The sequence below is a fragment of the Geotrypetes seraphini genome, chromosome 11 (genome assembly GCF_902459505.1).
Source record: "Geotrypetes seraphini chromosome 11, aGeoSer1.1, whole genome shotgun sequence".
NCBI classification, from domain to species: domain Eukaryota; kingdom Metazoa; phylum Chordata; class Amphibia; order Gymnophiona; family Dermophiidae; genus Geotrypetes; species Geotrypetes seraphini.
The window spans coordinates 49014230-49137331 of NC_047094.1; the positions used below are offsets into that span (position 1 = coordinate 49014230).

A 123102-nucleotide genomic window follows, 5' to 3' on the forward strand; every position below is an offset into this window, starting at 1 on the left:
GGGGCTGATCGGGGGCCCCCGGCTCTTGTGGCGCTGTCAGAGCTGTGGGAGAAGGTTCTGCGGTCTCTTCGCCGCAAGATTAGGAGGTGTTCATGTGTTGATATTTTTCAGCTTTTGGAAGGCAGAGTGCGAGGTCGGAAGAAGAAGAGTAAGAAGGAGGGGGGAAGCCTAAAGTGGGTTTTGTGTTTCGTAATGTTGTGAATTGGTCACGGGCATTTTTGCGTTTAGCCAGTGTTTGGGGACGGGAGCGCCCCCAGGACTAGGGGCCTTTTGTTGGCGTACGCGGATTCCATCCTCGATGGTTATCAGCGGTTCGGTGGTTGAGCCTGGCTCAACTACGATGAAGCGATCCGTGACAAGATGGAGAAGAACCGGCACATGTCTTGGGGTATGCAGGACATTAATCTGTGGCTCACCCATATGGCAAAACCTGGGGGTGTCCGTCCCTAGTGTTGCGGGTAAGACGGGGCTTCCGGTCGCCGGGGGGGTTCGTTCCTTTCGTCCCCCGGGGGGGCCCGGGGGCCGGGGGGGGGCCCGGTCTCTGCTGGCAGTTCAATAAGTCCTCCTGTTCTTTTACGGACTGTCGCTTCCGTCATGCCTGCTCCTTGTGTGGACAGGGCCTCTCGGCTCTCAAGTGCCCCAAGAAGGGAGCTGGAGCGCCCCCTGCCCCGGCCAAGTGAGGTCGGGGTGCCGGGATTGCCCACTCCGGTCCAAGTGGGTGCCATGAGGCCTTGGTTGGACCTCTACAGGGATGGGAGGTCGGCTGCGATTCTGGCGGGTGGATTTAGCGACGGTTTTGTTATTCCATGTTCACTTCCCTTGGCTACTGTGCAGGTTTCCAATGCTTCCTCGGTTTCTCAGTTGCGGGTGGAGGTGCGGCGTAAGTTGCGTGAGGAACTTGCACATGCGCGGGTTGCGGGCCCTTTTCTGGAACGTCCATTCCCGGTGATGGTGTTGTCCCCTCTGGCAATCATTCCTAAGAAGGAGCCAGGGAAATTTTGCCTGATTCATAACCTGTCTAGGCCCGTAGGTCGATCTGTGAATTCCTCGCGATCTCTGTTCTGTCCGCTACGCTTCCTTCGACAGTGCTTTGCATCTGGTGTGAATTGCGGGATGTCGGGCTTTATTGGCCAAGGTGGACGTCGAGTCAGCCTTTCGGTTGTTGCCAGTTCATCCTTCTTCCTATCCGTTGCTGGGCTTTCGGTTTGAGGATGACTTTTATTTTGACCGCTGTCTGCCAATGGGTTGTTCCATCTCCTGTGCATTTTTTGAGTTGTTCAGCTCCTTTCTTCACTGGGTTACGGTCCGAAGTGCAGGGAGGGACTCGGTTGTTCACTATCTAGATGATTTTCTGTTCGTCGGGGGGGGGGGGGGGGGGGCGGGCTCCGGCGATTGCGGTCTGCTGAAATCTACCTTCGAAGCGATGGCTGCCGAATTCGGGGTGCCATTGTCCGCTAATAAATCGGAAGGGCCCACTTCTTGCCTCACCTTCTTGGGGATCGAGACTGACTCGGTTGCAATGGTGATTCGGCTGCCACAGGCTAAGGTGCGACAGTTGTTAGCCTTGATTTCTCTGGTTCGGGGTGCCCATAAATCTACTCTGCGGGTCGTGCAGTCTTTGTTGGGGTCCCTTAACTTTGCCTGTCGGGTTTTGCCTATGGGTCGGGCTTTTTTTGCATCATTTAGCGGCGGCGACGTCAGGTGTTCGGGATCGACGACACTTTGTCCGGATTACTGCAGGGATTCGGGCGGATTTGCATATGTGGTCTCTCTTCTTAGCCCAATTCAACGGATCGCTCCCCATTCAGTTCCCTGATGCCTCTAACTTGGATCTAGAGCTGCAATCGGATGCGGCTGGGGGTGTAGGTTTCGGACTCTATTGTCAAGGGGACTGGTGCGCGGCGGCATGGCCTGAGAGCTAGCGGCGGGCAGGTATTACTCGCAATTTGACCCTGCTGGAGCTTTTCCCCTTGCTAGTCGCGTGTGAGTTGTGGACTGAAAAGTTGCAGAATCGGCGAGTCGTTTTCTGGTGTGACAACATGGGGGTGGTCGAGGTAGTGAACAGGCAGGCTGCAAAGTGTTTGCAGGTGAATGTGGTAATGCTGGAACTGGTCTTGCGCTGTTTGCACCTTAATTTGTATATTCGGGCTCGGCACGTCCCTGGGGTTCAGAACAGGCTTGCTGATGCGCTTTCTCGTTTTCAGTTCTTGCAGTTTTGCCAGCTGGCGCCATCAGCGAAGAAGGAGGAGTCGCCGATGCCAGAACATTTATGGGGCCTGTTGGTGAGCGGATCTGGAGCATGTTGCAGTGGTCGGTAGTGCCTGCCACTTGGACTCAGTACAATTGAGGCTTCGTGACTGTATTTCAATTTCTGCATACGCGGGGCTGGGTCCATGGCCCTGTCCCGGAGGTCTTGTTAGCTGACTTCTTAGCGGGTTCTCAGTTGGAGGGTTATTCCCGTAGTGCGGCGGCGGGTCACCTGGCGGGCTTTGCTTTCTTTTGTAGGGCCTTCGGGTGGTTCTGCCCGGCGTTGGGATTTCTGCACCGCAGGATGTTGGTGGCCTGGGGTTGGGTGGCTCCACAGTTGCAGGATGCTCGGTTGCCAATCACGCATGCGTTGTTATCTCGTCTCATCGTGGTGTTGCCTGTTGTGGCGAGTTCTAGCTTCGAAGCATGTGTTCTTTGGGGCGCTGCGAGTGGGTGAGCTGCTTGTTCACCCGGCTGACACCCTGGGCTTGCGTGGTCTCCTGTGCAGTCAGGTGCGCGTGGCCGGGGATATGGTGCGTTTGTTCATTGCCAGGTCTAAGTCGGATCAGCTGTGCAGGGGGCGCACATTGGTCTTAAGCTGAGTGATGGGCTGTGCTTCATGCCTGGCCAAGTCGCTGGAAGCCTTTATGGCGATCCGACCTAGCTCAGACGTGGCGTTGTTGCTGCATGCGGATGGCATCCGTCTCACTCATTACCAATTCCTGGCAGTTTTGCGTCGGGCTCTGGGTCGGTGCGGTGCTGAGCCGGCGCGTTTCGGCACGCACTCTTTTCGCATTGGGGCTGCTACTAGTGCATTTGAGGCTGGGGTACCTGCTGGGGCCATTCAAAGGTTGGGTAGATGGTCGTCTGGGGCCTATCGCGGCTACATTCGTCTGACTGATTCCATACCGGGGGATTCTCAGCCTGGTGGATTGGGTTAGTGGGTGCTGCTGTGCTGGTCGGGGAGGCTGGGGCGGTTTGAGGGAGGTTGAGTACTGGGTAGTAGTGTTTGCCTTTCAGGGGTATGGGCGGGTTCACTGCATGGCTTCTGTTACTAACCTTTTGGGTTCTGGGGGACGTTGGCTTGACTGCTGAGTTTTGCTTTTCAGGTGCAGCACAACGTGTCCTGTCGGTTTGGATCATTGGGCACTCCTTTGTCCATTGGGCCGGGGAGCGTTCAGTGGTACGACCGGGTGGTCAGCACTTGGGTCTCCGTCCTCACGGAGTCTACATCTCTTGGTGGGGTCAGCGGGGCATGCGTTGGCACCAGCTGCTCCCCCTTCTGGAGGATCTGCGGCATCGTGCTCGGCGTCCTGATCTATTGCTTTTTCACCTCGGAGGCAACGATGTTGATTCGCTTAGCGGAAAACATTTAATTTATATGGTTATTGGTGACCTGGGGGTAATTCAGGGTTGGTTTCCGGGTGCCCGGCTAGTCTGGTCCGACATTATTCCGCGTCCGAAGCGGCTGGTGTCTCGTAGATAGACCAGGGGGCTTACTAAGGTGAATAGGCAGATTGGCCGGTGGGTGGAAGCTCCGGGCGGGGTACAGATCCGGCATTCCTGGATTGATGTTTTTTGTTCGGGTTTGTTTTACCGGGATCAGGTGCACCTTTCTGACATCGTGTGGGATCTCTTGCTCGATGATTTTGCTACCTGTTGCGAGCGTGTGTTGGATCCTTAGCCGCAGCTCTGTTCATTGGGGGTGCCTGTAACGGTTTACAGGCTTGTGGCGGTATCCCGAGCTACTGGCGGCTGGTGTCATCATGGGGATGAGCGGTGGGCCGGTTGGGAGCCGTGCCTGGTTGGTCGGATGAACCTGGACAATGGAGCATGTGGGGGACATGCCACCCCTCGGACCCTTGCTTAGATGGCAGAGTCGGGGGCCATTTACATCTGAGTCAGTAGCTCGGGATCTGGGTCGCAATGGTGATACCATTGTGCGGGTTTAATGGATAAACTGTTATTTAATGTTGTTTGTAATGTTATTTATAATATGTAAAATGTTATTCAAATATGTTAATTTTCAATAAACAGGGCTGCGACAAGGTTTCTCCACGCAGGTTTACGTGTCTTCTTGGGGTTTGGTTAAGGGTTTGATGGGCAGGAAGATGTTAGCATTAAGAAAGCGGGCCACTCCAGCTTCCGCTGTTAATGCAGAGACTAAAAGAGTGAAACTTTTTGCAGCTCTTAAAGTTAGACTTGTAGCCTAGGGGTTAGGGCAGCTGACTAGCACCCCGATGGGCTGGGTTTGGGGAAAGCACACTTTTCTCCCCAGCATTGAAAACCTTATGTTTTACCAACAGCGGAAGCTGGAGAGGCCCGCTTCCCTGAGGCATACCCATCCTTACCTTCAAATCCCAATCCAACCCCCCCCCCAAAAAAAAAAGCGTATACCTGAGTGGAGAAACCTGGCCGCAGCCCTGTTTATTGTAAAATAAACATATTTAAATAACATTTACATATAGTAAACAACATATACAAACAGCATTAAATAACAGTTTATCTGATTAAACCCACACATTGTGACCCTGATCCCAAGCTACCAACTTAGATGAAAATGGCCCCCGACCCTGCCATCTAAGCAAGGGTCCGAGGGGTGGCATGACCCCACATGCCCCCTTGTCCAGGGTCATCAGACCCACCAGGCACGGCTCCCAGCCAGCCCACCACTCATCCCATGATGAGACAAGCCGCCAGTAGCTCGGGATACCGCCACAGGCCTGAAACTCGTTACAGGCCCCCCCCCCAACAATGAACAGAGCTGCGGCTAGAGGTCCAACACGCGTTCACAACAAGAAGCAAAATCATCGAGCAAGAGATCCCACCCGATGTCCGACAAATGTACCTGATCCCTGTAGAACAACCCTGAACAAGATACATCAACCCAAGCATGCCTCATCTGCACCCCACCCCGAGCTTCCACCCACCTCCCAATTTGTCGATTCACTTTGATAAGCCCCCTGGTCCATCTACGAGACACCAACCACTTCGGTCACGGAATAATGTCGGACCAAACGATCCGAGCACCAGGAAACCAACCCTGAATCATCCCAAGATCTCCTATGACCATATCAATTAAAAATTTTCTACTAAGTGAATCAACATCGTTGCCCCCAAGGTGAAAAAGTAAAAGATCCGGACGCCGGGCACGACGACGAAGATCATCCAGAAAAGGGAGCAGCTGGTGCCAACGCATACCCCGCTGCCCCCACCAAGAGACATAGACTCCACGTAGACGAAGGCCCAAGTGCTGACACATGGTCGGACCACAGCACGCTCCCCAGCCCAATAGACGAAGGAGTGCCCGACGATCCAAACCGACAGAACACGTCGAGCGGCACCTGTAAAGCAAAGCCCAGCAGTCAAGCCAACGTCCACCGACACCCTAAAAGTTAGTAACAGGAGGCCATGCAGGGAACCCACCCAACTGACCCCAAAAGCAAACAGCCCCTCCCCCAAACTGGCCACTCCACCAAGCTTCCCTGGACCCCCCTACCGGCTCAGGAGCACCCTTACCCACTCGACTGACCAGACGAAGAACTCCCCCGCCCAGCTCCCGATGAATGGATGTAGCCACGATAGGCCTCCGAGGACCAACGACCCAACTGTCGAATAACCTCCGCAGGCATCCCCGCCTCGAAGGCAATGGTAGCAGCCCCTATGCGAAAGGAGTACGTGCCGAAGCGCATCGGCTCAACGCCGCAATGACCCAGTGCCCGATGCAAAACTGTCAGAAATTGGAAACGAGTAAGTTGAGTGCCGTCGGCATGTATCAACAATGCCAAGTCCGAAGTAGGTCGAACCGCCATATAGGCAGCCAGAGATTGGACGGGGCACGAAGTACAGCCCTCCACTCAGTGCAATACTATTGTGCGCCCCCTGCCCAGCTGATCTGACTTAGACCGGGCAATGAATAACCGCACTGTATCCCCAGCCACGAGCACCTGACTATGCATGCCCCGTAAGTCGGACGGGTGAACAAGCAAATCACCCACTCGTAAAGCCCCAAAGAACGCCAAGGAAAAAGCCACCCTAAATAAACAAGCTTCAAAGCCCGAATGCGCAATCCCAGGCAAAACCCTAAGATGCGAGATAACAATGCATGCGTGATAGGCAACCGGGAATCCGGCAACCGCGGAGCCACCCGATCCCAGGCCGCCAGCATCCTGCGCGGCAAAAATCCTGTCACTGGGCAGTACCACACGAAGGCCCTACAAAAGAAAGCAAAGCCTGCCAGATGACCCGCCGCTGCACTACGGGAACAGCCCGCAGCCAGGGAATCAGCTAAGAAGTCCGCTAACAAGACCTCAGTGACAGGGCCGGGGACCCAACCCCGCGGACGCAGAAAGTTGAACACTGTGACAAAACCTCAATTGTACCGAGTCCAAGTAGCAGGAGCTACGGACTGCTGCAACAGGCTCCAGATCCGCTCACCACCAGGTTCCACAAGCGCTCTGGCATCGGCGACCCATCCGTCTTCGCTGTCGGCACCAGCTGCCGGAACTGCAAAAATTGAAATCGAGAAAGGGCATCAGCAATCCTGTTCTGAACCCCGGGGATGTGGCGAGCCCGAATGTATAAATTAAGATACAAACAGCGCAAGATAAGTTCCCGCATCACCGCGTTCACCTTCAAGCATTTCACTGCTTGCCGGTTCACCACCTCCACCACCCCCATGTTGTCACACCAGAAAACAACACGCCGATTCCGTAACTTCTCCGGCCACAACTCACACGCCACCAGCAAGGGGAAAAATTCCAGCAAGGTCATATTGCGAGTAATACCTGCCTGACGCCAACCCTCAGGCCACGCTGCCACGCACCAGTCCCCCTGACAATAAAGACCAAAACCCGCACTGCCAGCAGCATCTGATTGCAGCTTGAGATCCACGGTAGAGACGTCAGGAAGCTGAATCGGGAGCGACCCATTAAACTGGGATAAGAATAAAGACCACATATGCAAATCCGCTCGAATCCCCGCTGTAATCCGTACGAAGTGTCTACGATCACGTATACCCGACGTCGCAACCGCCAGACGACGAGAAAAGGCACGGCCCATAGGCAGTACCCGACAGGCAAAATTAAGGGACCCCAACAAAGATTGAACCACCCTCAGAGTAGGTTTATGGGTGTCCCGAACAAGCAAAATCAAAGCTAACAACTGTCGCACTTTACCCGACGGGAGCCGAGTCACCATAGCCACCGAGTCAATCTCGATCCCCAAGAAAGTGAGACAAGTAGTGGGCCCCTCAGATTTATCAGCAGACAACGGCACCCCAAATTCAGCAGCCATGGCTTCGAAAGTAGATTTCAACAGACTACAATCACCAGAACCCGCCCCACCAACGAAAAGAAAATCATCCAGATAGTGAACCACCGAAACCCTCCCCGCTCGACGAACAGTAACCCAATGCAGAAAGGAGCTGAACAACTCAAAAATGCGCAAGATACGGAACAACCCATCGGCAGACAGCGATCAAAGTAAAAGGCACCCTCGAACCAAAACCCCAGCAGAGGATACGAAGACGGATGAACCGGCAATAACCTAAAGGCTGACTTGATATCCACTTTAGCCAGCAAAGCACAACCGCCCGCCTGTCGAACGAGGTGTAAGGCACTGTCGAAGGAGGCATAGTGGACAGAGCAAAGATCGCGAGGAATACCATCATTCACCGAGCGCCCAACGGGCCTGGACAAATTATGGATCAGGCGATATTTGCCCGGCTCTTTCTTAGGGATAATCACCAGAGGGGACAATACCATCACAGGGAACGGGCGCTCCTGAAAGGGCCCCTCAATTCGCGCCTGATCAAGTTCTTCACACAACTTACGTCGCACCTCCACCTGCAACTGAGACACCGAAGAAGCGTTGGACGCCTGCACATTAGCCAAAGGAAGTGAATATGGAATAACAAAACCTTCACTAAATCCCCGGACAAGCGTCGCAGTGGCCCGCACGTCACTGTAGAGGTCCAACCAAGGCCTCATGGCACCCACCCAGACCGGGGTGGGCAACCCCTGCACCCCGACCTCACTTAGCCAGGGTGGGAGGTGGCCCAGCTCCCTTCTTGGGGCACTTGAGCGCTGAGTGCCCTTGCCCGCACAAGGAGCAGGCGTGACGGAAACGACAGTCCGTAAAGGAACAGGAAGATTTATTGAACTGCCAGCAAAGGCCAGGACCCCCCACAGCCCCCGGGCCCCCAATGGGACAAAAGGAACGAACCCCCCCAGAGACTTGAGACCCCGGCTTCCCTGACGAACTCAATCCCGACCCCGCAGGTTTCGACATGTGAGTGAGCCACAGATTGATGTCCTGCGTACCCCAGGACATGTACCAGTTTTCCTCCATCTTGTCGCGGAACGCTTCATCGTAGTTGAGCCACGACCACCCGCCGAACCGCTGATAAGCATCAAGAATGGAATCAGCATAGGCCAGCAAAAGGCCGTAGTCCTGAGGGCGCTCCCGCCCCCAGACACTTGCCAACCTCAAAAATGCACGTGTCCAATTCACGACATTGCGCGACACCAAGCCCACCTTTTGCTTCCCCCCTCCTTCTTACTCTTCTTCTTCCGCCCACGCACTCTGCCCTCCAGAAGCCGAAAAACGTCAACAGATGTACACTTCCGGATCTTACGACGTAGAGACCGCGGAACCTTCTCCCACAGTTCCGACAGCGCTACGAGAGCCGGAGCCCCCCGATTATCCCCCCTCCTGCGCTGGCTTCTTACCCGACCCCCGCCGAGGTGACCCTGCCGAGGAAGACGACGTCGAAGATAAAGAGGAGGTTAAAGAAGACGAAGAGGACGAAGAAGAAGTCCTACTCCTATGGCCCCTCCTACCCTTCTTTTTCTCTTTCCACTTCCCCCCCTGGTCCCCAACCCCAGCCTCAAATGCCATGTTCCTCGTGTTCCTGACTCCTCCAGGTCCGCATCCTGCACCTGCCACTCCAGGAGTGGCGCCCTCCGAAGCAACCACCATAACAGGGCTCTGGCTCGCCTGCACTGGCTCCTCAACTCCGGTCCGCGGGGCTTCCATCTGACCTCCGGTCGAAACTCCGGCAGAACAAGGCTCCATGAAGCGCTCAAGTCCAGCGGCGGGATCCTGGGGGAAAAAATCCACACAGGGGCCAGCAACCTGCACAGTATGAGGAGAAGTTAACCCTGGGGGCCAAGCCCCCACCAGCTGATCTCCCCCCCCTTCCAACCTCCGAGTCCCGCCCCCAAAAGAGGCGCCAGGGCCCAAAGACGGCGATGGAACCGCTCCAGGGAAAGGAGGAGGACCCATAGCCCAGGGGCCGGATCCCCAAGGAGAACCCCAAGGCCCAAACGTCCACGGAGGCCACCAAGAGGCCGCCGGTGACCCACGACCCAACCCGGACGTGGAGGGAAGCACGGGGGTATCCACCCCAACCTCACCCCTCACCCCAGAGGAATACGCTGGTCCACCCTGCTGGCCAGGCCCGAACCCAGCCCACACACCCCTTGAACCACCCGGAGCTGCTACAGGCACTTCAATAGAAGGCACACTCCCAGCAGCAGAAGACCTCCCAGCTCCATCAGGAGCAGCTGCTGAAGGCTCCACAGGCACACAGCCTGCTCGAGGAACGTCTCTACCCCTCCCACGGCCTCCCTGCAGCCTGCTTCTGCCCCTGCGGGCCAACCCCGCACAGCCAAGAGCAGACAGCACCTCCCCCCCTACCTCCAGCGCTATCGCCGTTCGAGCAGCCGAATGCGAGCACCGAGGAGGTAAAGATCGGCCCCCTCCCAAGCAGAAGCACTCACCGGCTCCCGGTCCTCTTCATCCAGCGAGTCTCCAGCTAACAGGGACAGCTCCGCGAGATCAGCAGCATCGGAGGTGGGTGCACGCGCCATCCTCCCGACCCGACACTTGCCGCCGACACCCTCCGCCGTCCGGTCGCCCGAAAATGAAAATGGCCACGTGGCAGGCCACAGGACTCCGCGAACAGCCGACCAAACAAAAGCAGCCTCGGAGGAACGGAAACCGTTACGGTCCTCCGAGAGCCCTGCTTATATACCTCCTCCCCACCCTATCCTGCTACCCTGATTCGACCCTTTAGGAGGTCCCTCCCACGGCAGGAAAGACCTCCTCCCTTCAATTTAGCTTCCCTGCCTGCCTAACCCCCCTTCCTAACATTTTCCCGACGGACGGCTCCACGGGCCTCCCAGCTCCGCGTTAGAGCCGCCCATCGAGACAAGCTCTCGGGCTTTTTTATCATGGATCCTCCCTTTTAGACCCTTCTCAGCATTAGGGTCCGTCAGAGTCAAGCTGTAATGGAGGTCCGTGGGGAGTTAAAAGGGCCATAAGATATGCAGAGACTAAAAGATTGAAATTTTTTTGCAACTACTCAAGCTAGGCTTCTAGCCTAGGGGTTAGGACAGCTGACTGGGACCCCGATGGGCTGGGTTCAAGACCAGGGTAAAGTACACTTTTCTCCCCAGCATTGAAAAACTTATGTTTTATATCACGGATCCTCCCTTTTAGACCCTTCTCAGCATTAGGGTCCGTCAGAGTCAAACTGTAATGGAGGTCCGTGGGAGTTAAAGGGCCATAATATATGCAGAGACTAAAAGATTGAAATTTTTTTGCAACTGCTCAAGCTAGGCTTCTAGCCTAGGGGTTAAGGCAGCTGACTGGGACCCCGATGGGCTGGGTTCAAGACCAGGGTAAAGTACACTTTTCTCCCCAGCATTGAAAAACTTATGTTTTATATCACGGATCCTCCCTTTTAGACCCTTCTCAGCATTAGGGTCCGTCAGAGTCAAACTGTAATGGAGGTCCGTGGGAGTTAAAGGGCCATAATATATGCAGAGACTAAAAGATTGAAATTTTTTTGCAACTGCTCAAGCTAGGCTTCTAGCCTAGGGGTTAAGGCAGCTGACTGGGACCCCGATGGGCTGGGTTCAAGACCAGGGTAAAGTACACTTTTCTCCCCAGCATTGAAAAACTTATGTTTTATATCACGGATCCTCCCTTTTAGACCCTTCTCAGCATTAGGGTCCGTCAGAGTCAAGCTGTAATGGAGGTCCGTGGGAGTTAAAGGGCCATAATATATGCAGAGACTAAAAGATTGAAATTTTTTTGCAACTACTCAAGCTAGGCTCTAGCCTAGGGGTTAAGGCAGCTGACTGGGACCCCGATGGGCTGGGTTCAAGACCAGGGGAAAGTACACTTTTCTCCCCTGCATTGAAAAACTTATGTTTTACATCACGGATCCTCCCTTTTAGACCCTTCATAGCATTAGGGTCCGTCAGAGTCAAGCTGTAATGGAGGTCCGTGGGAGTTAAAGGGCCATAAGATATGCAGAGACTAAAAGATTGAAATTTTTTTGCAACTACTCAAGCTAGGCTCTAGCCTAGGGGTTAAGGCAGCTGACTGGGACCCCGATGGGCTGGGTTCAAGACCAGGGTAAAGTACACTTTTCTCCCCTGCATTGAAAAACTTATGTTTTACATCACGGATCCTCCCTTTTAGACCCTTCATAGCATTAGGGTCCGTCAGAGTCAAGCTGTAATGGAGGTCCGTGGGAGTTAAAGGGCCATAAGATATGCAGAGACTAAAAGATTGAAATTTTTTTGCAACTACTCAAGCTAGGCTCTAGCCTAGGGGTTAAGGCAGCTGACTGGGACCCCGATGGGCTGGGTTCAAGACCGGGGAAAGCACACTTTTCTGAAATTTTATTGAGAATAGGTAAAAGAATAAGAAAAGAGTGGGCTTCTGGTTTTGGGTTTTTTTAGACAAATTAGCAAATGGATCCTGACAGGTGGCAGGAGTGAGAGACTGATAACCTGTACAGAAAATATAAGTTATAAAACGTACAATTTTATGAGCTAAGAACATAGTGTAGAGGTTAGTGCAGTACGGGTTCAAGTCCAGGATGAGGGGAGCGATATTAAATTTCCTTGCCGGCATCTCAATAGCAGCTATAGTGGTAGAAAAGCCGTCCCTGCAATGATGAAATTTGAAACCGCAGTTGTCAGCTGAATGACGGAAGAATTTTTAAGGCCGTGCCGGTTTAGATCCGCGAGGTCCGCGTTTTACCCCTTCCCCTGCCAACCTTCTGTTACCCCAGTACTGAGAACTCCTCACTCTCTCCCCCCCCCCCCCCACACACACAACACAGCTCTGCCAATGCACCTCATTCCTGCCTTGCAAAAAGTAGTATAGATATACATGTTCCATATTAAGCTTCAAATCGCACCAAGACCTCAAGGCCTGTGACAGCACTGACTGCTAATGATTCTAAGCGAAGCTAGTTCCTACTTGCAAAAAGGTGCTTCTAGCACTGCCTAAGCAAGAGAAGCTTGCAGACACAGCCCAGCGCCAGCCAAGCATCCTTACATAAAACCAAAGCGCCACCCACTGGGCAAAGGCCTCCATTGCCAGGCAAAGTCCCGGTGCTATTTCAGGAGTTAATACAAACAGAGTGAGGTTCTTGTCTGTAATGGGGATTCTCCAAAGACAGCAGGATGTCAGCCATAAACTAGTAATATCTCCCAATGATGTCAGAGACAGATTAGCTTTTCTAGAGCTCAGAAAAGCCTAAAAGGCCTTTCTGAACATGTGCGGGCCACCTGTTTCTTCTCCGGCACTAAGCAGGTTCATCCCTAAAGCTCCTCTTTTGAGGGTTTGAGTGGTTAACTTATTCTGCTGTCAACTGAGCTCCCCTAGTCCAGGTAAGTAACTCACTTTCTGCATGAGTCAGACACACACTGGTGACTCCTAAACAGAAGACTTGAAAGACTTACAGGGATCTCAAAGTCCCTCCTCGAGGGCTGCAATCCAGTCGGGTTTTCAGGATTTCCCCAATAAATATGCATGAGATCTATGTGCATGCACTGCTTTCAATGCATATTCATTGGAGAAATCCTGAAAACCCGACTGGATTGCGGCCCTCAAGGAGGGACTTTGAGATCCCTGAGCTAGGGTTACCCTATGGCTCCAGAAAAAGGAGGATGGATGGAGACACATGGGTTTTATTGTCACTGAAAGCAATGGAAGTAAGGAGGACAGATCAAGACGTCTGGATTTTACTACCAACCCCCCCCCCCCCCACCACTACCACATATTGGCTCTTGGAAGTCCTAATCACCAAGACATCCAAGTGCTGATTTTTGAAACCGTCTTTTTGGACGTCTTGCAAGGCGTCCTACTCCCTGTGAGTCCAGAAAGGGGGAGGAGCTTGCTGAAGGCATGTTCTGGGCAGACTTAGACTGGGATGTCCTGCGGTAATAATTGAACCTTTCCCAGGGTGTCCTGGACAGAACTTAGACATTCTGAGCTAGACCTGTTTTAAAAGTGTTTAAGTGCCAAAAAGGTTCACAAACTGACCCCCGCCCACTGGTCACTGACTCCTTCCCACCCCACAAAGATATGAATGAAAGAGTACATACCTGTCTTTAGAACAGCAGCACCTGATATGGGAAAGCATAGTATATCACACAGATGTCTTAAGTAGCCCAGTGGGGGTGGGGGGGGGGGGCTAGTGAGTCATAGAGAAGAGGACCCAGGCTCACGAGCCACTCTAACCAACTACATTTATACTGGAAAGAGTGAGGACACCAAACCCTCCTTTACTAGCCATAAGGGCTATAGGGGTGTAGACAGGTAGGTATAGTAGGTTTGGAGGGCTCAGCATAAATTATAAGGGGTATTTGGTAAAATGTACTCCTGGCACTCTATGTGAAGTTCACAGCAGTGCCCTCTAAAGTGCCCCATGGCCAGTCCATCACAAGGCTGGCTCCTCCCATGTCCAAATGGTCTAAATTTAGATGGTTCTGAACTAGGATGTTTTTGGGGTCGAAAAAAGCCCCAAAAAAAGTTAAAACGTCCTAAGGTTGGACATCCTGTTGGCCAAGACATCTAAATAGGCAATTAAAATTTTTTTGGGGGGGGGATGTCTAGCAGTTTTATATTGCATTACATTAGTTTCTTTTATTCTGCCAATACCTTGCGGTTGTAGGCGGATTACAAAAGGAAGAGATTCTGGTCATTTCCAGAAGATTACAGGGAAGCTATTGGTTGGAACATTTGGAGTCTGGCAATGGAGTGAGGATAATTGGTTGTATCAGGAGTTTGGCTTGACATATTTCTTGAACAACCTGGTTTTTATTTCCCTCCTGAAGGTTAGGGTGCTGAAATCAATAGATTGGAGATGTGGCTGTCTAGTTTCGCTGCTTGCGTGGCGAGTAGTCTGTCGTGTATTTTTTTTACGCTGAATGCCTTTGATTGGGGGGTGGGTGAAGGGTGTCTGAGTTCCACTTGGTCTGGAAGAGCTGTTCCTTGTTAGGCGAGTGTTCAGGTAGGATGGTCCATTGCCAGGTTGGGTTTTGAAGAGCATGCAGTAGAATTTAAAAAGTATTCGTGCTTGTACAGGTAGCCAGCGTGTGGCGGTGAATGTGGTCGAACTTCTTCAGTGAGTAGATCAGTCTGAGGGCTGTGTTTTGCACGGTTTAAAGTTATTTTGCTGGTTTCGAAACTGGCCGTTAGTTCGTTCCCAACTTTGGACATCTTGCGGGAAATGTCAGGCTTCGATGTCCTATCGAAAATGCCCTTCCTTGTCTTTTTGGGTTATCCATCCTCAATCACATGGACAGACTCTTGCAATTTTTTGCTTTTCTTTTTTTTAGAACTGAGATGGATGACAGGAGCCAGTCTCTTTGGAGAAACTGCGCCACGCTTACAGAAAGATGCCGGCACTGTTGGTATGAGGTTTTTTTTTTTCTCTCCATTGTATATGTCCGAACTGATTTATTTCTGATTTGACAAATGCTGCTATAATACTAATTACTAGACTAAAAAGTTATTTGCTTTGACATATACAATGTAATATTTTTGGGTTTTTTTTTTAATATTTGGGGGGGGGGGAGGTTTCCTCCATCACATCGGACACTCCCAGTGAAGAGAAGTTAGCAGCCTTTTACTTCAATACACTTGTAAGTGCATGGAGCTTTACAAACAGTGTAAGCAGTTAAAAATTAAGCCCCTCCTTTGCAAAGCCACGCTAGTGTTTTTAATAATAATAACTTTATTCTTATAAACCGTCACACCACATAGTTCTAGGCGGTTCACATCAAAGAGAACTGTGCAATCAGTGGAAAAAAATACAATTAACATGGAAGTGCATTCAAGAAAAGTCACCGGCCACAGCGGTAACGGCTTGGACGCTCAGAGGAATTCCATGAGCGTCTTATTTAATAATCATTTATTTAAGAATTTATATTGGTATTTTATTTCATAATTTATATTCCACATATCCTAACAATTCTGTGCGGATGTACTCAAGCATTTTTCCTCAACTGTCCCGGCGGGCTCCCGGTCTATCTAATGTACCTGGGGCTCCTTTTACGAAGGCTGCGCCAGCGGTTTTTTTAGCGCGCGCCAGCCGAAAAGCTACCGCCTGCTCAAGAGGAGGCGGTGGCGGCTAGCGCGCGCTATTCTGCGCGTTAAGGCCCTCGCGCGCCTTCGTAAAAGGAGCCCCAAAGTGACTTGCCCGGGGGTCACAAGGAGCAGGGCGGGATTCAAACCCACAACCTCAGGGTGCCGAGGCTGTAGCTCTAACCACTGCACCGCAACACTCGTCGGAGGTGTTACTGCGGCGACCGGCGTTAAAAACGCTAGCGTGGCTTTTTTTTAAAGGAGGGGGTAAGTCTTGTTATACTGTTTGTTAAACTCCATTCACTTAACACGCTCCCTTCCTTATCTTAGGAGAGCAGGTTAATGATTTAATCTAATGAGGTTAAAATGATATTAGAACCTAGGTCTAGAGAGTTGCACGGGGACAGAATCCCACCCGTCCCCGCCAGGATCCTCTCCGTCCCCGTCAGGATCCTCTCTGTCCCCGTCAGGATCCTCTCCGTCCCCGCCCGTCCCCGCCAGGATCCTCTCCGTCCCCACCCGTCCCCGTCAGGATCCTCTTCGTCCCCACCCATCCCCGTCAGGATCCTCTCCGTCCCCGCCAGGATCCTCTCCGTCCCCACCCGTCCCCGTCAGGATCCTCTCCGTCCCCGCCCGTCCCCGTCAGGATCCTCTCTGTCCCCGCCAGGATCCTCTCCGTCCCCGTCAGGATCCTCTCCGTCCCCAACCGTCCCCGTCAGGATCCTCTCCGTCCCCGCCAGGATCCTCTCTGTCCCCACCCGTCCCCGTCAGGATCTTCTCCGTCCCCGCCCGTCCCCGTCAGGATCCTCTCCGTCCCCGCCCGTCCCCGCCCGTCTCCTCTCCGTCCCCGCCAGGATCCTCTCCGTCCCCGCCCGTCCCCGTCAGGATCCTCTCCGTCCCCGCCAGGATCCTCTCTGTCCCCACCCGTCCCCGTCAGGATCCTCTCCGTCCCCACCCGTCCCCGTCAGGATCCTCTCCGTCCCCGCCAGGATCCTCTCCGTCCCCGTCAGGATCCTCTCCGTCCCCGCCCGTCCCCGTCAGGATCCTCTCCGTCCCCGCCCGTCCCCTCCAGGATCCTCTCCGTCCCCGTCAGGATCCTCTCCGTCCCCGCCCGTCCCCGCCAGGATCCTCTCTGTCCCCGCCCGTCCCCTCCAGGATCCTCTCCGTCCCCGCCAGGATCCTCTCCGTCCCCGCCCGTCCCCGTCAGGATCCTCTCCGTCCCCGCCAGGATCCTCTCCGTCCCCGTCAGGATCCTCTCCGTCCCCGCCTGTCCCCGTCAGGATCCTCTCCGTCCCCGTCAGGATCCTCTCCGTCCCCACCAGGATCCTCTCCGTCCCCACCCGTCCCCGTCAGGATCCTCTCCGTCCCCACCCATCCCTGCAAGGAATTACCTCCATCCCCGCCTGTCCCCATAAAAAGCAGCAATTACTTCTGACATGATCATCAATTCCACAGTTTCTTTTGTGTTTGCGCTGCTGTTTTCTTTGTGGAATCTCTTTGGAACCCTTTTTTTGTTTTCTGTTCATGTAATTAACTTATAAACTTTTACTAAAGCTGACGTGTCAATTATATTATATGGACAAACCCTGCTTCCTGAGCCTTCCATCCCCGTGGGAGTCCCGTGGGTCAGAGGGGTGTCCCCGTGGGAGTCACGTGGATTATGGGGGATTCCCGCGGGACTCCCGTGATCCCTGTTCCCATGCAGACCTCTACCTAGGTCTCCTATCATACCATCTCTTTTAATATTTTCTATTTAATGCACCCTTTTTATTGTAAAACCATTTAGAAATTTTAGGATTGGGGTGTGAACTAAGGGCACCACTGCCCTTGCTCTGTTCCACACACATATAAAAGAGCTTCTTCGTCTACAAGGCCACAGGCAAACCCATGAAATACACAGACGCACATTGGTTTACAGCAGTTTTAAAATATAGACTTACAAAGTTGCTGAACTTGTAACGGCCTCCTGAACTGCTTTCGCCACAGTATAAATAACAGAACAGACCTCTCCCCCCCACCCTCCAGCTGCCCTTTAGTCCTAAATTTATGCTCTAGGCCCCTGCTTCCAGAATCCACAGGTGTGATGAGGTTCTCAGTGGTTAGAGACCGGAGTAACGTTTGTGCAAGTCCGAAATGTATCCACAGTCCTCGGGCTCCGGTAAAACGTTCTGCTCCCTCTGGTTTCCAAGTCCCATGCCCAGCCCAGCCCCCATGTTTCCCCCATGATTTTATCTGCACCTTTCCAGCTTCTGTCTGTATGAAAGAAGATCACCCCCCCCACACACACACACAGTTCAGCACTACGTTGTAGCCTCAGTCTCTCTTACGGTGTGGGCCAAGGGCAGGCAACATCCTCTTCTCACCTATGCTGGACTGGTAGAATCTACCCCCGTGCCACAGCAAGGTCGAGGCGATGGATGCATAGGACCCATGCAGAAGCTGCGGAAAGAGTTCCACCGCAAGAGCAGAGTGGTTATCAGCTCCCCCCTTACCACCCGTTCGTGTGCGTCGACGACCAGTGTCCGGCCTCAGTTACACTTGCTGCGCCTGGAGGTTCCCACCAATGGCTGTAGGCGGAGGGGGCGCCGGCCTTTGGAATAGAAAAAAAAGAGAGTCAGAAGGTGGCAGAGGGACACCTTGAAACAAGCTGGAGTTGGGGGGAAGGCCTGGAGATGGAAGGGACATCCAAAATGACATTTCCTGCCCATCTCTAATCTAATCTTTGATTTTGTATACTAATTCATCCCAACAGGAGGACTCGACTCAATTAACAGAATATTAAGAAATTTACATAAGATTAGAACAAGAACTGTATCTTTTAAGCCAAAAGTAGTATCTTTTATGATTGATTATTTCAGACAGAAAAATCATTCATAAATTTCTGAAATAAATAGGTCTTTCAACGCTTTACGAAAAGTGGGTAGATGAAAGAGAACTATAATTGTAGAAAGGATGTCATGCCAAACTTTTACGAATAAAAAAGAAAATGATTGACAGAAATTGGCCGTAGTTGGGGTTTTTTTTTTTAACAGTGGGAAAGCCAAGTTTATATGTCTGAGACCCAATCAGAGACCCCAAAAATGTGGAAGGATACAGAAATTATTCCACCATCAGCTTCATTCAAACACATCACATTTCATCTTATAGATTGCATTGGGAAATTCAAACAAAAATACAATTTAAAACAGAAATTCCAAGTGCAACTTCACAGGACATCCTATGCCACTCTATAGCTGGAGGCTCTCTCTGGCACAATGCAAGTACTAAGATAAAACTCTAGCAGTCCATTTCTGAAACCGAGATCCTATCCAGCACACACCCCTGCTTATGAATGACGTTCGTTCCTGTCACGGTATATGGAAACCCAACCCATCTGGAGACATTACCCGAGTGAGCATGCCAGACCCTGATGGTTATCTCGGGGCAATGCCTTTCTGCTATGGTTGGAGGAGTTGCAGGCCTGCGTTGCCAGCAAGTATGTGGTCAGCTTGTGGATTTCTTCCTGAACACTAACTTTATGTGGAGGGACTGGACACTTGCCTGGAAGGGAACACTACTGCCTGAGGCGTGTATATGGGCACGGCAGAAAGCAGCTCTTCTTGGTCTTGGGTCGCCGGGTCCGAGGGCAGGGGCTTCTTTGGGGGAGGTGGTTTCACAGGAACTTGAGGCTGAATGATAAGAGAAAAAAAATATTCAGAACCAGGAAGGCTGCGTCCCCCTTCTCAGCACTCACCCCATGTGGCCCAAACGCCTTCCCTTTGACTCTGGAAAACAGTGGTAGAAGATTAAAGTCCTTTCTCCACGCCTCATCAGGGCCCACAATGGGCTAGCAGAAGGCACGGCTAGACGCTCCGAGACAGCGGAGGGCCTCAGTGGGCACACTGGACAGTCACAGCAGAGAAACTGCTCTACGGGACTACTGAAGGGCTTCCAAACAACCTCCTCTACTAACAATAGCTCTCAAATAGAGAATGACACAGTGACAAAATTCATCACCGTTCCTGTCCCCGCAGATAACCGCGGGAAACCATCTTCATGTCATTCTTTAAGGAGAGAGGGAAGAATCAGAGTATAATTGGGCACAACCACTGACCCGCAAGCTTTGCTTTGAAGAATGCTAGTGTACAAGGACCGAAGTTGAAATAGACACTAGAAAATGACATGGGATTATGACAGGAACGGTGATGAATTTTGTCACCGTGTCGTTCTCTACTCTCAAACACAAAACCTCACCCAAAATACCACCAATTCACCTTGTTTCTTGCATCCAGTTTAATAAGAACGAGAAAAGGAGAAAACAAAGGCAAGGGAGATGATCTAATCAACCAACAAGAAACCTTGATTATAAGACTATCTCAACAAGGATCCAAGTTTCGGTATTTACGATGCCTTCCTCAGGGGACACTGAGATGAAGTCTCTTAGTCAGTTAGGATTGAATGTCAACCCAGCTGAATCCTTTAACCCAGCGGTCCCCAACCCTGTCCTGGAGGACCACTAGCCAGTCAGGTTTTCGGGACAGCCCTAATGAATGTGAATGGGGCAGATCTGCATTCCCATCGTCTTCACTACTTGCAAATCTCTTTCATGTATATTCATTAGGGCTATCCTGAAAACCCGACTGGCTGGTGGTCCTCTAGGGCAGGGTTGGAAACCACTGCTTTAACCGATAGCGTTGGCTTCGCTGACATTCAACCCTAGCTTACTAAGAGACTTTGTCTCAGTGTCCTCAGAGGAAGGCATTGTAGACAGGGCTGTGGAGTCGGTAGATAAATGTTCCGACTCCGACTCCTCAGTTTTTTGTACTTCAGACTCCGACTCCAGGTACCCGAAATTTCCTCCGACTCCGACTCCTCGACTCCAACTCCGACTCCGACTCCACAGAACTGGTTAATTTTCAGATCGTTAAAATGGAATGTCAAGTTGAGAGAAATGAGCATTTTCGACACCACCTTCTTTTTCCTTTTAATCAAGGTACTAAGGCCGCAGAAGCTGCTCGCAACATTTGTGCTGTGTATATAGTGGGTGCTATAGCTGAAAGAATCGCTCGTGATTGGTATGCCAAGTTCAAAAATGGAGTCGGTAGATAAATGTTCCGACTCCGACTCCTCAGTTTTTTGTACTTCTGACTCCAACTCCGACTCCAGGTACCCGAAATTTCCTCCGACTCCACAGCCCTGATTGTAGATGCCGAAACTTGGATCCTTGTTGGGATAGTCTCATAATAAAGGTTTCTTATTGGTTAATTAGATCGTTTCCCTTGCCTTTGTTTTCTCCTTTTCTCTTTCTTCTCTCACGAGGCAAGTACTCTCCGTTCGGCTCTATCCAGTTTAATAAGCGTCACCAATATATTCACTACGGCATCGGCGCTGCCATAAAAACCAGCAGCGCCAATGCTGGCGCTGCAAAGCTCCCATCACCAAAGCCACACCAGCACTGAGCAGAGCAGACTCACAATGCCCACACACCGTGCCGGCCGTGTTACCTGAGACTTCCTTGGCACGGGGTCATCTGGCAGAGGTCTTGAGGGTGGGGCAGGCCTGTCGAAAGCTGTGCCCTGGACAGACAGAGCGGGAAGAATGTGAACAGCAGAGTGGCAGGAAGCCAGGAGCATACGCAAGAGAGCCGGTCACTTAGAACTCACCCTGAGGGGCACCTGAGGCCCCCTAAGACAAATGGGATCCTAAGCAGTTAGGGTGGGTGAGCCATGCGGTTGCTGCATTGCATTGTCTTCGGAGACTCCCCACTGGCATGCATCCTACATGCGTGTGCTGCGTTTATACGTATATAGGGTAACCAGATTTGTTCGTGCAAAAAAAAAAAAAAAAAAGAGGATACATGGCCCCACCAGGTACCGCCTCCAGACCCGCCCCCACATAATCATCGACTCTTCTTTCCCGAGTCCAGGCCGTGGCTGGAGGGCCTCTGAGCATGAGCAGATGCGACGTCACACACACGCGTGCATGCATGTGAGATCATCACGCCGCATCAAGGCACATTCAGTGGCTCTTCAGACGTGGCCCCAAGCTCGGGGCCTTACAAAACCTGGACAAACTGCAGGGTTTGGGAAATCCATCCAGGCACCCAGACAGTCCTCTCAAAAAAGGACATGTCTGGATTTTCCCAGACATCTGGTAAGGGGAACAGAAAACCACATCCATCTCTTTTGTCAGGCACGTGGTTTGGATACTATGTCCCCTTTTACAAAGTTGTTGTACTGATTACTGTGCAGCAAATGCAACACAACCCATTCAGTTCCTAAGAACTGCATCTCATTTGCCATGCTAGGATTTGTTACCACGGGTTTGTGAAAGGAGCCTTGTGTATTTTATTCGGACTGGGCCTGCTGCTTTGCAGATTTTTTTTTTTTTTTTTTAAACCTAGCTTTCCAATTAATGCTCAAGGCATCTGACAGCACTGATATTCAGGTAGAACCTGGAGAACAGTGAGCCGTGCAGCCTTCCCATGTTTGCAGATACTGAAAGAGTCATATACAAGTAGAAGGCTAGGGATAAAAACAGGGGGGGGGGGCAATATTCGTAGGAATTGTTCCCCTTACTTGGAGAGTTATGCTCAAAAATTGGCCTCTCTGAAAATTTACTAGGACTGAGTGCATACAGCTTTAGCTTAGCACTGATCTTTAGTATTAGACTCATAAATTAGGCTTAAAATAGGCCACAAATTTAGGAGCTCAGCATTTTCTGATTATTGGGTTCATGGTAAGTTTTGACCAACTGTTTCGCTTTTTGAGTACTGTAGTTTAAAATTCAGAACAATTTAGAAAGGAAAAATACCTACAGTGTGTTCAGTAGTCCTGAATAGTTTCTTTCTATGTGGCATGGCATATATTAAATCAGATGTAGTTTTTAGCTTCATATAATAAGTTTACATGTTATGTCTTTAAGAAGATCCCATCTTAAACAGGTCGATAGCAATTGATTATTTCTTTTCTCCCAGTCATATTTACCACTGACAGTGCAAATCCATATGAGAACCAACGGGAAGCCCCAGCCTTTCAGTGGAAAGGGCCTGCTGTGGTTGAGCAACATAAATTTTTGTGGTAAACGAGTTATTTCTGGAGCGGTTTAGCGCTCTGACACTTGGAATTAGGAATCATGGTTTTGCAGTAAATTAGAAATAATGAGGGAGCTTTAAAGGGTAACAGAGTCAGGGTACTATTCTTTATAAGCTATCAGCAAAAACCATTTGTGGAACTGATCCAGACAGAAGGGAAATTAAAAAAAAAAAATCAGTATAACCTCCTGGTGGGTAACCTGCTATATTTAGCTAAGGTCATATGTGCAATAAAGCCAAGGGTTCTTTCCAAGCCTGTCCTTGAGCCTTACAGACAATTGGGTTTTCAGCATACAGTATGTGCAATAAATATACATGAGATGAATCTGCATAAGCTGGATATCCCATGTATGCAGATTTATCTCATACATATTTATTGTAGGATTTCCTGAAATCCAATTGACTATGGGGTTTGCGGAGGAGGGAGGGCAGTTCATGATGCCCTGCTCTAAGGGGACTCATAATCATCTGCAAGTGGAAATCTTCAAGCGAGTTACTCTCTGTTCAAACCTGCTGCCTGAGCTCTAATGAAACAGCTTTAATTTATTTTATAATTGACTCTTTGTGCTGATCAATTTTCTTCCATTATCACAGTGGTTTACTATGCATTATTTTTCCCTACTAAAATGGATTAATCAATTTTACCTCAAAATAGCTTGACAGTATTTTGCAGATTTTTTTTGAGCCCTATGGTACCGGCCTTTTATACACACCATCTTTAATAAATGAACAAACATAGCTCCCGACAGTAGGTGCGGATGAGACCCCTTTACATCAGGCCTTCTGAAAGAATTATGTCTTGACACGACTCATGTCCTGACCCCATTTTGCTCCCTATCATAAAGTTACCATATCCTGAATTTGTTTCTCATGTAAACCTCATGTTCTGAGCTAATTTTTTTAATTTTATTTAAGAATCTTCTTCATATTTGGGTGAGAAAACAGTGGCATAGTAAGGGTGAGCAGCGCCCGGTGCGGTGGCACCGCTCCCCTGCCCTTTCCATGTACCTTTTTAACTTCTTCAGTGTGAGCAGCATGCCCACGTCCATGTCGGCTCGCCCTTTGACGCAGATCCTGGAAGTGACATCAGGGAGAGCACCGATGCTGGCATGGGCAGCAACCTTGCACCGTGGAAGTAAAAACTTTATGGGGGAAGGCAGGGGGGGTGCGAAGAGGAGGAGGGGTGCCATGCCCCCTTACTACGCCACTGGTCCTAAGTTTAGGATTCATTTACTTCTATCCCCCTCTCAAGAGTACTTACAATCTCAGTTTGGGGTCCTGGTGCCAATGAGTTTGCATAATGAAAGTTGTTTTATGGGTACAATCCTCATAAAATGTGTGTTTGCATAATCCTGGTGCAAAGAATGTTGGAAACTGGTCTGTAATGAATTTTGTTGTATTACTATTGGTGAATGATAATGAAAAGGCAGAATATATGTATTGTATTTTAATTAAATTATGTACATCTTGGTTGTCAGAAAGAAATACAGTTGTAGGAAACAATAATAATATTTTTATGCTCACTGAGGCTGGATGAAGAGTTGTGTTTCTCTGTGAAATTAGCTTCTTGAAGAGACTGAGGAAATGGAAGGTCCCCTTTGGCAAGGATGTTAATTTCCTGTCCAATTGTGGAAAAGAGGGCAGAGCAAGCTTAAATGTCCATTGTGAATTCTTATGGTAGAGCTTCCCAAACTCACCCTGGTGAACAGAAAACTAGTTGGATTTTCAGAAGAGAAACATTGAAATAGGCATGAGATCAATTTGCATGCACTGGAGACTTCGTAAAAATACACTTTCTCATGTATATTCATTATGGCTGGCTGAAAAACAAGCTAGCTTTGGGGTTCTGAGGCCATATTTGAGAAGCCCTGCAATTAGTTTGTTTATATATTCTTCCTCTCCAAATTTGTATGTCCTCAGTAGATTACAACGTGTAACAACAAAAGTAATATGTTAACAACAGCAACACAAAATCAACACAAACATGCCAAGGAGCCAAGGTTCTAAAAGGTATCCCATGATACAAAATAAGCAACAAAGCTGTACAGGTTATAGATAATGAAAACAAACAACAGAAGGGAATTGTTTTGTTTGCAAAAAATATGAGTAAGGTTGAAGCAACTGACAATGTGAGTCCAAAAGCCTTGGGGGAAAAAATAGGCCTTAGCTCTTTGTGAAAGAGTAAATAGGATTCTGCCTGTCATATTTCCAACTGTCAACCATTCCAAAGCACAGTGCCAGCAATGGAAAAGGCTGACAAGTGAGTTGCTACTAATTGTGCCACTTTTGCCCCATTTCTATAGCATTACTAGATGTTTAAGGTGCTGTACACAAACACGTAAGGGACAATTCTTGCGTGATAGAGCTTATAATCCATTCACTACAAATGAGTTTCATGTTCCTGTTAAGGGAATGATTAGAACAGCATAGATATTAAACAGATGAATAAGGGCTTAAGCGTTACAAGCAGCTTTTAAAAAAAAGAGCTTTTAGAGACTGAGCATGTTGTACCAGCAGTAACATAGAGCAATATCAAGTTCTGTCTCCCAGCAGATCTAAACGGTGGTAATGGGTGACTGATAAAAAGCCTAAAGCTAAACAATCGTCATGGTTTACTGTCCTCAAGCTGTTAAGCCATTGGAGTCTGTCTGGTAGAGCAGATTGTAAAGAAGCTCTAGATCAGTGTCCCGCAAACTTTCTCAAGCTGCGGCACACTCAACATTGTGGCCGCGGCTCAAGGCATCCAGAAGTGCATAGACGTCCCTGTAATACCGTCACACGCAGGCTGTCTAATTCAAGGCCATGCAACATGGGAGGCTGGGGGTGGACGGAGTGAGATGTTGCATGGCCTCTAATTAACCTGCGAAGCCGGTTTTTGAAACTTTTGGCAGCTTTGCTTAAAAGATTAGCATTGGGTTCCTGAAACCAAGCCTGGTTGAACCGCAAGCAGGCAGGAGCTGCAGCAGAGTCACACAGCTCCTGTTTGATTTCGCTAAGGCTTTGAGTTCAAGCGTGGATGAACATTAAACAAGCTAAGTATAAGAACATAAGAATTGCCACTGCTGGGTCAGACCAGTGGGTCATCGTGCCCAGCAGTCCGCTCATGCAGTGGCCCTCTGGTCAAAGACCAGCACCCTACTTGAGACTAGCCCTACCAGCGCACGTTCTTGTTCAGCGGAAACTTGTTTAACTTTGTCTTGAATCCCTGGAGGGTGTTTTCCTCTATGACAGACTCCGAAAGAGCGTTCCAGATGTCTACCACTCTACAATCTTGGCAATTTCATATCAGCCGTGTTCGGGGAGGCTTGGAATGGGGAAGAGTGTTACACTACTTGATATCGCATTATTTATTTAACAATTTGTGTTTATTCACATTTAAGGATCACGAGCACACTAGTCTACCCTACGATGATGTGTGGCCGAATGGTGAGCTTATGCTCATGTAAGAGGAGCCGATCTAGTTAAGCACTAGAGCGTTGGTACTTGCTGCCTTGTCTCGTAAGCTTAACGCTTCACACTGAGGGTACACTTCATTCATTAACTAATTATTCTTATAATTATTTTTTCAAAGTGCACTAAATAGTTTTTTTGATTTAGTGACTGTGATAGTGTAGCATTCGGTCCCCATTCATTTTGGCAATTGCTGCTCTGCTAGTGACTTTCAAGAAAAGCATATATATTCAGCACCCCTATCCAGACAAGTGGTGATGCTGAATATACTCGTACATCAGTGGTCTCAAACTCAAATCCTTTGCAGGGCCACATTTTGGATTTGTAGGTACTTGGGGGGCCACAGAAAAAATAGCTAATGTCTTATTAAAGAAATGACAATTTTTTCATGAGGTAAAACTCTTTATAGTTTATAAATCTTTCCTTTTGGCTAAGTCTTAATAATAATATTGTAATTTATAGCTAAAGAAACATATGATCAAGAAACTGTTTTATTTTACTTTTGTGATTATGATAAACATACCGAGGGCCTCAAAATAGTACCTGGTGGGCCGCATGTGGTCCCCGGGCCACGAGTTTGAGACCACTGTCGTACATGGACAGGGCTCCCCATGGCTACTATATATAGAGCTAAATAGTCTAAGCTAGGACTGCAATTGTTCTGTCCTAACTTAAAGCACATATGGTAGTTATACAGGTGGCAAGCAAGTATATAAAGTGTGTATTATCATCTGTGCTCACTGTATATGAAGCCTAGCACAAACATGCGCACATCCCTCCATAAGTGCGAGCAGGGCACTGTGCAAATGTGTAACTATCTTGCATAGTGCATATTTGCAAGAAGGTGTACATCATTTATTTATTTAGATTTCTATCCCATTCTCCCGGAAGCTCAGAACAGGTTACAATATGGGCAGCACGTAGACAGGACTCCCACAAGTGTGCATAACCTACAGAATGCTGTAAATTAGGTGTGTCCTTGTGCAATTTATGCACTTGTACTTACACTAGCTCACTGGCTGATGTAAGTCTGCACACCTAAATTATGGGCACAGCAGTGTCAGGTCATGCTAGTAGTCTACAGTATAATGGAATGCAGTTGCTTAGGTTCTGTTCTACAATCGATCCTTACTAAAATGGAGGTGCCCCATTTACAGAATTGCTCCACTAATGGCCGAATATCATCACCCTCATTCTGCCCTGGCACTAAATGGATATTGTTGGAGCAGTAAGAAAATTTTTTGCAGCACTTTCTGGAGAAGTAATATGAAATCTTGCTGCTCTTTGGGATTCTGCCAGATACTAGGGCAGATGGACTTTTGCCTGACCCTGTGTGGTAATTCTTATGAAAATTAACAGAGGGGGGGGAGAAAGCCGAATCCTTTTGATTATGGCCCCATTCAGCATAGATACACCTTAAGTTTGTATTTAACTTGCAAAAGTACAACTAAGAATTTCCCGCCTGTAAAGGGTGCATGATTAAAGTTTCAAGTTTAAGTTTCAAGTCTATTATAAAATTTGATTAATCGCCTATTCCGAATTCTAAGCGATGTACAAATTGATAAAAATTACAAAGTTAAGGAAGACAAACATAACTGACAAGTGCTAAATCTACTAAAACATATTAAGTCAACTTGCACATACATCAAACACAAGGAAAACTAGGAAAGAAATACAATCTGGTTATAAAGAAAAACAATTAGGGTTAAAAACAATAGAAAAGGGAAATGAAAACTATCAAAAAGATCTAAAGATGGATTAAGAGCCATAAGCAATTCATTTAATCATCGAATGCATCTTTAAAAAGAAAACCCTTGAGTTAGCTCTTAAATTTTTCAAAATTATTTTCCTCTCTTAGATAAATTGGAAGCTCAGGATCAAATCTGGAATGTATTCCATTGCTACCCAGCTGGAAAGTAAAATGTCCCATTCTTGTAGACAGAGTTTGGGGCTCAATGGAGCACTATTTTGAGAAGAGTGAATGAAGACATGAAGAGTTTCCCTGCCATAATAAGACTGCAGCAGGATCATGGTGCTTTGCTGTACACAACAGCTCTTGAAATAATGGCCAACAGGCGATGCTCAGCTTGTGTCTGTCCTCTACCTCCATAATCCACTTAAGATGAGCATGCTTCAATGTTTTTCAACCACCAAAGCATCCTCCTGGGATTGAAATAGGAGAAATTGCTCCATAACTGCTATTTAAGGATTCCACCCTGGGAAACATTCCCATGAATAGCCCTCTCCTAACAGGTATAAATCAAAGTCCTATGTGGCACCCTTGGTCTGACACAGTAGAGCAAAGCTATGTTCTTAACACCTTCCCACATTCATTTATTTTTAATGTAGATTGCATGAAATAAACTCAAGAAATCCAGAAAATAATATTAAAAGAAAATCCATGTCTAACAATAAATCCAGTCCACCTTAAAGAGAAAAAAAAAAATGAAATATAAATAAAATGGGCGAAAGAGAGAGATTAAGCCAAACATTTATACACAACTTTGCCTATATATACACCAAGGGGGGGGGGGAATCAGCAGTTCCCACTGCAAGATTAGATCTTCAAGATTTATTATCCAACCAAAGAATTTCTCATTGTAAGGGGTCCACAAATATATATCTAGCTTCCTGGAGAGATACCAGGCATTTGCATGAAATTTGAGGCAAAATGTTGCTTCTGCAACCAAAATGTGTGGCTTTAACTGCAGAAAAGCCTTTTGGTGTCTTTGGGTCAGGACAAAATACAAATAGTCTGATCACAAAATATCCTCTTCTGGCAGAAATTATACCAATAAAATAGGTCTGTTTGGTATAATATCTGAAGAGAATTCTTAGAAAACAGAAACATTCAAAGTGTCGGGAGTTTCCAAACCTTATGCCTGACCCTTCCCCCTCCAATTCTCTCTGAATCCTGACCACCACATAATAAATCTTAGCGATAACAATAGAGTCATTACTTTTTATAGGTAGTTGCATGCTCTGGCACAGAAGGAAGTCTCTCTCTGAGTTTGTTCTCCTGTGTACTAGATTCATTCCTGCTTAGAATATGAATGGAGCAGTCAGCCTTCTACGCACCTCTCCGAGGGGGAGGGAGAGGGGGGGGTCTGGACAAGATATGTCAGATCATGGTGAATGATGAGGTTTCTTTTTGCTGCTTGTGATTGGTTGGGGGGAGGGGGGGGGGAGAGAGCTGATATTTTGCCAGCAGATTTATGCAACTACACTGCCCTATATCCAAGAATAAGAGAAGAGTGATGTCATTGAGGGTGCTGGTCTCATTGCTGCATGTTCTGGGATTATTTGTTTTATAAAATGCACATCAGGCTGGGATGAAAGTAGTGGACTGAATACTTCCCAATGTTACTGTGATTGTTCAGTAGCACGATAAATGTGTGTGCATTTGTCTATCATAGTAACATAATAAATGATGGCAAATAAAGACCTGAATAGTCCAGTCTGCCCAACACTCACACTCAATATAATTCATGATTTTTTTTTTCCTTTGGCATTTCTGGGACATAGACCTTAGAAGTCTGCCTGGCATCATCCTTAGGTTCCAACTACTGAGGTTTCCATCAAAGCCCTTTCCAGCTCATCCTAAACTGAACCGCCATATACAGAACACAGACTGATACTCAAGATACTGAAGGGAATAGGCTTAGTAGATAAAGACAGGTTGTTCACCGTCTCCAAAGTAGGGAGAACGAGAGGGCACTCTCTAAAGTTAAAAGGGGATAGATTCCGTACAAACGTAGAAAACTGGAACGCTCTTCCGGAGTCTGTTATAGGGGAGAACACCCTCCAAGGATTCAAGACAAAGTTGGACAGATTCCTGCTGAACCAGAACGTACACAGGTAGGGCTGGTCTTGGTTGGAGCTCTGGTCTTTGATCTAGGGGCCGCGCACGATGGACCACTGGTCTGACCCAGCAGCGGCAATTCTTATATTCTTACATGCCTGCCCAGTACTGGCCTTAGTTCTTCACAATGAATGTAGCTGGTCTATCAAGTGTGTTTGCTTTCTACATTCCTAGCAAATTTTCCCCTCGCAGCGGCAGGAGGGAGTGGACATCCCTCCTGCCGATTTCTATTGAAGTGCGGTAGAGGGGAGGTTTGGCGGGGGAGGGGGTGTTTGCGGCAACAGGAGGGAGTAGGCATCCCTCCTGCCTCTATTTTGGTACTGGAGTCATGAGGGGGGGAGTATTGGGAGAGGTGGCACAGCGTTTTTTTTTTAAATGGGCACATAGAAAAAAAAATTATAAAAATAGGCAAACCTGTAACAGTTACCGACAGGTCTAGGACCTGTCAGGTTTTCCTGGTCGATAGTACTGATCCGATTCTGGCATGCAAGGTTAGGCCATCGATCAGATGGCTGGTTTTAATATTAATGACTTCATTTGAATGCCGGAGAATGTATGACCACACAGAAAACTACACAGTGATCCGTTTTGTGCATAGGGTCAGCAAATTCAATTGGTCGCTAAACCAGATGATCGGAGGCTTTAGTGCATCTAGCCCTGAATCTGGGATTTACATGCAAGCAAACGCTCTTCTGCTGAGCTATGACTTTTTCTCTGAGACACCCTCCTACAATATAGTATGCTAAGCCATAAGTCCAACAGTACCAGGTCTTCATAGCTGCTCACCCTCCACATCTCCCAGTATCTTTTCCCCTAAAATTTATCTCAGTTGCCACACAGATTCCTTAGCAGAGGGAAAGCCTTTTTAGGCTCTGCTTTTCATTGCTCAATACCATTTGGGAGACGAAAACTGCTTTTCTTCAAATGTTAAATATTATTTGGACCTTCTAAGAACATGGCTATAGTCTGTGTTTGAAAGTGGAATGAAAAGGAGAGAAGGGGCCTTTATTTTTGTTGTACTGTACTTTTCAGCTTGGGAGCCATGCTCAGCATGTTACAGAGAACGAACCACATGTGGCCACTGAAAGACTGCCAAACAATGTCCTTCACTCTTGTCTCTACCTCTTTTTATATTACAAACGGTATTTCTTTTATCCTATTTTTCTATACAGTTTTTGATTCTTTATGGCCTTGCCTTTACTGTAACGGAGCTATGCATGGGCATAGCAACAGATCCAGCTGCAATCTGCTTCTCAGACCCTTTGTCTGAGCTAAAGTTACATTGCTCCTCTCTGCTACCCTTCTGAAGCAACACATCAAAATCTAGACCAGGTCCTAACCAGACGCATGCTTTCAGTGGTTACCCACTTATAAGGGAGGAAGGGTGATTTACTTTACTATGAAAGAGAAGTTTCAAGATTTGAATTCACACTGTGTTGTGAAGCTCAGAGTTGAATAGGCAAAGATGACTGCATTACGTGCTTCAGGAAAAATGACGTGGCCCCTCAAAAACAGAGCTGGGATCTGTTGGTGGCACAGAGAATCACACTACTAAATAGTCATGGAGACTACAGCTTCTTGTCACTGCAGACATAGTTGGTTTTAACTAGGTTAAGTTCATGAGCAATGAAAAAGGATGAAAATTAACCCTGTTTTGTATCACTAACAAGTAGTCTTGTTTTTGCATGGTTACATGTAAATTGGATGTTGTCTTGTCCAACTACTTGGTTTACTCAATAAAAGATATTTGGGGGAAAAAATACATAAAGGCATTGTGTGAAGATTTAATATGCCTGAGAGACGCTCTGGGTCTCTGAATGAAGCAGTGTGTGAGTTGAATCTTAGGAGTGAATGAATTTGGAGATCAGACCCATTGCAGGATACAATTGTCCTGCTAGAGCTGCAAAAGGAACAAATCTTAAGAATTATTTCTCTCCTGTCACCTCAGAAAATTATAACTTCTCTAGGACAAGGCTAGAGTCAAATAGTAGAATAGCATATGAGGTTGGTAGGCAGAGTAACGGATGTGCTTTGTGAATCTTTCCTCTCTATTTCTACAGAGATAAGGAGTTTTGGAAGAGATGTATAGAAGTTCATCATGAATTTCTTGGTTCACTGACTGGAAAGTGTTAATATTTATGAGGGCTCATGAATATTCACTACTGCTGGCTCTGAGGATTCCATATTTTAGTACGCCGGATCTCTGCAGCTATCTCCTGCAAATAGATAAATCACAGGCATATGCCACTGAGGAGAACAGAAAAGAAGATTACAGCTGGAGGGCATGATCTCAGCCACCGAGACTGCAGTCATTCCACAAATGATGTTAAATGTCAAAATGAAACACAAAAGAAGCAAATCAACATGCAACAACCAAAAAAAAAATAAAAAGGAGAGAGCGAAACACCTCCAAATCCGTCAAGAAATGTAAATGTAAACTCTCAGCCTGTACAGTTTGTGAAATCCCTCATGGTTGATAAGAAGGAGGCCATCTAGTTTTATAGAGGGTCATCAGCTGAATTACCTCTGCTTTTGCACCATTGCATTTAGGAACTTGTAGTTATGATTTCTCTAAGGAAATCAGGACTACATATCCCTGTGTGCAGTCCAATGAAATCTAGGTTGGATGTAGGAATAATTCAAAAGCTCTAATTTTATGGAGCCACGGCCAGGGGGTAGTGCTCCCTGGATACTCAAAGTGCTGCACTTGCTAATGAGGTGGATCTCTGCCAAGATGCAGGGTAGAGCAGGAGAGATGGCCTCATTCACTAGGGATGGGCTGTAGGGGTCTGAGTATCTTTTCATTGTATTTCTTTTTGTTTGTTTCATTTATCAAATTAAAATGAAACAAATGACCCCCTCCCCCAAAACTAAAATGTAAACCAAGTCACTACCATACTTAAGTTATTTTAGCCCACTCCAAACCTTCCTTCAGCCTCCATACCAACTTCTTACCATGCATAATAATCTTTAGATGGAAAAAATCCCTTTTTGCTTCTACCTCACAATTTCTTTTCATCAAAGTAGCACTGGTCAACCTAAGACCTGCACCATTTTGTTACAGTATATAGTAGACTAAGGCTGGCACCAGTTTGATAAAGAGAAGTGATGGGACCAGAGAAAATGTTCAGTGACCTTTCCTGCCCTAAAACTTGTGCATGGTAAGGGAGGACGGGCCAGAGCAGGGATGGGCAACTGTTGTCCTCAAGGGCCACAACCCAGTCAGGTTTTCAAGACTCCACAATGAATATGCATGAGATTGCACACAATGGAAGTAGCACATGCAAATCAATCAATCTCAACTGGACTACTGCAACTCTACCTACATGGGAATCAACACCGCTCTGGTTCATAAAATGCAACTCATCCAAAACACCGCTGTAAGACTAATCTTCAACCTGAGAAAATACAACTCGGTCACAGCCTTCAACAAACAACTACACTGGCTACCCATCCCATCATGAATAACATTCAAAATATTATGCATCATTCACTACATACTTCATGGAAACTCAGCGACTCCTCTCATCCAGCTCTTCTCAATGGCATGGTCTACTTCACGCAGAACCCTCAACAGGATACTACTGAATCTCCCATCCACAAAAAAATCTTCAGTACAAACGTGTTTTCCACTCCATTCTTACTTTTCTAGGAGTAAAAACTTGGAATGACCTCACAGAAATGACCAAAACACAACCTAGCTACACCATATTCTGGAAGAAATTGAAAACCCATCTCTTCGACACATAATCTCCCATACCTCCTCTTTCTCTCCTAATTTCCACTTTCTTTCCTAACTTCCTCTTCCCCCCCTCTTCCCTCTCCTCCTCCCGACCCTCTCCCTCCTTTCCCCTCACTCCACCCTTTAAGTCGCCTTGAACCTGTATAGGAGTGACGCACAAATAGAAGATTAGATTAGAAATCTTGAAAACCTAACTGGGTTGTGGCTTTCAAAGACTGTGGTTGCCCACTCCTGTGCTACAGGGTGGTCCAGGAAAGAGAATTTGAAAGGACTGGGGGTGGCTTGGGCAGAACACAAAATTCACATTTTCTTTCGTTTTGGAACTGAAACAAACTACTTAATGCAGGGGTCTCCAAAGTCCCTCCTTGAGGGCCAAATCCAGTCGGGTTTTCAGGATTTCCCCAATGAATATGCATTGAAAGCAGTGCATGCACATAGATCTCACGCAAATTCATTGGGGAAGTCCTGAAAACCTGACTGGATTCGGCCCTCAAGGAGGGACTTTGGAAACCCCTGACTTAATGAAATCTGTGTGTGTATGTGGGGGGGTTATTTCCACCCTCTTGCCACCTCTGTGGACCTCATGGGTCTCTGTGGCTTTCTCAGAACCTTGGCGGCATCCATGGATTCCCTGGCATCAAGGCCAAACCCACCCAGGCGCTTGCACAGCACTTTACTACCTCCCCTATCCGTACTTATGTCTAGTAGTGCTATAGAAATAAGTAGTTTCAAGTTTTATTAACATTTGTTATACCACCTAATCGGAATTCTAGGCGGTTTACAATGGTAAAAAAGTACATACAAAGGTAAATGCATCCATAAAAACATAGTAAATTAAACATAGACAATGTCATTATAAAAAAAAAAATTATACAAAATACCTTGATACACAAAATACAACGAGGCAGTGGAGTAGCATTAATTGGTGACTATATTACTGGCCACAGCACTACAAAAGTGTTCAGCTGTCTTTCCCCTAGTTAATAAGTAGGAGAATGAAAAGCCAGGGTGCAAGCCACTGGGAACATCTCTAAGAAGAGCTTCTCCATTTACCTAATAATCACAAATTGTATGTGGTCTTTGTTCTGGGGAAAACAACATAAGAATAGTCTTACTGGGTCAGACCAATGGTCCATCTAGCCCAGTAGCCCGTCCTCAAGGTGGCCAATCCAGGTCACTAGTATCTTGCAACCCCCCCCCCCCCAAAAAAAAAAAAAAAAAGTAGCAAAATTCCATGCTACCAACCCCAGCTAAAGCAAAGCACATAAGAACATAGGAATTGCTATATTGGGACAGACCAAAGGACCATCAAGCCCAGTGTCCTGTTTTCAACAGTGGTCAATCCAGGTCACAAGTACCTGACAAGATCCCAAGGAGTATAACAGATTTTATGCTGCTTGTCCTAGGAATAAAAAGTGGATTTCCCCAAGCCATTTCAATAACGGCGTATGGACTTTTGTTTGTATCCAAACCTGACTTCACCACATTCTCTGGCAACAAATTCCAGAGTTTAATTACATATTTGTTTTAAATCTACTACTTAGTAGTTTCATCACATGCCCTCTAGTCCTAGTATTTTTGGAAAGTGTAAACAAGCAATTCACATCTACCCCTTTCCATTCCACTCAGTATTTTATAGAACTCTGTCATATCTTCCCTGAGCCATCTCTTCTCCAAGCTGAAGAGCCCTAGCTGCTTTAGCCTTTCCTCATAGGGAAATCACCCCATCCCTTTTATCATTTTTGCCACCCTTCTCTGTACCTTTTCTAATTCTTCTATATCTTTTTTTGCGATATGGCAACCAGAATTGCACACAGTATTCAAGGTGCAGCCGTACCATAGAGTGATACAAGGTCATTATAACATTTTCATCTTTGTTTTCCATTCCTTTCCTGATAATTCCTAACACTCTATTTGTTTTCTTAGCCACCGCTGCACACTGAGCTGAGGGCTTCAATTTATGCTCAACGATGACACCTAGATCCTTTTCCTGGATGGTGACTCCTAACATGGAACCCAGCATCATATAACTATAGTTCAGGTTCCTCTTTCCCATATGCTTCATTTTGCATTTGCTCACATTAAACATCATCTGCCATTTTGGGTACATAGACTAAAGCACGTGGGATAACTGTGCGCCGACAAAGACGTGAGGACAAATGCATGCTGGATTAAAACTTAACTTTAAAGTGTTGCCGCTTCTATGGGGGGGGGGTAACCACCCCCATTACAGAGGAAAGTGTAATTTTTACCTCTTTTTAAGGGAAAAATTACAGTTTCCTCTCTAAGTGTGTGTGGGGGTTTCCCCCTCCACTGCCTCCCCAACAGTAGCGGCAACACTTTTAAGTAAAGTGTGAGGTTCCCCCCACACCCCCCCCCCTTGGAGCGCTTTAAAGTTAAGTTTTAATCTGGCGCGCTGACGTCCTGTGTGCATTTGTCTGAGCGGCTTTGTCAGCGCTCGATTGTCCCGCGCACTTTTGACTCGTCACCGCCATTTTGATGCACAGTCTCCCGGTCTTGCAAGGTCCTCTTGAAATTTTTCACAATCCTCTTGTGACTTAAGAACTTTGAATAATTTTGTGTCATCAGCAAAATTGCTCTGTTGCCCATGGATTTTGGATTTGGATTAGTATCGCACCTTTCTCTGAAATAACTCAATGCAAGTTACATTCTGGTACAGTAGGTATTTTGCTGTCTCCTGGAGGGCTTATAATCTAATATAACGACTTCTACCTCACACATCTAAATGGTTAACAATTAAAAGAAGCTAGATTATATACCTAAAGGCCTTTTCTATCAAACTGCGCTAACAGTTTGCAGCGCGGTGAGCCACGCTGAATGGCCTGCACTGCTCCCAACGCTCATAGAGTTCCTATGAGCATGGGCCATTCAGCGCAGCTCTCTGCGCTAAAAACCATTAGCGCAGTTTGATAGAAAAGGCCCTAAGACTTGCAAAAAACAAAATTAAGAAATATACAATTCATTTACTAACATATCTTCAGAAAAGTTAAGGGCTCCTTTTATACATTTTTTTTTTAACCCTTTCAGGACCAAGGGACATATTTGTCCCATAACTTTAAAATCCTATAAATTTTGATTGGGATAGTCTACAGTTCTAAATTTGATATGTACGGATTCCATATGATACTGCCTTTATGTAAACAAACTGGTTCCGACATTCATTCATTAGCGTCGTTGCCAGATTGATGAGAAGATTCACTTGCCACACTGTCCATAAGCCAGAAGTGTGATTTTTTTAAATAAAAATAATGATATTTCACAAAAAAAAATCAATTTTTTGGCATCTGCAAGCCCTTTTTACCATAAAAATGTCGTCAAAACCACAAAAATTGGCCTACGATCCTTATGGTCCTGAAAGGGTTAATACAGAGAAGGGTGTTTAAAAAAATTATCTGCTCTGGGTGTCACATATGCTTGGTACACTACGGAATGAGACTATACTAGAACTTCAAGTTTTCATCGCTCTGTGCCTTCACTGTCAGACTATGGTGATCAACAGTCACAGTTCATTTTGAGAAATATACTGCAAAGTGTGTTGGAAGAAATCATATATCATAAAAATCCACTGAATTAGTTTGGGCTGGATGACATTTTTGCAGAGCACAGCAAAAAAAAATCTGGTTCTATTTTTTTTAACTTCCTATCCCTAGATGTCATGTCAAGGTAACTAGAGGGCAAAGAAGTGTCTCTTCATAGATATACCTCCAATGTCATTCTTTGGCACCTATCGATATTGAAATAATTTTTGCTCTTCTCTCTGGTCTGAACTCACCAGCTATGATCCAGCTGGCCTTAGTGATTTCTGCTTTATCCCTGGTCTGGATTTTCTAGGGGGCATTTGGTAGACTAGAAGGGAGGAGGGGGGGCCGGCAAAATTATAAACCAAAAGACCAGTCCTGTGGCTCAAGCCTCAGCCTACAACACAGCACCCCCTGTTCAGGGTGCACAGCAGAGACAATCAGCTCAACCCAAGGAGTGAAGGAAAGTAGCTTCTACCCAGGGTAAGTCTTAAAGAAGACATCTCCGGAGTAAAGGCTAACGTAAAGTGGAAGCTGAAGATTAACAAATGATAAAAATACATTTGTAGATGAAATGATTGAGCCTGAGGTCTGTTAGACACCTGAGGAAATTTTAATCAAATTACTAGTTCTAGTTTGCATGTATTCTGAAAAAGTATAAATCAAAATTTGGAAGGGGGTGAAACTTTTGCAGTGTCCCCCACTTTCCTCAAGATAATATTCCGTGTAAACACAACAGCTCGATGAGGTACACTCCTACCTGACTCTGCTTATGCCCTTTGGAGACATGGCAAGACATTAAGATATCCATCCTGTTGCTTCCATTTATGGAAGAGGACGGGGGAGGGGGGAGGAGGGGGGGTTGCGATGCCTTCTCATTTGCCCAAGATACGCCACCCAAGACTGGATACAACAGAGAACAAGAAATAGGGTTACCCACCACCCCACCATTTTGTGGTCCTGGACCTACCACAACATATAATGACAGGGTCCGCCCGATATCCCTGCTACTGTTTTATCCCCCCCCCCCCAAAAAAAAAAAAAAAATACTATGTCCCTGAAGGCTTGGAGCCAACTTTTCAAAATTATTGGCGGTGCTAAACCAATGGAAATCGCCCACAGAGCTGGCTCCCATGCTTGGAGCCAGAGGCAATTGACACAGTGCGTCCCCTTCCTGATCGTCGCCCTTTGATTCTCCACCCTTCCGTGCAATGCCGGGAATCCCTTGAAACAGACTTCTGCTACTATCGGGAGATTTGCTGGAGCAACGACTCGAGAGAGGGGAAATTTATCTCTTTGCCCAGCAATGCGCACTGCTGCTGCTCTCACCTCTCTTAACACATGCAAACAGCAAGGCTGCGGCCCTCCTCCCCGGGCTGCCCGCAGCTCCCTGATTGGCCGCCCCGTTTTCCTCCGCCCCTTTCCGGCTCATTGGCATTCGCCTCCGCATCCCCCAGCACCTTGCGCTGGAGACGCCGGAATAGTGGGCTTGCTGGTTCCCTGACAATTCTCCCCTGTGCCACTGGAGTAAAAGGGGGAGCTGCGATCCATGTGCGTGCGCGCGGATATGTGCGCCTGCTGCTATGTGTGTGCGCGTGCAAGGGTCTGCATGCGTGTGCGTACCCCGTCTCTCCGCTCGCCGTCTTTCATTCACGCTTTTTGATTTGAAACTCGAGTGGCAGAGCTGAATCCCCGGCGTGCCGTGCCTCGCCTGCTCTTCCCCCCCTGCCCGCCGTCAGCCCTTCAAGGCAGGTATATGGAGAGAAGCTCTTTGCTACAGCTCATCCAGGAGCAGGTGAGTCCACGGATCGTTTCCACGGCAGCCGAAGCAGCTGCCTGCCTTCAGCGGGCAGGGGGAATGGGGGGGGGGGGGCGGGTGCAGGCAGACAGACACACGGGCAACTTTGAAGGCGAAAGGCAGCAGGCAGGCACTTCCAGGGGACGGGGCAGCCGGGCTGAGCCAGGATGTGGGCTGTCGGTGATATTGTGTGGCACCGTGCATGGCTGCAGAGCGGAGTGGCACGCGCCCGTCTGGCCATTCCCCGAGGCCCAGGGCAGGATCTGAGGTGGAATGGGCAAGGAGCGCGCTTTTAAGACTGAGGGAGATGACGGGGAGAGTTGTTGAGAGCCCGTCACGCAGCAGCTGGCTGTGCGTGGCCTGTTACGGGGAGAAGGACCGAGTCCCAGATGTTCTCCAGCTGCTCTTGATCTGGTCCCTGCAGAATAGTGCTGGACAGGGAGGGGGGTGGGGGGGGGAGGCTGTGTTCTCGATACCGTTTTTACTCTCCGGGGAGCTAACTAAGCCTGCGAGAGCTTTTCCCCAATGAAAGCCACAATGTTACTACAGCACAACTTTTCTTATCTTTTTTTTATTTAATAAATTGAATATTTACAATATCTAGTAATACAAAAAAAAAAAAGGATAATCTCATAAGCAATACATAATCAGTCATAGACAATTCCTTTTTAAGCCCACATAAATGGGGAGACATGAAACATTTTCACCAAATAAATTATAGGAAAAGATAAAGAAAGTACAACAGCACAACTTTTCTGTTATTGAGTGGCTAAGTCGTTAGTTTTGTTTCTAAATATTTTATTACAGGTTTTAGAATAAAAGGTGTGTGCTTTTTGTTTAAAAAAAAACCACTTCCTAGAATTGAAAACCCTTTTAAGACCCCCTCTTCCTCTGGTGGTACTGCACTTTCCTGTGTTAAGTGGAGTGAGGCCTGCATGAGGTTTTCCAAGACCATTTGTAGCACAGCAGCACTTCTGTGGTGCCTCACACAACGAACTTAATTGGTTCCAGGAGCAAGTTTGTTATGCGAAAAGTTCGTTATGTGAAACGCGTTTTCCCATAACAATACATGTTAAAAAAAATAATTCGTTCTGTAGCATAAAATATGCTAAGATGACATAAAAAAAGATAAATTTTTTGTTATTATTTTTATTTAGATACATCTAAAAACATAATTGTTTTTTAAAACAAAACACATTTTTTAAATTTAAAGACAGACTAAGTAGAGTCTAATTTTACAGTGAGAGAGGGCAGAGTCTCAGCGGCAAAAACTGGGACTTAACTGTTCATTTTTTTTTTTTTCTAGCATCGGGGAAGCGGCGAGAGTAGCTCCGCCCCCCCCAACGCATCAGCAGTAGGCGCCGGGCCCCTGCGAGCTGACGGTCCGCCACTGCACAGGGAGCCAGGCGGAGAGAGGGCAGTTAAGCGCAGTGCCTGCGCGGAAGGATGCAGCTCGGGCGACTTCGTTGTGTGAAACGAAGTTCGTTGTAGGAAGCAAGACATGAAGTTCGTTGTGCGCAGCGTTCGCTGTGCGAGGCGTTCGTTATGCGAGGCACCACTGTATTTAGCTTTATTCTAGTGGGAAAAGCCTGACCAGATGAGCTGATTATCAGGATCTCTCTGGATGTAGTCTTGGAGTGTAAATGTAATATCTTTCTGAGTGCAGTCAGAGTTATGCAGTAATATAAGGAAAAGGGATTGGGACTCGTATACCACCTTTTTGTAGTTTTGTAACCACATTCCCGTAAACTGTAGGAAGGGGGGGGGAGGTGCTAAAAAGTTCTCAGCCCAACCAACTTCCTAAATTCTGAGCACTGTTTTGCCACTCTGGCTGAAAAGAGTGTTATTTTATTTTGCAAAGTGCCAATTTGCAGAATCGTAATGCTATGTTTTGACATTGTTTCAGATCATTGATTGAACAATGTCAACGAAAACTATGGAATTTTCAAATGTGGCACTTCGAGTCGTCATGAAGTTCCTGTTCCTGCAGAAGAAAACTCCAAAGGAAATCCATGAATGTATGGTGCAAAAAAAATGAATGACAAATGCCCCTCATACTCCATAGTAAAGAAGTGGTGTGAATTTTCAGTGTGAAGATTTTGAGACTGAAGATGCAACAAGGTTTGGAAGACCTCAAATTATGTCAACTCCTTAAATTATTGACTATGTCCATGATCTGTTTTTGGCAGATTAGCGAGTATTGGCTAAAACAATTGCTGAGACATCCAGGAAACATGTTGGATATATAATCCATGAGCTGCTGGGTATGCAGAAGCTGTCAGCCAAGTGGGTGCCCAAATGTTTGAATGTTAACGAGAAACAATGTCGAGTGGACACATTGAATTGATTTTTGCAGCATTTTCAGTGAGCTGGTGCCAACTTTTTGGAATCACTAGTTACTGTTGATGAAACATGGTTATACCACTTTCCTGAGACAAAATAACAGTCCTTGTAATGGCAGCATTCAGTTTCTCCAAGGCCACTGGAGATTATTCAGGAGGGGGGTACAAGTCAGATTCTTTCTTCCGCTCCCAGACATTTTTATGGATTCTCATAGAAACATAGAAATAGACGGCAGATAAGGGCCAAGGACCATCTAGTCTGCCCACTCCCATCTAGTCTGCTACCCTCCCTTACCTTTCTCTGTGAATAGATCCCATGTGTCTATCCCATTTGGCCCAAAAATCAGGCACGCTACTGGCCTCAATAACCTGAAGTGGAAGACTATTCCAGTGATCAACCACCCTTTCAGTGAAAAAGAATTTCCTGGTGTCCCCGTGCAGTTTCCCGCCCCTCCTCCAACAGGGAGACCAGAAAAAGTGGTCAGATTTTGGGCGACAGTGCTGACCCGTACCAGATGAAGAATTGGGCTTAGGCAGATATACTCCATATACTTTATAATGCCCTAAAGAGACTCAGAATACTGGAGGCCAGTTCTGGATCTCAAGTCAGTCAATGCAGGCTTCAAGATACCCTGTTTCAGTATGGAGATGGTGAGGTCGGTTATTGCTTCAGTGGCGCCAGGAGAATTTCTCACCTCTTGGGATTTGACAGAGATCTACGGTATCTACAAATTCCCATTTTTCCAGAACACAGGAAGTTCTTTCCATGTTCTGGAGCATCACTTCCAGTTCTCGGCCCTGCAGTTTTGACTGGTCACAGTGCCACACACCTTCACCAAGGTGATGGTGGTAGCAGCAACACATTTTCGCAAAACAGGGCTATAGGTGCATCTGTATCTGGATGATTGGCTAGTAAGAGCTCCATCTGAATCTGAAGGGAGGACGGCAATGCAGCATGTGATTCAGCTCCTGTAAAATCTGGGCTGGGTGATCAATTTTCAGAAAAGCCACCTGGAGTCAACATAAGTCCTGTAGTATCTGGGGATTCTATTCAACACAAAAGAGAACAAAGTTTTTCTTCCAGAGGCCTGTAGAGTGAAAATGACATGACAGATCAGGAAGTTTCAGGACAGGTCGGCACTTGCAGGTGCTGGGGTCAATGGTAGCAACTATAGATGTGGTTCCCTGGGCAAGGGCACACCTGTGTCCTCTCCAGGATGCGCTTCTATCTTGCTGGTGCCCGCAAAGGGATGCATTACAATGGAGGCGTGGCTCAGTCTAGACCTGGGGTCTCAAAGTTCCTCCTTGAGGGCCGCAATACAGTCAGGTTTTCAGGATTTCCCCAAAGAATATGCATGAGATCTATGTGCATGCACCGCTTTCAATGTATATTCATTAGGGAAATCCTGAAAATCTGACTGGATTGCGGCCCTCAAGGAGGGACTTTGAGATTCCTGGTCTAGACTGATGACTGGAGCCTCAGTCCCTAGACCCTAGTCCTTGAGAGCTGTATTCCAGTCGAGTTTTCAGGATTTCCCTAATGACTATGCATGAGATCTATTTGCATGCACTGCTTTCAATGCATATTCATTGAGGAAATCCTGAAAACCCGACTGGCATACGGCTCTCGAGGACCGAAGTTCCCTACCCCTGCCCTAATCTGAAGAGTTCCACTCTGCATCTCATGTGTGATTCTAACTACAAATGCCAGCTTCTATGGTTGTGGAGTGCATTGCGAAGGGTGCCCAGTTCGGAAATGCTGGTCCTCCTCCCAAAAGAAGTGGTCACTCGACTGGTTGAAGCTGAGAGTTATCAGACTAGTGCTGCAGGCATTTGGAAGCACACTGTGGAACAAAGCTGTGCGAGTTTTCTTAGACAGTGCAGCAGTGGTAGCTTATGTTAATTGGCAAGGAGGGCACCGAGAGTACTGCTCTACACTTGTTGTTTTGGTGGACAGAGATCACCTACTGGCTCTCTTGGTGGCAATGTAGCAGGAGTAGACAATGTGCAAGGGTATTTTCTCAGCCAGAAGACCCTAGATCCCAAAGAATGGGTGCACTCTCCAGAGGCAATCAACAGCATTGTGAGTCATTAGGTGCACCCAAATGTTTGATTTGATGGCATTGGCAGCCAACAAGAAAGTGGCACAGTTCTTCAGTCGAAGATATGAGCTGGCTTGGATGCCCTGATGCAACCATGGCCAAAAGTTGGTCTTCTATATGTCTTCCCCTCATGGCCCATGATAGGCAGAGTCCTGTGAACAATAATGTCACATTCAGGGTTGGTAGTTCTTGTCGCACTAGACTGGCCGTGGTGTCCGTGGTATGCAGATCTTCTCTGTCTACAGAGGGACTAGAGTCTCAGACTACCGTGCTATCCAGGGTTGCTCATGCAAAGCCTAGTCACCCTGGAGGATCTGGAGTGCTTTGGTCTTATGGCATGGCTCTTGAGTGTGCAACCTTAGTGCACAAAGGCTATTTGGACAGGGTGAGTGCCACCCTCCTATGATCCAGGAAGCAGACAACATTAGCCACCTTTGTGAAAGCTTGGAAGTGTTTCCAGGTCTGGTGTGCACAGAAGAGTGAGGAACCAGTTTCAGCTCCGATTTCCTTTGTCCTAGCATTCTTGCAGGAGGAACTTGAAAAAGGTCTGGTGGTGGGCTCCCTCAAAGTTCAAGTAGCAAGTCTTTCATGTTTCAGACCTCAAGTGAACATGAAGTCCTTGGCTTCGCACCCAGATGTACCCAGGTCTCTAAAGGGGGCTTTGCTCTTATGTCCTCCAGTATGATACCCCTTTCCATCATGGTGACTTAATCTTGTCCTACAGGTTAGAGCTCCATATGAGCCTCGAAGCAGGCATCATTATTGGACCTCATGGTTAAAACAATATTTTTTAGTGGCAGTCACTTCAGTTCAGTGGGTGTCGGAACTGCAAGCTCTCTTATGTAGAGAACCTTTTCCCAGAATATTGGAGTCTGGAATGATACTGCGCACTGTACCTTCGTTCTTGCCAAAAATGGTTTCCAATTTTCATGTCAACCAGGAAGTATTGCTGCCCGCCTTTATGCCCGCAGGTTCCAAGAAGGGGAAAGTCCTGAAATTACTGGATGTTCACAGAGTGCTGTTTCATTATCTAGAAGTGACAAATGAGTTTCAACTGTCGAATCATTTCTTTGTGCTGGCAGGTGCAACCCATAAGGGTCAACCAACTTCTAAAACAACCATTTCAAGGTGGATTCGTATGGCTATTTAATCAGCTTATATCAGGAGTGGAAAGAAGCCACATTACACTAGGGGAGTAGCATCCTCCTGGGCGGAGGTTTGCAGAGCGGCCACGTGGTCCTCCCTCCATACTTTCACAAAATTTTACAGGGTAGATGTGGTGGCCAAATTAGACACCACCTTTGGATTATCTGTATTTTCAGCAGGCTCATCTGTCCCACCCTAGATTCCGGGGAACTGCTTTGATACATCCCAAGAGTTCAGGAATGATGTGCCTATTACTCTAGAAGAGAAGATTAGGTACTTACCTTGATAATCTTCTTTCTAGTAAGTAAGCACATCATTCCTGAAGCTCGCCCTGTCAGATGTTAATTAGCCTGCTTACTGCCTCAGACAAGCCGGGAAGTCCGGTTTTCTTGTTTCTTTCCTTTCTCCAGTAAGGACAAAGAGGTTGGCACAACTATTTCATTTCATTCAGGGGGTATCCTTCAGAACCCTAAGGCTGTTAGTGCAGATTGCATTTGGGTAGGTGGTTTGCTCATTCCACCTCGTTATATGCTTAAATGTTTATATGTTTCAATGGTTCATGTTTTAAGTATTATGTAATATGAGCAGAACACATTTGTTTCTCGGGGAATATCTCTGTCCCTCTTATGTTTCCTCTCTAGGGCTGACCATCTGCTTTGATACAAACTGAGGAGTTACAAGACAGCCCAGAGTGATGTGAGGCAGAGAGAAGAAAATGCAAATGAGGCTCTCTATACAGAATCTTGCGGGAAGGAATGATTACCCAAGAGTTCAGGAATGATGTGCTTATTTACTAGAAAGAAGAAGATTATCAAGGTAAGTACCTAATCTTCCCTTCTGCTGGGTCTTGTTTCCATGACGCACAGGAAGTGTGCATCAAAGGGTTGGGATCTGGTAGAAACCTAGAGTGCTTTGGTGGTGGTGGGAAGACTCGAGGCACCTTTCTGGGTTTTGTAACCATTGATGCTGTCACTGGTGGAGCATGGAGAAGCAATTTGAGGAAAGGTAGGTGGACGTCGCCAGGGGGAGGTGGTAGGGACTGCTGCAGCATCATGGAAGAGCAGTTTCAGGAAATATGGGTGGATATGGAGGGGGTGAGTAGGGACTGCCATCTATGAGATAATATATTACTCATTACTGGGTAAAAGTAACATTACAGTTACTTCATTACTTTAGCATAATGGTAATTGTTACAGTTACTCGTTCATGTTATGGTAATATATTACCGGTACTGTAATTACAACTCTAGATGTTACCTTCTTTCTTTTTGCAGCTTGATCCGGACAACACGGGTTATATTGGTGTGGAGACCTTTGCCAGCCTAGTGCACAGCCATGAGCTGCCCCTGGACCCTGCAAAGCTGGAGATGTTGTTTGCCCTGGCACAAAGCAATGATGAAGGGCAAATCTGCTACCAGGAGCTCGTTGACTTGGTCAGTAACGTGAGTAGTTTTGTAGATACCAGTGCTTGGAGCATTCTGACTTCTCATTGAAAGAAGTTCACAGAGCTAGTTTTATGGTGCTAGCTCTGCTTCTGGCTCACATATAAATCAAGAATTTCAAGCAGAGTTTCTGGTGCAAAATTATTTTTCTCTACAGTGAGAAATGAGGAGTTGTGTGTGTCTTGAATATTAAGTAGGTGTTGGTCGCATGACAGTAAGAGTGCATGTTCTTTTGAGAGCTGACTCAAATCTTTTTGTAGATAACGGCAGATAAAGACCTGAATGGTCCATCCAGTCTGTCCAACATTCACACTCAATGAATCTGGTCTAAAATACTTGATCCGTCTTTTTTGCCATTTCTGGGATATAGACCATAGAAGTCTGCCTGACAGAGTTCTCACGTTCCAACTGCTGGAGTTGCCATTGAAGCCTGTTCCACCCATCCTACCCTTCTCCACGTTACTCTATTACATCTTCTCTAATTGGACCCCTGAGGAAGGTGTTTCATTGAAATATGGCCCGTATTGAGTCCGTGTAACACAAATGTGGATAGAGTTTTTTTAGCTTTTTTTCTGAAGAAAATAAAAGGAGTTTTTGAACATTGTTGGTTTCCACACTTTTTGTTTGGTTTGCCATTTTCTCTGTGGAAACTTGGGTCATTTCTTTGTTTTCTGTTGTACAGGGAAATAAACCTCAAAGAAGCTCAGTTCCTCACTCCTCAATGTGAGTGTGATATGGACTGGTCACTTTACTTAAGTTGTTGTAGTCACCTCCAGCCTTCTCCAATCTCTAGAGCCACCTCTCATCTCCTCCAATTTCTGTCTATAGCTTATGGAAGTTAGACCAAAGGCTTGCATATCTCTCTTTTCAGATCACCTACAGGAACCAGAATTCTAAGAAAGCTTAGCGATCAGTCTCCACAAACAGACCAAAAATAGTCAAAGGTCCTTCCTCCAGAGCCCTTTTCAGGCAGGGTAAGGGAACTTCTAGTAACTCAAAATTGGAGTCTCTTTATTCCCCTTCTCAGTTCCAAAGGTTTTCTCAAACTCATCAATTTCCTAGGTCACAAAAAGCCCTAAGGCCTTTTAAACAACAGTTCTCATCATTCAAAAAATTTGCAAATCCATATGCAAAACAGGTCCTCTTCATTCAGAAGTAGAAATCATTTAGCCAACTCTAGGTTCTTAGGGAATTTATTCAGGTCAGTGTTGTAGGATGGAATGTTCTTGCCACCTCCCACATTGCTTTCCTAACTCACTACTACCATCCGCTGGCAGAGCATTGAACTTTCCACCCTGATATTAACAGGAACCTTTCAAGACCTATCATTAGGCCAAGTTGGCTTTGTATGGGGATGGCTTGCTTCTTCTAATAGGACATATACTCCATCACAGTGAACCACTGCAGCAATCTGAGATATCTTAAGCATATTATTGAAACTCTCATAATCAAAAAGGAAAATCAAAGTCAAATCTATGCTCAGAGATTATTTGATTATGCTGCTAGCAAATGATATTATCTGAATGTCCACTTCTATAGTAAAAAAAAAATAAAACTGTAATGTTAAGCCACTCAAGTGTGTATTTATGTAATGTAATATATTAATACTAGTCTTATAGCCCGTTACATTAACGGGTGCTAGAATATATATGTGTGTCTGTCTGTCTTTATTTCTTTCTCTCTCTCTCCTTAGCCGCTTTCTGTATTTCTGTCTGTCTTTCTTTTTCCTCAGCTGTCTACCCATTCTCCCTTCCTTTTACCTTCCCTGTGTCCACCACCACCCCTTCACTGCTCCCCTTATCAAGCAGCAGCCCTTCTCCCTTTTTTTAATCTCTTCCCTGTCCAGCAGCACCTCTTTCCTGTCCAGCAGTAGGCTTCCCTTCCTTTTTCTCCCCCCCATCTCTTCCCCTGTCCAGCAGCACCTCTTTCCTGCTCCCCGTCCAGCAGTAGGCATCCCTTTCTTTTTCTCCCCCCCTGCCTCTTCCCCTGTTCAACAGCACCCCTTACCTCGCGTCTGCCCTCCACCGACAGCCGCCTCAAGCCGCCGCAGCCTGCAGCCGCCGGCACATTAACGGGTGCTAGAATATATGTGTGTGTGTCTGTCTTTATTTCTTTCTCTCTCTCTCTCCTTAGCTGCTTTTTGTCTTTCTGTCTTTCTTTTTCCTCGGCTGTCCACCCATTCTCCCTTCCTTTTGCCTTCCCTGTGTCCACCACCACCCCTTCACTGCTTCCCTTATCCAGCAGCAGCCCTTCTCCCTTTTTTTATCTCCCCCCTGTCCAACAGCACCTCTTTCCTGCTCCCCCTGTCCAGCAGTAGGCCTCCCTTCCTTTTTCTTCCCCCCGTCTCTTCCCCTGTCCATCAGCACCTCTTTCCTGCTCCCCCATCCAGCAGTAGACCTCCCTTCTTTCCCCCGTCTCTTCCCCTGTCCAGTAGCACCCCTTACCTCGTGTCTGCCCTCTGCCGACAGCCGCCTCAAGCTACGGCGGCCTTCAGCCGCCAACAGCTGTGGTGGCATGCAGACGCCGACAGCTGCCACGGCTGACATCCACCTCAGGAGAGAGAGATGTGCGTGGTAAGTGCACATGCGCACTCCTACCTGCGGGGACCTACAGTGCACGGAAAACGGAACACGCTGGTAAGAGTGTGCATGCACGCTTAGGCTTTTATTATATTAGATTCCCCAGGAGGGGTTCAATGCAATTTACAGGTTAAGAAGAGACTAGCCATATCCAGGAATTACTATCTTACATTAGGGATCAAGACATAGCAACAGGGGAGCTTTTATAGGAGGGAGAGGTTTTTAGTTATATTGGGAGAGAGTTCTACCATTTTGTCACCATATATTAAAAAGTTATAGAATGTATTGTGTTGTATTTGATACCTCTGGGTTCTGAGAATCTCAAATGGTTGCTGATCAAGTTATAATTCTTGTTAGGTGATAGTTCTTCTGAATTTATCATATGATCTGGGGTTTCACCATCAAAGATACCCACAGGAGGAGCTTAAGGCTCCTGGGCCTATTCTGGTTGGCCCAGGCGCCTCAGGCCCCACCTGTGGGCGGGGTTGAGCCGCCTAGGCCAATCCGGCCCCATTCCTGCGCTGGCTGGCCGGATGGGCGGGCTTGGCACCCATCCATCCAGCCAACATTTTTTGAGGTATGAGGAAGGGGGGTGGGGGTGGGGGGTCATGGGGGTCGGTGGAGGGCAGATCGGGGGTTTGGGGGGCAGTCATTGGGGGGGTTGCATCGAGGACAGGAGGGCCTGGGATCCCTCCCCGTATTTTAGTGGGGGGTAGGGGTTAGAGAGGGTCACGGGCAAGGAGGGCTTGGGCTCCCTCCTGGCCGGATCGTGTGGTGGGGGGAAGGGGGGGAGATCGGTGGGCCAGGAGGGCTTTGGCTCCCTCCTGGCCCCAACGGATTCGGTCCGGGGGGGTTGGGGGATAGCTGGGCAGGAGGGCTTGGGCTCCCTCCTACCCTGATAGCGTCGGGGAGGTCGGGGGTGCCACGGGGCAAGAAGGCTTGGGCTCCCTCTTGCCCTGATGTCGTCGGGGGGGGGGGGGGGGAGAGTGGATTCTGTAACCGGTGTTGTTTTTGACAGACACCGGTTATAGAATCCAGCTTTTAGGCGAAGGACTGGCTCCTCCTTTGCCTAAAAGCTCTTGTTTTGGACGTTTGGGGCTTAGGCTTTTTTTAGGTTGATTATATGGTATAAATTTAGACGTAGTGGTGGTCTGGGCGTTTAAACAGCTGAACGTAGAGGCAGGCCATTATATAAAAAAACCCTCCTTTTGGACTTTTTTTTGTTAATGGACATTTTCCCTGCTTCTACTTTCAACGTTTAAGGCCTTAGGCCAAACGGGGACTTAGACTTTTTTTTTATTATGCCCCTCTATATGTGTGTGTGCATTGCACAGAATAATCCAAATGAAAGTTGAAGGCAGCATAGCTTTTGCTACTTAAAAGTGACATATGAGGACTGGCCTTATGTTTTAGATGGTAAGTACTGTGCACTACCATGTGGAAGGCCCATAGTTTGATTCAAGGATGTCTGGGTTAGCTGGAGTTAGGGATTCCATAGAAGCAGTGTTCATAGCTTTTGGGGCTTTTTGGATACTATTTAAGGCATGTTAGCTAGATTCGAAGCCCATGAGAGAGGAAGGATTGCGAGGTTTCTGTACCTACATTACAATAACCTTTTTGTGAGGTGAAAGGTGATAAAAATCTCCAGTAGTGGTGAACGAAAGCTCGTAAGCACCAAACCACAACTCTATAACAAGAGAATACTGCCAAGCCAACCAAAATTGATATACGTATTGTAAATGGCAGTCTCATTATGAACATATAGGATCTCTAAGATAGATGAAGGGATAGTAGACTGTATGGATGGATAGGCTACAGGGTCTTTGCCATCATATTCTGTGTTCCATGGAAATTAAAATGGGATGGGACAAAATTTACAGAGGCAGGTGGCACCTTATAGATTATGCAATTTATTTAGTCATTTGCGTGTTCCATGGAAATTAAAATGGGATGGGACAAAATTTACAGAGGCAGGTGGCACCTTATAGATTATGCAATTTATTTAGTCATTTGCTTTTGAGAACCAGAGTCCACTTTATCAGATGGTTCTCAAAAGCTAATACCTCAATAAATTGGTTAGTCTATAAGGTGTCACTTGCCTCTGTTAATTTTGTTACATTAGATCAGTATTTCTCAACTTGGTCCTGGAGTAACCCTTTGCCAGTCAGAATTTCAGGATATCCAAATTGAATTTGCATAATCGTGATTTGCATACACTGCCTCTGTGATATGCAAATGTCTTTCATGCATATTCATTGTGGATATCTTGAAAACCTGATTGACAAGGGGTTACTCCAGGACCAAGTTGAGAAACACTGCATTAGATGAGCATTGCTACCCCCGTATTGTCTTCTGCAGTATTAGAACAGGGGTTCTTAATCCAGTTCTTGGGTTACACCCAACTAGTTGGGTTTTCAGGATATCCACAATGAATAGTCATCAGAGAGATTTTATGCAGTAGAGGCAGTGCATGGAAAGCGCACTCATGAATATTCATTACAGATATCCTGAAAACCTGACTGGCTGGAGTGCCTCTAGAACAGCCTCCAGCATTGGGTTTGGGAACCATTGCTTTGCTCATCATTTCAAGTGTTACCAGGTGGATCCAGGTCTGGGGGCAGGCTGAGTCACTCCTGGTTTTTTTTTTCTTTTCTTATTCATGTGTAGCTTGCCTGCTTACTCTGGCATAGGATAAGGAACTTGTACTTGAAGTGAGGAGAGAGAAACCAACTCAGCATTTGCACTCACAACATTTGAGGAGTACTGCCCCCACCACCCATACACACACACATTTAACCTGTGGAAACGTTCCATATATTGTCAGGAAATGCAAGATTAGTTGATTGTTCACTGTTTAGTTGCTCTCAAACCACTATTTTCTCGTTTCCAACCTATCACCTGTAGTCCTTATTCAGCTTGTTACTATGTCATATAAGAACTGTCATACTGGGTCAGACCAAGGGTCCATCAAGCCCAGTATACTGTATTCATCAGTAGCCAATTCTGGTTCCACATAACTGGCAGAAGCCCTGCAGCTAGATAAATCTTTTGCTGCTTACCTCCAGGGATAAGCAATGGCTTTTGCCAAGTTCACCTGGTTGATAACAGTTTATGAACTTTTCCTTCAGGAACTTGTCTAAACATTTTTTTTAAACACAGCTACACTAATTGCTTTTAGGACATCAAATTCTGGAGCTTTAAAGAGTGAATGTTTCTTCTATTTTCTCTTCCTCTGATAGTTTAGTTCTGTGAGAACAAGACAAGCAAAAAAAAAAAAAAATGTTTTGAGGAGTTTAAAAGATCTGCTAGCTTAATTTCAGAGATGAATCTGCTGGAGGATCTTTGGCATCCTCTAGTCACAAGAATCTGCCTCTCCATACCATCTCTGATTTCCTGATCTTTTTTTGGACCTTTTGAAGTGTTTTATAATCCTTTGTGTGATTTTGGATGAAAGCAGCTCATTTATTGCTAAATCGCAACAATCAACCAGGGGGAACTGACAGGAGAAAGCGCTCAATAAATATGGTCCTCAGCATTGTTTTTGAAATGTTATCTGCCCTAGATTTCCTGATCTTCTGGAGGCGTGAGCAGAGATGTGTCATCATGTCTAAGAAAGGGCATGCTGTGCTATTCCTATAGAAATAAAGAATAGAAAAAACGATTTTCAAATGCCCAGTGCTTCAAAATTGTAAGCTGCTCTCTTAGTTCAAACATTTACTCAAGTAGTACTACGCGTAGCGGTGATTTCCTGTTCGACACGCACAAATGTCCGTCGGAAACTGGTGCATCCGAAAGACGTTCCGTCGGGATGGAGAGTGCAGCTCGGCCAAACCATCGCCAGACTAGCCACAAATAATGCATAAATGCGGCAAAGAGTGAGGAGCAAATTTCCTGCCAAATAGTATTTTCTCATGCCGGCAAAAAAAGAGACTTTATGTCGGAGGAGGCGGCGGAGTAGAATCAGTTAGGATGTGTGTGTGAATGTTCCGATGGCCCTGACGCAGCGGTTGTATAATATACCCGCGAAACGCTGGCCGCGTTGGTGAACGGAATGTTTTGAGAATTTTATTGCTTAAACTTCGACAATGAAGAACACTCAACTAACAAGATAAGTTGCTTGGTCGAGTTTTTCAAATTTGGACTTTACACACAGTAGTTTGATATGTAGTACCCAATTTAATGCCATTAAGTCTTTAGCACTTTAGAGTGTGGGGTTACTCTATTAAGTTTTAGTAAATTCAGCAAGTATATAAGATGTTTGATAACATTAGATTTAGAGGCCAATGATTGGAGCAGGAGCATGTATACTACGCAGATTTTCTCAGTTGATGACTGTGTCGCTATGCGTAGGCTCCATTTCTGAGGCTATTTAGTTGGATAAGTACAAAAATCTATAAAAATTATAAAAAAATAGATAATAATAGTTTGAGTATACTGAGGTGTAGGGTCTGATAGAGTGGTATTCTACTCCTATTGCTTGTATTTATAGCTAATACCACAGGGTTATATTACGTTAGGTTTAATACTAGAAGAAAACACAGCCATACGCTATAACAAAAATAAAGAACTTTATTTTCATTCTCAGATGACCGCCTAATTAAAAGCTTCATAAAACACATTTTCAACTGTTTTCTAAACTGAAACATATCACACTGTGTTCTTGGCTCAGAGGGCAACGAATTCCAAAGAGGAGGACCTGCCACGGAAAATACCGTTTATCTTAAACCAGCTAATTTTGCATGGCCCAAACAAGGCACAACTTATAAATTTGCAGATACAGAATATAATGTACTCTCTGAATAATGCCAGACTAGTAACTTCTTAAGACAGCATGAAGTAGCGAACAAAGGATCTCTAAGAACCTTGAAAATTATCCAACAAACCTTACATTTAATTCTCTTTGCCACAGGTGCAAGGAAAAAGGTGCAGAGGTAATATGATCTTGCCACCCAAGTCCAGTTTTGCAGAACAGGTCATCTTTGGCAGCTTCCAGCACATCCTGACAGGTTTTAAATGGGGAAACAAAGTGAGAAAGAAATCAATGTAACTTCTTTCTCTTCATCTCCTCTTTCCCACAGTCTTTTTCTTGGTTCCACCGTGTTCAATGCTGCCAAGTTACCCATTCCAGGAGAGAGAGACTTTTTGGCTAGGCCTGGATTTCTGTCAGCCTCATCTGGGTGCATTATGGGACCCGCAGCATTGATTTCAATGGATAGAATCATGGACTACAATTACAACTACTACACTTCTTTGGGATGTAAGTCTAAAACCAGGACCGACCAAAATGTTTCCCTCCTGGAAGGGGTGATTTGGCAGCTCTGCATATTAAAGAGACATCTCAATTAAAACAGAGATGCCAAATTATCCTATTTCAGTTTAGGCATTTTGGGTCAGTCCTGGTGTTGAACTTACATCCCAAAGCAGTATGGGATTTGTAGTGCCTGATCATACCCATTGAAATCAGTACTGCAGATCCCATAATGCACCAGGATGGGGTGATCAGAAATTGAGGACTCTCTTAACAACTAGGCAGGAGACTGGAAAGGAAATGGCGAAAGAGCAAAGCACTGGAGCACAGAACACATTGGAGAGCAGCAATAAACAAATACAAGTTCAACATATCAGAAGCAAAGAAAAACTACTATGCCAGCAAATTAGAAACCAAAACTATAGACCAGTGGTTCCCAACCCTGTCCTGGAGGACCACCAGCCAGTCGGGTTTTTGGGATAACCCTAATGAGAGATTTGCATATAATGAAAGTGACAGGCATGCAAATCTGCCATATGCATATTCATTAGGGCTATCCTGAAAACCTATCTGGCTGGTGGTACTCCAGGACAGGGTTGAGAGCCACTGCTCTAGACAATAAAAAATTATTCCTCCTGGTGCGACAGCTAATAACCCCACCCGAATCAAGAATCTGCAGGCTACCGCAACAAAATTACAGCTGAAAGACTAGCAGATTTCTTTTTCAATAAAATCAAAACAGTTCAATCGGAAGTAGCCAAAATGACCATCACAGAAACACCCCCTTTTGATACCTCTGACTACCCCATCGAACCCATTAAAGCAGACTGAATCTGGGCTTCATTCACCAACTTGTCCACCTCTCTGGAGGAGTGTGTGGCGCAGTGGTTGGAGCTACAGCCTCAGCACCTGGGGTTGTGGGTTCAAACCCCGCGCTGCTCCTTGTGACCCTGGGCAAGTCACTCAGTCCTCCATAGCCCCAGGTACGTTAGAAAGACTGTGAGCCCGCTGGGACAGATAGGGAAAATGCTTGAGTACCTGATTGTAAAACAGCTTAGATAACCTTGATAGGCGGTATATAAAGACCTAATAAACTTGAAACTTGATAACAAAAAAACTAATATCCAAACTGTCCACACGCAGCAGCCCCCTGGACAACTGCCCCTCATATCTCCTCACGGCCGCACCTGAACAAATCATCAGCTGGATCACCGATCTCCTAAATAGCTCCTTAAATGACTGGAAGAAATGGGAAAAATATCACTTGCCCCTATACCAAAAGCATCAAATGCAGATCTCTCCACAGCCTCAAACTATAGGCCCATTGCTGGCATTCCCATTTTTACCAAACTCCTTGAAACCCAAGTAAGCAAGCAACACTCTTGCCTTCATCCGTCCCAGTTCGGATTCCAACAACAATACAGCACGGAACTTCTTATCCTCACCCTAATCACCAAAACCAAACAATTACTTAGTACGGGCCGTCAGGCAATACTCCTTCAATTCGACATTTCTGCAGCCTTCAATTCCAGTGGACCACTACCTACTCCTAACAAAACTGTCAGAGATTGGAATTACAGGTACAGTGCTAAAATGGTTCACCGACTTTCTACAGAACAGATAATACATTGTTAAAAAGGACAGGGAGATCTCTAACCCCTGAAAGGCCTTCTATGAAGTTCTTCAAGGCTCTCCGCTCTCCCCCATTCTATTTAACCTATTGAGTTCACTTGGAAACATCAAACTCGAAGACGAAAGCATAATTTCCTATGTAGATGATATTATTCTCCTCATTCCTACAACCAATCAGACACTACCAACAAAATCTCAGTCAACATTGAAAGAATCCAAAATTGGGCAACAATCAACAAATTAAAGCTAAATGCCACCAAAACCAAAGTTCTATACTTCCACACTACCCAGCAGACGACACCGACAAGCATTACTCTTCAATCAGGCAACACCCTCACAGTAGACAAAACCTCCAAAATCCTAGGCTGTATTCTAGACTCCACGCTTAACATGGAACCACAAATTTCCCATCTCCAGAAGTCCCTCATCACCATGAGACAATACTTTCATTGGACCATTTTGCCTTGATTGTGCAGATGATGATTCTACCACAATTGGATTACCGTAACTCCACCTACATGGGAATCAACACTACTCTTGTCCATAAAATGCAACTTATTCAATACACAGTGGTAACACTAATTTTCAACCTAAAAAAATATGACTCAGTCTCAATCTTCATCAAGCAATTGCACTGACTACCCATCCCATCGTGAATAAAATTCAAAATATCAAGCATCATTCATCACTTGGAAATTCAGCAGCTCCTCTTATCCAGCTCTTCTCAATGGCATGGCCTGCCTCTCGTAGAACTCTGAACAGGATACAACTAAATCTCCCAACTTCAAAAAAATCTCATTACAGGTGTATTTTTCACTCCATGTTAACCGTTCTGGGAGTGAAAACTTGGAACTACCTGGCAGAAACAATCAGAACAGAGCCTAGCTACACCTTATTCTGGAAGAAACTGAAAACCCTTCTCTTTGATCCCTGAACTTTAAATGAATCTCTCTTTATACCCTTCCTACTAGTTAATCACTTTCCCTTACTCCTCCCCTTTGCCTCCCTTCCCTTCCCCTGCTCTGCTCTTTTTTCTATCTTCTTCTGTCTGTAAGTCGCCCTGAGCCTGCATAGGTATGCGCGATGCACAAATAGAAGATTAGATTAGAAAAGATCCATTCTAGAACTGGGTAATTTGACATCTCTGTAATTAGTAGCATTCAAAAAGTCATCTAGGTTGGAAAATATGGATTGAGCAAACCTCTCCAACAACTCCAGTTCATCAGGGACACAAACCGTGTTTTAAAGTTCCCATCCCTTAGCATTCAGGATCTGCTGTTGTGCTTGGTTCTCAAGAGATGCTGAGTTACTCAGTTCCAGGATGGAGTTTTTTTTGGCTAGTCCTGGTTTTGAACTTACATCACAAGGCAGTGCGAAATTTGTAAGTGACTGATCCTGCCCATTGAAGTCAGTGCTGTAAGTTCATAATGCACCAGGATGGGGTGTTCAGAAATCCAGGACTACCCTAAAATCTCCAGCCTGGAACTGGGTAACTTGGCATCTCTGACTTAAAGTATACCTAAGAGTCTGGAGTTAGTTGAAATGTTTCTATATGAGATTGTTCACTGCTGAAAGAGAACATCCTGGATGCCTGCAAAAAGGAAAAATATTTGTTTAATTAACTATAATTGTTCTTATAATTCAGAATGTGTCAAGCACTTGTTCTAGTTTCAGCTGGGCCTATCTGGGAGCTGCTTGCTGCTATAGCAGAGCCTAGATGTAGCCAGCTAAATGTCAGAGGATAATATCTGGGGAAAAAGACACAAAATCATAGGGAATATAACTCTGCAATTTTATTATCTATGTGAGAGTATATGGTGCTTTATATTAAAGCTGTAAAATCTTGTCCATATAATGCCTCTTACTGTTCCCTAAAGCACCATTACAGCACTCTCTGTAGCTCCTCCTATTGAGGGATGCTGAGACTGAAGGAGCTGTAAACTAGAATGACACGGGTACAAATTTGTCCCGTCCTCGTAGGAACTCAATTTTCCCATCCCATCACCATGAGTTTTGTCACTGTCCCTTTCGCTGCCTCATTCCTGTCATCTCTGCCTTAACCACACAAGCCTCAGACACTTATGATTTTAAAGTGTTTGAGGCTTGTGCAGATGAGGACGAAGCTTTCAGGAATGGGGCAGGGACAGGAAAAGAACTTGACGGGACGGAAAAAATGAGTTCCCGTGGGGATGGGAAAAATTTGTCCTCGTGTCATTCTCTGCTGTAAACCTCTAAACATCTTCATGATCTTTACTCCTTCATCATTGTATACAGCACCTCTTTGCTGTGAAAGTAAGGTGCCAAAGATCTTATGAGAAGACATCATGGCATTGACACATCTCACTCCAATACCGGTCTTTCTTTGCAGATTAACAGTAAACGTTCCAGCAGCTTTAAACGAGCCATCGCCAATGGGCAAAGGACACTGCCACAAGATGTCTTACTGGATGAGGCTGGCCTTGGTTTCTATAAACGCTTTGTCCGATATGTGGCCTATGAGATTCTGCCCTGTGAAATGGACCGACGCTGGTACTTCTATCAGCACCGCCCATGCCCTCCTCCACTGTTCATGGCTACTGTCACTCTGACCCAGGTATCTCCTTTTCAGGCATGTCCCATGACCTTGCAGATAAATAGCTAATCAAGGAAATGTGCTCTTGCATGCTTGTATAGTTTGGGGCATCTTCATAAAAGCATTTTAAGCTGAAAGTTCAGCTGTTTCTTCACAGAACTTCCATTTCATGTTGAGTAGGGTCTATCATTTATCTCTGTTCCAGAGTTGCCACTGTTCCATAGTGGGAGGGCGCTACCTCAAATCTCCCTTTGTTCTGCATAACTCTCTCAAGTAGAGGCTATTCTATGAAGAGGTACTGTATCTATTTTTAGGCACCAAGAAGGTACTTGCTGATCCCTCTAAGCTGAGCAGGAGTCCTCTACCTACATCCTGCCAGTGGGAGGTGCTGTTTCAATATCACATTTTCAATAGTGAGAGATAGGCAAGCTCTGCAGGATTCCAGGGAACTGGCCTGTCACTAGCTATTGAACACACAGTATTGAAACACCACTCCCTTCTGGCAGCAAAGCAGTTGGAAGACTCCCACTCTGCTTAGAGGGAATACTGGAGGCACCTGTTTGAAGCCTATTCTGTAGAAGAAAGTGTCTACTTTCCTTTATAAAATACTAGCATATCAGAGCAAATAAGTGCATATATTTTAGGCATGACCAATGCTCCCTCTAAGCCAGTGGTCTCAAACTCAAACCCTTTGCAGGGCCACATTTTGGATTTGTAGGTACTTGGAGGGCCTCAGAAAAAATAGTTAATGTCTTATTAAAGAAATGACAATTTTGCATGAGGTAAAACTCTTTATAGTTTATAATTATTTCCGAGTTTGAGACCACTGCTCTAAGCTGAGTGGGAGTCCTCCAACCATATTGGTACCAGTGGGGGATGATGTTTCAATATTATGTTTTCAGTTGCTAGAGACAGGCATGTCCCCTGGAATCCTGCAGAGCTTGCCTGTCCTTTACTATTGAAAATGTAATATTGAAACAGCACCACAACTGGCAAGAATATTGGTGGAGGACTCCCACATAGCTTAGAGGGAACATTGGGCTAGACTTCTTCCACCAGCCATAAACAGGGGTGGGAATCCACGGTCCTCAAGGGCTGCAACTAGTCAGATTTTCAGGATTTCCTCAATGAATATACGTGAGATCTATTTGCATACAATGGAGGCAATGCATGCAAATAGATCTCAAGCATATTGATTGAGGAAATCCTAAAATTCCAACTGGGTTATGGACCTCGAGGACTGAGGTTGCCCACCCCTGTTATAGAATGACTTTCTTATTGGTTTGGTGCTGGCTTGTTCTTGCTATTAAGGATTCTTTCCCGCTGATTTCTGATTCCATTTCTATCTATAGATTATCGTGTTTCTCTGTTATGGAGCCAGAATGAATAAGTGGGTGCTGCAGACATATCATTCTGAATACATGAAGAGTCCATTGGTTTACCACCCTGGGCACAGGGCTCGTGCCTGGAGATTCCTCACCTATATGTTCATGCATGTTGGGTAAGTCTGCAGCTTACTAAAGAATAAGAAAACTTCTGAATGTTGCTCTTGCTCCATGTGGTAGAGGGACTCCCCAAAGCAGGGTGGGGGATCTATTCATGGTACAGTATGTAACTCAGGAGATACTGAACATGCATATTTTCTGGAAGGGTTTACAAAAACCATGGAAAGATCACAATTAACAATGCAACGTGTGCTGAATTATCCTAGGTAAGATATTCTCACATGTAGAATCATTCATTCACTTTCTATTTTTCCCTTCCCCACTCATAAACCACAAGGAATCTTCTCTGTTGGAGGTCGGCATTTTCTTGGCCACCTAAAAAACATCGTAGGTTGTCTCCTGCTTAACCAGTGGCGTAGTAAGGTGGGGTGGGGGAGCGGACCGTCCTGACCGCCATCTTGGTGGGGGCGCCGGCACCTCTCCACCCCCCTCATGCCATGCTCGTGCCCACCCTTCCCTGGTTGCAGGACCAGAAAGTGACATCAGATGGAAAGTCAATATTGGTGCAAGCAGCAGGCCAGAGAAGCTGCTCATGCTGGCAAAGATATAAAAAGGTATAGGGGAAAGGAGGGTGTGAGTGTGGCATGGGGGCACAGAAAGAGCAGGGGGGTGGAGAGAAGGGCATGGGGAGGCCTCCCACCGCCCCAGGTGTCTCCTACCCTCATGACACCACTGTGCTTAAGATTTCCAAGCGGGTTTGTTTTCTCATAGCATGATAAGGGTCAACTTTACTCTTGAATTAGGGTATCTTGCATATAATCCCAGTCTCACAAATTCACTAATAGTGGTCCAAAATGGTATGCACACTACACTGAAAAATGTTTTGAGAAGAGCTTTGGTAATTTTTATGTAACTCTTATGACATCTCTTATGCTATTCCTATAAACTTTTTATGTAATTCCTGAAAACTTATTTGTAATCCGCCTTGAACTGCAAGGTATTGGCGGAATAGAAATCACTAATGTAATGTAATCTAATTTGAAGACTTGAAGACTCTAATTCTAAACCTTATACTCTTAATTATGGTATCCCACAAGGATCCATCTTATCACCATTACTATTCAATATTTTCTTATCTCCTTTACTAACGTTATGTCAATCTATAGGATTTACCACTTTTAGCTATGCAGATGACATACAAATTATTCATCCAATAGATCCAGAAAATAAAGAAGAATTACAACAAATTAATTTAAAACTAGAAAAAGTCCAACAATGGCTTACCTCACACATGTTAGCCCTAAATGTACAAAAGACTAAGGCTTTACTATTCACGTGGAAACAAGGAATTAATCTGTGTGCTCCTTTCATTCTTGACAATATGTCTATTGAGATTGTATCATCTTTAAAAATCCTTGGTGTCACTATTGACAATAACCTTTCCTACCATGATCATATAAATAATACTGTTAAATCATGCTTCTATAGACTTCATTTAATTCGATCACTCTCAAAGTTTTTAGAACCAAAATCTCTAAATATCCTACTTCACTCTTTAATCATTTCTAAACTTGATTATTGCAATTCTCTACTGTTAAATATTACACAAAAAGAAAAGAAACGCTTACAAATTATACAAAACACTGCTTATTTATAAAGGCAAAAAATATGATCATGTCACTCCCTTTCTGATTAAATCTCATTGGCTTCCCATTAATCATCGGATTACTTATAAAATCTTATTATTAACATTCAAAACTCTTGACACTAATGAACCCCAATTTATAAATAAAGTACTTATTCCATATAGTACCTCACGTTCTCTACGATAAAACAACCATAAACTTTTAACGATTCCCTCCTTAAAAGTTATTGGAACCCGCCGACAAGATATGTTCTCTGTATCAGCGCCACAACTTTGGAACTCATTACCATTACAGTTAAGAGATGAAAATAACTTAAGCGATTTTAAAAAGAATTTAAAATGCTTTTTATTCAAGGATGCCTTTAACGTATAAATTACTTCTGAGCTCTCCCTCGTTCTCTTTTTTCTTCTTTTCCATGCTTCTTTTCCTAAATCTTTTTTTTTTCATATGTTGATATCTTTTGCATTATTGTATAAATTTATTAGCTCATTATATATTTGTTATGTAAATTCTTCAATTTTTTTTTTTAATTATATTTATTGTATAAATTGTTAGTTTTATAATATCTTATATGTTATTTCCTATTTTAGTATTATGTTTAATCATATGTTACTTTTATACATTGTAATTCGCTTAGAAATAATTTTAATTAAGCGATTAATCAAATATAAATAAAACTTGAAACTTGATGTATACCCTGGGGGAGAGGAAGACAAAGGAGATTAAGGCATTTAAATTCTTGAAAGAGAGTAAGGAGCAAAGCAACCTTTTTCTTAAAAAGAGAGGTTACAGAGTAGACCTACAGAACTTGGAGTGGAGGACTACCCTAGCGGTTAGCACAGCAGCCTGAGAACCTTGTGACCTGGGTTCAATTCCCACTGCAGCTCTTTATAACTTTGGGCAAGTCACTTAATCCTCTGTTGCCCCAAGTATAAAATAGCTAAACCGCTTTGATTTGTAACCACAGAAAAGTGGTATGTCATTTCCTTAAACCAGAGGGACATCTAATGAAATTGCAAGGTGGGAAAGTTAAAAAGCGACTTGGGAAATGCTTTTTTATGGAGAGGGTGGTGGGATTGAAAACAGTGACAGAATTCAAAGAGGCATAAGATAAACACAGAGGTTCCCTATATGGCATGAGGATAGAATAAAAGTATAGAACATTACCACACAGTAAAACGTAAAATAACTTAGTACTGTAAAAAAAAACAAAAAAAGAGGTGTAGGCGGTCAGGCGTGTACTACACTGGATGTTATAATCATAACCCACACAAATTTGCAGGTAGAGCCCTAACTTCCTTTCTGAGCAGATTGAACGGGCCTTGCTGGTCTTAATCTGCCATCATTAGAAACATAGAAACATAGAAAGATGACGGCAGATAAGGGCCGTAGCCCATCAAGTCTGCCCACACTATTTACCCACCCTCTTAAATCTACTGACCCCCTAAAGAATAATTGTAATTATACTGTCACTCTACTGACCCGCTCATTCAGTCCTAGTGACCCTATCCCTTGTAATTATACTGTCACTCTACTGACCCGCTCATTCAGTCCGAGTGACCCTATCCCTTGGCATGACCTCGTAGGGATCCCACATAGGTATCCCATTTGTTCTTGAAGTCTGAGATGCTGCGTGCCTCGACCACCTGCACTGGAAGCTCGTTCCAATGCTCAATCACTCTCTCCGTGAAGAAGTATTTCCTGGTGTCTCCACGAAACTTCCCTCCCCTGAGCTTGAGCGGATGTCCTCTTGTGGTCGAGGGTCCCCTGAGAAGAAAGATATCATCTTCCACCTCTACCCGTCCCGTGATGTACTTAAATGTCTCAATCATGTCTCCCCTCTCCCTACGCTCCTCGAGAGTGTAGAGCTGCAATTTGCTCAGTCTTTCTTCGTACGGGAGACCCTTTAGCCCCGAGACCATCCTGGTGGCCATCCGCTGAACCGATTCAACTCTGAGCACCTCCTTACGGTAATGTGGCCTCCAGAATTGAACACAGTATTCCAGATGCGGTCTCACCATGGCTCTGTACAGTGGCATCATGACTTCAGGTTTCCTGTTGACGAAGCTTCTCTTGATACAGCCTATCATTTGCCGTGCTTTAGATGAAGCCTTCTCCACTTGAGTGGCTGCTTTCATGTCAGCACTGATGATTACTCCTAAGTCTCGTTCTGCCGTAGTCCTTGCTAAAGTTTCTCCATTCAGGGTGTAAGTTCTGCAAGGATTTCCATTTCCGAGATGCATGACCTTACATTTCTTGGCGTTGAAGCCCAGCTGCCAGATCAAGGACCAACTTTCTAAAGTACGCAGGTCTTGCTCCATAGCATCCTGAAGATTATAGCCGTTTACTACATTGCATAGTTTGGCGTCATCAGCGAATAAGGTTACCTTGCCTTGGAGCCCTTGAGTCAGATCCCTAATGAATATGTTGAAGAGGAGTGGGCCCAGGACCGAACCCTGTGGTACTCCGCTGGTCACCTCTGACATTTTAGAAAGGGTACCGTTGACCACCACCCTCTGAAGTCTGCCACTAAGCCAATCCTTAACCCATGCAGTTAGAGTCTGTCCTAATCCCATAGAATTCATCTTGTTCAGCAGCCTGCGGTGTGGGACGCTGTCAAACGCTTTGCTGAAGTCCAGGTACACGACGTCCAAGGACTCTCCTGAGTCTAGTCTTCTTGTTACCCAGTCAAAGAAGCTTATTAGATTGGACTGGCATGACCTACCCTTGGTGAATCCATGTTGGCTGGGATCCCGGAGATTTCCCTCGTTCAGGATCGTATCTAATTTATACTTAATTAGTGTTTCCATGAGTTTGCACACTATTGAGGTGAGGCTTACCGGTCTATAGTTCGCAGCCTCAGCCTTGCAACCCTTTTTATGTAGAGGAACGACATTGGCTGTTTTCCAGTCCAACGGAACTTTCCCCGTACTTAATGAGAGATTGAAGAGCACCGCCAACGGTTCTGCCAGGACATCTCTCAATTCTCTGAGCACTCTTGGGTGTAAATTGTCCGGTCCCATGGCCTTGTTTACCTTTAGCCTTGCCAGTTCGTTGTAGACGTCCCCAGGAGTGAACTCAACGTTCTGAAACGGGTCATCTACGTCTTGTATTATCATCAACTGTGGTCCGTGTCCCGGTGCTTCGCAGGTGAAGACCGAGCAGAAATATTCATTTAGTAGTTCTGCTTTTTCTGAATCCGCCACCGCGTAGTTTCCGTCCGGTTGTCTAAGGCGTACTATACCGTCTGTGTTCCTTTTCCTATCGCTGATATACCTAAAGAAGGCTTTGTCCCCTTTTTTAATGTTTTTTGCCAGAGTTTCCTCCACTCGACGTTTGGCCTCCCTAACTGCTGTTTTGACCGCTGCCGATCTGGTTTTATATTCTACTTTAGTTTCTCTTCTCTGGGTGCGTTTGTAGGAAAGAAATGCTTTTTTCTTCTCCTTAATGAGGAGTGAGATCTCTTCAGTGAACCATTGGGGTTTGTTGTTTCTTTGCCGTTTATCTTCTGATTTTATGTAGCGATTAGTTGCTTCGTGTATGGATGATTTCAGGTACGACCACATAGTTTCCACATTGCCGGTCTCTTCTTGGTCCTGTAGCGTCTGATGAACATGATCTCCCATACGTGCGAAGTCGGCGCCCCGAAAGTTGAGCACCTTTGTTTTTGTGATTGATTTAGGGGATCCTTTCCCAATGTTGAACCATACCATGTTATGGTCGCTGGAGGCTAGCGTATCTCCCACCGAGACCTCTGAGATGCTTTCCCCGTTTGTGAGCACCAGGTCCAGGATCGTCTGGGCCCTAGTGGGCTCCGTTACCATCTGTCTGAGATGTACTCCTTTTATGGAGTTCAGAAGCCTCCTGCTGCTGCTGGTTGCTGCTGATAATGTGTTCCAGTCTGCGTCAGGCATATTGAAGTCCCCTAGCAGCACAGTGTCACCCCGTAGAGTTATATTCTCTATGTCTTCAATTAGTTCTGCGTCCATGTTTTCCGGTTGTCTTGGAGGTCTGTATACCACACCAAGATACAGGCATTTTTTACTACCTCGTGCCAGGTTAACCCAGAGGGACTCCCCGGTATACTTAACATCAGTGATCCTGGTAGTTTTGATGTCTTCCTTAATGTATAGTGCTACCCCTCCACCTAACCTGCCCTCTCTGTCCTGACGAAGTAGATTGTACCCCGGTATAGCCATATCCCACCCATGTGCGTCAGTGAACCAAGTCTCGGATATTGCCACCACGTCCAGGTTGGCATCCCTTATTTCAGTTTCTAGTTCTAGAATTTTATTGCCTAAACTGTGTGCATTAACATACATGGCCCTCCACACTTTGTGTTTGCTGAGTCCCTGTAAGGCTATTCCTGACCGAGTCTGTGTGGCTCCAAGAGAACTGTTTGCATATTGGGTCCTTACCTCGGAATCTGAGTGTTGACTCGTCCCATCAGGATAGTTCCTTTCCACCCCAGTATATGAGTAGGTCCCCTCCCCCAACTTACCTAGTTTAAAGCCCTGCGAAGTAGGCGGGCTAGTCGGTGTCCGAAGACGTTCTTACCTCTGCTGGTTAAATGGAGTCCGTCTGGTCCCTGTAGTCCTTGCAGCGCCTCTCTATGATCCAGGAATCCGAAGTTCATATCTCGACACCATCCTCGTAGCCATTCGTTCGTTCTCAGGATGCATTCATCTCTGGCTCTTCCCTTGCCTCTAACTGGTAGGATTGATGAGAAGACTACCTGCGCACTTGTCTGCTTCAGCCTCTCACCCAAGGCTCCGAAGTCTCTGGCGATGGTTTCTGGGGTGTTCCTGGCAGTGTCATTCGTACCTATATGGATAAGAAGCATAGGAAAATGGTCATGAGGTGTAAGTAATTTCCCTAGGCTGGTGGTGATGTCCCGTATTTTGGCACCAGGCAGACAGCAAACCTCTCTTGATTGTGCATCCGGTCTGCAGATTGGTCCCTCGGTGCCCCTCAGCATGGAGTCCCCGATGACTATAACTCTGCGCTTCTTCCGTTGTGGAGGAGGAGGAAGTCGGTCAGCAGATGGGGTTGCGTGTTGGGCCTGTTCTTCGAGTTCTTCGTGCTGGGCCTGCTCCTGTACCTTGTCGGCAGCTTCTTCCTGAAGAATCTGGAATCTATTCTTCAGGACGAGATGAGGGGTTGATGTAGGGTCGGCCTGTTGGGGAGAAAAAGAAGAGGATGAAGAGATTGAAAAAAGGAGGGGGGATCTTCTATGTTTACCTGTGGAAGAGGTCACCAACTGCCAGGTGTCATTGCCGCCAGCCCTTTCCTGTAACCCAAATGTTGGCTTCAAACTGATGATTTGGGTGTCTCAAGGATGGACTTGTCGTGGGTCTGCTCTGTAATTTGGGACAACTCCTGAACGGCTCCGTCGATGTAGGCCTCATCCTCTCGGATGCTTCTCAGGCGAACCACCTCCTCCCTGAGGCTCCGCAGTTCTTGCATGAGGGCTCCATCCGGCTGAGCAGCCTCCTCTGTCTGCGTGGAGACTGTAGTGTAGTGTCGGGGGATGGATTCGGTCTGCACGGAGACCTCTGTCCACCGCCCTGAGTCCTCCTCCCTTCGTTCGCCGTCCATGATCTCCTCCAGGGTCCCCATGGTGACTGGAATGCTGGATGTGGTTGTACCCTTGGCGCTTCTAGTCCTCCCTGCCAATGTTCTTTGCACTGTGCCACAGCACTTTCTTCTGGGTATAATATGTACAGATTGGGGTGGTCTTGGAAGTCCTTTTTAATCTCAGACAACTAGATCTGATCTTTGCATGTCCTGGTACTTGATGATCTAGAGATGGGAATAACTAGCGAGGTAATTAAATTTGTTTTGTCACAAAGTTGTTAAATTGCAAGAGGATTGTGAAAAATTGCAAGAGGGCCTTGCAAGACTGGGAGACTGGGCATCAAAACTATAGCTATGTGATGCAAGGTTCCACATTAGGATGCACTGCCCTGGACAGGGATCTAGGTGCCATTGCTGATTACAGTTGAAACCCTTTGCTCAGTGTGTAGCAGCGGCTTAGAAAGCAAATCAGATGTTAAGAATTATCAGAAAAGGAATGGAAAATGAGAATGCTTTTGTATGGCTCTGTGGTGTGACCACACCTCGGATACTGTATGTAATTCTGGTCACATCTCAAAAAAAGTACAGCGGAATTAGAAAAGTACAGAGAAGGGTGACGAAATGATGAAGAGGATGGGACGACTTATTCCCTATGAGGAAAGGCTAAAATGGCTAGGGCTCTTCAGCTTGGAGAAGAGAGAGCTCAGGGGAGATACGAGTGTAATAGAGGCCTCTAAAATACTGAGTGAATGTGAATTGCCTGTTTACTCTTTCCAAAAATACTAGAACTAGGGGACATGCGATAAAGCCACTAAGTAGTAAATTTAAAACAAACTAGAGAAAATATTTCTTCACTCAACTTGTAATTAAACTCTACAATTTGTTGCCAGAAAATTTGGTGAAAGCAATTAACTTAGCAGGGTTTAAAAAATGTTTGGATAATTTCCTAAAAGTCCATAAAAATCCACTGCTTGTTTCTAGCATAAACAACATAAAATCTGTTGGGGTTTTTTTTCTTTTTGGATCTTGCCAGGTACTTGTGACCTGGATTGGCCACTGATGGAAAAAGGATACTGGACTCGATGGACCTTCGGTCTGTCCCAGTATGGCAACTCTTATATTCTTATGATCTTCTGTCTCTCCACTCATATTACCAATACTTCTATTAGCAAAGATATTCTAATGTTTTTTCTGTTTACCACCATATCTGGTTTCTGACACTGAAAATGTTATCTGTTGGTATGGGAACACAATTTCTTCATCCTGTGCTGTTGTGTCAGGGTTATGATCCTAATGTTTTTCTAGTACAGTGATGATATGTTTGCGTTTTCCAGCGGATGAATCATTGCTACCTTACTGTGTCTTTTCGAGATCAGCCGTGGTTCTGTGAAGCAGAATCTACATTTATTTGGAGGGATTTTCCCCCTCAATTTGCTCTATTCTGGCTGTAAACCAGGTTGTGCCTAATCCAGTGTCCTGTGCAGCGGTTATTAATTCTTCATGGTTTAAGTTTATGTTTGCTTTTTTTTAAGCTATTCCCATGTCAAGTCTTTCTCTATGTGCAGCTATTGAAAGAATTCTGTGTTTCTCACCATAGTTTCTCCTGATCTAGAGTATTTCAGTTATTTTGCATATTTTCTGCTTCTTTATCTAAGCTCTGGATGCCACTTATTTCGTTGTTGGGGTTTTTTTTTTTTGGTTTTTTTTTCAGAAGTTTGATGACATTGTCTGTAGTTGTTTAGTGTTGAAACAGTTTATTAAATTTTCCGTTCAATAGTTTTTTATTGAGTATTTTTAGAAAATATTTTTAGAAAATTCCAATAAACAGAAATACATGCAAAGAACAAAATACAGCAAAGAACAATATCCCCCTCCACCCCCCACCCCCGCCCTTACCCAACTACCGCTCTTCCAGAACAGGCAACCCAGTACCTGCAACCCTACCACAACACAAAGGCTTGGAGATCTGTGTTCTGATAATTCCCGAACCACAACCAAACATAACCAAGTTACATACCCCCTGACCACCACAGTACACTAGCAATAGCAGTAGCAACCCACCCACCCCAACCCCCCTACCCTTCCCATTCCAACTGGCCACCACAATCCAAAAAAAAAATATATATATATATATCTCATCCCAGAAGATCACATGGTGCAAAAGAAAGCCACTACACTCTATTATTATCTTCTCCTCACCAACCTTGTAGTTGTTTAATGTAATACGCTAACACCTTCTAAATGTTAGGTACTGATGATGTAATTAAGTAGTTGTATATATGTAATCTGTTCTAGAGAATGACACGGGGACAAATTTTTCCCTGTCCCCGCAGGAACTCAATACCCCTGTCCTGCCCCCATGTTGCTGTCCCTGCCCCATTCCTGTAAGTTCTGCCTTAACTGTACAAGCCTCAAACATGATTTTGAAGTGTTTGAGGCTTATGTAGATGAGGACGGAGCTTGTGGGAATGGGGCAGGGACAGGAAAAGAATTTGCAGGGATGGGAAAATAAGTTCCTGTGGGGACAGAGAAAAATTAGTCCCCATGTCATTCCCTAATCTGTTCCTATATGAGTCATATCTCCTTCAGCTCTTGGGATGTCTCAATGGTCTTCTAGATCAGTGATTCCCAACCCTGTCCTGGAGGAACACCAGGCCAATTGGGTTTTCAGGCTAGCCCTAATGAATATGCATGAAGCAAATTTGCATGCATATCACTTCCATCATATGCAAATCTCTCTCATGCATATTCATTAGGGCTAGCCTGAAAACCCGATTGGCCTGGTGTTCCTCCAGGACAGGGTTGGGAATCACTGCTCTAGATAACACGGTATTTCTTAGCTAGGTGTCCCATGGTTCACTGTTGTACTTTGGACTTCATCAGATGTGTCATGGAAAGACCACCACAGCTTGATACTCGGAGCTTCAGGTTAAGGTTCAAGTTTATTCAGATTTGATATATTGCACCAAGAGGCCATTCAGAGTGGTATACAATATCTAAAATATAAATAATGGAGACATGAAAGAAGAACTGCGATAATGAATAGGACAGGGAAGAAAGAAAAATGGGAGGGGAGAATGGGAGAGGCTATATTGCCAATGCATCTACTGCATTACCCCAATTTGAATCGGTGGTTAAGCAGGCTTGGTAGGTCAGTGACCAAATGCGTCTATAGATAGGAAAGTCTCTAGCCCAGGTTTAAATTTGTCCAATGACTGTTCAAGAAAGATGGAGAGGGCATTCCATAGTAAAGGGCCAGCGACACTGAAAATTTATGTTTGAATAGAATCAAAGTAAACGTTGGAATGATGGTATAGCAAGATAGCTGTGGTGTGAAGAGCAGATATTTCTGGAAGGGGTTTAAGGTATCAATAGTTGTGACACATATAAAGGGAAAAAAACAAAAGGAATTGACCCCAAAATATCCACTAAGAAGAAAATCCAGAGAAAACCAAAAAAACTCTGTGGAGTGACGATGTTCCTAAATGGACTTTATTTGAAAGTGTCAAAGTTCCAAAGGTACACTGAAATCATCCACATAAAATAATTTCATCCACATAAAAATAAATCATCCACATAAAAGCCTTAAAGGACCTAGTCCGCTAGGGATACAGGACCCAACACGGTCCGCGTTTCGACAAAAAGTCTTCTTCAGGGGTCCCTGGGAGGTCCTATAAAGGTGAATACGTGGGAAACAATTGTGTGGTGAGCCGGAAGTGAGACACTGCTTGTAACTTGTGTAACTGGTGTAACTTGTAGGACAATACAAGAATTTTGTAAGAGATCCTATAGGATACTGTGAACCAAAGTTTATTCAGACCAGCACTTAGGCTTTGCTTTCAGCACCTTTGCAGCAACAGACACAAATGGTGATGGTGTCTCTTAAATATGTATGAGCTCCTGTATAATCATGCATGCTTCACCTTCCAGCTACAGCATGAGTGCCAGAGTGCAGAAAGCCAGCCCAGGTTTGTTTTAGCACACAGTTTGTACATGACATCTCCAACGCCATCCACTCATGAACCATATCCTGGGCTGCCTCCTTTGACTACTTCTAGCATCTCTCTTATTCTCAAGCTCGGTGAGGTGCAATTCAATCTGAGTATCAAGAGCAACCACAATGAATTCAGCTAAGGTTACCAGACGTCCGGATTTTGAGGACATGTCCGGGGGTCAGGACGGCTTTTCAAAACCCAGCACTTTGTCACAACTATTGATACCTTAAACCCCTTCCAGAAATCTCTGCTCTTCACACCACAGCTATCTTGCTATACCATCATTCCAACGTTTACTTTGATTCTATTCAAACATAAATTTTCAGTGTCGCTGGCCCTTTACTATGGAATGCCCTCTCCATCTTTCTTGAACAGTCATTGGACAAATTTAAACCTGGGCTAGAGACCTTCCTATCTATAGACGCTTTTGGTCACTGACCTACCAAGCCTGCTTAACCACCGATTCAGATTGGGGTAATGCAGTAGATGCTGAGACAGTGAGGAGTTTATGCCTAATGAGAACCTGAGGGCAGAAAAGGAGCAGGGTTCTGCAGGCAGTGGGGAGCAAGGAGAGAAGGAGCCATTGCACTGAGAGAAGCTGGCTAATGTGTCCATGTTAAAAAGCAATTGAAGGGAAGGGATCTGAGATTTAACTTGTACCTTTTTCAGTAGTATCTCAAGGCAAGATAAATGTATATATAGTAGTTCTTTCCCTTTTAAGTGACTTGCCAAAGATCAGAATGAACAACAGTGGGATTTGAATACTGGCTTCCCTTGTTCTCAGCCCACCGCTAAACTATTAGAGTTAAGTACAGGCACTCCCCGAGTTACAGATGTTCAGCTTAAGTATGACTCATACTTAAGAACATGGTTGCAGCTTCATTTGATTTCACTGATCAGTATTTCCAATGGCATTGACTCCTACACTTCTCCTGTAGCAAATTTGGGAATGAAGCATGGCCACATTAAGAACAGTGTGTGGTTGTGTATGCTGTACCATAGAGGGAACATGGGTAGGGACAGTTGTTCCTTTTGTCATTTGGGAGCAGAGGTAATCAGCAATAATCTTAAAATCTACAAGTTCTGAGTTACATACAAATCTGACTTAAGAACAGCTTTACAAACATTACTCATTCTTAACCTGGGGACTGCCTGTACAAAGCAGCAGAAGGAGAGAGCAGAGGGACCCAAGATGAAACTCCTCTATTACAGCAATGGGGCCAAATTGTGGTTGAAGCGTTATAGAAAACATGTTGAAGAAGAGGTAGGCACCTTGCAAATCATTTTAAACATCTTTTAAATGGCATTTTTCACTTAACTTAGGCCCGGTAGGGCGCCGTTTATAGAATATGGGCCTAAGTGATTTGATGAAGGTCTCAAGGAGCTGTAGAGGGATTTAAACTGGGCTTCACTCATTGTTAGCCCAATGATCTAACCATTAGGCTACTCCTCCACTCCATGTTGCTAAAGGTTGGGGGGGTAAATTAGAGCTGGTAGTATTAAGGAGCCCTTATATCCTTATGCCATGATCGAGGCAAGTCGATTACATTGAAAAGTCACTAGAATGTAATGTAATGTAATGTAATTTATTTCTTATATACCGCTACATCCGTTAGGTTCTAAGCGGTTTGAAGAAAATATACATTAAGATTATAAATGAGAAGTAAGAAGGTACTTAAAAAATTCCCTTGCTGTCCCGAAGGCTCACAATCTAACTAAAGTACCTGGAAATTAATAAAGAAGAGAAAATAAAGATGGTTGAAAAAAGAAAAATTCTATGTGAATTTATAGGATGGAAATTAAACTGACAGTGAAGAACTGTATGAAAAATACATAAAGAATGCTGCTCCAGTATGACAGCTCCATGTGTGTCTCTGCCCCCTCTCTATTATTGTTTTAAATTTAGAAGACTTCTGGGGCTTCTAGTGTTTCTCTGGCTCTGTTTATGTCTATATGAGAGTCTCTGTCTGTTCTGTCTACTCCACAGAGGCAGGTGTTCCATGCAACATGCTTGTTAATGTAGATGCAGTGGCGTAGTAAGGGGTGGGCTGGGAGGGGAGCAGACAGCCCTGGGTGCCATGTTGGTGGGGGCATCGGCACCTCTTTGTTCCACCCTACCACACGACGCACGCGCAATCCCTCCCCCTCACCCCGTACTTCTGTAGTTCTTTACTAGCGAGAGCAACTTCTCTTACCTGTTGCTCACACCAGCCTGGTTCCCTTCTGAATCACTTCTGTATCACAGGGCCAGGAAGTGATGTCAGAGGGAAATCTGAAACTGGTGCAAGGAGCATGCTGGAGAAAAGCCACTTGTGCTGGTAAAGATTTAGAGGTACGAGAGGGGAAGGGAGAGTGCAAGTGTGGAGTGGGGGGCAAGGAAGGAGCAGGGGAACAGGGTGGAAGGCGCGGGGAAGGCGTCACCTACCTTTACTATGCCACTTTGTAGATGTGCCTTGGGTTTGGAAAGATTGGGAGATATTGGCTTAACAGCTGGACATGAAGGTCTTTTCTTGTTTTTACATCCAACTGGTTGAGGTCTATTGGCACCAGTCTATGATTCCAAAGCTCTAGAAAAGTGCAGGAATTGTAAACTGGTGAATGGTTTGAATTTTATTCCACAGTCTAAAAGTTCTTCTTGTTATTAGGTTTTGTTTTCTGTACTCTGCTGATCTTTCCCCTGTTTTATGTTGGATTACTGCACTTCATCTGTTCCCAATTACCAATATAATCTCCTACCTATGAGTTCTTTTATATTGCAGTCTTCAATCAAGGAGATGCTTTCTGTGTTTGTTAATTTTCCCCTAGTAAAAGTCCCTTTGGTAAATTTGTCAAGATCAAATGCCATTTGGTTCCTATCTGAGAAATTTTTAGTACTTGAAGTTGTTCCTTAAATGGATATCCTTAAATGGATAAATCATAGATGTTGTAAAGTTCATATCATCTACACATAGTCAGCCTAACCTATTATAATAAAATCCTAAGCGCGCATGCGCACTCCTACTTGTGTGTTCCGTTTTCCGTGATCAGTAGGTCCCCGGCAGGTAGGAGTGCGCATGCGCGCTTAGGGTTCTGTTTTCCTGTAAGCACACTCACGGACCTCAAGGTGCTGTTGATCGGTCTGGCCTGCTCCCTGCTCCCTTACTACCTTGCCGTAGTGTATTTTTAAGTTCTAGCCAGACAGTGGGAAGGAAGGGAAAGGGGGGGAGGAGGATGTGTTTAAGGAAGCTGTTTTCATATAAGCACACTCGCGGACCTCAGGGTGCTGTTGTTCGGTCTGCCCTGCTCCCTGCGTGCCTTGCTGTAGTGTATTTTTAAGTTCAAAGACGCGTCAGCAGCTCCTCTCACGATCCCCACCTATGTCAGAAGTCCGATGCAGGCGCGGATCATGAGAGGAGCCACCGCCGCGTCTTTGAACTTAAAAATACACTACAGCAAGGCACTAAGGGAGCAGGGAGCAGGCCAGACCGAACAACAGGACCAACTTATAAATAATTCTGCCAATGGACTAAGGCAGCCGGCCTGACAGCGGGAAGGAAGGGAAGGGGGGGAGGATGTGTTTAAGAAAGCTGTGGCTCTCATTGAACTGCCAGTTGGCCGGCTCCCTTGCCGGAGTTATTTTTCATTTACAGGTGCCGCCGCGGCTCCTCTCACGAGCCGCACCTGCATCGGAGAAGACTTCTGATGCAGGCGGGGATTGTTAGAGGAGCCGCCACGGCACGTTTAAACTTAAAAATAACTCCGACAAGGGAGCCGGCCAGACCGCGGGAAGAGAAGGGGGGATGGAGAAATGCTGCTGCTGCACAGGAAAATGGAGGGGGAGGGAAAAAATGCTGCTGTACAGGGAAATGTAGGGGGAGGGAATGCTGCTTCGGCTTCTGCACTGGAAAGTGGGGAGGAAAAAAATGCTACTGCACAGGGAAATGGAGGGTGAGGGAATGCTGCGGCGGCTGCACAGGGAAGTGGGGGGGATGGAAAAAATGCTGCTGCACAGGGAAATGAAGGGAGAGGGAATGCTGCGGCTGCTGCACAGGGAAGTGGGGAGGGAGACAGAAAGTAAGGAAGAAAGACACAGGGGCAGGGAAAGAGACAGACAGAAAGAAAGACAGTGGGAGGGAGAGAGACAGAAAGAAAAAGACAGGGGTAGGGAGAGAGAGACAGAAAGAAAGACAGACAGACATATATTCTAGCACCCATTAATGTAATGGGCTTAAAGACTAGTTCTATATAAAAACAGCAGCGATTTCCTCTATGAACCACCGGGAGCAGCCGAAAAATCTCAAATAAGTGAATCCGCAGATATGGAAACCGTGGATACGGAGGGAGAAGTGTACTCTAGCCTGCTGCTTGCGCCAGCCTGGTTCCCTCTGAAATCACTTTTGGGTCGCAGGGCCAGGAAGTGATGTTACAGGCACGAGCAGCAGGCTGGAGAAGCTGCTTGCGTTTGCAAAGATTAAAAAGGTATGGGGTGAAAGGGGAGGGTGCAAGTGTGGCATGGGGGCATAGAAGGTGCAGGGGGGTTTGACACTGAAAGAGCGGGGGGGAGGGGGTATAGAGGAGGAGGGAGTGCCTCCTACCCTCGCTACGCCACTGGCTTCAAGCCTTATATCTTCCTAATGCAAGAATGTCTCCTTTCTAAAGGCAGCATAGTCAGTCACCATAGCAACCCAGGTGCACTTCATACTGTGTACACTACACTAATTACAGGACTCGGAACACAAGGTCTCTGCTAACAGCACTCTTGGAAAGAAGCAACACTGAAGACTTATTAATTTATTTAAAAAGCTTATAGCCCGCCTAGACCTAAGCGGGTTCCAAAAATACATACAAAATTTTAAAAAAACAAACCCCCACAACAATATAAAATCCATGACATGGAAATACTAAACAGTATAATAACTAGTCATCCTGCGTCTACCTCATCCCTTCAGCCACTGCTTCTCACCCACTTTAACGAAAAGCTTCTACAAATAGAAGTGCTTTTAAAAAGCTTTTTTTAAAATCTCTGTAATTCATTGATCAATCTTAACTGTCCAACCAGATTGTTAAAAACTCCCAAGACAAATCTAAAGCAGCAGAGCTCGGTGTTGCTTTTAAATGTCAGCCGGCTCGCTCAAGTCCCTATACTTTGCACAGATTTTCAGATGATCAGGATCGTGGCTAGAAATCTGTTCATAAAACCTCGGAAATATTAAATGGTTCTGAAGGTGCTGGGGTTTCTCCCCAGTACTGGTGGTCAGGGTCCCTTCACAGTTCAGGAGCTGAGGCGGCATCTTAGTGGAGGCAGTAGGTTTCAGTGAGGTCCCATCGCTGCACAAGCAGTTGGGTTCCATCATAGTGAAGAAGAGGCTCCACCTCAGTGAGCTGGTGAAATTCTCTTACAGTGTAGGGAATGGAATTCCATGACAGTGCAGGAGCTGAGATTTCCATTGCAGTGCAAGCAGTTGAGTTCCATCACAGTGCAAGCAGGTAGGTTCCATTGCAGTGCAGATCTTGAGGTTCCATAACACTGCAGATGATTGGCTTCCATTATTACCTAGGTGCAGAGGTTTTGTCCAAGTGCAGAGACTGGGATTCCCTTGCAGTGCAAGCAGTTGGCTTAATCACAGTGCAAGCACTGGTGTTCCAACCTAATACAGGCAGTGAGGTTCCATTACAATGCTGTTGCTATAAGGCTCCATCACAGTGCAGACACTGAGGTTTCATCACAAAATTCGGAGGTTCTGCTTCAGTATAGACAGTGGGGTTCCATTTTACTAAAGACTGTGTAATTCTATCATAATTCAGGCAGTGAGGTTCCATCACAGTGCTGACAATTGAGCAGCATCACCAACTCTCTGCCCTTGTTGGCGTCGGCTCTCCCTAGGTGCAGGACCTAGAAATGACATCAGAGGAGAGCTGACACGAGCAGTGAATTGGTGATGCTACTTGCGCCGGGCAAGTTAAGAGGTGCGAGTATGTGGCAGGGGAGGCGGGGAAGAAGATGGCGCCCTGGGCGGACTGCCCCTCTTACTACTCCACTATTTAATAATAATAATAATAATAATAATTTTATTTTTTATATACCGCCAAAGCCAAAGTAGTTCGAGGCGGTTTACAATAAGAAGAGCTGAACAGTCAGCGAAGACATAACAATGAAGTCCTTGGATACAATGAATTCTTAGAATAACAATGATGTCTTTGAATACATGCATATTTGTGGGGAGGAAGAAAAACAGAGTGGAAGTCACATTGTGGGGGCGTCAAGTACAGGTAAGTAGAATACAGGAGAAAGGCTTTAAGAGTTCTGGGTTACAAATTGGTTAAACAGGTTGGTTTTGACTAGTTTTCTGAAGTTAAGGTAGGATGAAGAGTGCTTGATGAGATTGCCTAGCCAGTTGTTCTGTTGATTTACTTGGAACGCAAGAGTTCTGTCAAGGAATCTTTTGTATCGGCAGTTTTTTATTATTGGGTGGCTAACTATTTGTATTCTGCGTTTTGGCCTGGTGGAATAGTCCAATTTAAAATGACCAGGTATAGGGGGGCTAAACCCAGAATGGATTTGAAACACAGGCAGGCAAATTTGAACAGCACTCTTGCTTCTAGGGGCAGCCAGTGGAGTTTTTGGTGGTAGGGGGTTATGTGGTCCCATTTTTTTATATTAAAGATCAGTCGCTCTGCTGAATTTTGAATGATTCGGAGTCTTTGAATGGATTTCTTGAGAGACCCCAGATAAATAATATTACAGTAGTCGAGCAGGCTTGCACTAGTAGTCGGAATGAAGCTGCGTCGAAGAACTTTCTGATGGTTCTTAATTTCCATAGTGTTGAGAAGCCTTTTTTGATCAGTAGCTCTGTGTGAGAATCTAGAGTGAGGTGACGGTCCAGCGTCACTCCCAGGATTTTTATGGGGTCGACAAAAAGGAAGTTCTGTCCGTTCAGGGAAATTGAAGTGTCTTTGATTTTGTCGTTCGGGCTTGCCAGGAAGAATTTGTTTTTTTCGGAGTTGAGTTTCAGTTTGAACTCAGTCATCCATGTTTCGATTTGCTTTAAAGTTAGTTCTAGATGTTTCTTCATCTCAGGAGTCAGGCTTGTTAGGGGAAGGATTATGGTGATGTCATCGGCGTAGATGTAGAACTTGATTTTTAATTTTTGTAGTAGATTCGCCAGTGGGGAAAGGTAAATGTTGAATAGAGTGGGAGATAGGGGGGAACCCTGTGGGACTTTGCATGGGTTTACCCAGTTGGAGGATTGATTATCATCGCTATAGAATCAGTACGATCGTTTAGTCAAGAATCCTTGGAACCATTTTAATACATTACCTGAGAGTCCAATTGTCTCTAAGCAGTCAATTAGGATGGCATGATCGACTAAATCGAAGGCACTACTCAGGTCTAGCTGAAGGATTAGTGCACTGGAACCTTGGCTGAATAGATTCAGGAGGGAATCCAGTAATGAAGCAATAACTGTTTCCGTGCTGCACCCGGAACGAAAACCCGATTGGTTGTCATGAAGTATGCTGAATTTATCTAGGTGTGTTACTAAGTCCTGGTTTACCAAGCCTTCTATCAGCTTTAGAAAAAAAGGGGATGTTTGCAATGGGTCTGTAATTCGATGTCAACTTGATAGATTCCTTGGGGGGTTTTAGAATCGGTGTGATTAGTATCTGACCTAACTCCTCGGGAAATGTACCAGACAATAGTAGAGAGGAGAGCCAATCGTGTAGCTTGGCTTTGAAGGTGACTGGAGCAGCTTACATGATGTTTGGTGGGCAACTGTCCAATCTGCAGAACGAATTGGCGTATTTCAAGTAGAGTTTGCAGAATTGATTCCAGGTGGGGGTGGAAAAATTGTTCCAGTACATGTCTACCCTGGATTCGTCAATGTGTTGGGTGACTGGATAGTTCAAATGGTTGGTTGTGGAGATCGATAGGTTGGATCTTAGGTTGTTGATTTTGTGGTAAAAAAATTCAGCCAGCGCATCGGCTGATGGTGGGGGGTCTGTAGTGGGGCGGGAAAAGGCCTGTATATCATAAAGATTGTTGACAAGTTTGAATAGGTTCTTGGTGTTGGTGTTGGGAAAGCCTATTTTTTTTGCACGTAAAAATTCGTGCATTTTGTAGTTATAAGTTTTTTGATTTCTTTTAGTTTTAGTCTCCAATTTGTTCTTCTTATATTATATTTACAATAGTGATCCTAAGGTTCACTTACAGTGCAAGGTTCTATGTAGTGCAGTAGTGGTACTCCAACAGAAGGAGATACTGAGATTCTTTCAGGGACAATGTTCATTGCAGTTCATTGCAGTGCAAGCAGTTTAGGGGTCTCGCAGTGCAGGCAGTGGGTTCTATTGCACTGCAGAAGCTGAGGTTCCTTGCAGTACAGATAGCTCCACAGAATCACACAAAATGATGGCAGATAAAGGCCATGTGGCCAATTCAGTCTGCCTGTCTTCTAAGATCTGCGGACCGTAAATTACTAACTATCCCCTCTCTACGTATAATAGGCACCAAGCGTCAGGACATCTTTTCCATAGTAGCCCCCTAGCTTTGGAACACTCTTCCCACCCCTGTCAGTGAAGAAAACAACTTAGAGCGTTTTAAAGGTCTCCTTAAAACCCATTTATTTAAAGATGCCTTTAATATTTAAATCATCCCTTTGAATATTCCTCCTCTTCTTGCAAATGATTTACGCGTTTTTCTAAAGAATCAGATCACTGTACGTCCCTTCCTTTCGTTCATTCCTTATTTGTTCTCTATCCTATATTGATTGGATTTCTACCCCAAATTCCCTCTGTATCATGTTAGTTTCGTTCTTGTTGTCCATATTAAGTTATGCCATTTACTTAAGTTGTTGTAATCTTTTTAATTGTACTGTCACTGGTGTTGTTTATTTTAGTTTGTTCCCCCAAATTTTAACTGTAAATCGCTTAGAAGTTGTATACGCAATAGGATCAAATTTTAATAAAACTATACTATTTACTGGAGAAATAACCTAATGGTTAGTGCAGTAGCCTGAGAATCAAGGGAATGGGGTTTGATTCCTGCTGCAGCTCCTTGTGACTCTGGGCAAGTCGCTTAGCCCTCCATGGCCCTGGGTACAAAAATACTGTAAGCATCCATATATGATATTTATTTTAGCATATACCACTAATGGCCTAAGTGGTTTACATTCAGGTACTCAAGCATTTTTCTTTATCTGTCCTAAAGGGCTCACACTCTATCTAATGTACCTGGGGCAGTGTAAGATTAAGTGACTTGCCCAGGGTCACAAGGAGCAGCATGGGATTTGAACACATAACTTCAGGGTGCTGAGGCTGTAGCTTTAACCACTGTGCCACACACTTTGATTGTAACCACAGAATGGCATATCAAATTCTTTATCCCTTCTTCTCCCATGAAAGTATACGATAAAAGTATATCAAATGCTTTATCCCTTCTTCTCCCATGGAATCAAAGCATATAGGATCTCTACCACCCCTACTGTGAGGCTGTTCCACACATCTTACCATCTTACTGCAGAGAAGTATTTCCTTAGATTACTCCTACATTTATCCCCTTTCACCTTCATCCTATGCCTCTACATTCACAAGCTTCTTTTCAGTAGAAACAGATTTGCCTCCTGCATGTTTATGCCACAGAGATATTTAAATGTCTCTATCATTTCTCTTCTCTCTTACCTTTCTTCCAAACTATACATATTGAGATCTTGAAGTCTGCCCCCATATATTTTATAATAAAGATCACTGACTATTTTAGTAGCCGCCTTCAGGATCAACTTCATTTGGTTTATACAGTACATTTTTGATGGTACAGTCACCAGAGACTTATACAGAGCACTATCACCTTTTTCCTGCTGGTCATTCCTCTCCCTATGCACCCAAGCATCCTTTTGGATTTTGCTATCATCTTGTCTACCTGTTTAGCCACCTTAAGATTATCTGGTACAATTACACCCAAACATGATTCTTTATTGTTTATTGAAAGCTTCTATACTTCTATTAATTCAGAGCGGTTTATATGAGTTTCTGTAAAGGTGTTAAAATACTTGTGCCAAAATACATTGGAAGACAATGACAAATATGCCTGAATCAGATCTTAGGGAAAACTTGCCCACTCTCGAAAATAAGACAGTGCCTTATATTAATTTTGGGTCCAAAAAATGTACTAGGGCTTATTTTCAGGGATGTCTTTTTTTTTTCATGTACAATGATCATCTCTCCCTTCCTTTCCTCCACCCCAATTCTTCCTCTTTCCTTTCTCTCAGTATTTTTCCTCCCCTTTCACCCATCCCCTTGTACCTTCCCTCTACAGCATTTTTCTATCCCTCCCTCCCATCCCCCCATGCAGCAGAACCCTTGCACAGCATCTTTCTATCCCTCCCTCCCATCTCCCCGTGCAGGAAAACCCTTGCACATCATCTTTCTATTCCTTCCTCCCATCCCCCCGGTGCAGCAGAATCTTGCATAGCATCTTTCTATCCCTCCCTCCCATCCTCCCATGCAGCAAAACCCTTGAACAACATCTTTCTATCCATCCATCCATCACTCTCATCCCCCCGTGCAGCAGAACCCTTGCACAGCATCTTTCTATCCATCCATCCATCACTCTCATCCCCCCCGTGCAGCAGAACCCTTGCACAGCATCTTTCTATCTATCCATTCCTCCCTCCCTCCCATCTCCGTGCAGCAGAACCTTTGCACAGCATCTTTCTATCCCTCCCTCCCTCCCATCCCCCAGTGCAGCAGAACCCTTGCACAGCATCTTTCTATCCATCCCTCCCTCTCATCCCCCTGTGCAGTAGAACCCTTGCACAACATCTTTTTATCCCTCGCTCCCTCCTACCCCCCACCCACCGTGCAGCAGAACCCTGCTGACCCTCCCGCCACGAGACCGACATACCTCCTTCCAAACAGTAGCAGCAGCGGCACTCTAAACAGGTTGCTTTGTGGCCTTCTCCCACCAGGGCCTTCCCTGTGCTGCGTACGCACTGGAGTAGTAAGGGGGGCAGTTTGCCCCAGGTGCCCTTGGAGAGGGCGTTGTCACCCATCCTTCTCTCTGCCCCCCTGCTCCTTCCCACTCCTCCCCCCACTGCATGCATGCCTTCACTCCCTCCCACCATACCTCTAGCTCTTTGCAAGCGCGAGCAGCAACTCCAACCTCTCCAGAAGGAGAGCCAATGCCAACACGGGAGTCAAGTTGGTGATGCTGCTCATGCTGGGAAAGTTCAAAAGGTACAGGGGAAGGGAAGGGGGCACATGCATGGCAAGGGGGGGCGGGGAAGGAGCGGGTGGGCAAAGAGGGCAGGGGAGGGGTGCCACCATCCCGGGCGTCCCTCATCCATGCTATGCCATTGAGTGTAACCAATGCTGTACAATCAACACACAATAGACAGTCACTGCTTAGAAGAGCTTACGGTCTAAGTGGACAGAGAGGACATATAGAAGGTGGGGAGTTTCTTACAGAGAGAATGATAGAGTGTACATGGGTAATTTTGTGGTGAGTAGGATGTAGGAGTTGAAGACGGCATCAAAAAAGTGGGCTTATAGCTTGGATTTGAATAGTCCCAGAGACAGTGTCCGACGTAAAGACCCAGGTAGTTTGTAAGAAGGGACTGAGTCTGGAAGTGGCAGTGGAGGAGAAGGGTACGGAAGAGTTCACAGAGTGGAGCATAGGGGGAGAGAAGTGTGGAGAGATATTGAAGGGCTGCAGAGTGAGTGCACTTGTAGGTCAGTAAGAACTGTATTCGGAAATGGATGGGGTGGTGGAGCACAGCTGTAGATTGTATGAGGATGTTAAGGTAAGAAATAGAGAATGACACGGGGAGCGATCCCCGCAGCGAACCGCTGCGTGGCTGCGGTTTGGCTGCGGGTTATGGTGACCTCATTAGCAAATCGCCGCAGACGCGGGGACAAATCCTTTCACCGCCCGCAAAAACGGTGAATAGATTTGTCCCCGCAGGCCAATGTCCCCCCTTCTAGGAACCGCTATTTACCTGTGTTTCACCTGCACGTTGCCGCATTGACTCCGCCCCCCAATATACTGGCTCCTCATTTGTCAGATCAACCCTTCCTGCCAATAGAACCCGCCCCCCCCCCCGACGATCGCCGGCAGGAAGGTGCTCAGCCCTTCATGCCGACAGAACCAGCCCTCCCCAACGATCGCGGCAGGAGGGTACCCATCCCCTCCTGCCTACCCCAACCCCCCCCCAACGGCCCTCCCGACGATCGCAGCAGGAGGATATCCAACCCCTCCTGCCAGCTCCCCAACAGCCCCCCTATGATCACTGGTAGGAGGGTGCCCAACCCCTCCTGCCGGCCCCCCCAACGGCCCCCTATATCGCCAATAGGAGGGTGCCCAACCCCTCCTGCCGGACCCTCCCCCAACAAACCCCGCCATCCCGAAACACCACCCTTAGTCTTACTTTCCAAGTTGGACCGGACAGCTCCTCGCTCGTCTGGCCAGCAGGCCTGCCTCCGTCCAAATGAGGCGGGCCCGCCCCTCCCCTCCCCTGCCTAACCCACAGGATCCTAGGGCCTGATTGGCCCAAGCACCTAAGGCCCTCCTATAGCGGGAGTGGCTTTAGGTGCCTAGACCAATCAGGCCCTAGGATCCTGTGGGTTGGGCAGGGTAGGGGCGGGCCCGCCTCATTTGGACGGAGGCAAGCCTGCTGGCCATACGTGTGAGGAGCCGTCCGGTCCAACTTGGAAAGTAAGACTAAGGGGGTTCCGGGGTGGGAGGGTTCGTTGGGGGGGGTCCAGCAGGAGGGGTTGGGTACCCTCCTGCCGGCGATCTTAGGGGAGGCCATTGGGAGGACCGGCAGGAGGGGTTGGGTACCCTTCTGCTGCGATTGTCGGGAGGGTCGTTGGGGGGTGTCTACAGGAGGGGTTGGGTGCCCTCCTGCCGTGATCGCTGGGGGGAGGGGAGACTTGCAGCCGTAGCCGCGGTCACTATGCTAATCACGATTAGCATAGTGACCGCGATTAGGTACACGATTTGGTACACGATTAGGTACACGATTTGCCGCGATTAGGTACAGCGGCCGCGTCTACTTACCATGTAGGCTAACATTGTAAGCATTAAAAGTACATGTCGTGTTTGTTTTTGTATAGTTATTAACTAATATTTAACTAAGTTTTAAAGTTTTAAAGAATGTTTCCTTTATACGTAAATAAAGAAAAGTATTTAAAATCGTACCCGTTTGAGGCTTTTATATATGCAGCGGTGACGGTGACGGGGCGGTGAATGGGGTTGCAGTGGCGGTGACGGGGCGGTGAATGGGGTGGCAGTGGCGGTGACGGGGCGGTGAAGGGAATGGCGGTGACGGGGCGGTGCAGAGGATGGTGAGACGGGGACGGGGCGGTGACGGGGACCAATTTTTTCACCGTGTCATTCTCTAGTAAGAAACCTAGAAGTGTAGGAGTCACAGGGGTTATCAACATGGATGTTGAAGTCACCAAGGATGAGGAAAGGCAATGAGGGTTTGAGAAAGAAGGAGAGCCAAGAGTTAAATTCAGTGAGGAAGGAAAAGAGGGACTTATCAGGGGGTCAATAAATGACTGCTACTCAGGAACAAATAGATAGAGAGAGTGGACTTCATAGGAGGGAGAGCAGTGAGATTGAGGGGGGTTGATATCTACACAATGGTGAGAGTAGTAAGCCAACGCCACCTCCACAACCAACACCACCTCCACTGAGAAAAGGTAGCCTCCATGACAAACGACAGCAGCTAATGCAGTCTTCAGGGCAGATCTAGGTTTCAGTTAGTGCTAGCAGGTGGAGAGTTTGAGAGAGGAAGAGTTCAAGGATGAAGGTAAGTTTGTTGGGAGACAGAGCGAACATTCCACAGGGCACATGAGAAAGGCAGAGAGGAGGGGGAGGAGAAGAACAGAAATAAGATTAGTTAAATTGCGGGGTGACCCACATGGGTGGGGTGAGGGCTGATTAGGAGAACCAGGATTGGGATTGATGTTCCCGGCAGAGAGCAAGAGAAGAAGTAAGAGAATAGGATGAGTGTAGGAGAAGCATGGGAGGGGCTGCAACATGGTTGAGATGCATGCAGGTAGAGTGGGGATAGCTGAATGAGAGAGAGAAAGTGTTGAAGCTTTAGGGCTGTGCTGTCAGTAGAATTAAACTAGAAGCCAAAAAGAGCCTCTTTAGAATTATAGTGGTATCACCATTTATGTTTAAATCTGTTTTATTGAGTTTTCAAATAACCAACAAAAATAAACACTCACACAGTAAAGTGCAAACACAAGATGAAGAGACTCACCCCCCTCCTTCCACTCCCCCCCACCCCCTCTGTGAACAGCTACTGTATTTTCACGTAGATAACGCGCACCCGTGTAAAATGCGCACACGGGTATAGCGCGCGGAAAACACAAAATTATGTACAGAAATTTTTGTATACCGCGCACACCCGTATACCACGCATGCTGCCCGACTCTCCAGTCGCCCGCCCCGACTCTCCTCTCCCCCTTGAAGTCCTGTCCCCCCCCCGAAAGCCTGATGCCCCCCCCGACGTCCGATTCACCCCCCCCCCCCCCGCAGGACCGCTCGCACCCCCACCCTGAAGGACCGCTCACACGCACCCCCACCCTGAAGGACCGCTCGCACCCCCACAACCTCCCGACCCCCCCCCCATCATGTAGAAGCTCCTACCGGCATCCTGCTGCTTCCCCTCTTGCCCCGCCGACTCCCCGACACGATCGGGGCAAGAGGGAGCTCAAGCCCTCTTGCCCCAGCCAACCGCGGCACCCCCGACACGATCGGGGCAAGAGGGAGCTCAAGCCCTCTTGCCTCAGCCAACCGCAGCACCCCCGACACGATCGGGGCAAGAGGGAGCTCAAGCCCTCTTGCCCCCCCCCCCCCGACCCCCCGACACGATCGGGGCAAAAGGGAGCCCAAGCCCTCTTGCCCCGCCGACTCCCCGACAATATCGGGCCAGGAGGGAGCCCAAGTCCTCCTGGCCTTGGTGACCCCCCCCTAGTTGTTCGGGCCAGGAGGGAGCCCAAACCCTCCTGGCCACGGCGACCCCCTATCCCCACCCCGCACTACATTACGGGCAGGAGGGATTCCAGGCCCTCCTGCCCTCGACGCAAACCCCCCTCCCCCCAACGACAGCCCCCCCCAAGAACCTCCGACCGCTCCCCAGCCGACCCGCGACCCCCCTGGCCGCCCCCCACGACACCCCCACCCCCTTCCCCTTACCTTTCTGTAGTTGGCAGGACAGACAGGAGCCAAACCCGCCTGTCCGGCAGGCAGCCAACGACGGAATGAGGCCGGATTGGCCCATCCGTCCCAAAGCTCTGCCTACTGGTGGGGCCTAAGGCGCCTGGGCCAATCAGAATAGGCCCGGGAGCCTTAGGTCCCTCCTGGGGGCGGGGCCTGAGGCACATGGTCGGGTTGGGCCCATGTGCCTCAGGCCCCGCCCCCAGGAGGGACCTAAGGCTCCCGGGCCTATTCTGATTGGCCCAGGCGCCTTAGGCCCCACCAGTAGGCGGAGCTTTGGGACGGATGGGCCAATCCGGCCTCATTCCGTCGTTGGCTGCCTGCCGGACAGGGGGGTTTGGCTCCTGTCTATGTCGGGGGTGCCGCGGTTGGCTAGGGCAAGAGGGCTTGAGCTCCCTCTTGCCCCGATCGTGTCGGGGAGTCGGGGAGTTGGCGGTCCTTCGGGGTGGGGGTGCGGGTGCGTGCGAGCGGTCCTGCGGGGGGTGAATCGGACGTCGGGGGGGGAACTATGTAAAAAAAAATTTGTACAACGCGCTCACGCGTATACCGCGCAAGGGTATGCACGGTTTGTAAAAACACGTATAACGCGTGCGTTATATGCGTGAAAATACGGTACTCCAAAGACCAAACAAGTTGAGCAAGTCAATTCAATAATCTGCTTCTAGCAATAGGTGTCAGAGTAGAACAAAATGGCAACCAACATCGAAGAAATAATGTGCCCTGTTTAGAGTCCATGTTAGAAATAGCCTGATGCTCATACCCCGCCAGATGAATCATTTGGGTCCGCCAGTGTGACACCATGGGAGTATGCGGAGTCAGCCAGCATTGAAGGATAGTCTTGAGTCCCATAAAAATAGCTTTTTGAACAAAGGCAGCAGCGCCCGGTCAAACAAGGACCAAGGAGAGTTTCAAGGTAAAAACAAAAGTATCTGTGGGTACTCAAGTGCAGTTCCACAAAGATTTGATCTGGAAACAGAGACGTCTCCCATATGCCTGAATGGGTATCACCATTTATAACTATCTAGGGTTTGTTTGTTTTTTTTAACCCTGTCTATAACCCTTTCAAACTTCCTTGGTCCAGTCAGTGATATTCCTTGGTCCAGTAGTGATATTCTTAACCAGGGATCAGGCATTAGAGCTCCCTTGTAATCTTGCGAAGAGTAGAATACTTGAGCTAGGAAACAAACTCAAACCCAGATTGTTTGTCTGGCAGTGTGCAGCACTGTCAGTGAGTCACTTGGCTGGCTCGAATGCCACTTGACCATAGCATGTGGGTTAGCATCATATTCCTTCTTTGGTAGCTCTTAGAGCCCCTTTTGAAAACCTCTTACATAACTGTTTAGCTCTGGAACTCATTACAAGAGGATGTGATAACAGTGGTTAGCATAGCTGGGTTTAAAAAAAGGTTTGGAGAAGTTCCTGGAGGAAAAGTCTATAGTCTGCTATTGATATAGACATGGGGGAGCTACTGCTTGCCCTAGGATCAGTTGCATGAAATGTTACTACTATTTGGGTTTCTGCCAGGTACTTTTGGATTGGCCACTATTGGAAACAGGAAACTGGGCAAGATGGACCATTGGTCTGACCCAGTATGGCTATTCTTATGAGTTCTTTGAGGATGTGGCAAGCACAGCAGCTGGAAATAAGTAATTCCCTTCCTGCCCTCCTGGTTTTAATTGAAAAGTTATTTTGGGAGTTGGTGCTAAGATTCTCTCATAGCACAAGTGAACTGTGGCTAAATTTCAGGACCATATGTGAGTAGACTGGCCACTATGCAGAGAAGGGAAGATGAATGTGAGTGTCGGGACAACCCCTATAGGCTATACAGTGTTACTACCCAGGCAATAACTGAATAATAAGGCGCAAAATGCTGGAAAAAAAGAGAATAAAGGGAAGGTTACAAAAAATAATTATTTTTGCCAAGGAAAAATACACACTGCAATATTTTAAAAGCATGCAGTCTTAAAAGAAAGCATTTCAGCTTAGCAGCCTTAATGGCAGATGGGCTGAAGTGAAGCTGTGGAGGAGTCCTGCCTTTGATATGAAACGTACAGTAATTTAACAGAGTCTGCTGTTAACAGTTCCCTTTTCCTCTTTTAGGTGGAAAGAAAGTGCATTCTTTAAATAGTTATTCTTTTGAAATGAGATTTGCTGTCATTTCTCCCATTGAGCAATCGGGAGAATGATTCATTGCTACTCTAAAGTGACAGGATAGATGACAAAACAAGAATAAAGAATTCTACTAGCAACTAGTTGTTCTCAAAGCAGAGCCCCCAGTGGCGATAACAGGGTATGGGGGTGGAGGGGGAACGAGGTACATGGGTGAACATTTTAAAGAAACATAATGGAACATTAGTCTGTTTGATTTTCTTTTGAAAAAAATAAATAAAAGGAACCCTATGATCTCCAGATAAATAACTCACACTATTGTTTCACAGTCTCCTACAGGTATATCTAGCCAGCCACACTTTTCAGGATATTCATAATGAATAATCATGAGGTGGATTTGCATACACTGGAGATCCAGTATATGAAATCTACCTAATGCATATTCAGTGCTATAGTCCTGAAAACCCAACTGGCTAGGTGTGCCTCCAGAACAGGAGTAGAAAACAGAGTCTTGAAATAATGGTATTGCAGAGCTGTCATGTTACTCAGTTTCATGAGGAGGACTTTAGGCCAGATCTGGTTTTGAACTTAGACCCCCCCAAGCAGTATGGTGTCTGTAATTTCAAGTTTCAAATTTATCTAGTATTTGATAAACCACCTATTAGAGAACTACACAGGCACTTCACAATATAATTTGTTTATACAAAAAATCCATACATAAATAAAAAGAAGATACGATATCCATAAGTAGAGAAGAAAGTGAAGAAAATTAAAAATACTCAAACCTTTCCTGTGCTTAGCCAACCTCCACCTCTGTCCGAAGGGTCAAAGGTGGGAATCAAATCAGTCAATCAGATATTAAAATGAAAAGTCTTAAATCCCTGCTTAAAGCATGGAAGGGAGAATTCCAGGCGCAGTGTTGTAGGAAATGAGTTCCACTTTACACAAAAAATTCTACTGCGGAGAGTACTGAGAGAAATGACATGAAGAGAAGGGATAACTAAACAGTCATGATGTTCTAAATCAGTGCTGTAGGTCCATAATACATCGGGATAGGACTGTCAGAAATCCAGGATTGGCCTGCCATCTCCCTCCTAATGGGTAACTTAGTTCTGCCATTTTGCTGTGTACTGGTAGATTTTTCTCCTGGGCATTTTGCATTGCTGTTTAGTTTTTAGTCTGTAGGCTCCTTTTACTATGGTGCGCTAGCGTTTTCAGCGCACGCACAAAATTACCACGCGGTACGCTTTTAGAATAACACCAGCTCAATGCTGGCGTTAAGGTCTAGCGCACGCGGCAATTTAGCGCGTTAAGGCCCTAACGCACCTTAGTAAAAGTAGCCCTATGTTTATTCACTTACTTTGTAATACGTGTGGATTACATATGTTTAACTGTACACAGACTAGATTTATAAATGAAACTTTTTATTTAATACCTGCAAGCCCAAAATCTATCAAAGCAGTGTACATTAGGGTACCCTTCTGTTCCTTAGAGCAGTGTTTTTCAACCGCTGTTCCGCGGCACACTAGTGTGCCGCGAGATGTTGCCTGGTGTGCCGCAGGGCCGCCGGGCCCGGAGCTGACAGGGGGCCCGAGGCAGGGGCGCCAGTAGCTCGCCAAGGCAAAGTGAGTCGATCACCCAGGACTCACTTTGTCTTGGCGATCTAAAATCTATCGAGCCGATAAGTCTTCTTCTCCCCGACGTCAATTCTGCAGTCGGAGAGGAAGTTCGGGCCAGCCAATCGCTGCCTGGCTGGGCGGAACTTCCTCTCCGATTGCAGAATTGACGTCAGGGAGAGCATGCGTCGGCGTCGGCTTTGGGGCCTGTTATCCATTGGTGGGTCCTGTTCCCCGATGGCAGCGGCAGTGGCAGTGGCTTGGGGAACGGCAGGGAGAAAGAAAGAAAGGGGGCAGGCAGGGAAACAGAAGGAAAGAAGAGAAACAGAAAAAAAGAAAGAAAGGTCAGGGAGAGAGGAAGAAAAAGTTGGGGGAGGGAATGAGGTGTGGAGGAGAGAAAGCATACAGGCTGATAGAAGGGAAGAAAGATTGGATGCACAGTCAGAAGAAGAAAGTGCAACCAGAAATCACCAGACAAGGTAGGAAAAATGATTTTATTTTAAATTTAGCAAAGTGGAGGCAGTATTACCACAGTTTTCAAAGGAATTTGCCCAAATAACTTAATAGTTAACTGGGTAAATTCCCAGAGATGAAAACTTCCCTTCACTTACTATGCACAGTTCTGAATTTATATCTGCTGTCTATATTTTACAATATGGTCACCTTTTACTAAACCGCAATAGTGGTTTTTAGCGCAGGGAGCCTATGAGCGTCAAGAGCAGTGCTGGGCATTCAGCGCAGCTCCCTGCGCTAAAAACTGCTATTGTGGTTTAATAAAAAGGATGGAGGATATATTTGTCTATTTTTGTATGCTATAAAAACCAAATACAGAGAGAGACTGAGAGCTGTTGACGAAGAGCTACGTGTGTGTCTTTCTTCGATTCCAGCCAGAATATCAGCTTTGTGTTCAGCCAAACAGGCCCAGGTTTCGCACTGAATAAAGTATTTTATAATTTTTATAATTTTTATTTCATAATAAAGTAATTATAAAATACTTTCTTTGTGTTTATTTGATTCCTATTCAAGAGAATTACTTTATATATAGTCAATATAGGCAGAGAGTTAAATTTTTTAACATTTTCTAATGGTGGTGTGCCTCGTGATTTTTTTCATGAAACAAGTGTGCCTTTGCCCAAAAAAGGTTGAAAAACACTGCCTTAGAGGGCTTACAATCTTAAGTTTGTACCCAAGACAATGAAGGGATTAAGTGATTTCCCCAAGATCACAGGGGGTTGCAATGGGATTTGAAGGTGACTTCCCTGGTTGCCATACCACTGTTTTAATTTAAGCTACTCCTACACTCCTAACATCAGTTAGGACCGCTATATCCCAGGAATCCTTTTAGATTTGGAGTTCCGATTTAATTACTTGTAAGCGCACTGGGTATTTTCCTGCCCCAAAGGATTTACTGTCCAAGGCTTTTCTCCCAGTCTTTGCTTATGGGAGAAAGTATATTTATTTATACAATTTGTCAACCACCACCCTGTAGGCAGAGAGCACAAGGCTGAGATAATGTACATAAACCTTACATGAAATACTGTAAAACAATAACTAAAACATTTACATAAAAACCACACACACATGTTGACCACTTGGCCAACAAAAGCAAGATAGCAAGCCCTAATTAACCCTCAGCTATAGTTTCCCTTCATTAAATTTTCAACACTCACTGTACTAGACTGTAGAAATCAAGGAAACAGGCATGTTTTCACTTTCTTTCGTAGTCTAAAACCCAAGGAAGCCCAGGTTCAGATTCCATTGTTGCTCCAAATCACTCATTTTCCACTTAACTGTCAGGTGCAAGCTGAAACTGTAAAACCTCCAGAACCCCCCCCCCCCCCCAACTTGAATCATAGTTATCTTGACTTACTACTGAAAAGGTATACGCTAAATCCCAAATCACTCAATAATGAGTGTTATACATTTCTTTCTGAACACTAAATATGGTGGCACGTCAAAAGCGCATCGGACATTGGTGCGCTGACATCCGCAAGCAGGACGAATGCATGTTGCCAGTTCCACCACTTTTATGCCTTACCGTTAGCATTCTGAAGGGGGTGTAGGGAGAACCCCCCCCCCCCACTACACTTATAAATGCTCGCGTTCCCGCTGGGGAGGGATGTGGAGGGGGGGAACCCTCACCACCACACTGTAAACTCCTGAACACCGAGAGAACGGAAGTTTTCAGTGTACTGGGGTGGGGGGGTCCCCCTCCCAAACCCCACCAAATGGGAGCGCCAACCAGTTCTAAGTGTACTGGGGGGTTCCCCCCCTCAGAACGCTAACGGTAACGCTGCACACACTCGTCATATGTGCCGGATGTCAGCGCGCGCCTATGTCCTGCACGCTTTTGTCGGTGTACCCTAAATATAGTAATTTTGCCTTTGTCTCACCTCCATTGGCGACTTATCTCACAACACCAGTACCGCCACACAAAGTATCCCTGTTCGTACCAACATATGTTTGAGTTTCTTTATTGTAAGTGTAGTTCTGGTTCCGCTGGTGGGCTCCGGCCAGCTCTGCAGGTAAAATGTGGCCTAATATACCAATGCCTACCTCTAGGACACTTAGTGATGCCTATGTTCACTTAGGTTCCACTAGGCATGATTTTATAAGTGACACCTAGCAGATGATTGACAACTGCACCGACTGGCACCTAGAAGTTAGGCACGATTAGGCGCCATTTATAGAATCAGGCCCTTAATCCTCCATTGTCTCGGGTACAAACTTATATTGTAAGCTCTCTGGGAACAGGAAACACCTACTGTACCTAAATAAAACTTACTTTGAACTACAACTGAAAACTTAATGTACTAAATCCAACCATCACATGCCATGTCAAGAAACTTAACTTCCCTAATCCAGACTTGTTCTCCAAATTCTTCAGACTATAAGACAACATATTGTACTACCTTCGTTTAATTTTCTGCATCGCATGAACCCAAACAAGAGAGAGAGAGAGAGAAAAAAAAAAAAAAGAAACTGCCTTCAGTTCGATAAAAATGGATTGAAAACTGGTTTGGCACTGATTCTAGCAGTGGTTATAGGGAATGGTATCTGAGGGGTGCTATATTTGCATCCAACTTCATGTTGTCCTCCGACCTTTGAACCCGAGCCTAGCTTCCTCTGCACAAGTGTGGAGACAGGTTCATGCTACTCACACTTGTGAATGTATGACACAGAAAGGCTGCAAAGAATGCTCTGGCTTTGGGGTAAGCTTGGAAGTTGGGCGTATTCTAAGCACCTGTGGAGGAATTCATAATTAGAGACTTTCAAAAGCAACATCAACAAACAAAAGAGAAATGTCCCCATAATCACTAGTTAGGATTTCACAGAAAATAAGAGTGTCTGTATGAGAAAGAGAGAGAACAAAGGGGGAGAAGGTACAAGCAGAGATTGTTAAGTAGTGGAAAAAGAAACAGAGGAGTGGGTAGAAGAGAACAGGAGCAAGCTGATAAATGTACACACAAGGAAGAGGCAGGTGACATGGGGAACAGAAAGGGTGGCAGGTAAAATTGAATGGGCTAGATTCACAAAGCAAACTGATTGTGTACCGATCGGTTTGCAACCCCGACCCGATTCACTAACCTCTCCTCCGAACTGATTCCGATCCGTGCATGCAAATGAGGGGAAACAGCATGCAAAGTAGGCAGGGATGCGATTCAGAAAACTTTTCAGGGAACACCGACTGTACTGGCTGATCCAAAAAGAAGCGACTGCTGAAGACCAGTCGCTCAGGTCCTTTCCGACTGCCCTGCCCTCTGCCGCCCTGCTTCTCTGCCCCGATCTGCTTTCTGCCCCGTCTCAGCCTGATCTCCTGCCTGCCCTGATCTGCTCTCTGCCCCGACTCAACCCTGATCTCCTGCCCTTCTCCGCACTGTGAGCCCGTCGTTTTAACCCGCGTGTTTTAAGTGGGTTAAAACTACAGGCTCGCTGGGCCAGAAAGTTAAAAAAAAAAGTTGCCACTCTAGACGCATGCGCAGACCATCTACAGATGGTCTGCGCATGCATTGGGATCGCTCTAGCGATCCGTGCAGTGGGTGAGGGGCGTGTCAACGATCGTCCCCATTTGCATGCAGGCCTTTGTGAATTTGTCGGCCTGCATGCAGTTGGGCACGGATCGGACACGTAATCGGGGGTTAGTGAATATGCTTTTAATATATGCTTTTAATGGGAGCTTTAATATATGCTTTTAATGGGTTATATGCTTTTAATGGGAGCTTGCTTTCAATTGTTTTAGATTTGGTGGTTGTTGAAAAGGCAGCATGGGTGGAGCTGGGAAGATTTCTTTCAGTCTTAAGAGCCAATTTTTCAAATTGATTGGTGGTGCTAAACATAGTGGAAATTACATTGTGTTTAGCACCCCCTGGATACAGTCAAGGAGTTTGTTCTGTACTCTCTGCAAGGTGTCTATTCTGTTCCTAATCTTTGTCATCTGCAAAAAGGCAAACTTTTCCTTCTAATCATTCAGAAATGTCACTCGCAAAAAAACTTAAATAGAATTGGCTACAATAACAATCCCTGTGGCTCTCTGCCACTCACCTTCCTTTTTTTCTGAGTGAATTCTATTTTCCACCATCCTATGTCATCTAGCAATCTTTCAGTTTCTGTCCCATACCTAAGTTGCTCAATATATTTATAGGCCTCCTGTGAGGAACAGTATCACAGGCTTTGCTAAATTTACAGGCTTTGCTAAATAAGCAGACCACATCCAGAGCATAATATAACGTAGCATAAGGACTTTATATACAGTTATAACCAGTGGTTCAGGATGGTTTACAGTAGTGTATCTCAAACTGTGTGCCAAGGCACACTATTGTGCCTCCTGAGATTTCAGGTGTGCCCACGATACACTGGGGAGGAGGAGAGGCGCCGGCGACAGCTGACTACCTACAGGACGTGCCTCTTGTAGGCACCAGCACCTATCCTTCTCTCTGGCCCTCTTCCCTTCTGGCACCCCCTACTGGCATCTCAGGGCCCGCCTGGAGGGCCTTCGCACACACGCGGACATCGACATGATGATGTCAAGAATGCGTGTGATGTCATCACGGCGATACCTATGCACTTCCAGGTGCCTCGAGCCACAGCCACTAACTTTAGTGTGCTGCAGCTTGAGAAAGTTTGCGGGAGGGAAGTTTCATGGCGATCCCAGGAAGTACTTCTTCACCGAAAGAGTGGTGGATCATTGGAACAGACTCCCACCCCAGGTGATAAAGGCCAGCAGCGTAACGGATTTTAAGAAAAAATGGGATACTCACGTGGGATCTTTAAGGGAGTAAATTCAGGGGGAGATACTTGGAATGGGCAGACTTGGTGGGCTATAGCCCTTTTCTGCCGCTTTTTCTATGTTTCTATGACACTGGTTTACAGAGTGATAACAGATTATAACAATTAAAAACAATATCTCAAATTTGCTAACAGAATATATAACACATTCCCAGTGGCGTAATGAGGGTAGGGAGCACCTGGGGAGGTGGTGCCTCCCCACCCTCTTCTCTGCCCTCCTCGCTACTCCCCCACCCTTGGCTATACATTCAGCTCCCCCATACCTCTATTTCCTGCCTTTTTAGTTAAATTTCAGTAGGGGGAACATCTATTCTCTTCTAGTTTACTTACCCTCCCCCCCCTTGTACAAAGCCACGATAGAATGGGGAACAGTGCAGAGCAATCAGTGCGCCGGCCTGCACTAAAAACCACTATTGCGGTCTTGCAAAAGGGGGGAATTAATGATTAGAAATATTAGGATCACATCCAGCTATTTTAAGGACTACTTTGGATCTTAAAATCTTTTCTCATTAATCATAGCCTTATAGATTTTAACCCAGATTTTCCTCATAACTGGAGTATCCCTTAGGGAGAGTGTGGCACAGTGGTTAAAGCAACAGCCTCAGCTCCCAGAGGTTGTGGGTTCAAACCCACACTGCTCCTTGTGACCCTGGGCAAGTCACTTATGGCTAGATTCACTAACCTCACAGATCCGATCTGTGGCTGGGCGACTGATTTGCAATGCGTCCTCATGCAAATTATGCCGATCCGAGGCAAGCCCCAAACCAACCACACAGATCGCAGCAGAGCAGGAGAGTTGGGGCTGCAAGAGCAGGAAAGTCAGGGCAGCAGAGAGCAGAAGATGTGCCTCAGCTGATTCGATGTCTCAAAAGAAAGATTTCCTGTATACTGAAGCAACAACAAAAACTCCCTGCTTGATTTCAAACCTTTTAAAAGGCAAAGCACATTGGACAGGATATTCCTAACAAATTAATGGAGAAGAAAATTGCTAGATTACAGTATGCTCTCTAGTTTTGGTTTTTTTGGGTTTTGTTTTGTTTTTTTACTTAATGCAGCTTGCTCTGAATTTCAAAAATGAGGCAGGAGAGTCAGCAGGGATGTGAGCGACTTGTCCTCAGCAGTCGCTTCTTTTTTGATCAGCCAGCCCAGTCGGTGTTCCTAAAATTGTTTAGTGAATTGCTGCCTTCCTACTTTTGCATGCCATTGGAATGCGTGGATTGGATTGGACTGGATCAGAAGTTGATCGGCCAGTATCAGGTGAATCGGGTCAGTACACGATCGGTGAGCTTAGTGAATCTATATACTGTATATATATAATACTAGTAGTACTAGAAGCGATTAGCATCATCGACTTCCAAAGGAATGTAAATAAAGCAAATAAGAACTTAACTTAGCGCATACTTATTATTATTATTTTTTTTTAATATTTGTATTCTGCTCAATCTAAACAATTCTCAATGGATTCCACTTTCAGACATACACAATAATTCAACAACATATAAGACAATCTAAAAACAAAATAAAATGCAACCAAGGGGGTGTACACATGGGCAAAGTATGGACAGGACTCATAACTTACAGGTAATGTGCATATCCATGGCAATTAGTTCCTAACGCACCTGTTCTAAGTTCTTGCACCTATCTTTTAAGGGCAGGTACACCTGGTTATGCTATTGTTCTGTAAAGGAAAGAAAGCACCTATATTCTTGGCGTCCTACCAGGGACCCTTCAGTCACATTATTACAGATGCCCTGTTATAAAATTATCCTCCATGTCGCAATGCCATGAACTCATAGCTTTACTAGCATGATAGATGAGGGCAGGTAAAGGGTTGTGTATTGGTAGGAGGTGAGCGATTACAGCATCTCTGAGATCTGTGTGACTATCTTTTCTAGGCTTGAACAGCTGGGTTTCAATGCCTTACTCCAGCTGATGATTGGGGTCCCTCTGGAGATGGTTCATGGTATCCTGCGCATCAGTTTTCTGTACCTGGCAGGAGTGTTGGCAGGTGAGTACACAGTATTCACCTCCCTATCCCTATTCCTTAATTTCCTGAGTCTGTCTCTTTCCTTATCCTCTCCCCTCCTTCACAAGAGTTTTGGAAAGTAAGTGAACTTCCTATTCCTTTCTTTTGCTTTACCTATGAACAGTTTTTCCCCCATCCTGTTTCAGAGAATATCTCTTTTTCCTTCCTCTCCTGTCTTCCTTCACTCCTTGTACCTCATAAAAGTACTAGCACATCGGTTTACAGTGTCCCAGACCCACTCAAGAAGTATCTCCCATGCATGTTCCTGCAGAGAATAAACAGAAGATAGGACCACTAGCTGGGTTGAGTCTTTTATGATTCACTCTAGTGACCTGAGGAGACAAAAAGGGAAGAGTATAATTTTACAACAAAGCAACTCGTAGTTCTTAGAAAAATAGTGTCAGGTTTGAGACATTTGACAGCAACTTATCTGATGAGCTTTCTCCTGCATGTAGTAAATAAGTTTCTGCATCACACTTGGTTAGTGGTGCCCGGCGAGAGAAAAGTATGCACTAATTAGCACTTTAATTTACAACTGTGATTTTGAGGAAATTTTAATTGATTTTAATAGTAAAAGCACTTTAACTTAGTTTTAAATGGTTTTAAATTACAATGTATATTGGATTTTAACTGAGTTTGTGTGTAGAGTCTCTTCCTACCTGGTTCTCATGGAGTATCACACAACCAGGTATTTATGGCTGGTTTCTTTTAAATGCCTGTGGCGAATTTTGGTGGAAGTGTTCCTTATCCCAGGGACTCGACTTGTCAAAAGGCACAGTGACTACTGTTGCTCTGGGACAGAGTAATGCTGAAGCCTAGGAGATGCTACAATGAGACAGATTTGAATTTATCTGAGGACAAGCAGACAGTATATTCTCAAATGTGGATGGCATCCTCCACGGAACCCGGCATGGAGAGCCAAAAGTGTACTGTCACTTTAAGACTGCCCCTACTGTGCGCATGCAGGTACCTGCTCAACCAACGGCTTGCGGGATCATCAGTTCTCAGTTTTCGGAGAATCTGTTCCTTAAAGTTTCTCTAAGCGCATCAAACTGGATTTTTCCCAGGCTTAGGAATTAATGTGATCAATGCTTCATTGGACCCCCGTGGAAAGATCAAGGACTTTACACATTGCACATAATAGCTCATCAAGGGCTCTGAGATATGATGCATAAGGGATTTCTAGTGCTCTATTGAAAATCATCCGGCCCTGGCACCATGCATGGTTTTATTTTCTTTATCGCATGTTGGATCTCTATGGCGCTTAAAGGTTAATTAAAAACCTAGAGCATTTCTGGGGTGAAACGAGGAAGATTAGCATCCTCTAGGTACACCTCTACCAGAGGCTGCTGTGAGCCCAGGTTTGAAGCATATAACTTTGAGAAATAATCACTAAAAGCCCTTTTTATTTGATCCACCTTTTAGTTATAAGATCTCCTTTTAAGTTGCAGCATTGGGATCGTGTGGGGGCCTTGCCAGGACTTCGTTAACTGCACTAGCAGGTTTATTTCCATGGCGATAACGGTACTTATGGTATATCATGCTACACTTTGCCCTATCATATAACAATGCATTAAGTGCCACTTGTGTAGCTAATATGGTATCCTTATGTGCTTGCGTAGGGTGACAAAGGTAGGGGGTTTTTTTTAGCTCTCTTTAACTCTTTCTCTAACAATGTAATTCTTATCACCATGCAGAGATTCCTAGCAGACACATAAGCAACCACCTCACCCTGAAGGACTGCCTTCGATGCCTGTTCATTAAAATGGCAATAATCTGCCCACTTCTCTAATAAATACTGTTGAAAATGTGCATCCTCATGCAAGTAGGCAGGGAATCTCCAGCTTCCTCCCATACTCCCATCCACCTCTAGGTCCAATAGTATGATCACATGATCCTAAATCACCAGGGGGTATATGGTTGCCTCCAATACTGTAGGAAAGAGTGTTTGAAAAATTAATGTATAGTCTATGTATCTATGACCAGGTCCCATGGGACCTGGACAGATCTGTGTAATCCTGAGCATTGGGGTTTAGCAGGCACCAGGGGTCTGCTTAATCCAGAGATGTGCATAAATATGGTGTGTGCCCTTGTGTTGCCCCATTGCTAGGTACCCCACCGAGGATCTATCCAGTTGTGGGTCTAATGCTTGGTTTAAGTCACCCGCCAGCAACAAGAGGCAGTCGCCATACGACAGTGGTCTCAGACTTGCAGCCTGGGGGCCACATGCGGCCTGCCAGGTACTATTTTGAGGCCCTCGGTATGTTACCATTGTTCTGGAACATTGTCCGCCTCACGGCTGTAACCTCATTCAAGCGCTTTCCTGCATCTGTACGCGATTGTGAAATGGAGTGGAGAGGACAATCACATAAAGATGCAGGAAAATGTTTGCGTGAGGTTACAGTAGTGAGGCAGGCTCTAGGCGCCTGGGCCAATCAGGCCTTAGGGTTAGTGGGGATGGGCGGACCTGCTATGCCTAAGGCCTGATTGGTCGAGGCTTCTAGAGCCTGAGCCAATCAGGCCTTAGGCTTAGCGGGGATGGGCCTGGAAAGGGCGGACCTCCTCATTTCGACGAGGCGGGCCTGCCAGCTGGACAGCAGCAAGACCCGGCCGGCCGGCCAACAATTTAGAGGTTAGTTGGGAAGGGAGGTTAGTTGGTGGGGGAGGTGGTAGCACGGGGGGTCCAGAGAGGGTGCGGCTTTCCGGCAGGAGGGGTTGGGCACCCTCCTGCCGGTGATTGGGAGTTTCGTTGTGGAGGGGGCGGCGTTCCGGCAGGAGGGGTTGGGCACCCTCCTACCGGCGATTGGTAGTTTCGGGGGGCAGCCTTCCAGCAGGAGGGGTTGGGTACCCTCCTGCCAGCGATCGGACAGGCGGCTGCGGCCGCTATACTTATCGCGGCAGGGAGATCCCTTGCCACGATAAGTATAGCGGCCGCGTCTACTTACAATGTAGGCTAGCATTTTGCTGACCTACATTGTAAGCATCTCTTCCTCTACTAGGGAGAAGTGTAGGGCCGTCTAGGTTCGCCTAAGGCCCTTAGGTGAACTTAGGCGGTCTTGTGGGCCTCCCTAGGCTCCCGGAGGCGCCTTCAATATAGGCAGCCTGCTTGAGGAGCATTTAAAAAAAAAAAAAAAAACGTGCACCCCGATTGGCTGTAGGACGCCTATAGCTGCCTAAAATCGGGACGCACTTTGCAGAATCAGGGTCAGAGGATCTAGAATCAGAAAATAATACTGTAGTACATATTGAAGAACTAAGGCCAGTACTGGACAGGCTTGCACGGTATGTGTCTGTATATGGTATTTGGTTGAGGATGGGCTGGGAGGATGTAGATGGGCTGGAGTGAGCTTTGACAAAGACTTCAGCAGTTGAAACCCAAGCACAGTACCGGGTAGAGCTTTGGATTCTTGTCCAGAAATAGTTAAGAAGAAAAAAAAAATGTAAATTGAATCATGTTGGGCATGCTGGATGGACTATTTGGGTCTTTATCTGCCATCATCTATTATGTTACTATATTGATTCTCCCCTCTACAAAAAAGCCTAGAGGACTATACCAAAATCTTGTCTCTTGCAGTTGATACTTTAGATTAGAATCTAATTCACAATTTTGCATGAGGTAAAACTCATTATAGTTTATAAAGCTTTCCTTAATTGCTTCTGATAATTTCAGCTGTACACAGCATAAAGCATGAAAAAACATGCAGAAAGTGAAAAACTATCTAAATTAGCAGAAGCAATTAAGGAAAGATTTATAAACTATAACGGGTTTTACCTCATGCAAAGTTGTCATTTCTTTACTAAGCAACAAACGTAAACAATCCACTACTAAGTAAATGTTCAATTCACACAATGTTCCTCAGAATGCCACACCATAGTATGTGTGGTAGCCATCCTCACTGGAACTTTATATAAGCACATAAGCATTGCCTCTGCCGAGTCAGACCATAGGTCCATCATGCCCAGCAGTCCGCTCCCGTGGCGGCCCCCCAGGTCAATGACCTGTAGTGATCTATTACTCAAGAGCATATAGTGTGGAATATTGAACAATTGTGCAACTTTTCGCATTATCATTAATTTATAATTTATAAAGTGTTTGTGCTCATTAATAAAACTTGTTAAATATTGAAGAATAAAAGTGATGGTAACTTAGCTTGTAACCGGATGTGCCTGTGCCCCACCGACGCGTTTCAAAAATTTTTCTTCAGTGTCGGGGACATAGAGGCAAAACTTATCCGGATCTGTAGCTGAACGCTAGTCTGTCAATGTTGTTCGCCGGGTTTACAACATTGACAGATTAGCGTTCAGCTACAGATCCAAATAAGTTTTGCCTCTATGTCCCCGACCCTGAAAAAAAATTTTTGAAACACGTCGGTGGGGCACAGGCACATCCGGTTACAAGCTAAGTTACCATCACTTTTATTCTTCAATATTTAACAAGTTTTATTAATAAGCACAAACACTTTATAAATTATAAATTAATGATAATGCAAAAAGTTGCACAATTGTTCAATATTCCACACTATATAAAGTTCCAGTGAAGATGGCTACCACATGTACTATGGTGTGGCATTCTGAGGAACATTGGATTGAACATTTACTTAGTAGTGGATTGTTTACGTTTGTTGCACAGTGATACATCAGTGCCTTCTTACACATTGACCATTTCTTTACTAAGACATTAACTATTTTTTCTGCGGCCCTCCAAGTACTTACAAATCCAAATGTGGCCCTGCAAAGGGTTTGAGTTTGAGACAGCTGCCATATGACATTACTACTTGCACCAGTTTTTTAATATTCAATCATCTTTATTGAAATTTTGCATTTTATAACAAATATCCAGCAATTGACCAGTGATCTAGGAAGCAAAGTACAATTATTGATACATAGTGCCAATCACTATAACATGTTGAAACAGAAGTAGGAAACGTCCTACAACAAACCCAACTAAAGAACTGGACAGATGTGTATTATACTTCAGGTAATAAAATGAGAATAGAATTTATATGCCACTTCTTGGAGTGATAAGGTACATACATAAGAGAGAGGATGACAAATATCTAATGTTACCTGCTATGATATGTCTTATTAAAATGTAACATATCAGTACAGATCAGACTCACTGGCAGCTGTAGGGATACAGATCACATTGGTATAGGATAATAGAGGTCCCCACATTTGTTCAAATCTGATGAGGGAGCCATTACGTTCAGCAGCGATTCTCTCATATTTAGCATAAAGACAAACTGTGTTCCACCATTCATTATGAGAGATATGAGTAAATCTTTCCAATTTGCAAAAATAATCCTCAGTGCAACCACCAATAATAACTGGATCAGTAGTACATATTCTTGAGATAGAGAAGTAAAGCTCAATCCACAAAGATCTATATACAACAGCAGGTATCTACTAGAGATCCTTAAGGATTAATTTAGTTTGGCATTTGAGCCTCTTATTGATTAGCACTGGAACCCCTCCCCTCTGTTGTTTAATATATTAGGCCACTTGCTATGTTGATCCAGGAATATAATATAGAAACATGATGTCAGATAAAGGCCAAATGGCCCATCTACTCTGCCCATCCGCAGTAACCATTATCTCTTTCTCTTTCCGAGAGATCCCACGTGCCTATCCCAGGCCCTTTCTAATTCAGACACATCTGTCTCCACCACCTCTTCTGGGAGACTGTTCCATGCATCTGACACCCTTTCTGTAAAAAAAACAAAAAACTATTTCCTTATATTACTTTGGAGCCTATCACCTCGTACCTTGATCCTATGCCTTCTCATTGCAGAGTTTCCTTTCAAATGAAAGAGGCTCGACTCATGCACTTATATCACGTAGATATTTAAATACCTCTATCATATCTCCCCTCTCCCACCTTTCCTCCAAAGTATACAGATTGAAATCTGTAATTCTGTTCTCATACGCCTAATGATGAAGACCACACACCATTTTAGTAGCCTTCCTCTGAACTGACTCCATCCTTTTTATATCTTTTTGAAGGTGCGGCCTCCAGAATTGTACACAATATTTTAAATGAGGTCTCATCAAAGTCTTATATAGGGGCATCAATACCTTCTTTTTCCTACTGGACATGCCTCTCCATACCTAGCATCATTCTAGCTTTCACTGTCACCTTTTTAACATGTTTGGCCACCTTAAGATCATCACATACAATCACTCCCAAGTCCTGCTCTTCTGTCGTGCACATAAGTTCTTCGCCCCCTAAACTGTACCATTCCCTCAGGTTATTGCAACTCAAATGCATGACCTTGCATTTCTTAGCATTAAATTTTAGCTGCCAAATTTCAGACCATTCTTTAAGCTTCACCAGGTCTTTCTTCGTTATTCACACCATCCGGCATGTCTACTCTATTGCAAATTTTGGTATCATCCACAAAGAGGCAAATCTTACCTGAAAACCCTTCAGCAATATCAATTATAAAAATGTTAAAAAGAACAGACACTTGAGGCACACCACTGGTAGCTTCCCTTTCCTCAGAGCGATCTCCATTGATCACTACCCATTGATGATAATATTGTTGATTTTTCCAGTATTTTCCTTTGATCAAGGTTCGTGAGGAAGTTAGAATGCTTGGTATAATAATTGATGCACACCTAACGTTCAAGGCTCAAATTTCAAAAGTAGTTCAATCTGCTTATTTTACCATGCGTAAATCGTTTCATCTGAAGAATGTAATATCAAATTGTGATTTGAGGCAGGTATTTCAAGCCTTGGTACTATCACAGGTGGACTACTGTAACGGTATCTATCTGGGTTTACCACTGATGCGTATCAAAGCGTTGCAAATGATACAAAACTCGGCTGCATGGCTGCTTATGGGAGTAATCTGATACGAGCATATCTCTCCTATTTTGAAGAGATTGCATTGGTTGCCCATAGCATTTCGTATTAAATTTAAAGTTTTGAAACTCATACATCAGGGTGTTTATGATTTTCTGACATATTATTTGGAAAAATGTTTGACGTATATTCCACCGTGGAAGCTGAGATCTGATAATCATTTGTTGCTGGACACAAAGAGAAAGAACAATGTCCAGTATGTATGAACGAAGAGCTCTTGTTTCTCTTTAGCTGGACCACTAATGTGGAATGCCTTGTTAGGAACATTACATCTTTGTAGAAATCTCCTGCAATTTAGGAAGTTGCTTAAAACCCATCTGTTTGTTCAAGCCTTTTTAAGTGAATATATAACAGTTGTCGAGTAATGTTTTACTGAAAATGGTTTATTAAATTGAAGAATGATGATATTTAAGAATTAGTTCAGATGCAGTTATGTTGAGGCTACCCATTCTTCATTGCATCACTTACAAAATACTTCTGCTGACATTTAAAACTGTAGGGGTGTTTCTTTATTTGCACCTGAAGGTAGGCCTCTCTGACATCATCAAGCCTGAACCATCATTTAAGCCTGAACCATTATTTGCAAGAAATCATTCCAGCCTGAACCTAGCAAGAAGAGAAAGAAGAAAACATCTTTGCTGTTTCTGCCTGATGCATTCTGGGTATGTACCAGAACTGTATTCTAGTCAAGCATCCAATTATGCCTATGTGATCTTCCCATGTGAATCTTGGGGGAGGCATACTCCTATGCTGTGCTTATCTATCGAAGGCGCCTGTGTCTCCCAGCCTATATGAGACTTTATACAGAAAGGCTAGTCATCTAAGTTCTGTTTCTGGATTGGTCCGAGGAGGTCATCTGACGAGATTCAAGTGAAAAGGTGCTAATTATAATTTAGTCTGTGTTAAGTTGTGGGTGAACTCGCATCTCATCACAGGTGTTCTCCACGCAGCTCTTTTATAATAATTAAGACCTGAACAGTTAGCTCATGTGACTCTCTGGGAGAGAGAGTGAATCGGACCTTAAACAGATCTGAATTCCATCACATCAAGGAAACCTTTGCTGCCAATAAATTATAGCTGCACCAGTGGCGGACGAACACTTGTTCCTGTAACCAAAGGATTTCTATATCTGCTAAGCTGAGGAGAAATGTCTTCTATTTCACCTGATTTTGTGCCAAGGCCTAATTGGATGGTGAGGATACAGAATTCTATTATCTTTCAGCTGGGGTTAGATAAGTGCATCCAATTGTGATATAGGATAAGGCTTGTAAAGCTACTCTTGGTGATAACTGTAATAGATTGCTGCTAATCAGGAATTATTATTATAAGGAATTGTTTAGTGTGTTTTACTTAGTTATCTAGCAAGTGTGTTGTGATAATTATGTACTGAGTTTCATACATGTAATCGTATATTTTGTGAACAATATTTAGATATTGCTGCTGGCTTGTGAATTATATTTTTCTATTTTCATAATAAAAGTATTTCTCATTAGCCTTGGTCTGGTCGTGTAAATAGGCAAGAAAGCTGAACCTGGATGAGATATTATGGTGTTCCCTAGAAACTAACAGGCACGTATTTGTTTATGTAACTGATTAGTGGACCGTAAATCTTTCTACAAAACCAAGCAGTCTAATTCATCTGCATTCATCGATAAACTTCTCATTCCATGTACCCCTTCCCAGAATCTGTGTTCCACTACTCAAAACCTATTTTCTGTCCCCTCTATTCACAAACTATTTCTCAATTCTACCTGCAAAACCATTTTCTCAGTTATTGCCCCCACGTTATGGAACATCCTTCCATCAGATCTTAGAAAAGAAACATGTCTTGAAAAATTCAAATGTAAACTAAAAACATTCCTTTTTAAAGACACCTTCTTAGTTTGACTCTATTCTCCCAGAGCCGTAACAGTTTCTATGTAGATGGCAGTACCAAACTGAAACGTTTCTTTTGAAGCGAGCCCTAACCTAGTGTGCTAAAGCCCTTCCGTTTCTTCCCTCCCTTTTAACATTTTATTTTTTCATTGTATTTAAGCTCTTACCATTTCTCATTTTTCCTTTTTATTCCAGTAAGTCTTATTTGTTTTGTGGTCCCCCCCCACTTTTTACTTTGAAGTTTATATTTTATTTTAACAATATTCTGATAATTGTAAACCGTTTAAGTATATTTTTGATAAATGGTATATCAAAGATTAAATAAACTTGGAAACTATGCAGATAGAATATTGTAACTTTGAATTTTCCTCTAATTGATGTACTATATTTTTCGCTCCATAAGACACACTTTTTCCACCCCTGAAAAGAGTGCGTTTTATGGAGCAAATACAACTTCGCCGCCCCCCCCCCCCCCGGCGTTCTGCTGCTGCTTGTCGCCACCCCCCCGCCGCTGCTGGTGATGCTCACTGCTCTCTTACCCACTTGCCGCCACAGGAAAGGAAGAGAAGGGCCAGCAGTGTGCAGTCAGATCCTCAAGTCTTGCCCCAACGTCAATTCTTACGTTGGAGAGAAGGTCGGGGGAAGGCTTGTGGACTCGATTGCATGCCGCTGGCCCTTCCCATTGTGGAGTTGTGGCAGCAGTGGGCAAGTGGAGGACCAGGGAGGAGGAATCAGCGGAGCAGGGAGTAAGGCAAGCAGGCAAATTTTGGTGTGGCAGGGAGGGAGGGAGGAAGGCAGGAAGACTTTGGTGCGGGAGGGAGGAAGGACAAAGGCTGGAAAGCAGGGAGGGGGAGGGGGCAAGAACTCGGGACATAGGAAGGAAGGAGGGAGGGAGGGAATAGAAAGAGACAATTGTTAGGCCTCAATTTGTAATCCATTCAGCATTAGGTCTACAAACTGGTAATAATTTTGTGATGCAGAATCAGAATAGGGTTAGGGAACCAAGTAAAATGTATTTGTTGCAGGTTTCTGGGTCTCACTGCGTCTTGTCAGGTAGAACCAACATTTCAGCCATCATACTGTAGCTTTCTTCAGGGTATGCTGTGAGGTCTACAGTTTGTCTTTATATAGTGAGTCCTCAAACCCGATTGGGTAAATGAGGCAGGAAAGCCCATTGGTCACCAATTTGAATTTTGGTGGGAAAGTCAGTTGGTCTCTTTTTCCCAAAGAATGGAAAAGTCTCTAGTGAGTTTAAAGATGTTGTCCATGTGAAGCTGAGTTATATGTTTTCTCAGGGTTTCTGCAGCTGGCATCATGGTTGTTGCAGGTTTCTGGGTCTCACTGCATCTTGTTGGGTAGAACCAACATTTCAGTCATCACGCTGTGGCTTTCTTCAGGATTTGCTTAGAGGTCTGCAGTTTAAACATGTTCTCCCCATGAAACTGGGTTGTCAAAGACTTTTCCATTCTATGGGAAAAGGAGACCAGCTGATTTTTCCACCAAAATTCAACTAGAATCTGGGGAAATCTGTCTACAGTTGTCCAAAACCAGCCCTTTTGTGTTATGGCAAAAGTGAATATGTATTTTGTGTAATACGTAATAGGGCAGAGTACGGTATTGGGGTTTAAGAAAGGATTGGACAATTTCCTGCTGGAAAGGGGGATAGAAGGGTATAAATAGAGGATCACTGCACAGGTCCTGGACCTGTTGGGCCGCCGCGTGAGCGGGCTGCTGGGCACAATGGACTCCAGGTCTGACCCAGCAGAGGCATTGCTTATGTTCTTATGTACTTACTATATGTCTGCATTATATTGGATAAATTCACAAATACTAACAGTAGGTACAACTGAAGGGTGGTGCTGGGTTTTGTTGTTGGTTTTTTTTTTTTCACAGCTTTTCAGAACCTCTTTTCTCCCTTTTGAATTTGTATGATGTCTCCAACCACTGTTTCGTCTAAGCTGAGCAGAAGTTCTCCCGCTGCATTGATGCCAGTGGGGTGGGGTGCTTTAATATTATGTTTTCAATTGTTTGGGACATACAGGTTCCATGGAGTTCTGAAGAACTTGCCAATCTCTCACTATTGAACATGACATAATGAAACAGTACCTCCCACTTGCAGGACTGCAGGTGGAGGACTCCTGCCCAACACAGAATGAACAGTGTCCCCAACTTGACTTCCACCCCACAGTAAATGTTCCATATGATCCTATGAAGGACATCGCTCCTGGAGAATGGATCTGTATTTTTATTTATTTATTTATTCAATTTTTCTATACTGTTCTCCCAGGGGAGCTCAGAACGGTTTACATGAATTTATTCAGGCACCGTGTCTTTGGCTGAATCCCTTCTTCCTCTTTCTCTTCTTATTTGCTTCCACTCTGCACCACAGGGTCCCTGACGGTTTCCATCACAGACATGAGGGCTCCTCTCGTCGGCGGCTCTGGGGGAGTCTATGCCCTCTGCTCAGCTCATATGGCCAACGTTGTCATGGTAACCCAGTCTGACCTGGCCCCTGTAGCTGGGCTAGTGAGAAATGCCAGGGCAGTGCAGGGTTGGAAAGCTGGAGAAGGAATTGAGATAGGGGAGGGAAGGTGGAGGGGAGAGAAGGAATGTAGGTATGCCTCACTTTTGTCTTTATCAGAACTGGGACTGGCACTAGGGGAGGGGAAGTGCAAATAGGGCAATTGCCCTGGGCCCCAAGCTAGAGGAGACCCCAAGCCTAGCTAAAGTTGAACAAAATACAGCCTATTTTGGTGGGCTTTGGGGCCCCCCACTAAATTTCTGCTTTAGGCCCCAGCATATTTAATACCACCTTTGATCAGCATTACAGACCACAAATAATAAGAGACTGAAACGGAACTAGGAGCTTACAGATTTTACATTGAAAAGGCTACATACTTCCTCTCAGATATAATAAGCATTTGCAAGCTTTATGCCTCGGTTAAGTTCAGTTAGCCGTCCACAACAGAGGCAAAGAAAAGCAAGCAGTGATCAACAAGAAGACCAGAAACAGCAAAATGTGGTAGATCAAAGACTACAGGATACCAGTGGCAGCCCCTGGAGACCCTCCGAGGAGGCCCTCATCATTCTGGATTCTTTTCTTTTACTCTCTGTCTCTCTACCCAAGTTAAAAAAAAATAAGGGAAAATGGATTAAGAGCCACATGCTTGAAGGGCTAGGCATTTCTCAATAGACAAAGAGAATGCATTGGGAAATGCACACCTCTTTGAGGATATCCCTCCCCCAATGAAAAATTTGAAGATAGACTGGTGGGGTGAATATCATGGACACTCAATGGTCAGAGTGTTGCAGCCCCACATGGTAAGATATTTGATAGCTCTTCCTCAACCTAGTTGGATCTAAAGTGGCTCCGACAAAAAAAAGAGTGAAGAGCACTGCAGTATGGTGTACCAAGAACAGTTTATTTGAACCCAAAACCAGTGTGGCCACATTTTAGCAGAGGTATAAGATCAACATTCAAGACCTTTCAAACAATATTAAATGAATAAACCTCGGGCTAAAGTGCAAACCCATTTGCAGTTCAGGTGGCAGTCAGTTAGACTGCCAACACAAAAGGAATCGGTAGCCTGCAGTCTCTAATCTATCACACTTTGTTGCTTCTGATCTTTCTTGTTGATCACTTCAGTTAGCCTATATTTTTGGCTAAAACTATTTTTTTTTGTGGACTAGGGTAGACATGCCATAAATTTCATAGGTTTCCCAGTGTAAAGTCTTGCGTCTTTTTGCTTAACTTCTGCAATTTTCCATTTCTGAATAAATGTGGAGGCATTTTTGTCTTTGCTGGGGCTTCACTTTACCTCTGAGAGCATTCTACCTTCCTGCACTGCCCTTGGAACTGTTTTGCCTTCCTACTCTGTTCTTGCATTGCACCAGGAACATTTTGCCTTCCTGCCCTGCTCTCCTGTTGTCTTGGGTAGTATTTTGCCTTCATGCCCTGCTCATTCATTGCACCAGGAACATTTTTACCTTTCAGCCCTGTTCATGTATTGACCCTGGAAATGTTTTTTTGTTTTTGTTTTTTGCCTACCTGCCTTGCTAATGCATTCACCTGTCCTATTCATGCGTTGTCACAGGTTATATTTTGCCTTTCTGCCCTGCTTGTGTGTTGCCCCTGGGAATAATTTGCCTACCTGTCTTGCTAATGCATTGACTCTGGAAACATATTGCCTTCGTATCTTGCTCATGTATTGAATGGGGTAGTGTTTTGCCTTTCTGCTCTGCTCATGCATTCTCCTGTGAACATTTTGCCTTCCTACCCTGCTCATGCATTGCTCTTGTTGGTGTTCTACCGTACTGCTATGTTCATATGTTGCAGTCGGGATTTTCTGGTCACTGTGGGGGGGTTTTTAGTTGCTATGGAAAGACTATTTTGAGGGCATTAGTGAAATAAATTGTAGGCATTTAGAACTTTTATTGAAAACCATCCATCAAAACTTCTGCAGTAGGGGGGGTTCCCATGCTACCATTCTATAGTACCACCTGCTGGTTCACACAAGAGCACTCATGTATTTGGCACTCAAGGAAGTTGCAGTCTCTGTGGTCAGACTACCAAAGGAGATGTTAGAGGTCTAACCCAAGAGAAAGTCCCATTGTGCTAAATGAAGATCCATGACTTCTGCTACAGAACCCTCTCACCTTCTAATACACTGGGGTTTACACATCTTCTGATCGAGGAGCTCAAAGCCCAGAAGTCAGGGGGATTTGGGAAGTGAATAGAGTGTGTAATCTGACTGGCCAAGAAAATCCTATCTCATCAGTGTGGAGAATGGCCATTGGTTCAGTTGTTCTGACATCCTCTCTCTCTCCTTGCTCTCAGAACTGGGCTGGTATGCGCTGTCCGTATAAGCTGCTCCGAATGATCCTAGCTCTGGTGTGCAGTGAGTATGTTTTCTGCCTTAACTCCTCTGGGTTTAAAAGCTCTGGTTTTGTTTCTACTTGCTAGCTTATATTAAAGTCTATTTTGAACATCTATTTGGTACCCATAATCAAATTACTGTACTGCCATTCTTTCTACCAGATAAATCATAGCCTGCATTTTGGGCACACCTTCAAAACAAAGACCTCCACCACCACTACCACCACTTCTTAGTTCAATCTTGGGTCAATATTCAAAGCAATTTAACCAGCTGCTGAAAATGTCCAGTTAGCACCTATGTCAAACCAGGCTATTTTGGGGGCTTTCTGGGGGTGGAGTCAGCCCTTGGCTACTTAAAAGCTGATATGCAGCACTTAACTAGGCAGGATAATGGCATAAATAGAACTGCATAAAAGTCAGTCCTGTCTCCCCCCCCCCCCCCCTTTTATAAGCCACATTAGTGGTTTTTTTAATCACCAGCTGCGGTGATAAAGTTAAAAGGGGATAGATTCCGTACAAACATAAGGAAGTTCTTCTTCACCCAGAGACTGGTAGAAATCTGGAACGCTCTTCTGGAGGCTGTTTTTAGGGGAAAATGCCCTCCAAGGATTCAAGACAAGGTTAGACAAGTTCCTGCTGAACCAGAACGTACGCAGGTAAGGCTACACTCAAATAGGGCACTGGGCTTTGACCTAAGGGTCGCCGCGTGAGCGGACTGCTGTGCACAATGGACCATTGGTCTGACCCAGCAGTGGCAATTCTTATGTTCTTATGTAAAAGTTCAGCCTTTATCTGGATAATTCTTCAATCTGTCACTAACCAGATGGTGCTGCTAAAAATCTTTACAGACCTCTTTGGCATTACCCAAAGAGATACTTTTTATTTTATTTTTATTATTTCAGATTTTACATCATCATAACAATTGGGATATTTGAAAACAGAAAAATACAAAAAATAGAATATTACAAGGAGTACCATAAAGTACAATAAGGCAAATATTTTTTAAATTCCGCCCACCACATAATAGCATTAAAATCCCAAGATAGAAAGGAAAATAAGTCAAAAGAAATCTTTTAAACTATGAGCATCCGGCCCAAAAAAACCCTCCTCCAAGCCAGTTTATCAGTTAACATATATGAGATTACATTATAACATTAACTCTAGCTCTCAGAAAATATTCCAACTGTTTAGGATCATTGAATTGAAATTGTTTCCCCTCAAAAAGAATGCAACAAACACATGGAAAACGTAACATAAAAGCTGATAAAGCCTGTACCTTAGGCCTCAATGCCAAAAAGGCCTTGCACCTAATTTGTGTGTCTCTTGCTAAATCTGGAAAGATTCTTATCTTTGATCCTAAAAAGTTTGGTTCCAAATATCTAAAGGAAAGTTTCAATACTGAATTGCGGTCCAACTCAAAGGCAAAAGAAACCACTAATATTGGTCTTTGCGTTATCACCTCCAAAGAGGATTCCAGAAAAGTTGTCAGGCCCATATTGCCCCCGTTCACTTCAGGGCCTTTAGAAATTATATCACCCGAACTTCTAATTCTTTGCAAATATGTAGCTCTAGTAATCGGGGGTAATGAATCAGTGGGCATTTTCAAAATCTCAATCAGAAATTTCTTGAAGATATCTAGCAGCAGACACCAATGGAGATTTTGGAAAATTTAATACTCTCAAATTATATCTCCTGATTTGATTTTCTAAATATTCCAGGCGTCTTGTATCATTCTTATCTTTTTTTTTTGCAACAGCCTCTACTGCTTCCACAGTCTGAACCTTTTCTTTCAATATCTTCAAATCTGAGGAACAATAATCAGACACTTGTGCCTGAAGAAGAACCGCTTCCAAAATATCTTTTAAATCACCACCAGTATTTTGCTTCACTTTACTTAGCACCGAGTGATGCATGTCGCTAATGGCCTCCCCATAGCGACTACAGAATCGTTACAGCTGGTTTTACTATAACCCTCTGTTCGATATCGGGAATTGGTTGGCCCTTAACTCGCAGCAAATTACTCAGTTCCTTGCCCCAAAATGTTTGAGGCTGCTTGTCCGGTAGAATCTCCCTTGCATACCAGCATCTACTTGCAAAGCAGTCTCCTTGGATCCGCGATGACCGGCAGACACACCAGTTCCTAGTCGAACAGGGCATGTTGAACAGGGCTCAAAGTTTCCATTGCGGGTTCATCTGAAAAGAGGGGGAAATTCTGTCCCGCTGTGGCTCGAAAGCTATCAAGCATTGCCTGCTTCATCGCAGGAGTGGAAGAAGACAACGGGGGAGGCTCACAGATCTTCGTTCTCCTTTTCCCCATCCCAAACAGGTCAGGCTCTCGACTCCAGAGGCTCCGCACCAAAGCTAGGGAGCAACAGCTTGTGCATCTGCTCACCACTGCACCATCTTGGATCTGACCAAAGAGATACTTTTCTGTGGGTAGTAATTGTTCTGCTCCTCTCAACCTCTTCTTTCTACCAACAACAGACGTGTCATGACAAATATCTGCCTTGAGAACCACTGAATTAGCACATCTGGACCCTAGACACATACCTAGTTTGCATGTGCCTTAATCCTGCCCTACATCTGATGGCTCCCCCAGAAACTCCTCTCTTTACCCAGAGACTCATAACTTAACTTGGGGTACAGTGCTCTGTGTGGCATCTTTCTTTCCCTCACCAGTTCTGATTGAATAGCTGAGCCCTGGCATTAATTTACTTCTGTGTTCCATCAGCTTATGTGGCAAATTTGGGAATAGGTGTACTAGGCAGGGCAGGATTAATTTGTCGAGGGCCCCTAGGCACACAAGTACACTGGGCCCCCTGCCTGACTCCACCCCGCCATGCCCCGCCCCATTTATTTACCCATTTTCTTATTTACTTCTTTATTTCCATTTTATTTCTTTTTTTTTAATTTTTAAATACAAAACATAGAACAAAGATTACCAGTTTTTCTTTTATGCAACCTCCAAACATTTCTGAACAATCTCCCCTTCCTTCCTAGAGGAAGAGATCTTCAGCTGGCAGGGCTTTGGGAAGTCCACCAATTTATATTTTGCATATGGGTAGGAGGCATGGGGCAAGAAAATGTAGTGCTCGTCAATTTATGGAACTAATCCATTTCTCACATAGCTTTCAGAGGTTAAAACCTCTTTCTTCAAGTCAGTAAAATATACTGCTGTTACAGTATCCCTGTCCTGACTTGAGGAAAGGAATTATGGTCTCTGAATTAATAAAAAATGTATTAAAATTAGTCCAATAAACAGGATAATCTTTTTTCCATTTTCTATTAATAAACGATTATCAACACAGCTATAATAATACTTTATCCTAAAGCAAAGAGAAATAAAACAAATATAAATTTTTTCTACCTTTGTTGTCTGGTTTCTGCTTTCCTCATCTTCTCATCATTCTCTTCCTTCCATCCACTGTCTGCCCTCTCTCTGCCTCTTCCATACAGCATCTGCTCTCTTTCTATGCCTCTTACAGAAATTGTCTGCCTCTCCTTTCCATCTCTTCCTCCCCCCCCCCATTGGTATGGCATCCATCTTCTTCCCTTCCCTCCTCCAATGGTCTGGCATCATTCTCCTCTCCTCTCCTTCCCTTCCCTCTCCCACACCCCCATGGTCTGGCATTTCACTCTCTCCTATCCCTTCCCCTACTTCCATCAGCATCTGCCCCCTTTCTTTCCCTCCTACCCAATTCCATCCAGTATTCTTCTCCTTTATGTCTCTCTACCCTTTCCATGCACCCCAGTTCCATCAGCATCTGCCCCCCTTTCTTTCCCTTCAATCCAATTCCATCCAGTATCCTTCCCCTTATATCTCTCCCCTTTCCCTGCACACCAATTCCATCAGCACCTGCCCCTTTCTCTCCCTCCATCACCCTTTTAGGTCAGAGGGGGCCCTCTGAAGAAACAGAGGACTCAGGTGTTTGTTTGTTTTTTCCTTTGGCAACGTGGGAAAGATCGGCAGCGCTGGGCCCCTCCCCTTGGAGATCGACAACACCAGCCCCCCTCTCCCGGGAGATCGACAATGCCGGCCCCCCAGGCACACTGCCCTCCCTCCGGCATTGACATCAACAAACCAGAATAAGTGATGTCGGAAGGGGTGGACCGGCAGATACAAGGAGTTGCTGCAAGGTCCCGCAATGACTGCGTCTGCCGGTCCAACTCCTCCGATGTCCATTACTTCTTCCCTGAGCAGAGCTGGCAGAGGCAGTCATAGCGGGACCTTGCAGCAACTCCTTGCATCTGCCAGTCCACCCCCTCTGACGTCACATATTCTGGTTCGTTGATGTCGATGCCAGGGGAAGGGCGGTGTTGTCGATCTCCCGGGGAGGGGGGAAGCCAGTGCTGCTGATCTTTCCCAGGGGGCCCATGTTGCCAAGGAAAAAACAAACAAACACCTGAGTCCTCTGTTTCATTGGGCCCCCCTGACAACTTCAGGCCCTAGGCACATGTCTACTAGGCCTATTCATTAATCCGGCCCTGGTACTAGGGAAAAACAGAATCCAGGCACAGGCTTCAAAAGCTCTTGTTTAAAAAACAGTGTTTTAAGAGATTCTCCTTGTCTATTAATAATGTCAATTGCACTTTGTAAAGTTGGAATGCTGTGCATTTTGACAAGATCAAGTCCCAGTACAGTTTAAAGTCTCTCTCTCTTTCAGCTGGATCTAGGAATTCTTTTGTCAGAGCCATTATTAAAATCAACTGTAACACACTTCATAGTATGCAGTATAGGAGTCAATCCCGGGTACCCTGTGAGGCAAAAGATCAAAGTAATCAAAATTATACAGGGTGTCCACAAAGTCTCTTTACAATTTCAAGATTTTATTAAAAAACAAATGAATAGAAAAATCTGTGGAAATTATGACAAAATGAGGAGTACTGTAGATATTGAAAGATTTTTTTGCCTCATTTAATACACCTCTATACGGATGGATTTTCAAGGAGAACAAGCAAAGGATTGTCTTACAAATCTACGTTTTCCTCAGATTTTCTTTGTCATCCACTTGAGGAGTAGCCATATTTTAGGGGTTTATTCAACAGCCTCTCTTTCATCAACAGGGTACCTGAAATACCCAAATGCAATGTGATTACAAACTTTGATAATGACTGAGTATATAGGACAAATTTGATTAACATATCTCATCACTTGCCTTTTTAGCAATTTTTTGAAATTGTAAAGAGACTTTGTGGACACCCTGTATATATTGCACACTCGATATGCTGTTGCTTGTATACTGGATTTTAGTACCAGTAGAATATTAACTTCTTTTGGATTCTTAATTAGTTAAAATTTAATTGGAAAAGTGATACATTCTCATGTCTTTAGATTTTGCATATGTTGTCTTGGGCATCAGTCAGTGCTTGTTGATCCTCTAACTATGCCTGCAGACTTTTGATGCATAGTCAAATGATACTGTCTGCCTAATCACAATATTTGTTTGTACATTTACAAACTTGTTTCTCCATTTTTGCATTAGTCCAGCTTGAAAAACCGTTGCAAGGGTGGTAATACTGCAGTTTGTTTTCTTTTTATTTACTGCCCTGACAAAGACAGTCAAACTCTTAAGTAGTTCACTAATCTTGACAGACTAGAGTGGCATTCATTCTTCTGCATCAAAATGGCCTCCTTATAACCTTGGAAAGCCAGTGGAATCTGAATCCTTAGTAGCTTCAGGTTCCAAACATATAGATGTGATATCCTCAACATGCAAGAAGCTATTGCTGCTAGCAGGGTGAACACACTAGAAATGAAATGAATTCCATGAAAACCAGCAACGAGGGCTTGGTAGAGAGGAGACATTTCTAAAGCTAACCAGTGTCAATTTCTGGGACAGCAGTATCTAGTACAGTGGTTCTCAAATCTGTCTCGAGAGAGCACCAGTCAATCAGGCTTTCACAATATCTATCTGCAATAAATACTTATGAGAGAGATTTTCATATACTTTCTCTGTTGCATTCAGATTTATCTCATTTTTATTCTTGTGTATATACAGAAAACCAGACTGGTACTGCTGCAGAACAGGTTTGAGAAGTACTAGCCTAATAGTAAAGCTATTAGTTAGAGAATGACACGGGGACAAATTTTTCTCCGGAACTCAATTTCCCTGTCCCATCCCCGTGAGCTTTGTCAGTGTCCCTGTCCCTGCCCCATTCCTGGAAGCTCTGCCTTAATCACACAAGCCTCGAACACTTATGGTTTTAAAGTGTTTGAGGCTTGTGCAGATAAGGGCAGAGCTTGCAGGAATGGGGCAGGGACAAGAAAAGAACTCGCCGGGACAGGACAGGAAAATGATTTCCCTAGGGCAGCGGTAGGCAATTCCGGTCCTCAAGAGCCACAGACAGGTCAGGTTTTCAGGATATCCACAATAAATATGCATGAGATAGATTTGCATCTCAAGGAGGCAGTGCAAGCAAATCCATACATACATATTAATTGTGGATATCCTGAAAACCTGACCTGCCTTTGGCTCTCAAGGACCGGAATTGCCTACCCCTGCCCCAGAGGATGGGAAAAAATTTGTCCCTGTGTCATTCTCTACTATTAGTAGCTGCAGAGTTTCTCAATCCAGTCCTTGGAGAATGCCAAGCCAGTCTGGTTTTCTAGATATCTACAATGAATATGCATGAGATATTTTGCATGCACAGCCTCCATTATATGCAAATATATCTCATGCATATTTGTTATGGATACCTTGAAAGCCAGACTGGCTTGGGGTTTCCTAAGGACTGGGTTGAGAAACCCTAAAAGTATATGTTCTACCCAGTGTTTCTCAACTCTGTCCTGGAGTACCCCCTTGCCAGTCAGGTTTTCAGGATATCCACAATGAATATGCATGAAAGAAATTTGCATATAATGGAAGCAGTGTATGCAAATGTATTGTGAATAGCCTGAAAACCTGACTGGCAAGGGGATTTACTCCCAGGACTGAATTTGAGAAACACTGTTATACCCAATCAATTTGTTGGCTTTCTTTTAAATAGATTTGTATTTGCTAAATATATTTTAGCTACATTTATTTTTCCTTTTAGAGGGAATAAGTCGATATCCCTCACTCACAAAGGTTTGTATGCAGAGGATGTTGAGACTAGATAAGGTGGTGTGACAACTTAAGCTGTTCTTCTGAGTAGCGAAAGTTGAGAGAAATCATTAGATGTGAGCTGAAATGTCATGAATTGAATCAAAACAAGTATAAGAATGCCAATTGTAAATCTTGGCTATTTTAACCAGACAATATTTCTTTTCCTAGTGTTACCTACATAAGTTTTTTTGTATTTTTCTGAGGAAGCGTTTTCAATCTTTTTATTTTATTTTATGCTTCTACTTCGGGTTTTCTCCTGTGTACAACAAAAAAACTGAAGAGGAAGCATAAAAAAAAAAAAAAAATTTAAAACGTTTCCTAAGAAACTTATTACTGAATGCAAAAATGAAATGTACTTTTAAAACTACTGGAGAGAAAAGGAGCCAGAATATTTATTTTGTGAATGTTCTTGTTCCCCACACAGTGAGCTCTGAGGTGGGCCGGGCTGTCTGGCTGCGTTTTTCTCCACCTCTGCCTGCATCAGGCCCCCAGCCCAGCTTCATGGCACATTTGGCAGGGGCCGTGGTGGGCATTAGCATGGGGTTAACGATCCTACGCAGTTATGAGGAGAACCTGCATGACCAGTGCGGCTGGTGGGTGATGCTGCTTTCCTACGCCACTTTCCTTGCCTTTGCCATCTTCTGGAATGTCTTTGCCTATGACCTGTTGGGAGTCCAGATCCCACCTCCACCATAGTGCTGGGCTCCCTCACATTCTTGGAAGTGCCACAACGAAAGGAAAAATAGAGAAAAGGCTACTACACAGATGCCAATCACAAACCTGAACATGTGGGCAAACACAAAGTTTTATTTTCGACATATGATTGCTGAGATCTAACGCTGACCTGGATATTTTTTTATCCTCCTGCTGGGGAAGCAGGAAGACCAGAACACATTTTCTGTGAAAAATAAGCAGCAACAAAAACTATGATTGCAAAATGACAACAAAGAAAGCAGCCTGTGTTTGTGATTCTCACCCAAAGGACCGTACTTCTATTACCTCATGGTAGTGCCTGCATAAGCTCATAGTGTTTCTAGGACAGCTCGAGGAATGGTTGCAACTCATTTGAAGGTCTTTTCCTGCTCTTTCTCTCCATTTTTCCTCCTTGACCATCTCTCCCGTTGCACCTTTGCATTTTATCCCTCATTCCGGCTCTAGCTCTCCTTTCTCTGGGTTGTCTCTTCTCTTAGTTCCCTCCACCTCACTTCCCCTTTTCCGATCATCTTTATCTCGGCTTCTCCTTTAGCCTTGTGACTTTGTAGGCCTCCTCTTTTGAGGTTTTCTGGGACAGCAATGTTTATGTTTCTCATCTGACCTAGTCTGCCTCTTTCTTCTGCCTTCTCTTCCATCAAGTTCTCATTCCTCTCTTTTCTATCTCCCTTTGTATACTCTATCCTCCATTCTCTTGCTCTCTTGGCTACTCTATATTTAACATTCTCTTCCATTTCTCAGTTTCTCTTTATGTCTCTCCTGTTCTCTACTTGTTACTTTGCCTTGTAGCTCTTTGCTGGCTATCAAACATAACAATGATAATAGTAAATAGAGAAAGATTAACCAGGACAATTGATGGTGTCGGTTAGCATTGTCTCTGGTCAGATTTCCCTATTATGGGAACTGTGCCTCTTTGATGTCTTTGCTCAGTGTATCTCCATTGTTGCATTGTATGGAGAGTTAGACTTTTTGGAGTTCCCAGTTTAGTTTTTGTCTTCATATTTCTAATTCCTGGTCAATTATAATATATTTAATGAGGATCTGTCTGTATGTGCAACAGTATTCTGCAGGTAAAGTATTCTTCTGAGGTGTAGGTTCTGAGTAGGACCGATAGCAGTCCAGCTTGTTCTGTTTTCCAAAGACACGTCCCAACAGGAGGTGTATTGGTGTTCTAAAGCACATTCCAGTATTTATGGTGCTGTATTTTCCTAAGTAGGGATTTTGCTATTTGAGTCCTGCAAGACAATGCTGTTTTAATATGATAGGTCTGCTACATAGGTGCCAAGTTGGGGATGGAGGGAAGATTTAGTGCAGCTCTTGTTACTGAGATGACTTAAAATCTGAAAGCTCTTATTTTGTACAGTGAGTTGTAAGGGAAAACATTCTGTTTACAGAAGCATTGTACCTATTGGGATTGTGTACCTTATAACAGGTTTGGTCGAATGCTATCAAGTAATTTTAGCAGTAGTTATAATGAAGGATCATAACTGGCCTGGGGTTTATTTACAGTAAATAGGGCCTTTAGAGCTTTCTCCTGTAGTGTCCTTACTGACAATTTAAAATTCCTAGATGCACTTAATGTCAGGTCAAGATATGATCCAGTACCGGTATCCCAAATCTGAGCCTTGAGAGCGACACAAGAGAGTGGTCAACATGGAGCATGTGCGAAATCTATTTGCTTGCATTGCATTTAGACGTACTTCTTGTATATTCATTGTGGAAATCCAAGAAACTAGGCTGATTTGAGGCCCACAAGAACAGGGTATGTTTTGGTAAAGTTTCCATTTATGTTGGAACTGTTGACATTTTCTGGAGAATCATAATGTTTATCTTTTCCAGGTACTGAACAGGAAAGTGAATCTGTTACTTCCCTCTGTCTGTCTTTCTGGTCTGCTGTGATCTCCTGTTGTGTATCTATTACTTCTCTCTTTCTTGCTCTGTATCTTATTACAGGGGACGTGCTGATATTTGAAATGTCAAAGACAAACCAAAATAAATACCAACAAAATGTTATTTTTCGTTTTAGCACCCCTCCCCCATGGGTTCTCACAGACCTCCATGGGTGTTTCGGCTCTCTTATCCCATTGGTGTATTTGTTTAATATTTAGAAACATAGAAACATAGAAACATAGAAAGATGACGGCAGAAAAGGGCTACAGCCCATCAAGTCTGCCCACTCTACTGACCCACCCCATTAAGTCTGGGTGCTAATGACTTAGTTCTTTAGCTCGACCCTCGTAGTGATCCCACGTGTATGTCCCATTTATTCTTAAAGTCGAGCACGCTGGTGGCCTTGATCACCTGCATCGGAAGTTTGTTCCAGTGATCCACCACCCTTTCTGTGAAGAAGTACTTCCTGGTGTCAATATTTGTCATATTGCTGATTGGTAAGAGGGGAGTGGAGGTAGAGAAATAATTTTATTAACTTTTGTAATTGGGAGAGGATAGGACCAAAACCAAAATCTTCAGTGCACAACCCTAGTACACCCCCATTCCCTCTCCTTCTAGCCCTTCTGCTGCTCTTTGCTGCTATCTGTTACTTCTGTCTCTCTCTGCTTTGTACCCATGACTTCTTCCTGGCTTTCTATCTGCTACTCTTTCCTGCTCTATGTCCATTATCCTTTCTTGTCTTTCTTCTGCTGCCCTTTTCTGCTCTGTGTTTGTTGTTCCTCCATGTCTCTCACTCCTTCATTCTCTTTCTTGCACTGGCAGGTTTCTTTCTGCTGTTCCATTATTGTCTTATAGGTGTGCAGCTCTTTCTTCCCTCTCTGTCTTATTCTTGTATTGATATTAGCCTTTGCATTACAAATGTTGTTCCAAATGTGCCAGGTGTCAGGTAGTTGAGTATCTGTAAGCAATGCTCCATTCTTATGCATTTGTTTTAAAGCAACAGTATTAGCAAAACAATTGTTTTGATAATTCAGTTAGCAGGTTAAACTAACAAATTCATTTTGTTCCTGTTTTGTTTTCTAATAACCCATTAGTTTCGTCCTGCTCCTTTGGACTTCAGCCATGTTGAAACCAGCTTGTATTGTGCCTATGGCACCATGGCCAAAATTCTGTAACCGGCGCCTAATGTTAGGCACCTGTTATGGAGGCGCCCATCTAGCTAGGCACCTATCTAAATTGATTAACAAGCTTAAATAAGCTTTTTAATCAGCAATAATTGAGACTTAGGCGCCTATCAAAAAAAGCGATTCTGTAACAAGGCGCCTCTAAAAATTTAGGCGGCCTTCAAAAAAATAGGTGCTATGCATGTTAGGTATGTTGGGCACCTTGTTACAGAATCGCTTCTCTTAAGCATGCGTAAGCGCTCGCATGGGCGCCTACCTTTTAGGTGTGCCTAGAGCTGGGCCTATTTATCGGGCGCCTCCAAAATAGGTGCCCAAATAGGTGCCTCTTAGCGCAATTCACTAAACAGCACCCAATGTTACTTGAATTGCGCTGAACTGTGCCTATATCGGCGCCTAACTCTTGGGCGCTTCTTATAGAATTTGACCTTATGAGCCTTCACTTGAAACTACATAAAGGGGGTGGGGAGTGTTCTCTGTTCTATAACATTGGCCCCTTTTTGGTGATAGTCCTTTGGCAAGAGCCACAGACCACAGGGGAAAGGGGCTGGGATTTGATAGGCTACCTTTCTGTAGTCACAAAGCATTTACATATTATATACATATATTTATTTTGTACCTGGGGCGAAGGAGGGTTAAGCAATTTACCCAGAGTCACAAAAGCTGCAGTGTGAAGCAAACTCAGTTGCCCTAGTTTGCAGGCCACTGCACTAACCCGTAGGCTACTCCTAAACTCCATAGATCGTGACTCCCACTGGAACCTGGCATACATGTACAGTGGTACCTCGGTTTACGAGTGCACCGGTTTGCGAGTGTTTTGCAGGCCATGAACTCACAGGCCTTGAGCATGCGCAGATGCTCAAGGCCCAGCAAGAAGAGGAGGCCGATCTTCAGGCACCAGCACCAACGCACAGGACGTGCCGGTGACAAATGACAGTAAGCAGCGGCGGGGGAGTGCCCAATCGCGGCGAGGGATCCGGATCGCGGGAGGGTGGGGAGGGTGCCGGATTGCGGGGGGGGGGCCTTCGGGGGGAGCAATGCCGGTTCTCGTGGGGGTGGGAACATATCAAAGCGAGTTTCCATTATTTCCTATGGGGAAACTCGCTTTGATAAACGAGCATTTTGGATTATGAGCATGCTCCTGGAACGGATTATGCTCTTAATCCAAGGTACCACTGTAATCTGAATCTAGTGTCATTGTTTAACTTTAAACTAAACTAAATTAAAACCTGAATTTATAGACTGGGTCATCTTCATATAATAAAACTCAACTCTGTTTACAATCAATTAAAAAGTACGTAAACAGAACTTACAATTTTGAGAAAAGCCATGTTTTTAAGTTTTTGCGAAAGGATTGAAGTGAACCTAATTCTCTTAACCTTAGGGGAATATCGCTCCATATTTCTGTTAGTTTAAATGAATAGAAACAATACCTTTAAGGGAAGGAAAAGACAGTTTAAGTTTCTGCATCGTCCTGATCAGACCCAGTCTTTGAGAATTCCAGGAAAGTGGTACAAGTAGAAAGCATATGCCAAATAGTAAGCTAA

General features: G+C 45.2%; 2 protein-coding genes across 2 annotated transcripts; one reads left to right on the forward strand and one right to left on the reverse strand.

The window, feature by feature from the left end:
- Positions 1-17698: 17698 nt before the first annotated feature.
- Positions 17699-21443, reverse strand: LOC117345724 (disintegrin and metalloproteinase domain-containing protein 15-like). The gene is made up of 3 exons (XM_033914799.1): positions 21129-21443; positions 19186-19313; positions 17699-18235 (listed from the first exon to the last, which is right to left on the reverse strand). The coding sequence occupies exons 1-3, from the start codon at positions 21255-21257 to the stop codon at positions 18178-18180; spliced, it is 315 nt and encodes a 104-aa protein (XP_033770690.1). The 5' UTR covers positions 21258-21443; the 3' UTR covers positions 17699-18177.
- A 17247-nt stretch (positions 21444-38690) lies between these two features.
- RHBDL1 (rhomboid like 1) lies at positions 38691-120583 on the forward strand. The gene is made up of 8 exons (XM_033914800.1): positions 38691-39105; positions 45972-46130; positions 57967-58191; positions 59523-59671; positions 96942-97054; positions 108202-108302; positions 110650-110710; positions 118198-120583. The coding sequence occupies exons 1-8, from the start codon at positions 39067-39069 to the stop codon at positions 118467-118469; spliced, it is 1119 nt and encodes a 372-aa protein (XP_033770691.1). The 5' UTR covers positions 38691-39066; the 3' UTR covers positions 118470-120583.
- The last annotated feature ends 2519 nt before the right edge of the window (positions 120584-123102 follow it).

Excerpts from the sequence above, each read along its gene's own strand:
- LOC117345724 (XM_033914799.1), bottom strand. The coding sequence starts at position 21,257 with ATGCTCCTGGCTTCCTGCCACTCTGCTGTTCACATTCTTCCCGCTCTG. Across the intron at positions 19,314-21,128 it reads CCGTGCCAAGGAAGTCTCAG|CCTCAAGTTCCTGTGAAACC; the intron begins GTAACACGGCCG and ends CTTATCATTCAG. Across the intron at positions 18,236-19,185 it reads GCAGTAGTGTTCCCTTCCAG|GCCGGCGCCCCCTCCGCCTA; the intron begins GCAAGTGTCCAG and ends TCTATTCCAAAG.
- RHBDL1 (XM_033914800.1), top strand. The coding sequence starts at position 39,067 with ATGGAGAGAAGCTCTTTGCTACAGCTCATCCAGGAGCAG. Across the intron at positions 58,192-59,522 it reads CTACTGTCACTCTGACCCAG|ATTATCGTGTTTCTCTGTTA; the intron begins GTATCTCCTTTT and ends TTCTATCTATAG. Across the intron at positions 97,055-108,201 it reads CCTGGCAGGAGTGTTGGCAG|GGTCCCTGACGGTTTCCATC; the intron begins GTGAGTACACAG and ends TCTGCACCACAG.